General features: G+C 46.5%; 1 protein-coding gene across 1 annotated transcript; it reads left to right on the top strand.

Annotated features, from left to right (window-relative positions):
• Positions 1-31962: 31962 nt before the first annotated feature.
• Positions 31963-122731, top strand: LOC117002997 (vascular endothelial growth factor receptor kdr-like). Its single transcript, XM_033072589.2, has 29 exons — positions 31963-32054; positions 37250-37449; positions 48739-48866; positions 53183-53342; positions 54783-54919; positions 56333-56504; positions 57170-57287; positions 58754-58929; positions 69039-69189; positions 71388-71493; positions 79083-79191; positions 85403-85696; positions 87521-87667; positions 89561-89686; positions 89773-89879; positions 90906-91041; positions 92145-92249; positions 94372-94485; positions 97418-97506; positions 98419-98584; positions 99142-99239; positions 100155-100277; positions 100363-100474; positions 104880-104979; positions 105487-105592; positions 106663-106787; positions 107022-107100; positions 109622-109716; positions 117587-122731. The coding sequence occupies exons 2-29, from the start codon at positions 37362-37364 to the stop codon at positions 117789-117791; spliced, it is 3672 nt and encodes a 1223-aa protein (XP_032928480.2). The 5' UTR covers positions 31963-32054; positions 37250-37361; the 3' UTR covers positions 117792-122731.
• The last annotated feature ends 20465 nt before the right edge of the window (positions 122732-143196 follow it).

The following is a 143196-nucleotide window of genomic DNA, read 5'->3' as shown; positions in this document are numbered from 1 at the left end:
TGGTTGTGTTGGATCACTTGAGGCAGAGCTGAGGCTTTACAAGGAGGAGCTGTCTGGGAGCCTGGGCTATCCCGCTGTCATGTGGAGCTGTGGGCATATCACAGACATTCCCTTGGATATTCCAATCCTGATTCTTTGGTATTTCCGTTTTTGTTCCATTTTGTTTTGTGGTGCTTCTTCTCCGCCCTCCCCTTCTCGGCCCAGGTGCCAGGTTGGATCCCCTGCTCCCCAAAACTCATTTTCCTTTGCAGCAAACTCCCTGTCCCCCCGGATTTATTCCCAATTTTTGCTGCTATCAGAAAAGCTGAGAGACAGGTTAATGAGATTTGGGAGAGCTTTTCCATCAGCTCTGTGACTTTTCATTATCTCATTAAGCATGAGGATTTTGCTGGATTACTGAGCTATTCATTCATGACGCTGCAAATTGTGTAAGGGAGATGGGCTCTTGTTTATTGGGGAATTCCTTCTGACAGAAAGGACTTTTTCCTTTTTTTGGGTAGTGGATGGATTGCACAGCACGAGGCTGTTGTTCTTCAGCACATTATAATCTTTTCATAGTTAAGAGGATAGCTTCTGGAAACACTGTGGAGCATCACTGCCCTTGATTTTCTTGGACTGATTCAGGGATTTAATGTATTCCTTCTGCAGAAAGGGACTGATTGGCAGGCCCAAACCCTGGGGAATTTCCCATCTTCCCCACACTTACCAGCAGAATAAACAGCTTGTGCTCCAAAGGCTTGTCCAGCTTTTCCAGGAAAAGCTGAAGCAGCAAACCTGGCTGTAGGAATCCTCAGGGTCCCTACTGTGCCCAAGGAATCTGTGCTGTGCCAGCAGTGCCACACCTGGGGCTGCACCTGCAGCAGCCCTGGGAGGTTCCTGGTGTGCTCCAGCTGGCTGACACCTGCAGCAGCTGGGAGCTCTAACCTCTGAACAGTCTGCAAAAGTTACCCAAAATCCAGGGTGATTTCACAGAGGCATCAATCACCACAGACTCTCATGGATTAGAGGGATCATTACAGGGAAGATGGGAGAAAACATGCCCAGGTGTTCCTGGGGCTCAGGGTGAAGTGGAGCTCAGGGAGTTCAGGAGGGAAAGCCTGGCTGGAGATGCTGCCCACATGTCAGGGTCCTTACTCACCAGGTTCCTTTCCTAATCATTTCAGCCCTGATAACCTTGGAATTCGGTCCAGATTCCTTTTGCCATCAGTGCCAGGCACAGAGGAGGCCAAGAGAAGGCAAAGTCTGTGACAGAGAGGGATGGAGGGAGGCAGGAATATCCCAGTGCCCGTGGCAAAGGCTGGTGAGGGACTTGGAGCAGCACTGTCAGGAGCTTGGTCCATCTTTAGGAAGAGATCAAACATCAGCACAGCCCCTGGGTGCCCTCCTTGGGCTGGAAGGCAGAGGGAGACAGGGCTGGGAATGCCAGAATTTGGGACAGCAGGGGTGTTACTGGTGTTACTGGTGTTACTGGTGTTACCGGTGTTAATGAGGAATTAACTCCTCACCACCCTGCCCTCCTCTCCAGCACTGAGCTCACAAAGCTCTGCTCCACCTCCCAAAGCCTGGATTTATCCCTCAGCTGTAGTTAAACCTGCCCTGGGATGTCTGTGGCCCCAGTTAGGCAGGGCTGTGCTGGGGAGCTGACTCTGATTCCAAACAATTCCAACTGCAGTGCAGACAGAAGGACAGTCCTACAGCTGTGAAAGCACCAAGGAATCGACCCCTCAGCCACTTCTTCCCTCCAAGTTCATCTCCAGCAGTTAAACTGATGAAATTCTGGCCATTACATTTATCCAGGGCTCCTTTGGAAAATTCCTGACTTATTTTTATTTGCAAACATCATCCCAGTGATTTCCCACCTTACTCTAAATTCCAACTCTTTAAATGTCCTCATTTAGTTCCAGGAGTATCATTAAATTCCCACTTTCCTTCTGCTCATTGCTCAGCTTCTTCTCAGCTCCTCAGAGCAGTGCTTGGGGTCTTGCTGCTCAGAAATTGCCACTGGTGTGGTGATGATGGTGCAGATGCCAACAGCTGGCTCAGGGTTTAGGTACGGAGTGGGATGGTTCAGAATCAACTTTGGAAGAACAATCTGCAAAGAAATTCTTACACCTGAAACTCTGCATGAAAAATTCAGTATCTTTTACCCTCTGACATGGTCACCAGAAGGTTTTTAATATCTGAGCAATCCAAGTCACTTTTTGGGTGCTGGAATAAACTCAGCCATTTCAGTGATTTAACACTGGAGATTATTAAAGATTGAAGAATAAAAATTAGGTCCTGCCCAATGGCTTTGAAATTAAAGCACGTTTGAAATTGATTTTTTTGTTGTTGTTGTTTCATTTTGCAATGTCTTCTACAAATTGAATATTTGGGCAATGAAGCTTGGTAACACAGAGATTTCAATTAAACCATGTACCAGTAGATAAAAGCTTCAGGAGCTCAAATTCCTCTCAGTTTTCCAGCTGGGATGGTCACAGAGTCCAGCAGGATGAGTGTGGCTGTGGGGTTGTTTTCCCAAAAAAACAAAAATTGTATCCTAATTGGTGTTAGTCCCAAAGATTTGCTGTACTGTGGGAAAACGTTATAAAAAGCATTGGAGCCTTTTTTAGGCTGGTGATATATGAGCCTCCTGCTGAAGCTGCCACATTTGAAACCAACTGGAAATCTCTTTATACCAATTCAGCCATTTAAGGCAAGGAAAAAAAAATGTAAAGTATTTCTGAATACTCCCTGAACTTCTAAAAAACAGCATCAAACCCAAAAGAGCACTGAGAAAATGAAGCAGATGGTTTGCTGAAGGTTTCTGGTGTAAGAACTCGCAGTATTTTCTCAAAAACTTGTACAAAATATTTATCTGTGAGCACTGGAGTGCTCTGAGTAAGAGCAACGGGGTCCATTTGGGCCATTTCTGCCCTTTCACACATCCCCTGGATTGTTCATTTCGTGACAAATTCTTTGTACAAAGTGGTAACTCAACCTGCTGCACTTGGGATGAATGTGTCACACTGGGCTGCATACAGAATTTTTGTGTTGTTAATAAGTTTATACACACAGGGAAAAGCTTTCCAAGCCCAACAGGAGATTCCTCAGGTGCAGCCAGCGAAGGTGATCTCAGCTTTTTTTGGAGGAGGGTGAAAACCTCTTCTACCCCACATCTATTGAGGGATGGGACACACCTGGTCTGTGGTGCAGGAATGGTCACTTGATCAGAAAAAAGCACCAAGAAGATGCTCTCAGTTATTGCAGGAGAGTTTTAGGGGCAGCAGCAGCCTCCTGCATTTTTTTGAAGCTACACAGGAGATTTCCAGGAGGCAGGGCTGGACTTTCACAGCCCCACTGAGCTCCACATGCTCACTTTGGTATTTCCTCTGATCCACCTTTCCCTTTTTTCCTCCAAACCAGCCTGATGTCACTGGAATGGCAATTAGGAGTGGAAGTAATTAAAGGATATTGGAGTATCTGAACAGCAGCTAGGATTGAAGTAAATGTGTCCCCAGTGCTTTCCTTCAGAAAGCATCTCTGGAGCATCCACTGTCCTCAGCCACAACCCCCAGGACAAGTGGCTGCCCAAAAAAAACTGGGTAAAATGTGTGTAATACAGAACTGAGCTCCCTGTTAGGCACATCTTTAATTTTTCTTTTTAAAGCCACAGGGAAAAGAGTAGAAGCTGCCAAAGTCCTCGAGTCAAGGTTTTTATCTGGAAATGGCATTTTAATAGAAGGCTTCCCCAGGGAGCAGAGCTTGGAAGCATCAGGAGCAAGGCAGGATCAGCACAAATCACAGGAATCAAGGTTTCTGCACCTGGTGTGAGCTCAGAGGCTCATCCAGGAGTGGGGAAGGATCAGGACCAGGATCAGGACCAGGATCAGGATCAGGATCAGTATCAGAATCAGAACCAGTATCAGAATCAGAACCAGGATCAGGATCAGGACCAGGACCAGCCTGATCCCCTGAGGCTGTGATCAGCAGAACTGCTGGTGCCCATTTTGTGCAGATTCCTCCCTGCTGAGTGCTGGACACTTCCAGAGGTTCTGGGAATGGGAGCAGGGAATTCACACGTGGAGGGAGCTGAGTGCTGCCCTGTGCCACTGCTGACCTCTGCTCCAGCCTCTTTCCAACACTGAAACACAGCTGAGCACGCTGAGGGACAGGGAGCAACCTGGGAACTGTTTTATAATAGACAGGGAGCAATCTGAGAGCTGTTTATGATGGACAGGGAGCAATCTGAGAACTCTTTCATAATAGACAGGGAATAATCTGAGAACTCTTTTAGGGTGAGTAAGCCCATGGACATCTTCATGAGTCACTCCAATACCCTGATGCCCAAGTCCTTGGATTAGTCTGACTTTGCAGCACACACTTTTTTTGTCCCCACAACATCCTACATGCCTGTCCTGCTCTCCCCCCCTTTCCTGGATGTCTCCTAAACTCCCCTCAGGGCTCAGGATTCCTCGAATTTTTACATTAGGGAAAGCCAAGAGGAATTTCCCAGCCCTTCCACACCAGGGGTCTGTGCAGTCTCTCTTCTCTGCCCCAAAATTAATTTTGTCTTTGTAATTCTTTCTGGTGCAGAGATTTCTGAAAAATCTAAAGTGAGACCTGAAGTCCAGTCTCTTGTTTTCTGCCAGTTCTTCATGTTCCTGCTGCACTGAATTTTCACAAGAAATAATTTTTGCAGTATCTATTTTTCCAGTATCTGGAAAAGCAGGAGGGGTTCACATCTCATATATGGGGGGTGTGTGTGACCAGGGCTTTTGTTTTGGCTCTAAGCAGGAAAGTTTTAGCACTGAGAGTTTGAGCAAAGAGGAAAGAGCCTCATCCAACCCTGCAAATGATGAAAACCTGAAAAATCCACTTTTTCCTTTGTGCCCTGCAGGGAATGGCAAAAGCACATGGCCCTCAAAGTTTCAAAATTCAGCCAAAACCCACACTGAGGCCCAGAATGTAAAGGAAATATATGGACCTGCCTTCTATTTTCAGATCACTTGCCTTTGTCTTCTTCATTTCCACATAGGTTTCCTTAGATCTTCCTGTGTTTTTCTGAGCTGTGGGAACGTGATTGCCAAGGAAGTGGAGACGGGAGTTTTCAGCCCTGCTGGGATTGTTCTTGATTTGAGGGTCAAGGAAGCCTGACCCTGTCATTACCTGTTCCATTTTTTACAAAACCACTGTGGATCTCAACCACCTCAGCCAAAATGCTTTGCTTCCTTCGAGCCCACAGCTCAGGAATTGCTCACCTGGAATTGCTCACCTGGAATTGCTCCTCAGGACACACCGGGCTCAGCTTGCAGGGAAAGCCCCATGGGGCTGCTCTGCCCACTCCTCTAGAGCTAAAAAATGGGGAAAATGGAATTGCTCCACACACACACTCAGAAACAGCTGAGCTGTGAGCTGTTCATCCTGTTTGCCCTGCATGCAGGGCTCATTAGCTGGAATCAGGGCTGAACTCATTTAGGAGTTCCAGCAATTTCCTCCCAGTCCCCAGAGCTGCGGTGGGATGTGAGTGTGGGGCTCTCCTCAATCCCCTCACTTCACCCCTGGTAGCAACAGGGATCATCCCAAAAGCTGCTCCTGCATTTCCCTGGTGCTGGAGCTGGGCAGTGCAAGGCTCAGCATTTCCAACCTTTCATGTGCTGACACCTCCTGCACAGCGTCCCCCAAGAGCTGTAAAATGTGAATTTCCCCTCTTGTCCTGCACTCAGGGATGCAGCTGCCAGAGCAGCTCCCCCAGGACATCCCACACATGCACACAGTAGCACTCTTGGTGTGGGCAATCCTGATTTCAGGAGCAGGAAAAGCCTTGGGAGAGCTTGCCCAGAGCCCTTTGGAGCAGGGGGTTCCTGCTGGAAGGAGGGAAGTAAAGCTCTGCTGCAAAAAAATCCTTGCAGGAAAAAAAAATCCTATAAATAAAATAAATAAAGCCGCACCCCAGGTCACTGGGAGATCCCCTCCCCTTGGGAAGGGCATCAATTAATGATGATTTACAGGGATAAGGGCAAGGATTTCAGGAGCTTCCACTGCTTTCCATGAGGAGTATCAGGAGAAATAATAATGCAGAGCACAGGTGTGGGGAGAAATGCTTTTCTCATCTCTGCTTCTGACACAAGATCTCTTCTCCCTGTTCTTTCTGAGACAAAATCTCTCCTTCCAGCTATTTCTGAGACAAGATCTCTTCCCCCAGCTATTTCTGAGACAAAATCTCTTTCCCCAGTTCTTTCTGACACAAAATCTTTTTCCAGCTCTGACACAAGATCTCTTTTCCCAGTTCTTTCTGAGATAAGATCTCTTTTCCAGCCCTTTCTCAGACAAGATCCCTTTTCCCACTTCTTTCTGAGACAAGATTGCTTTTCCCACTTCTTTATGACACAAGATTTCTTTTCCCAGCTCTCTCTGAGACAAGATCTCTTTTCCCACTTCTTTCTGAGACAAAATCTCTCTTTCCAGCTATTTCTGAGACAAGATCTCCTTTCCCAGCTCTGACACAGAATCTCTTTTCCCACCTATTTCTGACACCAGCTCTCTCTGGATGTGCTGGAGGCCAGCAGTGCTGCCAGCCCTCTGTGCATGACACAGCAGCACCCAGCTCAGCTGCTTAGACACGTTTGGTAAATTAAAGGATGATTCAGGTCAATGCAAACAATGATGTCAGCCTGAGGACCTTTAAAACACAATTTGAGCCATTACACGGTGTGAAGCACAGAGAATCAGGTAACCTTTTGGCCTGCCACATTTTTTTTCTCTGCAAATGGATCATGTCTGGGTTATTTTCATGTTTGCACATTCAGGACAAGCTTTGCACCCAGGTTTAAGGCTGTGCTTGGCTGAAGACAATGGCCTGCCTTTGAATTGTCCATTGTGTGGCTGAGAACATTGATTTTCTTCTGGCTGCTCACACATTTTGTGGTGGGATCTGAGGGGGGAAAGGGCTGACTGAAAGCTGCTCCCTCACTGCAGGTTTTATAAAGGTAGAGTTGCTAGAAAGTCCTGATTTCACTGTGAGAAAACAAAATATCCTGCTTTATTCCAGTGGTGAAGGAAAGCCAGAGTGTGGTTGCAGCCCCCAGGACCCTTCCTGCTACTCCTCACATTTATTTTGGCTGCACAGACCCTGCTCTGCTCAGCCCTGGAGACTCCCAAGCTTTAAACAACTTCCCTTTGGTCTGGGCAGATTTTCTGTTGAGTAAGGACAGAGCACAAGGGTTTCAATCAATAGGGATTCCCAATGTGATTAATCCCAAAAATCCTGTGATTGATCTCAAAAATCCTGTGATTAATCCCAAAAATCCTGTGATTAATCCCAAAACTCCTGTGTCAGCATGAAGGGAGCAGAGATGGTGGGGAGGGGTTGCTTGGGGCAGAGCCTCAGGAGCTCCCTGCTCTTGGCCCAGCTCATTTTATGTTTCTCCCATCTCATTTTGTGTTTCCCCCATCTTTTCCCACCCATGGACACTTTTCCAAGGAGAATGGTTCTGTGGGTCTCTGGGAAGGCAAGGCCAGGTGTTGCCACTGCTGATTCTGTGAACAGTTTTATTTCTGCACCTCCTGATCCATCAGCAAGGAGACAATCCAAGATTTACAGCTTTGGAACGGCTGTGGTGGTTTCACCTTTGGGATGTTTTCTCCTGGCTGTCCCAGCCTGTAAACCAGGGATGAGCTCAGGTCTCTGGGTCAGTTTGGGCAATATCAGCCCTGCTCTGATGAGAGGAATGGAAGAGCCCAGATGGGACAATTCCTGGGATGGGGGCACTGCCTGGGAAGGGGAATTCAGGAAAACAGGAGGCTGCTGAGCAGGGCTGTCAAAGGCTCCCTCCTCCAGCTCCAAACAGCTCCCATCAGGAATTCTGTCCTGAGTTCTTATTATTCCTGTGGGATTGTTCTGATCTGGTTTATCTGTTCTCATCTCTTGTATAAATCAGCCCTTTTGCCTTTTTAATTGTGGTCTACTTTGTATTTGAAAAGTAATACTCAGAGCCACTTGGAGAAATGCCATTATTAATTAATTTCATGAATTCATGAAGCCTTCTTCTGGTTGCTGAGGTTGCTCTCTCTCTGTGCACAGCTATGGTGGTTATATTGCTGTTAAAAATAAACTCCCAGCCTTATTTCCTGGTGTTCTGTGTGGATTGAGCTGGTGCACAGTATCAGCCAGGGCAGGCTCCCCAGGCAGGCACCACAGCATCCCTCAGATCTGCAAGCACAGGCTGATGCTCCCTAGAGAAAGGTTTTCCTTCTCCCTTCCCAGGAAAATGTGCCCAGTTTTTTTCAGCCTTCTCCAGGACAGAATCCTTGGCTTTCTGGTGGGTTTCTGGCAGAAGGACAAAAGGAGAGGAGAGGAGTTTTGTCTGGGTATAAATCTCACTTTTAATTTGCCAGATCTGTCCAGCACTCAGGAGAAAATCAGGGCAGTGGAGATGAAAATTCTGTGCTCACAGTGAGATTAGTGGAGAAGCTAAAGCTGAGCTGGTTTTGATTTCCATGGAGGATTGTTGGCACAGCCACTGCTCAAGGCCATTTGCCCTTGCACTGCACAGTATCTTTGTACTTTAAAATTAATGTAGGCTTTGAAATAGTACCTGGATTTGTGCTCTGGCACTGAGCAGTGCAGCTTTGAGCTTCTCCCTCTCTGCCTACCTGTGCCAAGTGCAATCTTTAATCCACACAGGATGAGGGAAAGCCTTTGTCCTGTGACTCTGGGATTGCTGTGCAGGTTCTGGACATTTCTGATAGAGGCAAACTCTTATTTTGCATCCTTGGATTTGCAATGATAGATAATATTGGTATGTCATTGATGTGCCTCAGGATAAACACTTCACCTGAATCAATCCCCAAGCTAAAGCCTTGCAGAGCCTTTTTTGGGCTGTTGATCCTTTAACTGGCTGACCAACACATCTGGTGTCACCAGAAGTCTCCTTCAGCCTAGACCTAAGCTACCCAGACTTAAGGAGAGCCCAGAGCAGCCCAGTTTAGTCACCTTTCCTGTTTTAAATTCTTTGGCTTATCTCAGTTCTGGCCTTGCCATCTGCTGGTAGTGAAAGCGGGGTGGTGACACTGGGGCGTGGTGGGATGTGAGGAGAGTATCTCAAACTCTGATCTGCAGTGGGGATGATAAAGGAATGCTCAGGATGAAGGAACTGAGAGGAATTCTCAGCATCCACGGGGCAGAGGTCTCCCTGGTGCTCTCCAGTTTAATGTTGTGTCCTATAGGGTGCATTGTACTGCCAGCCTTTCAAAGGCTGCCTTCTTGTTTTGGTTCCATATTGTTCTGAGTTAAATGGTAGGAAAAGAGAAATTGCTGCTAGCACAACATTCCCTCATAGGTCTATTCATGATTGATCCCCAGAGGAAGCAGAGGGCTCCCCTGGACAATGGGCAGATATACAAACGAGCATACATTAACTTTCTGTGCTTGCACAGCTCCTTTGGGCTGTGTTTCCTCTGCATTCTCGGGAGCACAAATTCAGGCATCAATTGGTTTGATGTCTTCCTCTGCCTTGAACTGCTGCCTTGTTAGACACTCTGTGACAGGAAACCTTTCTGAACCACAGAACCACAGGGTCAGAGACTCACAGGACCCCTGAATTACAGAACCACAGAGTCACAGAATAGAGAATTAAAGTCACAGTCAGAGAACCTGAGACTCACAGAACCACAGAACCAAAGAACCACAGAATCAGAGAACCCAAAACTGCAGAATCACAGAACGACAGAGTCACAGAGTCAGAGACACAATCACAGAATCACAGTCACAGAATCAGAGAGTAACAGAATCAGAAAATCACAGAATCAGAGACTCACAGAATCACTGAATTACAGAACCACAGAGTCACAGTCACAGAACAGAAAACCACAAAACTGCAGAATCACAGTCACAGAATCAGAGACTCAGAGAACCACAGAATCACTGAATTATAGAACCAGAGTCACAGAGTCACAGAATCAGAGAACTAGAGTCATAAAATCACTGAACCACAGAATCAGTAACAGAATCAGTCCTAGAGTCACAGAACCACAGAATTACAGAGCCACAGTATCATAGAATCAGTCCCAGGATCACAGAGTCACAGAATCACAGAATCAATGCTAGAATCACAGAATCACAGAACCACAGAATCACATAATCAGAGTCACAGAATCAATCCCAGAACTACAGTCACAGAACCCCAGAACCAGCAATACCCTGAGTTGGGACCCACAAGGATCATCCAGTCCAGCTCCTGTCCCTGCACAGAACACCCCAACAGTCCCACCCTGTGCCTGAGAGCTTTGTCCAAACACTTCCTGAACAGAGAGGCAGAGGCCTGATGAGGAAATGCTTTGGGCAGATGTGATGGAGCACTGAGGGATGCTCTGCACTGGGAGCACTGGGAGCACTGGGAGCACTGGGAGCACTGGGAGCACTGGGAGCACTGGGAGCAGAGGGGACCAGGCCAGGTCTGAGGTTTGCAGGTGCCCCCTCAGGCCTGCAGTGCATTTTGGCCTCACATTGCTCCCTGCAGCACAGGTTTTTCCTGCCTTTGTGCCTGTGCTCCTCTGTAAATCAGGGAGGTTGGTCCTTCCCTTCCTGCCTGGAGGCATGGAGAGATCAATGTTTGGGAGAGGAAAAGCAGCTGCAGCAGATTTGCTTCATCTTGCACCCCCAGCACCAGAGAAAAACCCATCTGAAGCTGCAAGGACATGCAGGGATGTGGCTGCAGCTGCAGTGAGTCTGCCCCAGTGCAGGTCTGGGTGTGGATGCCATGGATATTTCACCATTCAGGAGGCTGAGGGAAGAAATTCAGGAAAAAAATGCAGCCCTGCAAGCCCTGAGCATCCCTGGCAGGGATTTCTGAAGTGCAAGGACACGTTCAGGCATTTCAGGTTCTGAGCATCAGGACAGGGGGCTGATCCTGAGCTGGCAGAAATGGGTTCAACCAGGGTGGTTTCAGGAATTCCTCACTCAGGATGGATGGGTTTAACCAGGGTGGTTTCAGGAATTCCTCACTCAGGATGGATGGGTTTAACCAGGATGGTTTAGGAATTCCTTACTCAGGATGGATAGGTTTAACCAGGGTGGTTTCAGGAATTCCTTACTCAGGATGGATGGGTTTATCCAGGATGGTTTCAGGAATTCCTCACTCAGGATGGATGGGTTTAACCAGGATGGTTTCAGGAATTCCTCACTCATCCTGTAGCAGAGTTTGTGAAACCAGCCCAGCAAAGCTCCTGAACCCTCACACTCCTTCAGCCACTGCTTTGGTTATTCATGACCAATATTCTGCCTCTTTTCTCTTTTATTGTGAAAAGTATCCAATTATTGCAGAGTCAGAAAGTTGATCTGTGCATCCATTGATAGATTTTCAACTGCTTCATCTCCTACCAAGCAATTTCTCACTGAAAAGGGAACTCCAAAAACAAGTGTTCATTGGAATATGCCATGAAAATACACAGGAAAAGCAAAATTCCTGGGCATTATCAGCTGTTATTCTCTTTGTGAGGGGGCAGTCCCTGTGCTGGGTGAGCTGCAGGGCTGAGGGACAGGATCTTTGTGCTCAGGAGCAGATATTCCCAAGCATGTTGTCTTTGGCCTGGGCAGTATTTTATTTGCCAGAGCCAACTTTAATGAAAAATTCCTGAAAAATTCCACATTTCAACACAGCAACACTGCTGGGAATAACAATCTCTGGTGACCTCGTTCAGAAGCAGATATCAGGCAGGACACAAAACAGGGAGATGTTTCTGACCCCCCACCTGGAATTTGGGGATTTAGGGCTGAGTTTGTGGTGCTTGCCTGACTTCAGGAGTGATCCCAGCACTGGCAGGTGCTGTGGGACCTACACCCCAAATCAGGATTGTGCTGTCAGAGCCATGGTGACACTGAGAACTCCTTGTGTGGCACAACAGACCCAAACCCACAGAATTTACAGCAATTTGTGGAGAAATGTCTGCACAGGAGGGGTGTCACTGTCCCTGCTGGGGTCCCTTTGACACAGGGCAGGAAAATCTGTGATCCATCCCAGCAAACATCAGCCTGGATGCTTTGTCACACATGGCTTCATCTCCTCCTTGCAGCAGACTGGAAAACCAATAAAGCAAATAAAGCTGGGCAAAAAAAAAAAAAATCCAAGTCCTGAGTGAAGTGGCCTTAAATCACTGCAAAGTAACAGAGCAGGGGAATGGAAGGGACTCATTCACCTTGGTTTGCATGAATTGGTTTTTCACAGGGTTTCCCTTGGGGTTTCTGAGCCATCCTCCCTTGTCCAGGTGGGCAGGACAGGACTGGGGGGATGCCCTGCTCAGGACACCCTGCAGCAGAGCCCAAACCTGCTGGGTTTGTTCATGGACTGTGGGGCACAGGAAGTGCAGAAAGAAATGAGGGAGCTTGTCCAAAAGCAAGGAAAATCCCATGGATCTGCCTCTCCATGCCTGCCCAACTGAGCCTGGAAAGGCTCACCTGGGACAGAGACCAGACAGGGCAAAAGGGAAAAAACAGGAATTTATTGCAAGGGATAAAATAGGTATTTATTGAAAGGGATAAATTAGGTGCTTATTGAAAGGGATAAAATAGGTGTTTATTGAAAGGGATTAAATAGGAATTTATTGAAAGGAATCAAACAGGTATTTATTGAAAGGAATAAAATCAGTGTTTATTGAAAGGAATGAAATCAGTGTTTATTGAAAGGATTCAACTTGGGCAGTGCAAGAGCCTCGCTGAGGCTGTACCCAAATCAAATCCCAGATGGATCCTGGGCACGAGTTTTACACTTTTATCAGTTTTGGTTCATCTTGGGGTCAATTATCCAACCACACCCCCAGGCTGTGAAGTCTCAGCCCCCTCTCCCTCGCTGTTGTTTCTGATTTTTGGGTACAGTTGTCTTTGATTCTCTATTTAGAAAGTGTTTTGTCACTACCCTGCAAAGAGAATTTACTAACACCCAATATGAACTTTCAGAGTTATACACCAAGCAGCAGAGATTCTGAAAAATATAAAAGCTAAACCCCAAGGCATCATTTCCCCTTTTTGAGGCTTGACAAGGCATCACCACCACGGATCCTTTCTGTTCCATGCACTGCAGCACAGAGGGCAAAGAGAATCAAGCCTTACAACTGCAGGACCTCCAAATGCAGCTTATTCCACACACCCCCAGCTGCCAGGAGAGCAGGAGAGCTGTGTGATTGATGCCCCTGCAGGAGGGTGGCTGGCAGGGTTTGCTCTCTGCCTGCCATGCCCTGGGACAGGCACTGACAGCACGGGGTAGGAGCAGCTGGAATTCACTGTTGTGCTCATCCCTGGCTGAGCACTCAGCCCTCAGCCCCTCTTGCCAAAATCCCCTCCTTGGGGGATGTGCTGCAGTGGCAGTGGCTGGGTGAGCACACAGGAATTCCTGCAGTGCAGAAAACATCTGTGCCCTGCTCAGAGCTGCTGCCTTCCCTTCAGCTGGGAAGGATGCAAAGGGAGGGACGGGCTCTTGCCAGTCACACAATTGCCCAAATATTTATCTGCTAAAAGCAGGGGAGTTGCTGGATACAGCCCAAGGTTGGTTCTGATGGGAGACATCAAACACAATGCAATGAATCAGGGACAGCACATCTGGCACTGCCTGAGTGCTGCAGGAACAGAAATAAAGAGCCAGCAAACTCCAGCTGCTGGGTTATTTGTCCTGCAACGAGGCTGCAGCTTCCTGACACCACCAGCAGTGCCAGGAGGGTGCCAGGCATCACCTGGGGCTGCTCTGTGGTCCCTTTTTGCATGCTCCAGACTGAAGGATCACCACTTTTTTAAAGAAAAAAAAATTACAGAAAAAAATTTCAGAACATTTCGCTGGTATTTTATTTCTGGAAGTGTCTGATGCAAATGTTCTTTTCCTGGAAAGATTCCTCCCCCTGCCTGCTTCCCCCACCTCCCTCAGAACTCTGGTGCCAATATTTCTGTTGTAACTTCCTCATTCCCAGGGGTTTCCTGCTGGAGATTTCCCTCCCCTCTGGCCTGGAGCTGGTGGTCCCTGCATTGCTCTGAGGAAGGAGGGGATGGCCCCAGCACAGCCTGGGATGCTGGCAGCTGTCCCTGAGGGATCCCAGCTCATCCTGCTCTGGGAGGATGGCTCAGGTGTTCCTGGTGACTCTGATCCTCTTTTCCAAAGTGAGAGCCTGGCAGGGCAGGGAATGGCTGGGTCTGTGTGCAGGGAATGGCTGGGTGTGTGTGCAGGGAATGGCTGGGTGTGTGTGCAGGGAATGGCTGGATCCAGGTGCAGGGAATGGCTGGGTCTGTGTGCAGGGAATGGCTGGGTGTTTGTGCAGGGAATGGCTGGATCCAGGAGCAGGGAATGGCTGGGTCCATGCACAGGGAATGGCTGGATCCAGGTGCAGGGACACATTTCAGCACAAACTGCTAAAATCCCACTCCTTCCCCTCCCTCAGCCAAGGCATCCCTGCCCTCAGGGTTGTGTCCTCTCCTCCATCCCTCTGCTAATGGATGAGAACAACCTTTAGCTGGGCAAAATTTGGCACCAAGGCGTGCCCAGAACCTTGGAGCTGAGGGTACAAAAACTGCCCAAAGGGTCGTTTTGATCACTTCCAAAAAAATCATCTTGCAGAGCAGCCCTGGAGAGAGGCTTATCACATCAACTTCCCTGATTAGCCCAGGACACCAATTTTAGGCACTGTAAAAACAGTGGAGGTCAAATTTACTATGGAGGGCAAGGACCAGTGACTCAATTTTCCTTATTCTTTATAGTCACTTTTCACCTTGAAGAACAAAAGGTCCCAAAGTCAGAGAACGTTTGTTCTTGTGTCTTGCCAAAACCTTTTCTTTTTTTAATAAACCATCATTAAAATCTGGGCCCTTTGCCTTGCCAAAAGAAAAGAATATATTTGTGTACACTTAAGTGACAGGAAAGAGCCTGTGAGGCAGGACTGCTCACAGATAAAGGAATTCCGGACATTATTCCTTGTGCTCCGAGGGGTTGTGACATGGGATTTCCTCTCCGAGTGGTAAATAGCCCTGCAGTGCTGCAGCAGGGTGGGGCCAGCCCTGCTTGCTTTAAAACCAGGAGAGATGAAAGCGTTTTAAGGGAAGAAAGAGGAGCACAATGAATCCCTGGATTCAATGGATAGGGGGGAATCCACCTGCTCCAAGTTTGGCCCCCAAAAACTTCCCAGAGGTTTGAGGTGCTACCTTTGGGAAAAACAGCTCAAGGCACAGAAAAATAGATTTAACTCCAAGGAGTGGCCCCAAATCTCAGCACCCTGCCTGCTCCCCCTTGTGAAAAACCAGATTTTTTTGAGGGTTTTTTTGGTGGATTTTAAAAAGTTTAGTAAAAGATAATAAGAGACAAATAATAAAATAAAAGGTTATAAAGGGTCATAATGGTTGGGTGTTGGCATTTAGTCAAGGGCACACTTGTTGTTTTGGAGACACCCCTTACATTTATTAATTTGTTGTGTAGTTATAAACTTTTTTAAACTTTTTTATAAACTTTTTTTTATATTTTAGGCTGCTTTTTCAGTCTGTCTTTTTAGAGTACGTGTGGTTTTTTGTTACGGTTTTAATTTATTATTTTTTATTAGTTTTACTTTGGGTTGTGGTAGCTGGTACATCAGTAGCAGGTGTTTTTACTGGGTGTTATTAAACTAAGCAGGCAGCTCTTCCTAAGAAAACAGAAGGGCTGAAGCTGCAGATTTTATCCTCTTCTCATTTTAAATGGAAAAACATTCAATTTTGGATTAATCCTTTGCATGAAGGGCTCACCCAAGTGCCCTGAGCTGGGAGAGGAACAAAACTGGCTTGGTGAGGGAGACAAGAACATCCAGCTGATTTTATATTTGGATTTCCTTTCCTCCCTGGTCAGCAGCTCCCAAAGCTCCCAGACACAGCCAGGCTTCATGAGAAAGGGAGAGATTACAGCTCTCCAAACCCTCAGGATTCTGGTCTTCAACAACAAATGTTCATTTAGGGAATCTACAGTGGAACAGATTAATTAGAATTTTACAGGAGTTTGCAAGGTTCCTACAGGAGCTTTCCATTGCCTTCTGCTTGAGTGTAGATATCTGAATTATTTTCCCTTTCAGCTACAATGGGATCTCGTGTCAGTGCAAATATAAAAAGTGATCAAAGTGGAAAATCCAACTTGGAAAATGGGATTGAACTGCTGCTTCCAGCTCAAGATCCAGTCTGGATGTGCTGTGAAGGATCTGGATCCACTGGTGAATAAAACACCAGGGACGGTTGAAATCCTGGCTGTGCTCAGCCCCCACTGCATCCCCCTGGATTAAAGGAGGTCAAGGGGCTTGAAATCCCTGCAGAGCACAAGGAGGACTTGAATCCAGTTCAGAACTGGAAAATTCCAAGGAAAAATTGACAATTTTTCCTTCTTTCTCTGTACCTCCTTACCAACCACCCACATCTTTCTGGAAACAGAGGAAAAGAGAAAGTTGCCCTGTTGTCTGCAGGGATAAAATACCACAGCTAAAGTTCCTCTGTGGCTGCTCTGAGGAACAACAGAGCAAGGGGAGATGAATCATGCAGAGAATTACTCATTTCCAAACAGTAAACAGGTCATGCTCAGCATTGTTAACTCAGGGCTGCTGTGGGTGTTTGGGGAGAGCAGGGGAAAATCTCTCCTTGCCCAGGAATAAATGATGGGAATCAGGCTGGAACTGCACTTCTGCAGGGGGTGTGGGGCACTCACACATCAGGAATGAGGAATTCCTGCTTTTCTGATAGCCTGGTACAATCCATTAAATCTCATCAGATAAATTGTATTTTCACGGCCAAAAGCCAAACAAACAACACTGAAAAAAATGAACCTTTTTAGGAAGGTTTATGAAAAGCTAAACAGGTCTAATACTTAGGTTAGGGTCTCATAGTTTTAAAATATCTCAGAAGAATTAAGAATGCAAAAAGTGATCCTTCCTTCTGTGGTGATGGGAGAATTTCTGCTTCATCACAGGGGAAATTGTTCTTTAAGTTCAGTGCCATTGTGGGGGAAACATCCCCTAATTTCAGAGCCACCACAGAGCAAACTGTCCCTTCATTTCAGTGCCATTGCAAGGGATCTGTGCCTTAATTTCAGTGCCAACGCAGGGGACCTATCTCTTAATTTCAGTTCCATTGTGGAGGAAAATGTCCCCTAATTTCAGTGCCATTGTGGGGGAACTGTCCCTTCATTTCAGTGCCATTGCAAGGGATCTGTCCCCTAATTTCAGTGCCAATGCAGGGAAACTTCCCTTAATTTCAGTGCCATCACGGGGAACTGTCTCTCCATAATTTCATTGCCATTGCAGAGGATGTGTCCCCTAATGTCAGTGCCACTGTGGGGGAAACTTTCCTTAATTTCAGTGCCATTGCAGGGGAAACTTTTAAACTTCCCATAATTTTAAACTTTTAAACTTCCCTTTACTTCATTGTAGGGGAAACCTTCCTTATTTCAGTGCCACTGCAGGAGAAAGTGTCCCCTCATTTCAGTGCCATTGTGGGGGAAACTTCTCCTAATTTCAGAGCCATCACAGAGCAAACTGTCCCTTCATTTCAGTGCCATTGCAAGGGATCTGTCCCCTTAATTTCAGTGCCAATGCAGGGTACACTTTCCCTAATTTCAGTCCCATTGCAGGAGAAAATGTCCCCTAATTTCAGTGCCATTACAGGGGAACTGTCCTTAAATTTCAATGCCATCATGGGGGACCTGTCCCTTCATTTCAGTGTCATTGCAGAGGATCTGTCCCCTAATTTCAGTGCCACATTGGGGGAAACTTTTAAACTTCCCTTAATTTTAAACTTTTAAACCTCCCTTAATTCAGTGCCATTGCAGAGAATCTGTCCCTTAATTTCAGTGCCATTGCAGGAGAAACTTTTCTTAATTTCAGTGCCATTGTGGGAAAAATTCCCTTAATTTCAGTGCCACTGTGGGGGATCTGTCCCCTAATTTCAGTGCCATTGTGGGCAAAACTGTCCCCTAATTTCAGTGCCACTGTGGGGGAAACTTTTCTTAATTTCAGTGACATTGTGGGGGATCTGTCCCTTAATTTCAGTGCCATTACAGGAGAAACTTCCCTTAATTTCAGTGCCATTGTGGGGGATCTGTTCCCTAATTTCAGAGCCCTTGCCCATGTCAGGATCTGTGCCTCCCCTCAGATCTCTTGCACTCTGGCCCTGCACAGATGTTCACACCAGCACAGCAGCTCCTGTGAACAAGCTTTGCAGGATTTGGGGGTTGATCTACAGCTCTTTTTACTCTCCAGCAGCGGTTTCCTCCTCCCAAAGCTGCTTCCATGCTTTGACCTTGCTCAGAGCCCACAAGAAATGCCTCCCAATTTTCCTAAGGCTCTTTTATTCCGATGGCTCCTGTTTGAGCCACTGCTATGCAGTTAATGCTGCACAGCCCTTTCCACCCTGGCACCTTCCAGCAAAGGGTTTTACAATTTGGCAGCTGAGGTCTCAGCCTGAAAATTCATCCCTGTTTTTTTAACTATCCCCCAAGAGCCAGTTTTCAGTTGATATAAACATTTTGATAGCTTAAGAGTGCAACAAAATGCTGAGCCTTCCTTTCCAGCTGGAAGGCAGGAGAGTTCCTTTGACTCCAAGTGTTTGTTGCTTGTTGTTGGCTGTGCCAAGCAGATCCAGGCAGCTCTGGAACCTCGTGGCACATCCAGGGAAAATTCAAGGCCATTTTTATGTGCTTTTCTAGCGATTCTGTGTGCCTGCAGTGGGTGTTGTTCCCCCTCCTGCCCTGCCACACCTCACAAACACCCCCAGACTCAGCAAGAAACCTGTTGGTTTCCTTCAGCATGTGCAGAAACCCCTCAGAGCCAAAGTTCACCTCTGCCAGGCCAAAATTCATGTGCAGCACCTGAAGTTTCAATGATGAATCAAGAAAAGAGAGGCAGAACTCTGAGAGAGGAACCCCAGCAAACGCTGGCTCGACCTTGATAAGCTGTTTGTTTACTCTGCAGGGTCTCAGATCTGGATTTCATTGCTGGGATTAGTTCTCTGAATTCTGAGTGCAGCAAATCAAGGCTGTATGTGTGGAATCAGGATGGAAGGAACCTTTTTAATTTAATTGCCTGCATGGATTTGCATTATTCTTTCATCTCCCACCTTGGTGCTTTTCTCCTCCCGAATTCAAACGGTGACATTTTTCTTTCTTGGTGACATTTTTCTTTCTTGGTGACATGCAGTTTTCATTTTGCTTTCATTTAATGCTCACTGAACTTTCATCATTTTCTTCTTTCTTAGACATTTTCATATAGTTCTGTAGTCCTAACCAGGGCTTTGGATCCTCTGCGAGAGACAGTCAGGACAGAGCTCCAAACCCTCCTCATTTAATTATTTTAGAGTCACATTTGTTGATTTTGTAAACTACCCAGCACCCAAATAAATTTTACTGTTCAAAGGACAGCTGCACATTTTGTCTGTCTATAGGAAGTGCAAGAAACTCTGGGGATGAAGAGGTGAGATTTTTAGGAAAGGCAAACAGCGGTGTGGCTGTTTCTGCTCTGAAATCAATATTAAGGGGTAAAAAAAAAAAGCATTTAATAATGCTGTGGCAAAATCCTGTGTGGAAATTGTCTGGATTAGAAGCAGTTTGGTCACATCCCAGCATGGCATGACCTGTTGTTGGGCTGGAAGTGCAGGATGCTGGACACACCACATTCCTTGGTGGAATCAAGGCTCTGGATCTGTCTCCCAGAACCAAGGGCTGCCCTAAATATCCAGCTATTTTTAGACCAGTCTTTTTCTGTTGCTGCTTTCCATAATAAGAAAAACCTTTGAAGGATTTGTGGGGGTTTTTTTATCCCTATGCACAAGAGGAATTAAAATAAATAAATAGGCCTTAAATATTTAGACATGAAGAGAGAAGAATTTCCTGCCCAGCTTTGGCCGAGCAGCGTAGGTGGCTTTAATGTGACCCAGGGCTGCTCCCGGTACCTGGCAATGTTTGCTTTCCTTGGAAGCAGCTGCACTAAAGCACCTTCAAAACCAGGATCCCACAAAGCAAATCTGCTGTTTCCAGGTCATTGTGCAACCCCCTTCCCCGAGCCACAGTTTTTCCAGATGAGGAATTGATGTGCTGCAACTGCAGCAACCTGTTAGAGAGGGAATGGCTCCAGGCATGGCAGAGGAGTCCTGCAAGTGGCTGGACACCCCCAAATCCACCCAAAAGGCACTAAAAACACAGCCTGGCTCTGGGCATCACACCTGGGTCATGCTGCCCCTTCTCTGGGCTGCTCCCAGACACCAAAAACTGCTTTAGCTCCGAAGCTTGGCGGGTGAAGTGAGCTCATCTGGGAACCTGCAGGGGACAGAAGGGATTTTTGTCAACAGGCAGCCATGCTAGGCAGACTTGATAAATATGTGCAGTGCTAATTCAAAGCAGATTCCTGCTTTGCCACGAGCAGAATTCCTCCAAAGGCTGCCATCAAAAACATGATGTCACAGCTGTGGAGAAGCCTCACAAACAGGGCAGAAGCTGGGGTCACGTCAGGGTAAGAGTGTGGTGCAGGCTGAGGAAGTGATTGAAGCCCTGCTCCACGGCCTGATGGGGTTTGTCATTAAGGAGGATTTCACCAAATGATTTGCAGCCAATTCCCTGGGCCTGATTGGTACTTTCCAGCTTAATGCAAACCAGTGAGGAAACCAGACCTAGTTAGGCCAAGCTGCCCAGGGAGGCTGCGGGGTAACAAAACCTCACCCTGGGCTGTGGAAATGTAACTGGAACTGGGCTTGGGTTTAAGGGGATGGTTAGGTTCCCTCTCCCCATCTCAGCAAACAGCTTTTATCTTGTCTCCCAAAATAGCAACCTGCTATCCTTCAAAACAAACCAGAAAAAAAGGGAAAACCTCCTGAGACAGGCACACAAAGCAGACAGAAGTGGAGCACGGAGCTGATCGAAAACAGATTCCAGCCTCAAGTCCAAAGTCAGCTTCAGCCCATTGCCTCTTAATGGGGAGAGCTCAGAACTAAGAAAACAAAGTCATTACCCACGAAGCAGATTTTCCTGACACTGAGCATTCACATGCTCCTGACACGTCCAACCCCTGTATTTGCTCAAATCCATCTCTGTTTAGTGTGGCACATCAACTGACTTGACCTCAGGAGGCTCTGGCTCATTTGCTTCTGGATTTATGGCTCGAGGAAAAATGGTCCAACAATGCTAACAGGGGTGGGCTTTTGTTGTGCTTCACCCCTGCCCATCCACTTCCCTGCTCTGCTTTCAGCTCCATCCCTCTCGTGGCCCTCCCTTGGCCTGCTCCTTCTGCAGGTCAGTGATTCATCACACAGGAGGACACAGATGTTCTTTACAAAGAAGCCTTTCCATGCAGGCTCGTTTCTGGTGGTTTTTTTTTCTTAGAAAAGAGGGCTGGGGATGAGGAAAGAGGCATAAAGGCCTGAGAATGGGGGTTGCCCAGTTTCCACCAGTTTGTGTAGTGGTGCCTATGGGACACAGCAGCATTGCAGGGAGCAGGGATCACTGCTGGGCTCACACCAAGCAGGAAACCTCGGGGAATGTGGCCTGAGCAAAGCTGGGGTCTCTCTGAGCAGCTTTCCCATCATTATTGGTGCTCCCTGGCCAGTGTCCTTCCTTGGTGCAAGCTGGATTTAGCCCTGGAGCATGGTCACAGGTTGCTTTGTCATTCAGCAGAACCTCACCCAAATTCCTCTGACATTTCTTGGAGAACATCCCCAGTCCTCTCTGAGGTCTTTGGGGACATTCAGAGCCCAGAGCTGAGATACCCACGCTGCCTTTGAGGGAGCACCAAAGAGGTTTGCAAAGGGAAGGGTCCTGAGCTCAGGGCAGGACATCAGAAAATTCCCAACCGTGGCAGCTCAGAGATTGTTCCATGTGCAGCACCAGCAAATGTTTTCTGAAGGACATCTCCAGCACTTTATCTCCTCCAATCCTAAATATTCCTGAGGATGGGGCTGGCATCCCTGCTTCCTTTGGGAGCTGAATGACACAGGCTGATGGAGCAACCTCGGGAAGGTTTTCTGCCCTGTCCCCAGACTTGTGCCAGCAGAAAGAGCTGATAAATGATTGCCCTTGGCTTCAGACCTGCCTTGATTCCAGCCTCTCCTGGTAACCACTCCATCCCCAGCAGGTTTATTATTGTGGGCCACTTCACTCATGATCCATTCCTGATAATTCCCATCTGTTGGACTTATATTTTCTTTTCCCAGATCTTATACAGCTCATTCTGTACAGGGTTTGAGGGTAAGGAACAGGTATTTACAGGGGTTTCCAGCACTCTCTTGTGCAAGTGGATGATGGAACAAAAAGAAAATTTGGGATTTATCTGTGCAGATGGTGAGGGAGGGATGTGAGTCAGGATCCTCCTGATCTGATACATCCAGGCAAAGGCTGAGTGCTGGCAAAAAAAGACAAAAAATGCTTTCAAAGAAACACACATTCTGTTAAACCACAGTGTCAGGGATTTTATAACTTGCCTCTTCTCCGGCCATTTTAATGTCTCTCCAGGGGATCCATGTTACAGTTTTCCAAAGCCTTGGTCTTAGGATGAATTACCATCATATTTTATTATCAAAGGAGCAGCTGACACACAGGACAATGATTTAGTTGACTGGGCATTTGGAAATACTGTTCCACTTGCTGCTATTGCCTCATGTTACATGGAAAATTGAATGTCCTAAGAACTGAAATAGCCAGGCCAGGTGAAGCTCAAAGTGAGCACCCCTCAAGTGGGATTTCAACTGGAGTTCATGGTGGGCAGAGCTTTAATTTGTGTGCTGTGGCCGCAGTGAAACTGCATTTACCAATCTCCTTAAGCTGAGAAAAGTTCATTTGTACCTGTTAGCTGTGGATTTATAGGAGTGGTACTTCTCAAACCCCAAGTCTGGCTGCCCTAAATTACTGATGAAGTTGTTCCCTGATTAAAGATGTCAGGGACAAGGTCAGATGTCAGATTTTCCACATGTGTGAAACCAACTCTTGCACTGAATTCTGACAAAAATTGCAGTTCCCCACTGACAGCAGCTTGCATGGAAACCTCAGGGAAATCTCTCCTTGCTATTCTCTGGTGCCAGTTTCAATCCTGACCTCTGCTGGCCTCAGTTAGGAGCTGATGCCTGCCTGGGTTATTGCACTGCCCCTGAACACTGAAATAAAGCAGTTTCTTATCAACAGAGAGGTAAAACCTGCCTCAAATCTCTCTGTGTGCTGGTGCACCTTGTCCCTTCTTTGGGAAGTGCCACCACAGCAAAGGAACAACCTCAGACATTTCCAATGCCAATACTGGGCAGTGATGGGATTAACAAGGAAAAAAATTAATATTAACTTATAGCCATGCTGAAAAGGGTTGTTTTCTCTTAAATCTGATTTCTTGAAATTATGAACAAGGTATAAAAATGTATAGAAAACCTGTAGTCTATTAGTGCTCTAACTTTAAAGAAGTCCATTCTCCTCAACAAAATATCCACCCTGGAGTGTAGGCATCTTCCCAAAGTGTAGGCAAGCCCTTTATTCCAGGCTAAAAATGCAGTGTAAAGAGTAAAAGTGGGTAGGGGCAGAAGGAAATCACTGGTGAATCAATAGATTCATGGCTTGTTTCTGCAGGGGAGGAGCTGGCTCATCTCAGGATGGATTTCAGGAGTGACTGATCCTCTCTGTGCACTTGAGGAGGCTGGGGAATAGTTCCTGGAACTGAGTCAGCCCAACAAGTGCTTTCATTGCTCGCAGCTGCACACAACAATTAAACTGCAGAGAAATTTTGAGAGGTGCCAAATGCAATCCCAGTGATGTGTGAGTGAGCAGTGCTCAGTGCTGCACACATGAAACTGGAATTTCTGCTGCTGACTCCTCTGCCTCACCTGTCACCTCTGATAAATGAGCAGGTCTGATGATACTTCTCAAAGTAACAAAGGAATTCAACTAAAAGTGTTTTAAAGCCTTCCATCCTTAGCACCCACAGCTTTGCAGTAACTACTCACCACATACAAATTACCTGAGGAGAGGGATTAAAGGCAGCTAAGTGCAGGGTCTGGGCAAGCTGGAAGCACAGCTTGGCCCAGCTTTGGTGTCTGTAGCTGTGAGGAGCAGCTGGGCTGGTTTGATTTTTTATTTTATTTTAATTTTATTTATTTTATTTTTATGGCTGACAAGCCACAAAAATCTCCTACTTTATCCATCCATACTCAGTGAACCACCAGGAGTTCACCTGGGGGGGACAAGTCTGAGTTGGCACAGGGACACAGGGAAGCTGGGACAAGCCCAAAGGAGGCAGAGATGGATCCCAGAATATCCTGAGCTGATCCAGGATCATGCAGTCCCACCCCTGGCCCTGCACAGGCCCCCCAAAAATCCCACCCTGTCCAAGCTCTCCTGGAGCTCTGGCAGCCTTGGGACCATTCCCTGGGGAGCCTGGGCAGTGCCCAGCACCCCTAAAATCCAACCTAACCCTGCCCTGGCCCAGCTCCAGCCATTCCCTGCGTGCTGTCCTTGTCACAGAAGTTGGTGCTGTCCCTCCCCTCCCCTTCTGAAGCCTTCCACCTTCCCTTTTTCCTACCCAGGGAAGAAATCCTGGCTAGGTTCACTCCTGGAGAAAAGCTGGATTAGCTCTGGAGTGCAGGAGGGAGATGGGCAGTGGGGACACAGGGTGACCCAAAGGCACCTCATGCTGAGTCCTGCTGAGTGCCAGGAATGTTCCCTGTGCTGGGGATGGCCAGGGAGGAGGAAGGGAAGCTGTGTCTGGAGCACTGATGAAGTAATCCTGTCTGGGAATCATTGGAACACTCGGATCTGCAGCCCTCCAGCTTTTCTCAGGAGACCACGCTGGGGGGAGAGGCAAAGACAGCTTCATACCTCACATTTTTGGATTTTTTTTTTCCCCCCCTAGAGTCTTCAGGGCTCCTTTTTTGTGCATCTTGTTCCCACTGGGTCTGCATATTTCCTAATCGTGGAAATGAGCCAGGTCTTCTCTTTCCCAGAGGAATTGCCATAATTTGGATCAAGAAATGACAACATTCCCAGCCTTTTTTTCCATCAGCACGAGATTACCACATTTCCTAAATACTTCAAATTGTGCTTGAGTGCCTGGCAGATGATTGCAGATGTTGCCACCTCCTTTCCCAGATTCCATGTTTATTTTCCATGTAGATCTGAGTTCCTGCCTTATCAGCCAGTCCCAGAGCAAGGCTGTGTCCCCTCTCACCAGCACGGGCTGGTGACATCCCTGGCACTGCTTGGGACTCTCTGTGGTGTCAGAGGCAAAACAATGGCCCTGATTAATGAGCTGCTGCTGCCCAGGACCAAACAATTTTGACCTGGAGCTGCTTTTTGTGACCCCTTGCCATAAATCTGCGGCTGATGCAGCGATGCAGACCACAGGCAGGCAGGAGAGGCTGTGGCACTGCCAGTGCAGGGGCTGCCCTGCAGCAGGTGAGCCCCAGGGTGATGTTTGGAGTGCAGAAAGCCAAGCAGAGGTCACAGGGTTTGTGTGTCAGCACCCAGAGCAATCGTGGCCTTGCTGAGCGCAGGAGGAAACCAGGGTGAGGCTGTGCCACCCCAGCAGGAAATGCTGAGCCATCTGTGCCTGGGGAAAAGCCTTGCAGAACAAATCCCAAAGGCTGGGCCAAAGCCTTATCTTATCTCCAAACACTTTCTCCACTTAGTAGTTGTTTTCTCTGTGCTGTTGTTGACGTCTCCAGCTCCAGACTCATGATTTAATTTTTCGTTGTTGTCACTTTGGATCATTGACACCCCTGAGCCACACACAGCTTCCATCTGCAGCAGCAGTGCTGGGAACTGCTCCCCTCTCCCATGACTCAGCTCAGCAAATCCTGCCTTCCCTGGCTGGGAAAATCAATGGGAACAGGAATCCTGTGCCTTTGCCAGAGCTACTCTTGGGTTAACACTCGCATTTGAACATCCTGGAGGGATCTTTGCCATCTCTCCTGATGAGTTTGTGGTCGCTAATTTAATTTTGGATGAGCTCCTTCAGCTTCTGTAGGAAGGGGAGCTCTGCTCTGGCTGGAGGTTCTCAGCTCTGTGCCCACCCTGGGGCATTCCTGGTTATTTTTGAGGTGGAAAACCACAGGAAGAGAGGCTTCTAATAACCATCCCCCTCAAACAAACAAAGGAAATAGAAAATCTTTAAAAGCTGATGAACCATTTTCCTTTAAAATAGTTCAGCTGGAAGAGCAGGCGAGGGAGAGAGTCCTGGGCAGAGGCTGAGCCCCTTCTCACCTCCTGCTCTGGGAAAAGGGTTTAGCACAGTGGAGATGCACAGGAAAACTTGAAGGGTTTAAATCTTCACAGACAAATTATTATCCTCAACAGACACGTGGATGTTATGAGTGCATGACATATTGTTGGCTTTTTGCAAATATTGAGATAAATGCTATATGTATAATGTTAAAATAGCTTTTCTGTATAAATATAAGCTTTTTTCTCTTCTAATAGCAAAAGTTAGACATAAGTTTTTTAGAGATAATATGCTTAAACTACCCACTTAGTTAAAATAACAGCCCATAAACGTGTAATAAAAACCCTGCAACTAACACAACAATTATCAACACTCACCAACTGCAAAAAGCCAAAACCACAATTCAAATTAAAAAGTAATTAAAAAAAATTAAAACGACAAGCCAAAAAAACACCGATACTCTAAAAAAACAAACCCAAAAAGTAGCCATACTAAACAGTTCCCCAAAAAATTCAACTATACATAAAAATCTATAAATATGCAACAAATTACTGGATTGTAAAACGCATTTAAAGAGACATTCCCGAAGCAGCCGTGTGCTCTTAGCAGCTTGCCAAGCACCCGGCCGTTTTAACCCTTTACTTTATGTTTGTCTCCTGTTTTGTTTTTATTAAACCTTCTAAATGTTACCAAAACAATAAAACGTATTTTTCACGTGGAGAACTGAGAGAGCCAAAATCTGACCCAGAGCAGCTCCCTGAGCACGGGAAAAGGGAGAGGGGCACTCAAAGCACGTTGGGTCTGGAGGGGAAGATTTCCCCAAGCAATTCTGACCCACACATTGCCCACCTGTACTCACTCAGAGCCTGCATCCAGAGCCAGCAGAAAAGACAAAAATTGAGATTTTGCTCTGCCTTACAGCCAAAACCTTCCCCTGCTGGGAAAGTCAACGGCAGCAATAACAGCTCATGTAGAAGGTCTTGCATTGTGCATAGAGAGCATAAAACATTTCATTAATGTCTAGGACAATCAAAAATCCTGTGTCCAAATCCACAACAAAGAGAGGGGTGGAGATGGGTCTCTTTAGTTATTTGCTGCTGTCTTTTTAAACCTTTAAAAAGAATAGAAAACCACCTGAGTGTAACTAGTGAAAGCTGACTCCAGGAGCTGAAGACTTAATAAAAACACCAAATATTGCAAGGCTTGTGACCGATAATGCTGGAAGTGCTGGGGAGCCTTCTCTTTTCATATGGGCAACCTTGAAATAAATCCTGAGATGATGACAGGCCATTGGGTTAAACACACATGGCTTTTCAGTGAATCCCTGAGCTCTCAGTTCCAGCAAAACCAGATTTCCTTGGGGATGGAAGCATGAAAACCCCTTTGGAAGGGGCACCTGCTCATTTGGAGAACATTGTCATTTACTGGGTGTCATTTACTGCTGCAGAAATGTGTTTGGGTTTATTATTTTATTATTTATTCATTATTTTATGATTTATTATTGTTTGGGTTGTTTATTGAATTTTATTGAATGTACAGAAAGTTTAGTAACACTTCTAGTCACTAGCTTGAAGTGAGTAAAATGGAGTGAGATTTAGTTAGGTTTTTTAAAAGTTAGTTTAATAGAGAAATTATATTATATTATTACCATATTATTACCATAATATTATATTATATAGAATAAAAATATAATAATTGTATTTAATAATAAATCTATAATAATTATACATAATTATAATTTTTAACTTAATAATTTTTTCGTGATTTTTAATGTGGTATTGTTTAATTAGAAACTACTATTTAAAACTATGAACAAGAAGGAAGATGAGTACCAAAAGAGATATTACTCAGAATTTTTCAATTTATTATTATAAAACCTTTAACACTTTTTATTATGTGAGAGTGCACATATTTATTTAACTATACACTTGTGATTTGAACTTTATTATTTAAATTTGGAAGGCCTTAGGTTAAAAGCAGTGTTCTTTAGGGGGGTAGTGTCAGAAATCTTAGAAAATTGGGGTTTTGGGATCCAAGAAGGGATCACTTTGCCTGAGCCACACCTCAGAGCCAGGCTCACACCCCCTGTGAGAGCTGCAGTGCCCCAGCATGCCTGCAGGAAGGCAGTTCCAATAAGGAACAGAGATTAACAATATTTTTCTCCCAGTTTGGAGCATCAGGCTGAGTGGGAGGGATGTCCTGTGCCAAGGGAGATGGAGCTGGGAACCATCTGAGAGAGGTGAGGGAGGTACCCCTGCCCTCTGCCTGGGAGCCTCCTGTGTTTAATGTGCTGCAGAATCAGATTAGCCCAGGAAAAGCAGATTTCAATATATTCTCCTCCCCTGGATGAGGTATCAGCCAACATTTCACTTTTCACTCCCCAGGATTTGTGGTTGTGCTGAGTTTGTGGTTTTCAGTGCTGAGAGCAGAATGTTCAAGTCTGAGCTGGGTGGGAATGAACTCCAAAATTCAGAAATGTGCAGAGGGGCTGGGGCAGAGCTCTGTGCTCACCTGGGACAGGAATGAACTCCAAAATTCAGAAATGTGCAGAGGGGCTTTGGGCAGAGCTCTGTGCTCACCTGGGACAGGAATGAACTCCAAAATTCAGCAGTGTGCAGAGAGGCTGGGACAGAGCTCTTTCACCTGGGACAGGAATGAACTCCAAAATTCAGCAGTGTGCAGAGAGGCTGGGACAGAGCTCTTTCACCTGGGACAGGAATGAACTCCAAAATTCAGCAATGTGCAGAGGGGCTGGGGCAGAGCTCTGTGCTCACCTGGGACAAGAATGAACTCCCAGGGGAGGGCAGGGACAGCTGTGGCACCCAGGACTTTCCCTGTGGCTCTCACAAGGAGTTTTGCCGTGGTTGTGACACAGGAATCACTGCCTGCTTTTCATTTCATTTCTCCTCACACCCCAGGGCTATCCCCAGCATTGCCCCCCAAAAGTCAAGTTTAGCTCAAAGGGGACCAGGGGAGCTCAGGAACATTGTGAGGTCTCACTCTGCCAGGTTGGCATGAGGTGCCCTGCCCTAGCACGACTCTCTTCTGTTTTACCCTCAAAATGTTCACTCCCCAGCCCCCTGAGCTGTGGTGTGGCAGAGGGGACACAGGCTGTGTTTTTATAAACCGTGTGTCACCTGCCAGCAGAGCCCAGATGTGTGTGTGGCACAGGAATTCTCCTCCTGTCCTCTGTGGGGTAGGAAAGCACTGAAATTCCACTTTGCTTATTCTGTTCTTCGCCTCCCGAAGCCAAAATAAGCTTTGGGCAAGAAGTAACTCAGAAGCAAAACCAGAATAATTGAAAAATACTTTTCTTTCTTTTAGCAAGAACGGTGTCAAATGTTGTAAAAGCCCAAGGACTCTGCAGAGCTCAGGCTCTGACCCCAGAGCCTGTGACAGTGCCACACTTGTTCACCAGAGCTACAATCCAGAGTCAAAAGCCCAGCTCAAGGCACCAGCTTGAGAACAACTGAAAGCACAAGAGGAGAGAAATAATCATGTTTGAACCCCCAGGATTTTCTAAGTCCTGGCTGAAGCCACAGCATCAATAGCCCAGAGCAGATCCTGGGAGGAGCAGAGTCCTGGGAGAGCTCCAGGGACCAAACCCCCCTCAGCTGGCAAACCAGTGGCATCTGACAGACAAATTTGGAGCTGTTGGCCATATCCTGGAGCATTTCTGCAAAGCTCAGCACAGTCAGTGTGAGGGGCTGTGAAACAGCTCAGCACCAGGGCAGAGCCTGTGCCAATCCCAGCCCATTCCCAGAGGGAATTGGCTCTGCCTGGAAGCCAGAGGGGATTTAGAGCCTGGAGCAAGGATGGGCTTGCCTGGCAGTGCCTCCTCCTGCAGAGCTTGGGGCTTTTTCTGCTTCTCAGCTCAGTGTGATGCTGCTCCCTGTGTGTGCCATCCTGAGGGTGTTGAGGAGGAGCAGCCCTTCCCAAATAAATGGGAAATAAATGGGAAAATAAATAGGAACTGCAGGGCTGGAGCCCCCACTGCTCTGCTCCCCCAGCATTCCATGGGATGGCAGCTTGGAGGTGCTAAATAATGTCACACAGAGCCACTGGAGGGAGTTTGGCTTGGCCAGACTTCAGCTTCTTATTCTGCAAAGGACCTTGTGTAAGAGCTGGATGGAGAGATGGAGACTTTAGGGATTTTTAAAGATGTTTTTATTGCATAGACAAGGTTACAGCAGTTGTGGGTTGTGGGCGAGCCTAGAGCTGATGTGTCCTTTATGTTACAAAGCATTTTAATTTTTTTTGTTGTGCATTTTATTACATAACAATTAATTCATATTTTTACTATTACTTATAGCTTATTTTTACTATTAACATTACCATATTTATGTTATTTATTTTAATTACAAAAGGTTAATATATTACAGTTTAAGCTGGAAGTGGTTTTTTTAGTTTTCTTGCAGATTTTTCTTTTACTTGTAACATTGGTTTTCTTGTTTGCCTGTGAACATTTTTTTGCTTGGTAAAAACATCTTTTGTTTGAGGTGGATTTATCCTTTGCTTAGAGTCATAAAAGCCCCTTCCAACTCACTTGCTCTTTGCTTTCTTAGTTACTCAGTACAACTGGCTCAGCAATTTTTTTCTTTTATATTAAAACTTGTTATTATTTCTATTCTTTTTTTTATTTTTAGATTTTACATGTAAAGATTTTTCTGTTATACATCCATATCTCTGAGACTTTTCTGTCAAATTCTTATCCTTCCCAACACCAGGGCAGGGGGACAGGGCTGGGTCTGTCTCAGCACTTGTTCAAAATCTCAACCAGAGCTTTCAGGTGGGAGTGAGGCAAAGAGCAATTCACTGAAATCAAGCACAGAGATGAGAGCAGAGAGGTGGGGGCAGGAAAATCACTGCTGAGTGCAGTTCAGTAGTTAAATCCCTGTGTTTCTCCTTGTGCCAGAGACTTTTCTCCCTGCCTGCTGCAGAAAATGCCCTGCTGGGAGCCCAGAGAGGATTTTTGGAGCCCAGAGAGGATTTCTGGCTCACCAAGCTCGAGGCACAGGAGGAAGAAATTTGAAGAGCAGGAGGGGAAAGAAAACAGGGCTTTAATGTCAGAGCCATGCAAGTGCAGATCCTTATCCTGGCTTCTCCTCTCCTTCATTGTGTTACTTTGAATTTGGACAAAGCAACCAGCCTGGCCAACCTCCACTTCTGGTTCTCCTCAGTTTCACTTTCTGAGCCTTGTCTGGTTGTAGAGGAGCACTCAGGTTGTCCCTGGGGACATTTCCTGGGCCAGGAGATGATGAGAGGCACCTTTGTCACTGCTGTCACTGACAGAGACCTGACAAAATCACAGATTCCCCTGGGAGCATTCCCCCAACCGAGCCTGGGGGTCAGCTCACATGGGAATGTTCATTTGGGAAAGCCAAGTTTTCAATTTGCCTTTAATATCACACAGCTGCTCCCCAGAATTATTGTTTTCTCTTCTCCCATTAATTAAAATGTGATGTATGAGCTCACCCATCAAATTGTTTCCCAAGGACCTGGCTCCTTCCACTTTTCTATGTGTGCAAAATCCTTTTGACACAGATCTGTTCTCCTAAATCTGCAGTAATTCAGTAATAAAGCTGGCTCAAAACACTACTGGCACAAACGCAGGTGTCAGAAAAGAGAGGAATAAAGGAAACAAAAACAAACTGAGGGCATCTCCCGACCAAGGATAAATACATCATTGTGTGGGCCCCCAAATTAGGAACTATTTACAAAACAAAGAGTTTGCTTTGAGTGCATTGTGCTGCACTGAATAGCCCTTCCAAACTAATGATTGTTTCTCCTTTTTTTTTTTTTTTTTTTTTTTATTTGGTGTCAGGTCTCGCTGAAGAAGTGCATCTTCAAAAACCAAGGCTGAGCATTTCCAGGGACCAAATCATCATCTCACCAGGAGACACCCTGAAAATTAAATGCTGGTAAGGATTGCTCCAAAAAGATGCTGGATTTTTGTTCTTGTGGGAGCTGGGGCTGTGTGGAAGGGGTTGGCTGGGCTGTGACAGAGCAGGGAGCAGGGGTCAGCTTGGCCAAATTCTTTGTGTTGTGTTGCTCAGGGCCCCAAGCAAAGCCCTGAGTCAGCACAGGGGAGAGGGGATGTGCTGTGCTTGAGGACATGGCTGGAAATCCTCCCTGCAACAGGGACAGATTCATCTCTGCAGCTAAAATCACTCCTCTGCTCCCTGTCCATGAGGAAATGACAAACAAGATCCCCAGGAGCTGCCACCTAGCCCATCACAGGCACTAAAATTAGCAGCAGTCACTGTGTGGACATTGAAAGACCCAACCTGTTTAAACAGAACACGTTCTTTAAATCAAATTTAACCCTGCCTTGTGAAAAACCAAAGTGCTGGCTCCTCAGGCACAATGTGTGCCACCAGCCATGCAAGGACCTGCAGGATTTTGGTTGCCAGAACACACAGCAGCTGCTGGGTCCCACAGAACTCAGAGGGGTGGAGGTGTTACTTGCTCTGGGTGGGATTTTTACACTTCACTACTGCCAGAGGGTGTAGCTCAGGTTTTTCTCTGAGTGTTGTAGGAAAAAAGGCTCAAGGTAACACAAACTCTCACAATTTCTCTCTCTCATACACACATTGATTTTACACCTTCTTGCAAGGTTCCCTTGGCTGGAGCCACTACCTGGATGGTTTCCTGCAGCAGAAGTTACTGAAAGCAGTAACAAAAAGCAGGGGGAAGGTGACTCTAAGCTTTAGGTTATGCTGACACGTCCCCTCTGATTTTTGTCCCAGACTGTTTAATCCTTTGTTATAGTGTGAGGTGAATGGGCTCACACTGTGTAAATTTGGGATGTCTTCTGGAGTGCAAGGCAGCTTTTCTCCAAATCCCTCCAGCTTGCCATGTGGCTTACGAGGTCAGAACAACCTTCCAGGGGTATTTTTAGCTTGGCAAACAGCAAACATGATGGCAATAAAGTCTGAGCAGTCCTTAACATCTCAGAGCTGCTCTCCATAAAACCTGGGTGGACTCAGAGTCCCTGGGGTGCCCCAGGCCAATTAAATCAACATTTCCCAGCAGTTCTCCATCCCACACCTTTTTAATCTGGAGGAGCACCCTACTTTTTTTCTTGAATAATAAATAAATAATTGAAGGAGTTACGAGCACTTCAGTCCCACTTTGCTTTGTGGATGCAAAGCAAGAAACCCCCATAGCAGCTCTGAGAAACACAAAAGGATGTGAGCATGGGATGTAACATGGGACCAGGGCCTGGAGCACTTCAGCTGCTTGGCTCAGGTGATTCAAAAACTGGGAAGAGAAGGAAAATGTGATTTCTGAATGCAGGTGTGTGCCCTCCTGCTTCCTCTGCCACACTCAGGGTTAGCTCCTGGTATTCCCATTCAGGGTTTGGTTAGCTCCTGGAATTCACAGTCAGGGTTTGGTTAGCTCCTGGTGTTCACACTCAGAGTTTGGTTAGCTCCTGGTATTCACACTCAGGGTTTGGTTAGCTCCTGGCATTCACACTCAGGGTTATCATCTGGAATTCCCACTCAGGGTTTGGTTAGCTCCTGAAATTCCCACTCAGGGTCTGGTTAGCTCCTGGTATTCACAGTCAGGGTTTGGTTAGCTCCTGGTATTCCCATTCAGGGTTTGGTTAGCTCCTGGAATTCCCACTCAGGGTTTGGTTAGCTCCTGGAATTCCCACTCAGGGTTTGGTTAGCTCCTGGTATTCACAGTTAGGGTTTGGTTAGCTCCTGGAATCCCCACTCAGGGTTTGGTTAGCTCCTGGTATTCACACTCAGGGTTTGGTTAGCTCTTGGAATCCTTGGTGCATCCAGGATCATTTGGGCTGTGTGGGGCACAGCACAGGGCAGCAGTCCCAGCAGCCTGTGGGAATTTCCATCCTCCCTTCAGCTCCAGGCTTGGGAGGTTCTTGGCCAGGATTTCCTGGTTTGTGGCAGTGGGGCCAAAGCTGCTGCTGCCACTCTCCTCTGGCAGAGTGGGAAAATCCCACAGCAGCAGCCAAAGGCTTCCCTTCCACCAGGACAACGTATGGAGAGGGGAAAGCTTTAGGAAGCAGAGGTGTGAAATGCCAGTGCTGCCCAGGATGGGCACCACAGGGGCTGTGGGTGACCAGGGAGGGACACAGTGCTGTGCTGGGAGCTGCCCCCATGAGAACTGGCTCTGGTTCCAGTAATCCCAGTCCTGCAGTCACCAGTGACGTGGGCAGGGTGGGGACAGAGCTCCGGGTGCTCGGAAGGACAAGGGGAAGCTGCTCTGACGTGGGCTGAGCTGTCCAAGGCACCAGAGCATCCAAGAAGGAGGGCGAGGCTGCTCAGCAGAGAGGATATTCCCACTTTTCCCAGTGCTCTCCTCCAGCCCTGTGCTGGGAATAACCTCAGCAGCCCAGCTCACGTCTGTCTCCCCTGCAGGAAGGCGACAGAGGGGCGAGCAGGAACCAGGGCCAAGAGGATGTTTGTGGAAATGTCACTGCATGTCCTGGCAAACGTGCTCTGACTGCACCTCCTGCAGCCCTGCAGGCCACTGCAGCTCCAGAGCTCTTGGCTCCCTGGGAATTTCAGCCAGAGACACACTTTGGGCATTGGTACCTCAGTCCTGGGTCTGTGTCAGGGCTGGATTTCTCACCGGAATCTCATTTGGGCATTGCCCCATCAGTCCTGGGTCTGTGTTTCTAGGCTGGATTTCTCACTGGAATTTCATTTAGGCATTGCCCCCTCAGCCCTGGGTCTGTGTTTCTAGGCTGGATTTCTCACTGGAATTTCATTTAGGCATTGCCCCCTCAGTCCTGGGTCTGTGTTTCTAGGCTGGATTTCTCCCTGGGTATTTCCCAGATTCACACTTTGGGCATTGTCCCCTCAGCCCTGGGTCTGTGTTTCTAGGCTGGATTTCTCCCTGGGGGAGGCCAGGGGCTCTCACTCCTTCCTCAGCCCAGCAAACACCAGTGGGAATTGTCTGGGTGGGAAGGGAGAGCCAAACCCCCTGTTCTTGGGAAGAGTGGCTCCTCTGCAAACACACACACAGCTCCTGCAGCAGGTGACACCCAGGCCCTGCTTTTTGTCCTGAACTCCATGGAATTGCATCTGTCATGAGCTGTGCTCAGGGATCTGGCAGCAGAGGGGTCAGGAGGTGGAATGAACATCCTCTGCCCTCCTGGCTTCACATTCTGGCTGCTGTCACAAGGGGAATTGGAAAAAATGTGTCCTGAGCAGATATTCCCAGATTTGTAAATGTATATATTCCAGATATTCCCAGATTTGTAACCTGATTAGCTTCAGGCCCTACACAAAAATCAAGACTGAGTCACTGCTGATTAAGCAAGAAAGGTGATGCAAAATTACATAAATATCCTCCTCTCTCCATGCAGCCTCAGTGCAGGAAAATATACATTAATTTAGCTGTTAAAATATGCAAAACCCTCTGCTTGGGACAAACATATAATTTTATCTGATGCTTTCTAATGTCTGAAGTGGATAAAACACAATGTTATAAAAACAAACTTGTGTTCAGGCAGAAGTGAGTTAGAAGAGAAATGGAACTTTTCTCCAGGAGCTCACTGCAGTTCCCAGGGAGTATTTCAGGAATGTCTGGGGAACAGTGTGGGGTGACCCAGCTCAGTTTCTGATGGGTGGAAATGCAAACAGCCAGCAACTTTTACAATTTATTTGGGAATGACGAGGGTAGGAGCACTGGGAATGAGTGGCTGGAAAGAAAATTCAGTTTTGCCTGAACTGTAAGAGCTGAAAGGAGGGATGTGGGACCTCAGACTGGCTCTGTGCAATGCTGTTTATTGTATCCAGAGGACAGAGGAATTTATTTATTATTTAAAATGCTGTTTATTGCATCCAGAGGATACAGTAAATTCACTTCAACCTCAGCTGTAGGTTTGTCTGAAGCCACTCTAATTCTGGTTACAATGCATTATTTACTTTTCTTTTAATACATAACAACCAATCAATACCTTTACTATTACCTATAGCCTATCATAACTACTAACATTACCATATTCATGTTACTGTTTTCTAATCACAAAAGTTCAGTGCATTACAGTTTAAACTAAAAGTTGATTTTCAGTTTTCTTGCAGTAGAAAATTCTGAGACCTTTTTTCCTACTTGCAACATTGGCATTCTTGTTTGTGAAAATCTTTTTGCTTGGTAAAAACATCTTTTGTTTGAAGTGGATTTATCCTTTGCTCTGAGCTATAAAACCCCTTCCAACCCACATGCTAACATAGCCTTTGCTTTCTAGTTACCCAGCAAAACTGGCTCAGCAATTCTTTTATATCAAAACTTGCTTTCATTCCTATTCCTTTTGCAGATCCTACATTCAAAGATCTATCTGTTGTACATACATATCTGTGAGACTTTCTTGTTAAATCTATCCATACCCATCCCAGCACTGAGCCCTGTGTGATTTGGGTGTTTTGTGCTGTGAAACTTTTTTGTCAAATCCCTATCCATCCCAACACTGATCCCTGTATGACTTGGGTGTTTTGTGCTTGCAGGGGATCCCTGTCTGTTGTACACACATATCTGTGACATTTTCTGGTTAAATCCATTCCTATCCATCCCAGCACTGAGCCCTGCCTGTTGTACACACATATCTGTGACTTTCTGGATAAATCCATCCCTGCCCATCCCACCACTGATCTGGGTGTGTTTGCTGCAGGGGATCCCTGTCTGTTGTACACACATATCTGTGAAAGTTTATTGTCAAATCCCTATCCATGCCAGCTCTCACCCTGTATGATATAGGTGTGTTGTGCTGTGAAACTTTATTGTTAAATCCATCCCAACTCTGAGACCTGAGTGATTTGGGTGTTTTGTGCTTGCAGGGGAGCCCTGCCTGTTGTACACACACACACATCTGTGAGATTTTCTGGTTAAATTCATCTCTATCCATCCCAGCACTGAGCCCTATCAGTTGTACACACATATCTGTGAGACTTTCTGGTCAAATCCATCCCTGCCCATCCCAGCACTGAGCTCCATCTATTGCACACACATATCTGTGACATTTTCTGGATAAATCCATCCCTGCCCATCCCAACACTGAGCCCCATCTATTGCACACACATCTGTGACATTTTCTGGATAAATCCATCCCTGTCCATCCCCCTCTGACCTGGCTGTGTTTCTGCAGGGGAGCCCCGGCTGTGAGCTGGCAGCTGAGGGGGGACAGCCCCCGGGTCCATGTGAGCCCCTGCCGTGATGTCCCCGGGCTGGGCTGCAGCCAGCTCACCCTCAGGAGAGCCATGGCCAACGACACTGGCTACCTCAGCTGTGCCCTCAGCAGCCCTGAGCACCAGGGACCCCTGGCCAGCATCTATGTCTTTGTCCAAGGTAAGAATTCCACTTTTTTAATTGGGTTGCATGAAGCTTCACCTCTCTGCTGGCCCAGGAGGAAGCAGCAGTTCTTTTAGTTATATAGAATATAAATATAAAATAATAATATAAATAGATATAAAGTATAAATTTATATATATAGTAGGACCCACAGCAGGTCTGGGTTAATAAATGAGGTTTGTTTTGAGAAGTGTTCTCTGAGCAAGGCTTCACTAAGAAGAGAAGAAGGTGAAAAAGAAGATAACTAGGAAAAAAACCCCACAGCTGAGGAAAGTATTTACAGAAAGGTCCTGGGAAGAACAGGGAGGGGAGAATTCTCCACCAGTGATTGTTATGGTGACTGATTGTGACCAATGCACAAAGTGTGAACTGTGTAGAGGGTACAAAAGACAGTGTGATGTTGTAATAAACAGATATCTGAAGTGCAGTGTGCCTTCTGTGTGTCAGTGACAAATATAAAATAGAAATGGATCTGGGTTTTCATGGCAGGTGGATTCTCAGGGACATGGATGTGAGAACCTGGAATGGTGGTGGTGTTTTGTACTATTTAATTAGTGCTTTGTTTGGAGTCTCTTCTGTTTTCACTCAGAGCTGGGATTTAAAAACACACGAAGGAAATGGATTTTTTTCATGTTTGGGCTTGGTTGCTGTTTAGATTTATTAAAATTACAGAAAGTTCAGCAACACTTCCAGCTAGAAGTGAGCAAAATGGAGCTGAATTTAGCCAGTTACAAGGTCTCTTAAAGCTAAACAGTCCAATAGAGAATTAACACCTGTATTATTTATACCTTTAACCCAATAACCAAACTCCTGTGATCCTCAGCGTGGCAGTGACTGTCCAATCAGAAATGACCTGAAACCATGAAGAAGATGAGCACCAAAAGAGACAGCAGCTAAAATTCTTCATCTTCTCCCATTCCTATTACTGTATTATAAAAACCTCAAATTTAGAACTCTTTACCATGTGAAATCACACACTTTTATTTAACTACACACCAGTGATTTCAAATTCATTACTCAAATTTGGGAGCTTTCTCCAAAGCAGTGTTCTGCTGGGGGTCAGTGCCAGAAAGCACAGAAAGCTCAGTAATTCCAGGTTTCTGGGATCCACCAAGAAGCAGGGATTATCCATCCTGTTCAGTTCCAGGATTTGAAAGCTGGATTGTCCCATCAGTTTAGTGTCCCAACTTACAGACACTTCCTTCAACATCCTTTCCTTTTAAGACTAAATTCTTCAATCCTAAAGGGTTTTGCTGTCTCAGTGTTTTTCCAAAGATTCATCCTGAATGCCCAAACCCTTTCTTTTTCCCTTCCTCCCCAGGCAGGGACCTTCCCAACAGGATTCTTTGTAATTCCTCCCCTCCTACACGTTTGTCCTTACATCTGTGAGACATTCCTAGCAGAGCTGGGTGACTTCATTGGATATATTTTACTGTAAAAAGTGTCCCATTGCTCATTTTTGTTCCCTTTGAGCTGCCTCTTCCCCATGTGTCAGAATCATTGAGTTCAGATCCAGAAACAAATGGAAGCAGGAATTCAGAGGAGTGTGATCCTCTGTGTTAAAATTAATTCAATTATTGAACAACCATTCCAATAATGGGAATTTTTGTTAGAATTTTCCCCCAAAATTCTGGGTTTTTTTCAAATCTACTTGACAAATGCATTACTAAATACTGAATCATCTTGGATCTTCCAGGTTGAGATTGTGACTCCTGAGATGAAGGAGCTGACTTTTAGTGCCTTGAACAGGGGATGACACAAACTCCTCTGGTGCTGGACAGGCTCAGCCTCCACTTTCCCACAAATACTCATGGATGGATTCATTGCATTTCCCAGGAAATGCTAAAATGTGGTTCTTTGAATCCCCCTGCACAAATGCTGCAGAGGCAGTGAGTCTGTGTGCTGGTATTTGATGAGTGCTGCAAACCCACGCCTCCAGAAAACACAAATTTTGCTGCCAGCTCTGACTCAGGGTCTCAGGGTGCTGCCAGTGATGTGAACCAACAAAGGAGTGATTTCCATCTCCCAGGGGACTCTGCTGGGCCCACACAGCTGAATTCAGCTTGGCACCTCCAGGTGAACACACCTGCCCCATCCATGTGGGTGACACTTTCCTGCTGTTGAGCTCAGTCCCTTTTTACCCTTATCCTGCCTTCCCAGCAAGTTTTCCTCTAATTGGAAAGTGGCTTTTTGGCATTACTTCTTAGTTCCTGAAGTCTTTTTTTTTTTTCTATTTCCTCTCTCTGTTTTTTTCTTGGTGCTCTGGTTGCTTTATCCACCCTGGTTCTTGTGCTGAGCTGTTTCCTTTTCCCATTACACCCAGGTCCAACATTGTTAACCCAGCCTGTCCCACACTCCAGGAAACTCAATTTTCTCTCCAGATTCAGTGCCCTGGCTGCCTACCCAGCCCTTCATTACTCTGTGGCAGGAGCACGTGCAGGAAATGTTGGGGATCTTTTGGGACTGCCTGAGCACTTTCCTGAAGAAAATATCCCAAGTTATGAAATGCCTCGCTGGGGATGCTCTTGGAACAGAGCTGATTTTAAAAAAAAATGGCAGGATGTCCTCCTGCTTGCTTTTCTCCTGAAAAACAGCACAAAATCACTCTCTCAGGTGCACTTGAATTGTGTCCCATGTCCTCCCTGCTCTAAAAGCTCTTACTCAGACTGCTGTGCTTGAAAAGCTGTGGAAGGAAAAGTGGGTGGGAAATCCTCTGGCTTGTCCTGTGCACCCCAAAGCACAGCTCAGTCCAGAGGCTGCAGGTCCCTGCCAGGCTGAGGAAGCTGCCTGGCCCCTGAAATGCAGATATTTCTACCTCAGCCTGGATCTGTCCTCAGGGCACGCTCTTCCTGCCATACAGTTTCTGTCCTGGGGACCAGGAAACTGCTCTGCACTTCTTCAGCAAGGAGTTCAGGGCACACCTATGGCTTTCCTCAACACTTAAACCTGCCTTTGGAAGGAAATTGCTGTGACAGTGTCTGGGCAGCACTGAGACACCCATCAGCTGTCTCCAGGTGAGGGAACTCCCAGGTCCTGGCAGGGGTGAAGCCCAAAGCTCATCTCTGTGGGTGTTTTGTGGGGAGAACAAGTGCTCAGCAGGGCAGGTGAGGCAGAAAATGAGGAGCCAGCCCCTGGGGGCTGGAGATTCCTCTGGGGTTACAAGCCATTATTTCCAAAAAAAGGAAGGGCAATGGTATTTTTCCTTTCATTCCTGGCCAGCTGCTTGACACCAAAATGAGAACAGGATTATATGGGAAGCCCTGGTATTGGCCATTATTTCCTGTGCTGGCTCCTGCTTTTCCAGCCTCCCTGGAGGGGTTTGAGAGCTCTGGCAGGACCTGGCACTGCAGCTGTCCCTGTGGAGCTGAGAGCAGTGAGTCTCTGCAGTGTCCCTCCTGTGAGGGAAATCCTCATTTATTGCAGCCTTTGGGATCCCTGTGCCAAGGGACAGGGCAGGCTGTGTGAAAATACAGAAAGTCCTCTTGTGTTATCCACTTTATTCTTACATTAAATCCCAAACACAGCACTGTTCCACCTAGGAAAAACTATCTATTATGTATATCTCTATCTATTATATTATCTATAAAACTACTTATTCCAGACAAAACCAGCTCAGCATCCAGGTTCATCCACGATTTTCCAGGTCCCACATCCCACATTTTCCAACAGCCCACTGCCTTTCCTGTCTCACATATGCACACAGACATCATCCCCAGCACATATAAAATTTAACATGGCTTAGAGAAGGAGGAAAAAAAAGAACAAATCAAGCAAAGATTCATTCCACCTTCCCAAAGGGCTCCCCCAGGCTCCAGTCTAGACAGCAGTCAGGACTTGCAGCTCTCAGCTATTTGAAATAGTGTCAGTGTCAGCAAAGTCACAGTGCTGGGGGTGTCAGCTGCACGAGCTCCTGCCTCAGCTCCCCGTTCCCCCACAGCCCCTGTGTCCCAGCCAGGGATCTGCTGCACATTTTGTACCCCTGGGCAGTGATCAGAGCCCACCCACCATCTTGGGTGACTTTAGGGCTGAGGTCACTGCAGCTGGGCACAGCTGGAAAAGTCCCTGCAGGTTTCCAGGCTGGGATTCCTGCCCATCCCCAGTGGCATTTGCTTTGCCACAGCTGTAGGGCTAAAAGAGGCACCTCCTCAATGCTGGGCCAGCAACACCCTTCAGCATCTTTTATGCAAAGCAGAGCTGTGATTCTATTTCCTGAAATAATTATGGCCATGATAGAGCTGCTCCTCAAATATCTGCTTCAGAAACAGCAGTCCCACCTCCTCTGAGGGAACAGCACAAAATGCTGAGTGTGAGCCCAGGGCTGGCTGCCCACATGGATTCCCCAATTCCTGCTTGTTCCAGTGGGGCTCACTTTGAGCACACAAATATTTTAACAGTCAACAATTAAAGAGTGAACATTTTAACAGTGTGTCCCCACCCAGAGCCAGCAGCTGCTGGTGTTTCACCACCTCAGTGCCAGGGTGAGTGAGGAGCACCGGACTGAAGGAGGAATTTTTTCCCACTTGTTTGATTTTTAGCACTGGTGTTCACAGGAAATCTAGAAGATGCCCCCAGAGAAAATTTGAGTTCTGGCTCCTTTTAAAGCTCATGAAGGCACCAGCCACAGTGCAGTCCTGCCAGGAGTCCAGAGCACAAGGACTGGAACTCAAACTTGAAGCAACACAGACATTTTCATGGGAGCACAGGTCCTGCTGAGGCCATTCCAGAAGGCAAAGGGGGATGCATCCAACACAGCTCATCCTGCTGGAGCATCTCCCTGCTGCTCAGCTCCAGGGAAGGGCAGGAGCTCTGCCTTGCTGCTACAAAGAGAGCAGAGCTGGTCCAAGAGCTCACCAGGGTGGAGTTCACGTCAGGCACAGCCCAGGGATGAGCAGCCCCATCAGCCTCAGCCCTTTCCCACCATGAGAAATCTAAAGAGTGCCCCTCAGATGAGATCACATTTTGGTTCTGATGTCCTTTGAAGCTGATTTCTGCCTCCTTAATCCTCTTGACAGTTTGCAGAGATAATCTAAAAGTGAGAAGCAAAACTGCAGGGCTGGGTGACAGCTTTGGGCTTTGGCTGGCTTTTCCCAAGATATTACCAGTGGGAATGGAGCTGGAGCTGCCTTTCTTCCTTCTTGGGGGCTGCAGATTTGCTGCCAGACCCGGGCCAGCTGAGCTAGGCAGCTGCAGAGCCGTGTGCCCTGCAGGTAAAGCTGTGTCCGTGTCCCACAGCAGGGCTGGCAGCACATCCCAGCTCGGTGTCAGAGCACACGGAACACAGGCTGTGCCCTGGGCAGGAGCCTGCAGGATTCAGAGCTGCATCCAAGGGAAAAGCAAGATGCTTTCAGCTCTCAACCGAGGCGTTCTGCGTCTTCAAATCATGTCCTGAAGGGTCTCACTTGGAAGCAGAGGAGACTTGTGGGATGTGATGGGTGAGCAGCACAAGGTCCTGGCTCTGGCAGTGACAGCTCCTGACAGCCCAGCTGCAGAGAGGATCCCTCCTCAGGGCTCCAGAATTTCGATACAAAAGCCCAAAGCACAGAATCACACTCACTCCCCCCACTGCTCCCTGCCGGGTTTTTATCCACTCAGTAGCTGCTAATTGCTGAGCCTTCCCCAATCAACTCCCGTTAATAACCTGTTCTTAATGGGACTTAGGTGAAGCTGGGGAATATTTTCTACAAAGCCAAACTTGCCCAAAATCTGGTGGGGGAGTCGGAATTTTAAATTTTTTTCTGCTGCTAAAAGCGTGGAGGCTTCTTTTTCCGTGGTATTTTGTTGGGATTTTTAAGAAATAAATCTTTCCATTTGCCTTCATTTGCTTGGCAGCAAGAAACATTTTGCTGCTGCAATTTTTGAAGTTAACACTTTCTAGAGTAATATTTTTTTTCTCTACAAATATTCCTGTGTTTCTAACAGTAATCTCCAGGGGAAGAATGCATTTCATTTGACCAAAACAGAATGCTTCATGTTGACTCAGAATGGCTTCTGGGGGTTTTGCAGTCACTTTTGTTTTGCCTAAAGAGAAAATATTCTGCTTTCTGTTTAATCTAAACATTCCACCACCAATTCTTTTCATTGGCCTGCCAAATTGAAAGGTCTTTTATTTTCAAAGATTCAGTTTCAAAACAAGTGCCTTTATCGGAGTTACTCCTGTACCTAGAGGCAGCTTTGATGGTCACCGGGGGGAATTCAGCAGGCCAGGCTGTTTCCTTGTGATGCTTTCCAAACTCTCTGCCCCAGTGTCACCGCACTGCTAATGCTGCTATTACTGCAAAGAACAGCTTCTAAACCCCCTCTCGCTGGTTTTGACCTTGATGAAGACAAACTTCCCGGGGATTATGTCAAAATATGAACTTAAAGGACCTGTGAAGCTCTGCCCAGGCTCCCCAGCTTAGGTATGGCTGAGTGAAGAAAATAAATGGAGAGGGCGAGGGAATTATCTTTATCTGGAACAAAGCGAGAGGGAAATGAGAATGTTGAGGAATTTCACGGGCATGAAAGCCGTGAATGGCTGTCCCCAAAGGCCATTTAGTGCTCATCATCCTCCTGGGCTGGCAGCACCTGAAGGGACAGGAGTTGTCAGCTCCAGGGCTTGGAGTGTGAGATAAATACCATGAGACAAATCGCTGTCATGGTGCAGGAATGAACAACCCCAAAATCCTGCATTAAATCTGCTGCCTGTGTGTCAGGAGGAGCTTTAGAGGCACAAGAAGGAAATAAAGAGCTGTGGGGGAGATTGACCCTACAACATGCTGAGTGCAGTGCTGAGGGGTGTCTGTCCCTCAGCTCAGCAGGATGGGGGACACAGGTGGGGAGCCCTGGAGAGAGGCCCCTGTTCTGCAGGGGACACTGAACTAAGAGCAGGTGTCACAGGGAGTCCTGGGTCTGTGTCCTGTTCTGTGTTCTGGATCTGTGTCCTGGGTATATAACGTGGGTCTGTGTCCTGATCCATGTCCTGGGTCTGTGATTTGATCTGTGTCCTGGGTCTGTGTCCTGGGTCTGAGTCCTGATCTGTGATCTTGGTCTGTGTCCTGGATCTGTGTCCTGATTTGTGTCCTGATCTGTGCCCTGGGTCTGTATCCTGATCTATGTCCTGGGTCTGTGTCCTGATTTGTGACCTGATCCATGTCCTGGATCTGTCCTGGGTCTCTGACCTGGATCTGTGTCCTGGATCTGAGTCCTGATCTATGACCTGGATCTGTGTCCTGGATTTGTGTCCTGATCCATGTCCTGGATCTGTGTCCTGGATCTGAGTCCTGATCTATGACCTGGATTTGTGTCCTGACCTGTGTCCTGATCCATGTCCTGGATCAGTGTCCTGGATCTGTGACCTGGACCTGTGTTCCACACCTGAGTCCTGGATCTGTCCTGGATCTGTGTCCTGGACAGCCAGACCTGCAGTGAGAGCCAGGCCAGCCAGACCTGCAGCCTGAGCCAGGGGAAGGGCCTTTCCCCCTTGCTGATGAGCCCCCAGCGTGCTCCAGCTCTTGTCTTTCTTCACATGCAGCCCCCAGCAAATCATGTTTTTAATTATCCTCTGGGAATTGCTGGGTGTTTCTCTCTGGGTGACATTCACAGGGCATTTCACCTTCCCAGCTCAGCAGGAACAGATGTGCCAAGCCACAGGGAAATACTCACTTCTCATCCAGGGTTTCTTGGCTGAGGAATTTCCCCTCAGAGTTCAGTGCTGGTGACACTGGAGAGGACAACACCTGCACTTCCCATGCCACAGCTCTCCAGATTGCAACACTTGAGTGCAGTTGATTTACACCACCTGGAGCTGGAGATCTTCCTCCAGGCTGAGGTTATCATTTTTAAAGAAGAGTGACCCTGTCCCTTTTGTTTCAAGAAGTTCTGTCTCTGAGAGGCTTTTTAACAAGGAGTTAACTGATTGCTGGGGGCCTGGAGGTGGTGAGCGTGGCTGTAAAGCTGGCAGTGACACTCCTGATGTTCCAGCAGATCATTTTTCCACGGCACTGTCAGTCTGAACTGCTGAGGGGTTTCAAGGATCCGTTTTTCTGTCTGCACAAACCATAACAAAGGTATCAGCTGGCACTTGATTAGCTCACAATTTATCCTTTGCCATTCTGTCCAAAGCTGGGCCACTTTGAATTTGCTTATCTGCTAACTGAGCAGCCCAGCTGCCTGGAAAGTGCTGGAAATCCTCTCCTTCCCAATGGCACTGCCTTGCTCCTGCTTAGGAGGGGGTTTGGAGCAAGGTTTGAGCTCTTCCTCACCTCTTGGGGCTCTTTAGTGCTTGATGACTGAGACACCTGAGGCTGTCCCATCCCTGGAGTGTCCAAGGCCAGGTTGGATGGAACTTGAAGCAAGCTGGGATGGGGTGGAACATGATGGGATTTAAGGTTCCAACCCAAACCATTCTGATATTCTATTACATTGGTTTTTTTCTTTTGCACAGAGTTGCACAGTTAGAGAGGGAAACAAAGCCTGGGACAGACCCAGGTGCTTGACCTGCCCCTGCAGCTGCCTGGCCCTGTCACTGCAGGGTCACTACAGGCTCACCCAGGAGCTGAAATCACACAATATTCCAGGCTGGAAGGGACCCCCAGGATTATGGAGTCCAGCTCTTAAGTGAATGGCCCAAACAGGGATCAAACCCACAGCCTTGGCTTTATCAGCACCCCAATCCCAGTGGCTCCCACAGGTATCCACCCACAGGTATCCCTCTACAAACATCTCATCCATAGGTATCCATCACAGATATCCCACCCACAGGTATCCATCCACAGGTGTCCATCACAGATGTCCCACCCACAGATATCCCCTCCTGTTTAAGAGCTCAGGTATTGCAGATGGACACAGGGAGGGAAAAGCCCTTTCACAGGCAGAGAAGTCTCCAGGCTTGGGTATAAACTGGACAAAGCAGTGAGATAACACAAGTCAGTGAGATAAAAAAATAATCACTGAGATAACACACATTACAGCCATCTTCTCTAGGACACCCCACTGGTTTAGCAAAGAGAAGAACCCATAAAACAGAAAAGCTTTTTTCTCTATTTTTGGTGAATCCATAAAGCAGAAAACCTTTTTTCTCTATTTTTGGTGAATCCATAAAGCAGAAAACCTTTTTCTCTTTTTTTTTTTTTTTCTTTAAAACACAGTGAAAATGTTGCCCAGGAGACCAACACCCAGGAGTGATAAACAACCATGGCAGCTGAATCCATCCTTCCCACTTCCCAATCTTTATCACCCACAAACTGCCTCTTGCTGCTGTTCAATGACTGATTTTAAGATACCATCAAGATTTCACAGAGTGAATGTAAAGTGCCAGATTTATCTGGTTTGGCTTCCAGTTCAGATTGTAGCTTATCTGGGATAGTTTATCTGCAGCCCCTGGTTGCACATGTGGTAATTCAGGAGCAGGCTGCTATTAAAAATCAATTAGGGCTGAAATGCAGCTTCTGTCACAGCCCTGGAAATCCCTGCCTCCCTTCCATTAGCTGGATCACCATACCTGTCCTATTTGCAGCTGGGAAAAGGGACATTAATTTTAGGTCTCTTGGGAATCTGAAAATTTGGTACAGTTGAGTCTTGGAGGTTGGGAAAGTTGGTGGAGAATGGGGTTAATTTTTTTTTTCCTCAACAGGAAATATTTTTGAGGCATTTTATTCTCTTTTGACTGAGATGCATCAATCACTGCACAGTTCAGTATTTTCCTGCATTTTAGGATTATTTTGTATTTGCTTAGCTGCCTTCTTTTGATTGATGATACTTCTTAAACAAACAGTGCTATTCTGAAATTCTTTCTAAAAATACTGGCAGAACTAGTTTTAAATTTAGTGCTTCCATTTTTTCACTCAAAGCTGGACCCTGAACTGTGAATGGTTTGGTATCAGGAAGCTCCTTTTTTTTCCCCAGCCAATTTCCTCTTAGCCTGTATCTTTATCCATTTATTCCATACCCTTTTCCATCCATCCTATTCCCTTTTCCATCCATCCTACACCCTTGTCCCTCCCCTGTCACGTGGCACATTCCTTGTTCTTTCCTCTTCTCCACAGGACAAAGAGGAATTGTTGTTCCATTTCCCCTGACACCTTTTTGCACTTTGTTGCAAATACACAAAATTCTACTTTCTCTGCTTTTTCTTATCACAAGTAACCCAAGGATCTTCTTTTAATTATCCAATGTCTACTTTTAAGTAGAATAAAAATAAAAATATTGTCACATTTGATACCTCCCAGTGTGGCTCAGCTGGAGAACAAGACTGCAGAGGGATTAAACAGCTCAGGGATAAAAACTAAACACTAAATTTTCATAATGTGACTCAACAGGAGAATTTAGCATTTTTGGGAAAGTGCATGAGACACTGGACTGAGTATAAATATTTTCTCTTTGTTTTGGGGCTTGGACCAAGCTACAAAGTTGTGGTTCAAAGATCAGATTGCTCAGCTCAAGGCTTGATTAGAAGCAGGGCCTGCCTGACCAGAAAGTTCAAATGTGCATCTGAAACTTCCTAAATGTGGGCAGATTAGAGAGCTGATGTTGTAATTCCAATTAATCTCTCTCACACAAGGTTTCCTGCAATGCCCTTGCACCAAAGCACAGCCAGAATAACCCAGTGGCACTGAAATTAGGGAAATCACCCAGATCTGGGGTTTTTATGTGCCTTGGGTGCAGTGTTTGTGCTCAGCCCCTTGTCCACACACAAATCTCTGGTCCTTGCACAGTGCCCTGAGTGCCTCTTGTCAAACACCATCTTCCCCTGAGCCATGGCATTTCTGTCACACACAGCTCCAAACAACACCTGCTCTCCTCCTGATGAAGTCCCTGGTTTGTTTTCTGTGCTGCAGACAAAATTCCCAGTTCTCAGAGCTAAACTGGAGCTCCAGAGCCCTCAAAAGGCAGCAGGGCCCCTCTGCTGTGTGCAGCCCTGGTGTGAAGGAGTGGAACTGGGCTGGGCTGTGGAGCCAAGGAGCTCCAGCTCTGCTGATTCTCTGAGGGTTCATTCCAGGTGACAGCACCTGGGGATTTCCATGGCATTCCTTGAGCAAAGGCTGCCATCAGTCAGGAAAGCCTGATACCCCCAGATGAAGGACAGGAGGGCTCCCAAGGCCCAGGAGGATCCTGAGCTGGTAATACATAAAGTTTTTCACAGCAATGTGCCATTCTGGGTAATTTCTGGAGGAACATGGGGCTAAATCCAAGGAATTGCTCATGGCTCTAACCCTGTGTGGCAGTGGCAGGATGTCACTGCATGTCCTGACTCCATGGAGCAGTTCATGCTCACACTGAACTTTCCAAATCCATTTTTTCCCCCTGCAGACTACAGGAATCCTTTTGTGGAGATGCACTCAGAGCACCCTGACATCATCTACATCATGGATGATAAGAAAATTGTGGTGGTTCCCTGCAGGGTCACCTCACCAGACATCAGACCCAAGCTCACCCAGGTAAGAGGTGGCTTCAGAGAAGGTTCAGTTTGAGGTCTGGGTTGCCAACAAAGTGGGGGAAAACACAAACTTAAGCATGTGATAAGATACTTACTACTAAGATGTGATTTAAGATGTGTAAAGCTGTGTAAATGCCATTAAAAATAGCAAAGACACTGAAAATCCATAACCTGTTCTTTCAGTGTGTTACTGTTGAATTAGGTAAAAAGATTTTTTGAGGATTAGGCTGAGTTATCACTTTTTTTTTTTTTTTTTTTATGTTGTGGCTTGGTGTTCCTCCATAAATTGGCAGAGGTAGATGACAAAGCACTATTTTCCTTCGAAATTCTCTGTGTAACACCTGGCTCTCTCTGAAAGGCTCTCTCTGCCTTGAACCTCCTTAGAACAATTGCCCATTTTTGCTTCATTTCATCAATTCAAACCCAGTTTCAGCCTTGGGAATAGATGGCTCCAGCATGCATCCCTCTGGCAGCAGTTACACCTGAAAGTCAAGGTGACAGCACTGTCTGTGCAGGCCAAGGCTGTTTGGGATAATAAAAATGGAAATTTAAGGTCTGGGCCCTGATCAGTCAATGGAGTCACCATTTAAAGGACTTCAGAAGATGAAGAAGTTCATGGAGTGAGGAGCAGTGAGGTCTGCTGGCTCCAATCCTGCATTTTACATCAGGAATTCTGAGCCTCTCCATCCCCCTGCCAGTCTGACAGCTCAGGAAACCCTCAAGGAAGCAGGAGCTCACCCTGTGCCCCTTTCCCAGCCTGCTCTGGAGGGGCTGGGCTGGGCTGGCACAGAGGGGTCTGAGCACCTCTGCTCAGAGGTTCAATGCCTTGGGTGTCCCTTTCTCCTGGGAGGCAGCTCATGGCATCACAGGGGGCTGGGACAGGGCTGCAGCCCCTGCTGAGACCATGGCACATTCCCAGCAGAGTGCAGAGGGACAGCAGGAGCCTTACTGCTCTGGAGATCTCTGATTTTAAATTCCACCAGCAGGGATTCAAGTGGGGACAGAGGCTCCTTGTTATCGTTTTAGGCTGGATAAGTGTTACCATCTTCTCTCCTTCTTATAAAAATGAAACATCCCTGTCTGATTTGAGCCTGCTTCACCAAATTCATGCTTGGAGCAGTGCTGCAGACCTGGCACCATCAGGGTGGAATTCCTGGCAGATTTATTTTATTCCCTGGGCAGCCCTGCTCTTCCTGCTTCCCAGCTAAATTCCCAAACACAAACTGGGATGAAATCTCCACCAAAATCTCTCCCACAAAAAGCTGTCCCCAGAAGATCTCCCCCTGGCAGGCTGAGCAGCTGGGGCTCAGGGCAGGGAGGCAGAGGCTGGCACAGCTCCCAGAGGAAGCTCTGGGATCCAGCTGTGGATGGCACAGCTGGCTGGGCCCTGGCTGGCAAGCCCAGCCTAGAACAGAGGCTGGGCAAGATTCAGAGAATAAACTGGGGATTTATTAAAGGTTCACCTTGGGCAGCCAAAAGCTTAGGATGCACCCAAGCTGGATGAGAGTTTTTCAGACAATTAAAAGTTTGGTCCAATTACATATCAGGGGTTAATCCTCCAATTACAGCATTAGGCAATGAATTAATTTATCCCCAGTTTGCTCCCCACCATTCACTTTTGTTGGTATTTTTGGGTCCTGAGGCTGTAGGGTGGTTTTGGATTTCAGGCCTAGAGGGATTGTTTTGTCTGACCAAAATATGAAGACAGTTAACTAACACTCTGTATGGAGTTTAGAGTTATACACTAATGCAGGATTTAAAAAAATAGAAAATCTAAAATCCAAAGGCAGCAGCACAGTGCTGGGAGGAAGCAGGGCAGGAGGTGAGCGTGGGGGAGGAGAGGTGAGTGAGGCCATCAGACTAATTTAGAACATCCTCTCCTTCCAAATTTAATCTCCAGGAGACAACTGGAGAGGGAGGACAACACTTCAAAGGGAGGAAAGCCACTGTGATTTCCTTCGAGCAGCATTGACGCTGCTTTGTTTGGTTGTTTAAATGGGTATTTGTGAATATTTGATGAAGATGTTTCATCTGTGTGTGGTGTTGGACAGGGCCTCCTGAGCAGGGTTATTTTTCCTTCCCCCTTCCCCCAGGCATGGGGGAGCAGAACTGCCAAACCCTGAAGTTCAGCTTTTATTATTCTTGTGGAAAATGGACTCTTTGCCACCGTAAATTCAGTTCCTTGTGTTACCATTATACTTTAAAATCACTGCAGTCTCTTTAAACATGCTCAGGGAAAGGTAACTCATTGTGCTGAGCAGATCCCATCTCAATAGATCATCTTTGTTATTAACAAACTCGTGCTAAGACACACAAGTCAGGCTTTTAATTTGCTTAATATGATTTTAATTCAGGGCAAGAAGAGCTTTTTCAGTCCTGTCAGATCTGTTTAGTCACTGATCTGGTTCAGTGTGTGTTTGCCACTTCCAGCTTTGACCTTCATGATTAAGCCTGAGGTTTCAGACCTCTTTCTGTAATTTTTTTCCTCTTTTTCCTGCTCTAAACAGAGATGCCACAGCTTGATTATTTCAAAAGCATTTACAAGAAATCCTGTTTCCCTGCTGTCTCAGAGAGATGCTGCTCCAAAGGGCAGTGATTGTCTGGCTGTGCCCCCTTCCCCATGCAGCATCACCACTACTCCTCTGGGTTTGCTCCAGGCTGGAACTGGAACTATTGACCCAAACCAAACCTGGTCACCTGTGTGCCCAGAGCCCCAGGCTGTGTGGAACAGGAGGATTCTTTAAACTGAGCCCAATTTAAGCTGCCCTGCCAAACCAGAGCCCTGACTGCTGGGAGACAAACAGGAGCTGCACACAACAGGAACAGGAGCAAAACTCTTCCATCAGGGGTGAAATTCCTGCTCTCAGTCCCTTGCTTGGCTCCCAAACATAAAGCAGGGTCTCTCTGACAATTAAAACTTCCCCTGCCTCACCTTTGAGCAGCCAGGATATGAGGAGGAGGAGGGAGAAGCAAATAAAGTTAATTATCATGAGGTTACTGCAGGCACACTGAGGTTTGCCCAAACCTTTCATTTTTTGGGGCAGAAGGGATCTCAGCACTCCCCATGAGCATCCTCAGTCCTGAAGAGCCTCCCTGTGTCCTGCTGGGAAATCCAGAGCTACCTGTGCTCTCCTTCCCCACCTGCAAACACCTGAAATGGGGCATTGCAGGCAGCTCTTTTAATTTCACTTCGTTCTTTTGTACATTATAACCCAGGATTTTCAAAATTTTTGGAAAGTAAATCACAGTCCCTCTAGCAAATGGAGGATTTCCCTGAGTGTTAATAATAACAATAAACTGATTATTCCTCCCAATAAAAGCCAAGCTGCTCAACACTGGTGTTTTCCAAGGGTAGACAGAGGAGGGTTCATTCTCATTAAATGAATTTTTGCTCTTGTTTATTTTCCACATTTTCTATTCTCAATTCTTCCTCATAAGCAGAATTGAGGCTGTTTTTTCAAGAATCTCAGAACATTACAAGTATTAATGAATTTAGGACACAAAAGTACCTTTATTTCTGTGATATACATTCTAAGTCACCCCAGGAAATCCATGGGGTGCTCTGAGAGTGTCTCCCCCATTCTGTGGGACAGAGAGAACCTGGGCAGTGCCCACAGACCAGAGCTCGTAGATAACTCAGTGAGTTCGTGAATAATTCTGATTTTGGGAGAGTCTGACTCCACACATGTTTTTAGAGGACAAAGAGGAAACTCTGTGGTAGCTCCATGTGATACTGGGAGGAAACACCTCCAGAAAGATCACCCAAAAAATTCATAGGAGATGGGCATAACGATTTCCAGAGAAGGGATGAGGGAAATGGGTCCCACACAGGAGACCTGAGAGGACTGGGACTCCTGAGCTGGATGCTCAAGGGTTGAGTTTCTGTCACTTCTGCCTTGGGGGGGATTTTCTGTTTGCTCAGCTGCTGCTGAGATCTGTGAGATTCAGATCTGTGAGATTCAGATCTGTGAGATTCAGATCTGTTAGAATCAGATCTGTGAAATTCAGATCTGTGAGATTCAGGTCTGTGAATTCAGATCTGTCAGATTCAGATCTGTGAGATTCAGGTCTGTGAATTCAGATCTGTCAGATTGTTCAGTCTGTGAGATTCAGATCTGTAAGGTTCAGACCTGTGAGATTTAGGTCTCTGAGATTCAGACCTGTGAGATTCAGACCTGTGAGATTCAGACCTGTGAGGTCCAGGTCCGTGCTCCAGAGCCCCCCAATCCCTGGGGCAGGTCCCAGCCCTGCCCTGCCCCTAAAGTCCAGCAGCCCTGGCTCTGAGGGGATCCTCACTCCCTGTCTGCTCCCTTGCAGTACCCTTCTTCTGCAGAGATCAGCTTCAGGAAGATGCAGTGGGACCCCAGGAGAGGCTTTGTCATCCCCTCCCACTCCTTCGTGCCCTCTGGCATCCTCATGTGCTCAGCCCACGTCAATGGCAGCGTCTTCAACTCCTACTACGTGGCCCAGAGACTGGGTGAGTGCCAGGGACTGGGTGAGTGCCAGGGACTGGGTGAGTGCCAGGGGGCAGCTCAGAGCCTCTGCAGCTCCTGTGCCATCCCTTCTTTATCCTCACTTGTGCCTGAGACACCTCCCTGGGCTGCATCTGCACCAAGCCCAAGCTGGAATGTTAAAAGTAAACTCGTCCTTCCTTTTTTTTTTCTTTTTTTTTCCCCTCCTTATTCAATAGAATTTGGACTGGGGCCACTCCTGGTTTTGAATAATGACCAAGTGCTGAGGTGGCACAGACCAGGAGTGTTTGATTCAAACCCCACCAAGGCTTTGTTTGCTTGGATTGAGCTGTATTTACATTGAGCTTTAAAACAGCAGCTTTCCTTTTTGCTTCTGGTCATTAAGCACGTGTGATCATCGTATAAAAATCTCACTACTCTGCTAATTCACATCTTTGCTTTTTATAGATTTTCTCGTGGTGATTTATTACACCAGTTCCCTTGGATTTACAGCTGAGCTTCAGCTTGTAATTAAAATCTGAATTTGAAGCAACTAAACATTAAATTTTTGAGTGCTGGGCATTTATATGAACCCAATTAGAATTTATTTTTCTTTTGTTTTCCATGTATGTTCTTTATCTCCTCATATATCTTCTATTTCCTTGCACTTCATTCCCTTTAGCTCATGGCATCCTTCTATACAATCAGCACTCAGCTTTGAGCAACAGCCTTGTAAATTTGTGTGGCAGCCAAATAAAAGTCCTGCAAATCTCTCTCTTCCTCCTTTTTTTTCCTTATTGGAGTAATTTTTTATTAAAATCATGAATGCAAACCTACAAAACCTCTTAGGCCATTGCTCTGCAGCTCTAAAGGACCCAGAAAATCCCTTTTTTTGTGTTACTGTCGGTGCTCAGGTGTGGTTTGGCACAAAAAGTGATGGAAGTTCAGAGCTGATGTATTTAAGGCATTGAAAAATGAATAAGAACAAGGCCTGGGGATCCCATCTGGGAATTTGGGGATTGGGGGGATCCCATTTGGGGATTTGGGGGTCCCATTTGGGGATTTGGGAATCGTATTTGGGGATTTAGGGGTCCATTTGGGGATTTGGGGATCCCACTCCAGGACTGGGGGATCCCATTTAGGGATTGGGTATCCCATTCAAGGATTTGGGTATCCTATTTGGGGATTGGGGGAGTCCCATTTAGGGATTGGAGGATCCCATTCCAGGATTTGGGGATCCCATTCAGGAAGGAAAGGGAGCTGGGCAGGACAAACACATCTCATGTCCAACAAAAGTGGATCCTCTCGTTCTGAGGCCCCAGAAGGAGGAGTCCCCTTTGGAAACTCTGTGCCTGCTGAGGGCTGGAGCTGGGGAAGAGCAGCCAGTCCTGGCTGTGCCCATGGGCTCAGGGTCCCAGCCCAGGCAGGGAGTGCTGCTGCTCACAGCTCTGCCCGTGCCATTGCAGAGAGCAGAATACAGAACCTGACCCTGAGGGTGAGTGCCAAGAAGCTGCTGGTTGGAGAAACCCTGAGGCTGGAGTGCAGAGCAGAGACCTTCACCAACGGGCGCATCGAGTTCACCTGGAGCTGTCCCCGTGGCTCTGTGAGTGCTGCAGCTCCTGCTCCCCCTTCCCCAAACTCACAGGGCTGCCAAAACCTAATTCCTGCTCATTCTGAAATTATCCACCCTTGATAAGCCTGTCATTGATTGAGCTTTGTGTTTGGATGAATCTGAAACTTCTCTGCCCTTCTTGAACGTGCACATTAAACTGCAAACCTCACTAAAGAATCCCTGGCAAGAAAAACCAGGAGTGTTTCCTTCTTTTTTTTTATTTCTTTCTTTTCCTTCATCCCTTCTGTCCTGGCTGGCTCACAGTGACAAGTCTCAAATGCAAGCTGTCAACCTCCCCATCTATTTTGGTATTTATGAAGGAGGATAAAGCAAAGGAAAACACAACTGAACCTGTGGAAATCGTCCTCAAAGAATAAAATGTAAATTCTGAGTCTTGAGATTTCTGTGGATTCAATACAAAAGTGCCAAATGTAGAAGTAGAAATAAGAGACTGAAATTTGAGGTACCAAACCCTCTCATTTCTCCTAAAAAAAACAAATCAGAGGGGGATCATTTCCCAAGTCAGTTCATTTGTCTGAGATCCCACTCTTGGGTCTGTTCGGGGCTGAGAATTAAAATGTTGGGTTGGTTTTTTTCTTTTTTAGTTCATCAGAACACACATTGTAAAGAAGTATTTATGTTTTTTGGGAAGGTGTAAAATGTGATTCCTAAAAAAGGATTAATTTTTATTCATTTCCTTAAAAAACCAATGAAGAATATCTGAGTTTGTTTCAGTGAGGAAACTACAGAAAATATTACAAAGAATTTAGAGAGGTCCAAGCACTACAGTGTTACTGAATTTGGTTCCTTGACCTCCATATGGTGGAAAAGATTTGTTTTCCTATGAACTCTCCTTATATTTCTAACATTATAAATGTAAAACTCCTTGGCCAAATCTCTAGGATCAAAAATCCTATCGAAAACGATAATGCTTTCTAAAATTCCCCAGGAATTTGCATTGGCACTTGGCTGTCATAATATATTATATTTCTGTCATAATATATTTCTTTGAGAAAGCAGAAGGTTTTTAATACAGAAAAAATACTGACTGTGACCAAAATAAATTCAAAAACCCTCAAAGCCAAACCCTCGGAGCACAGCTCTGACCCTGCAGCAGATTTTCCCTGAAATCCTTGGGATGTGGTGCTGGGATGCATCCCCTTGTTAACTGCCCAGAATTAATTCCAAAGTGCCACATTTCCACTCTGCTCCTCTCTCTTATTAGACTTGATAATGACACTTCACACAAGAGCTCTTGCTGCTGATCTGCTTTTTATATTTTGTATTTCAGTGATGCTTTTGATACGAATCACTGCTTTCCTTTCCTGGCAGCCCTTGAAAGGGTGAACACCAAAATCCAGTTTTTGCTGCTTTTTGACCCTTTTGTTTTTGTGACTCTCCCAGCACCCTCACCCCAAGAGAACCATGGACAGGAGTGATGTTGTGTACAAAGCTGGCAGCAGCCTGATAATTGAAAATGTCACCATGGAGGATGGGGGCCTGTACATCTGCAGGACATTCAATGAGACAGAGCCAGTGACCAGGCTGGAGGCCAATGTCACTGTCACCGTGTATGGTGAGTGCTCAGCTCACAGCACCATGCCAGCCTGCAAAATGTGTTTTCTGAAATGGCACTGGGGAGAAAGTCAACCATTAATCACCTCTAATGAGTCAATAAGAGTCAGCTCCCATGTGCTCAAACAAATTCAAGGGGTACAAATATTTAGATGGATATTGGGAGGGAATTCCTGGCCCTGGCACAGGGTGCTCAGAGCAGCTGGGGCTGCCCCTGGATCCCTGGAAGTGTCCAAGGCCAGCTTGGAACACCCTGGGACATGGAAGGTGTCCCTGCCATGGCTTTAAGGTCACCCCCAACCCAAACCATTCTGGGATTCTGGGATGAACTGTTTGAAAAAGCTGGTACCACGTGTGGCTGCTGAGGATCTGGAAAATCCATCCTGCCTCCTCCACATGGACAAGAGATGTCCCAGGAAGGGACACTGATCCAGGGGCAGTGCAGGTGCAATCCTCTGCTTTCCATGGCAGCTCCTTCGTGTGGGAGCAGCCCTTGGTGGCTGAGGCTGGGCTGAACAGGGGAGCTGAGGGAACAGCCTGATCCATTTGGTTCTCTGCAGGGTCTATATTGGAAAACCCCCATGTGGGAACAGAGCAGTGCCAGCTGTGAGCTCTGTCCTGTGGCATGTCCCATTCCAAGCTCTCCCTGCTCATTTCTCTCCCCAGAAAAACCCTACATCACAGTGTCCCACAAGAAAGGACCTTACTACGAGATCATCTCAGGACACAAGTCCCTCAAACTGGCTGCCAAGGTGGACGCCTTCCCTCGGCCCATTGTCACCTGGTGAGTGTCCCCAGCAATGCCTGAGCTCCTTTAGGATCCCTGGCTGAGCAGATCCCCACCACTCCTCATTGCCAGGCTGATTTCAGGTCCTTGCAGGAAAAATGTGTGTTTGACTTTTCCTGGGCACAGAAAAATTTGGGAAATCCGAGGAGAAATCTCTCAGGAAGGGTTTCCTGCTCACCCCCAGCAGTGGTGTCAGCCTGCAAGGGGGCAGGGGATAACAGGAAAAGGACATCTTTTATATTTCTAATATAAGAAATTGTTTCTCTCCAGAACTTTTAAAATCCTGTGCCAGCAGATCCTTGCAGTGAATCCTCCTGAGCAAACTAAAGGCTCCACCAGGAGTGCAATGGGCAACACAACAGCAGCTCCAGGAGACATTTCAGTCTCTCTTTACCCTTTCCTCCCCTGTCCTCTCTCCTGCTCTTTGACAACCCCATCTTTGACATCTTCAGCTGCATGAAATCCCATGGCACAGCTGGCAGAGAAGGTGGCATTTCCCTGGAGCACCTGTCCTCAGCCAGCTGAGAGCCTGGCAGGCAGCACAAGGCTGTTAATCAAATGCTTGCTGGATTTTATTAGCAGTAAAATCACATGAAATCCTCTAATTTTAGTGGAACCAGTGCCAGGAGGTGATTTTAATTGCTGCTGTTATTTGGGGATGGGGATGTTTAGGAAGCTGAAGTGGGGACTGACCCCTTCTCCCTGCCAAGCCTTTGTTCCTGGGCTCAGCCTGGGGCTCTTTGGTGGCTGCCTGGGACCACCAGAGCTGCCTTCCCTTGGAGCCCCAGCTGTTGATGTTGGAGGTCTCTCTGAATGGTTGTTTTTACGGCTGCAAAGGAAGTTTCCAGCATCCTCAGGCAGTGGGAGATGCCCCAGCATCCTTGCAGCCAGCCCAGAGCTCTGTGTGTGTGGCAAAGCCTGGCCTGGTTCCTAACCACAAACCTGCCTGGGGTGAGCTCTCCTGCAGGTGCTGCTCTCCTGCTCTCAGGGAATATTCCAGGCTGGCAACTCCTCACTGATCTCCCTGTGGACCAAGCTTCTCCAGGTCACAGGGTTTAACTTTCTCAGAAGCGTTAAAGGCTCACAGAGACATCCTGAGAGACAATCCTGCTGAATTAATCTCTTCCTTTAAAACTGGCGACACACATTTTGATATTCCATGGTTTCCCACACTTGGTGCTGCCCACCCAGCTTCATGTGGGAGCATTTAGGTCAGAGTTGAGCATGTGAGAGGCACTGTTCATTCAGATCAAATAAAACACCTTTTTGCTGTGTGGAATGGATCCATCCCACAGCACTGGAGATGTGAATCAGTTCTGGTGTGGAAGGATAACAGGAATAAATACTCAGTGACTCTAGACCTGCATTTCCCCTTGCTGGGATGACTTTACCCCCTAATGTGGGTGACAGAGTTTCTGAGGGATGACAGGGACACAATGAGCCTGGATGCAACTCCCAAACAGGTACAAGGATGGCAAACTCATCAAGGACAACCACACGTGCTATGAGCCAGACCCACTGAAATACAGGCTGGGCATCCGAGATGTGAGACCAAAACATGCTGGCAACTACACCATGGTCCTGAGCAACCCCAAATACGGCCTCTACAAGAACCTCACCATGCAGCTGGTGGTGACAGGTAAGGACTTGTGTACAGTTCCTTTGGTTGGGGTATTGATGCTGTTTTCTGTGGGTCAGCAGGAATGGGTTTAGCAGTGCCCAGAGATCAGCAGCTCCCTGAGGAGCCCCTGAGCCCCTCATTGCAGCTGCTCTGAGGAGCTGCTGTGAGCCTGGCTCATTCCAGAGCCCTCCCCTGGGACACTGCACCTCCCACAGCCCTGGGACAGTGGCTGCACACAGGGAGGGGGAAATGCCTGCAAAGGGCACAAACCTCACATTTTTATAGGAGCTTGGGAGGATATTGAGTAGAGTAGAACTGGGGGCACAGTTTCCCAAGAGAAGAGCTGGAAGTTTTATCCCTTGAGATTTCAGAGCAGCTTGGGCAAACATCTGCTGGGACAGGAAGGGTCCCAGTGGGGCTGAGGGAAGGAACTGGAGGAGCTGCCCTGGCTTTTATGTCTGTCCATCATCCTGCTCCAGATCCACTTCCTAAATCTGTTTTCTGTTCTGTCGCTTCTCTGCTGGCAGCACTTGAGGGACAGGTTCTTTTTCAGGGCAATTTTGAGAAAACCTCAGTGGCTTCACTTGCCATAGAGGGAAAATAGGTATTGGAATGCCATTTATTAACCTCCCTGGCTGGATAATGCAGGACAGAGCCCATTGTCTCTTTGTACATCCACTGCCTCTTTTAATCCATTGAATTTCGCAACAGAGATTGAATTATGAGGCCAAGTAGGAGTTCAGCAAAATTTATCTCTGTTTTCCCTTTGTATTTTCCACTTGGGCAATGAGTAGTTATTGAGACAGGTTTGCTCTCTTTTCTGTGGTGAATTCTTCTCTCCTTACCCTCTTTACTCCTAAAATATTCTCAATTGTCCAATTTTTATGTACTTATGTATTGTTGCTTCCAGCACTTGTGTTTTTCTCATTTCACCTTTCAGAAAGAAATAATGCCTAAAAAAAAACAAAACAACTTGTCACTTAGGTACTCCTGACCTATTAAAAATGTTCAATAGGATATGATAGGTTAAAAACCAGAATTAGGATATAAATTAATGATTTAGGAGAGGAGGGAGCCAAAAACATGCTCATGGTCAGGTCCTGCAGCTCAGCTGAGCATGAGGAACGTGTTAAGCTGCAGAATTTGTCCACTTGAGATTGTTTTTCCACACAATGGTTTTGCCTCTTGGAGAACGGAAACGTTCAGAGGAAGAGAAAATTAAGAATGATAATAAACTGTCTTGTCAAGGTAAATATTGGTGTTTGCGTGCACAAGGGAGCGTTTCCTTGAGGAGCTGCTGTTCCCCAAGCAGAACCAAAAACAAACAGAGCTTTTTCTATCAGCAAGAGGCCATCTCAGGATTCAACCATCCCAGCACAAGCTTTTCATGTCCATGCTGTGTCCCATCCCTCACACTGTGCTGCTCATCCTCAGCCTTTCCAGGGCTCAGCCCAGCAAAGGTTTAATCAGCAATAATTATTTAATTGCAACCCCCTCCATTTCTCAGCAGCTGCAGGGGTGTCCTGTGGTGATGCACGGGGAAAACACAGAGCAAATGTCCCTTTTCTGGTGACAGAGAGTCAGGGAATGAGAGCAGAGCAGGGAAAGGCCTCGGTGGAAGCTGAGGCTGCAGGCAGGGAGGGTTTGCTTGGGTTTGGACTCGCCCCAGCACCAGGGATCACTCCATCCCTGCAGCCCCCAGGGATCATTCCATCCCTGCAGCCCCCAGGGATCATTCCATCCCTGCAGCACCCAGGGATCACTCCATCCCTGCAGCACCCAGATCCATTCCATCCCTGCAGCACCCAGGGATCATTCCATCCCTGCAGCACCCAGGGATCATTCCATCCCTGCAGCACCCAGGGAATTCTGCCATCCCTGCAGCACCCAGGGATCATTCCATCCCTGCAGCCTCCAGGAATTCTGCCATCCTTGCAGCCCCCAGGGATCATTCCATCCCTGCAGCACCCAGGGATCATTCCATCCCTGCAGCACCCAGATCCATTCCATCCCTGCAGCACCCAGGGATCATTCCATCCCTGCAGCTCCCAGGGATCATTCCATCCCTGCAGCTCCCAGGGATCATTCCATCCCTGCAGCACCCAGGGATCATTCCATCCCTGCAGCCCCCAGGGATCATTCCATCCCTGCAGCCCCCAGGGATCATTCCATCCCTGCAGCCCCCAGGGATCATTCCATCCCTGCAGCACCCAGGGATCACTCCATCCCTGCCAGGCTCTTCCCTGTGTGAAGCTCTCAGGCCAGGAGAAACTTGTTTCACTGACATTCATGTGGGTGGAGCCCAAAAAGGACAAACTGGGCTCTTGAAGCTTCCCCAAACTGCCCTTTCTCTTGTGCTTCCCATCAGAGGGCAGGACAGCTTTTCCAGGAGCTGCTTTTTCAGGTCTGTGCTTTCCTTTCAGGTACACTCTGAAGCTCCAAACTGAAAGCAGATTGGAATTCTCCCCTTAACAAATAACCTGGCACTTTATCTCCAGCCATCACGACTGATATCTGGGTATCACACCTGAATAGTTAAATTGCTCAGAGCTTCTGCAGGCTCTGAGGCAAGAAAAGGAGACCCAGACACACTTTTGTAGCCCCTGAAAGAAACCCCCTCTGAGCTGGAGCTGTGATTAATGTCTCTGCTCAGAACCAGAGGCAGCCTGCAATTACTGGAGCTGGGATTTGAACACAGGGATTAGTGGAGCTGATGGGAAAATCCTCTTGGGCTTCAAGTGGATGCAGGGGTTGGAGGATCAGTTTTGCATCGTGTCTGAAAGGTGGAGCCTGCACCTGATAAATCTCCTGCTGAGTAATAACCACGTACCCTGAGAGTGAGCAGCAGTTTCTGTTTGAATAACAGCCCTGCTCCCCAAACCCAGAGCCAGCCTTTCATTTCAGAAGTGAAGCTAAGAAAGGGAGTGCTAAAAAGAGGGAAAATTACATAACCATGCTTTGGAATGAGGAATGCCATTTGAATGTTTTCTGTTGCTGCATGGGGACACTGCAGTGCAGAAATGCTCAGTAATCACAGGGCCCTCTCTTCTGAGAGTCTCTTCACAACAATCCATCGTTAATGTGCTACAGGTACTCAGTTGGCACTCAGCTTGCTGTGACAAAGCCATCAGCTGCATATTTGGGCTGGGTGCAGAGGAATTTTGGAGTTAAAATGGTTGTGAGTTGTTTTTCACAAACAAAGTATAAACAGCAGCAGGGCTTGACCTCGGATTAATTTTATATTCATTTTGGCAGTGTGTTTTATTCACTAATAACGGCAGCAGAGGAGAATCCTGCCTGAGCCCTGTGGGCAGTGCCTCTCCTGCCCTGCCCTGCTTTCCTTGGAGTCACCTCCTGGGTATTTAATGGGAGAAATGCCAGAGTTCTGCCCCACTGCAGCACAGGGTGTTTCACTCCATGGGGATGAGTCAAACATCAAGAACTATTCCCCCAAAGTTTGATTTGGCCCCAAACCTGCAGAAGGATCAAGTGAAGAGGGAGCAAAATGGCCAAATAACTCCAGAGCTGCAGGGTGGGAACTGGGAGAATAAAGTGCAGCAAGGAGCTGCCTGGCCTGGAGCAGAATCGTGCTGCTATTCCAAAAATGCCTCTGTAAGAAGAGGCTTAGCTGTGCCTCTGGTCACCCCTGCTCCCACTGCAGCTGGAATTTATTCCTGCAGGAGCACATATCTCAGTGTGGAGTCACCTTGGCTCATGGCAGGACTCAGGTCCCCAGGAGGTAGCTGATTGCATTTTCCAAACACTCCTTCTTTACATATTTACACATCAAACACTGTCCAAGGAGCGCCGGGTTGCTGTGGTTTTGTTTTGTTTGATTAAATTCTTACGGAGAAAAGCTTCAAGAAAATAATGTCCTGAAGAATTTGGAAGGGAGGGAGCAAGGAGAAGGAACAATCCTAGCAAACAGCTGGTGGCTGAAAATCTGAGGCAGCCAAGAAGGAGAAATGTGGGAGCAAAGAGTTATTCCGGGCTGGAGTGCAAAGCAGTCTCAGAACAAAACATAAACAACGCCCTCAAATCTATTTCTGGGCAAGCAGACTGTGTTTCATCCTCACCCTTGTCCAACTCATCTGCTCCTGCTGAGCCCTTCTGGAGCAGCCAGAGTTCTCTGGCCACCACCTAGGGAGTGAGGAGAGTACTGGAGCACGAGTTCATTCAAAAGTGGGATGAATAAACTCCTTCTCCACTTTGCCTTTCTTCTTTGTCCCAAAGTTTCTCTCCTGTGCTCCCTCAAGGCTCTTCCAGCGAATATGGCTTTGGGTTCCAGCTGCTCCAGCCAGCTGAGGCTGCTTTCCCTCATAGAATCCTTGATCCCTCAAGCTTGTGTTGTATCTGTGAGAGCAGCAGGATTAAGGGTTGTTAAAAACCTCCACAGCAGCTCAGGCTCCTGTGAATTCCCCTTCTCCTGGGGAGGACTGGGATGAAGGGGCTGCATGGCACTGGTCACACTGGATTTGTCACCAGGCAGGAGCAGCTCTCAGCACTGAATGATGCACATTGCCCTGCTCTGTAGCCAGCTTTTCATAGCTTGGTTTAAAAATCAAAGGTGATTCTGGGCCTGACCTTCCTTGGCTTGCAAGGGATGGGTGGACATCAAAGGAGTCCCCAGTGATCTCCACAAAAGCCAAGAAATAGGTGGTGATCCATGAGAAACCCCCAGAGGCAGAGCAGGGAGAGGGGAAGGAGCCTTGGGGACCAGGTTAAGGCATCAGGGCAGTGCCAGGGCAGAGCAAAATTGCATTTAAGGTGGGGGATCTCAGTTCAGCCAGTGCAGGACACAGGGGACATCCCACAGCCCTCTGTGTGTGGAAGGGTCACTGAAATCCCCAAGCTGAACACTGAGAAAGAATTTTTAGTGGATTCTTGGTGAAATCCAGCTGATGTTCAGGCTGACAAATGCTGTCCCTTCCCCAGGGTCCTGCCAGGGCTGGGTTTCCTTTGTGGAGAGCATCCAGCTCCTGCCCAGCTCCTTGGAGGATGAGCACTCAGGAGAAGTCCAAACAGAAAATCCAATTTTCCACCTCCTGGGCCAGCTGAGCTAAACTAGAAATCCCAAAATAAAACCCAGCCAGCCACTGTTCCAATGTGCTTCCAAGTCCAAGGCTTTGCTTTCCTCCTGGGTTCTGGGAGCAGTGTCTGTAGCCCAGGGATGCAGGACAATGCTCCAGCCCCACTTACCAGGCACAGGCAGGAGAGAAACAACTTTTTCTGGGGGATTTATGAAAGAAAAATGCACAGGGAGGCTGCAGCAGCCCTTTCTGAAGAAATCCTGGAGAGTTTTCTCCCTGACATCATCCAAACCCTTGCTGCCCACTTGCAGATCCCAGGAGAGCCCCTGATGAAAAAGTCAGATGAGCTATTTTCATTTTGCTGCAAGTGGCCAAAGCAATTTTAGGAGGAGGAAGGTGGAGGCCTGCTGGAGTTTGCCAGAAGGATCTGAAGCATTCAAGTCATGTCTTTGCAGCAGCAGTCAGGGTCTGACAGCCCCTAACACCCAGAGTGAGGGGGGCAGTGGCAGCTTGTGCTTCCCAGGCTGTCCCTGCAGGTGCATTCACTGATTTTTGGAAAGCAGGAAGAGGGGACAGAGAAAAAATCCTAGAAAACTGCCTGCTCTGCTTAACATGAGCAGTTCTTCATTACCCATTTAATTCTGAGCTCTGTAAAAAATAAAGTGGGGAGAGACAGATGAGAGAAACCCCCTTAATTTTTTGCCCCAAAGCTGCATTGGGGGTGAATGACAGCTCTGGGACAACACTGGAAAAGAGATTTCTTCCTGCTTTGGGAAGAGAGAGACATCCAGAAATGACACAGGTCAGAAAAACCCAAACCAAGCTGCACTGCCATTTTAACCCCTGTGGGGCAGGTTGGGTTCTGTGGGATTTTTCTTAATGTCAGTTCCTCCAGGATCCAATCCCTGCTGCTCTCCCAGCCCTGGCATTCCCAGCCCATGCCAGAGGGTCCCAGTGGAGCAGCTGGGGGTCAGGCAGGGCCACAATCCTGTCCCTAATTCTATTCCTGGCTCTGGTATTGACTCTCAGAGAGATTCTGGGTTCTGTTTTCAGCTTTTCCTCACAGGTACCATGGGGACAGGGCTGTGCACCCACCTGGGAGCAGCTCTGGGTGCAGGGCATGGGAAAAAGAACAAAACAGCAACAATCAGCCCCAGAAAAACTCCCAGCCAAAATCAGCCAGGCTCAAACACAGTGCAGCGGTCAGTGTGAAACCAGAGCTGTGTTTTCAGGTAGTTTCATTCAGTATTTGTCTTCTCCTTTTAATAAAAAGGAAAGAAATGTGAAGCAAACCCAGACAACTTTGTCATTTTGGGTTTTACTTTGGGGGAAAAAACCCTTTCCCAGTCCAAGCCTGCAGGAGGAAGTTCCCTCTTTACCTTACAGAATATTCACTTGTATTTCCATTAAGTACTGGACAAACATCAGATAGAAGGCTCCCAAGTGCAAATATTTTTCAGGGTTTGGGAAACAGGAAAGATAAATAGAAAACAAGTTGCAACTCCATCAAGGGCTTTAATGAAGCCCCATGTCCAGCAAAGTGCCCAAGGTTGAGATGAATGCTTCACTGGCCTCTCTATGTTATTTTAATGATGTGCTTAATGTGCAAAGATTTTCTGAAGCAGTTTAAATGGTAGTGGGGAAGGTGCATAAACAGCAGTTCAGTCAGAGGGCACTGAAAGGAAAGCAAAGTTTCTCTACAAAACACAGAGGAGCTTTCTCTGTGCTGTCCTCTGTATTTGGGTGCTCCTTTGGGTGCCAGGTGTACAACCCCTCCTGGCACCTGCAGGGAATTTAGGGAGAGAAGAGTCTTGCAGAGGGGTTCATGTCCTCATCCTGGTACATATTATCTGCTCCTAAAGCCACAAACTGGAGATAAGAGCAGGCAGGAAGGTGAGATTTGCATAATGCTGATCAATTGGAAAGCCACAGCAAGCAGAAGTGCTTTTGGATTGCATTTCCCAGTGCAGCAGCAGCCAAGTCTTTAGTTATTCAGGTCAGCTCTCACAGCAGCAATTGCACCTCTGCAGGGAGAGCTGGGGATACAATCACACTTGGAGCCAGGGAGGACCAAAAGCCATTTCTTTGGATGCATTTAAAGCCTTCCCCACACAGCCAGGGAGCAGAAAGCTTTTAAGGTTTGTTTGGCTTCTGCTTGAGAGAGCTCAGCCTGGGGAGGGCCATGGCCAAGGGCTGGGAGAGGCTTTGGGAGCAGGGCTGGGAAGCCACAGTGGGATGGAGGGGGAGGAAGGGGATGGGAAGAGCTGCCCTGGCAGTGCTGGCAGAGGGATTTGTACCCCCAGCCCTGCCCAAGCAGGATGAGGGTTTGTGCAGAATCCCTGTGCTGCTCAGTGAGAGACAGAGTAAAGCTCTCAAAGGAGAGAGAGAGACAAGAACTCTGCCAGGTGCACCCTCAGGAATGCCAGGCTTTGGGATTTGGGCTCAAAACCCCTCCTCAGGCTGAAGTGGGGACACTGAGCAGGTGCCAGCCCTGAGGAACCAGGCAGTGTGAGCCAATCCAAAAGTCCAGCCCCACCACAGAAACCAGCTCTGCTCACAGCTGTTATCACAGATAAGGTCATGACTGCAGAATTCTGAAATATGGTTTGAGACTGGCAAGAATGCAGCTACACCACAACAGGGATTTTAACATCCCTTTTTTACACTCTCCTACAAACCACCAGACACAGAATGAAAATTTCCATTAAAGAACTTTCCAGCTATTAAAATAAGGTTTGTATCACCCATGGAGGCAACAAATAGGATTGGGCCCAGCATGGGGAAGGGCAAAGCTTCAACTGCCTGCAGGGGCATGGTCAGAGGTGAAAAGGAAAAGGTTTTTGGAATTTGGAAAGGAATTTGGAAAGGTTTCATCCCAGGAAATATTCCCTGTAGGAGGACCCCACTTTCCCCCACCAGACCTTCAGTGGCAGGGGAGCACTGGGGGGTGTGGAAGGGCCCTGTCCCTGTCCCTGTCCCTGTCCCTGTCCCTGTCCCTGTCCCTGTCCCTGTCCCTGTCCTGGACTGGTGAGCAGGGTCACCTGCAGGGTGACACCACATCCACCACCTGAAAAAAAAAGTCACAGGCACCTGGAGAAGTTCTTCAATCTCAGAATTTGTGCCCACAATCAGCCACCACCTCACCCTGTGTTATGTGACAGAACAGATGGGGAGGCGTTTCTCCTCACACTTAAAAAAAATAGTAGCTTGATCATAAATAATGATTGTTTCAATTGATGAATCATTGGAACTCATTGTAGGTGTCAAGTCATATTTAATAGTGCCATAATTGTGGCATGAAGAATTCACTCCTCACTCCTCTTGTTAGAATTGGAGCAAGTTAAATTATTATTCCTTTTTTAGAAGGACAATTTAAATGACAGTCAACCAAGAATGCAGAAAAATGTCCTGATATTAAATGATTGTGATCATTTCACACACACAAACACCAGTCCCCCTGCCCAAGTGGGTAAAGCTTTGTTTTTACAGCCCAAAACACAACACTTGAGTAACCTTTCACATTCCACTTGTGTAACCTTTCACACTGAACTTGGAGTCTTCCTCCAAGTGAAATCACACTTGTGAGGTGACTCCAGACACGTCAAACACAGGATTTGAGACTGAAAAGAGAAACGTCTGAGATAATAAAAAATGAGCTTCTCCCTCTGGGAAGAATTCACAGAATTATTTTTATGATCAGGAATAATTTATTGATGGGAAATGAGGTGCCAGCTAAGGAAATTCACTGTTAGTCCCAATAGTTTGTCCTGTGGGTTGCTCAGGAATCTCCAAGCTCATGGAACCCCACAGCTCACGAGAGCCACACCAAACAGGGGCCAGGCTTTGGGTTTCTCAGGGGAAATGTTCATCAGGGCCCACTGAAGGTCCTTTAAACAGCCAGTGTTTTATGGCAGGATGGGATGGGGCTGAACCTACTCCAGTCAATGCTTCCATGGGGTGGAGAAGGAAATTCTGATGTGAGGTCAGAGGATCTTTCAGAGCCTGACCATGAGAAATGCCAAGTGAGAGTCCCAACAAGACAGGGGATCAGCCTGGTCAGCCCTCTCCTAAGAGGCAAAAAAAGTCTATTTTAAAAAAAGAGAGAAAGGGCTCAAGATTGATGAGGTGGGCAATAGCTCATATTTACATATCTGGGGCCTCCCTGACAGCAGAAAAAATAAGTTAGCCCAAAAAATAGAAATCTAATCTGCATTCACTTCCCAGCTTGTCAGAGGGCCTCGGTGCAGAGCAGCCTCCCTTGGCTGCACAGGGGTGTCCCACACAGGGACCCCACCAATAAATCTGTTTGATTTCCTGTTATGAGAAGCAGACAAAGAGATATGGCCAGGGATGGGCAGAGCTGTCTGCACAAGGGAAGAGCCTGTGCTCTCACCCCAAACTCCAACCCACCCTGGCTGAGGTTACCAAAAGTTCACTTCACTTTGGGGCTTTTTTCCCGTTATTTCTCCTTTTCCTGCCTTCCCCTGGGAGCTGCAAGGAGACAGGACAAAGCATTTCTTTCCTGCCCTGAAAGTGTCACCAAAAGTTTGCTCTTGAGAGATTTGCAGTCTGAAGGTGTGATCCTGCAGCCCCCACAGATGTGAGCAGTGCTGTGACATTTTTAATGGCATTCACTGTGCTTGGTGAGAATTCCTTGGCATTTCTCTCCAAGTGTTTTCCCCACACCACTCCTTCCTCACTTTCTTCTCCCCTCCATCATTACACACACACAGAAAAGGAAAGATTTCAGGTGGAAAAGGTGTTTTTTCCCAAAGCCCTGAGGAACTGGTCCTCAGCCTGATCCTGCAGCCCTGACCAAGGGATGTTCCATGGCATGAATTTTCCAGAAGTGCAGCAGGTCCCCAACAACACTTGAAAGGGATTAGGATGAATGTGGAAGCATTGCAATGTGTTTTGTGAAACACCACAACCAACACCTTTCTTTCTGTGAAGGAGTATTTTCAGAACTGCTGGGAATTCCCCACAACATCAGGAGCCTCACTGGATCAACACTTCTCCCAGCAAAATGTTTCAAAACTGTTTATAGATGTAAATTTGCTCATTTGCATTGTTGTTGTTTTTTGTTTTTTTCTTTAGAGAGACCCAAGATCTATGAAAAGGAAACAGATTTTGATAAGGTTGTGAAGGTGGAGCTGAGAAGCAAACACAAAATCCAGTGCACAGCAAGTGGGAATCCTGAGCCCAGGATCGAGTGGAAGTGGCAGCCCTGCAACCTCACAGACACCCTGTAAGTGATGTCCCCATGGATGGACATGTCCTGAATTGTTGGCTATTCCCAGGCAGGTTTTCCTTCCACTCCATCCTATTTATCTGAGCTACAAACAGTGAAGATCTCCAGGGTTCAGAGCCCAGCTGGTGTCTGGTTGTGTTTGTGCATTACCTGAATTGTGTTAAATAAGTTTAAAGTGACTAAGGATCATTGAATTTTCCTTGACCTTGACCAGCAATGCCCCTCTGACTTTCCTTAGCCCTGCTGAATGCTGTGAATATTTGACACAGGAAAACCAGCAGGGTTTGTGGGCAGATCTAACAAACCTTTTGTCCTGCAAGAGCTTTTTCCAGACAAACCTGCTGAAGGCTCAGCTCCCTTCAACCCATAAGGGATTTCATGGCTCCTCCCTGCAGTGAGAGGGATGAAATCAAGTTTTGCACCCATTAAAAAAATGAAGACAGATCTAGAAAGCAAGGGATAAAATTGCTGGATAGTGCCTTATTTTCTCACTTATTGCTGAATGGCAAGCCATGAGAGAAATCAGGGAGAAATCATTTCCCAGGGCTCTGTACAGCTCAGGGGTGTTGAGTGATCCAGCCTCAGCTTGGGACTGAGTTGTGTGCCTGGCCCAGGGAGGTGTCCCACAGTTACAGGGCTGGGAACAAACTCAGGATCTGATGGCTTTGTTGGGATAAACTCAGGATCTGGTGGCTTTGTTGGAACAAACTCAGGATCTGGCGGCTTTGTTGGGATAAATTCAGGATCTGGTGGCTTTGTTGGGATAAATTCAGGATCTGGTGGCTTTGTTGAGATAAATTCAGGATCTGGTGGCTTTGTTGGCACTGCAGGGCAGCAGGAGGCTCTGCTTGGGAGGGGTTCAACCAGAGCAAACACCACATGCAAACAGGTCCTGCATCCTCCAGGAAAGCCACGGGGTGACCCAAAATCTTTTCCAGCCCTTTCTGTCTAGGGAGAGAGGCTTGGCCATGAGTGCTGCACTCAAGCAGATCTAAAGCAGTGACCTGGTGGCAAAGGACCTCACATAACCCTTGCTGCAGCTCTCTGCTCTCTGATCTTATCAATTTAAATACAATTGCAGAGTGGCTCTACCTCTGCTGGCCCCAGGGGCAGCCTTATCTTGCTCCAGCAGAAGCTGGAGGAGGATTCCTGTGGGAAATGACACAGCCCCCATTTCCTTCTGTTGTCTGACTTCCTCTCCCTCTCTCTTTCTCTCCCCCCACTCTGCCTCAGCAGTGCCCTTTGAGTCCCTGAGCACCAGCATTGTTCCTTAGAGCTGGGATGTGATTTTCCTTCCTCTGAGCTTTCCCCCTTCATCCTCAGGACAGGACTGTGCCTTGCAGGAAGTCCCTCAAGATCTTCTAATTAGGCCCTTCTGAGAGCTGCAAACCCTGCCCTGAGCCAGGGTGTTGCCCCTGTGCTTTGTGTGGCTTTGGCAAAGGCCAAATTGATGATTTATGGAGGAATTTTCTGCAGCATCAGCCCTTGGTCAGTGCCTATAAAAATCCATATTCATTTTACCTCCTGAAACCCCGTGGTGGGCTCAAAGCCTTTGCATTTCTAGGAGTGAGAAAAGCTGTGTCTGTGCTTGCTTTTACAAATTGAGGAAGACAGGGAAGTTTTGGATGGTGCAGCTGGACCTTCCCACATGATGTGTTACACACTCTGCTCCTTGCCTATATTCCAAAATGAAGATTGAGAAGTGTCTTGTGTGGAATGTGCAGCATTAAAGGGGCCTTCTGCTCTTCTATCCATTATTTATCCATTATATCCAGTATTTATCCCTTTACTCCCTCAGCCCACACTTCCTGTTGGAAGCTGAGCACAAACACTCAGCAACATCCCTGCAGTTTGGAGTGACTGGCATTTTGAATTTGGAAAGATAACTTATATTAGCCAGATAAAACTCACAGGATTTAGTTAACTGTTCAGTATTTTCCATTTCTAATCTTTACAAAGATTGGGGTTCATTGCTGGTCATGCACTGGTTTTGTTTGCCTCTGTCAAGGTGCTTTGTCAATAATTCTGAAATGTTGTAAAGAAGGAATGGAGGAATTTCACAAAGAAGTAACAAACTCCAGCAGCAACAGTTATTAGGAGTATTTAAAACCCAAGATTATTGTCTAAGATTGACATTTTCTCACTCCATTGCTCCCTGCTTACCTTGAACACCATCTCTGCTTTTCCACCTGCAGGTGCAATCCTGAGGGACCAAAAGTTGTGGTTTGGGAGAACACAGTCATAGGAAACAAGATCAGGAGCATCGAGAACACCCCCGTGAGGCAGGGGGACAAACAGAAGGTACTGTGGGATGGCCTGGGGGTGATGTCAGGGGATGCTCACCCTTCCCAAGCTGCTCTGGGTTCTTTGCATGCCTGGAATTCCCCAGCGCTGGGATCATCCCAGACACTGCTGTGTACCAGCGCTGGGCTTGGGGAATGATGTCACACACCCTTTTCAACTTTCCCAAGACTTCTGGGTCAAACCCTTCTGTGTCTCTCTCAGTCTTGAGAAAGTGTGAGAGTGGTTCAGTTCGAGGGGTGCTGTGATGTGAATGCTGATAAGGACTCTGAGTTCATGAAACACTTGGAGAGCTCTTGGTCCTGCCCCACTTTGTCCTGTCCCCTTTGTCCTGCTCCCCTTTGTCCTGTCTCCTTTTTGTCCTGCCCCCACTTTGTCCCATCCCCCTCTGTCCTGTCCCCTTTTTCCTGCCCTGTTTTCTCTGCTCCCAGCCTGACCAGGTGTGTGCTCTCAGTGCCACAGGTACCTGCTCTGATTTCCAGTGTGCAGATCTCAGGCTGAAACCACTTCCCTGGGACAATGAAGGAGGGAAACCCTTCCCTGGGCACTCCCCTGGCTGCTCCCCCTTCCAACAGCCCTGGGATCCCCCTGCCAGTGGGGAGTGCAGAGATCCCAGCAGGAATTCCCTGTTCAGGGCCCCAGGTGCCTGTGCTGATGTTCCACAGGTCCAGCCTGGGATCTGCAGTGGCTTCAGAGCCTCCTGCCTGGGATTACCTGCTGCACTTGCTGGCTCCAGGAGTGGCTTTGCAGCTCCAGGTTTGGATGCTCCAGATGTTCCAGATGTTCAGTGTCTGATCCTGCAGGGTGCTGGATGCTGCCCTCCCAATCCTGGTTCACCTCTGAGCATGGGAGAGTTCTTGAGTTACTCCCATGCTTAAAGTTAAGCACAAAGCTAAAGTGCTCTTCTGGACTGGCTCCAGACTAAATCAGCATCTGGCAGGATCAGTGCCTGGGCCATCTGCTCTTTCTCAGGGAGAATTTCCAGTTCTGAACATCATCCAAGGCAGAGCTCTGCAAGCATGGAGCTTGGGCTGGCAGGGGGAAATCAGTGCTCACCCCTCATTGCTGAGTTTTTCCATTGCTGGGAGATATTTATAGATTGGATTTATTTAGATGGCATTGTGCCCCTTAAGCTTTAATCTACTCTTTAGGAATTTTATATCTTAGATAAAAGCCATCCACTAAAAGTGCTAATTATTTATAAAAATCGTGGTTGATGACATTTACCTTCAGAGTTTCTTCTTTTTCTAAGACTTTTTGGTTGCTGCATGGGCTGACAAGAGCTTGGAGACTCTCAGAGCTACTGTTTGTTCCATATATATATATATATATATGTATATATACAACCAGCTTTTACATATTTCATGATTAAAGTTACAAGCTACGTAATAGTTTTACAATTTATAATACACTCATTCTTTTTCTCCCTGGCTGAAAACAGAGTCTGAGGTGTTTCCTTTTAATTCTTATGTCCTGATTAAGATTTATTCAAATTAATATTCCTAAATTAAAGGAATCTTAGGTTTCACTCCCTGCTTAAATTGCAGACAGTTCCTGTGTCTCTCCCCCTTTCTGAAGTTCAAGGCTCTGTGTTAATTGGAGTCTATATAGTATCTAGTATCTATATTTAAATATGTTGTACATATATATATATTTATAAATATATTTATATTATATATATCATTTTTAAAAGTCATTGAGGAAAAAGTCTTCAGACTTTTCCTTGAGTTTTATCAGTTGTTATTCCCAGCAGGAATGGAACAGACAGGAACCAGCCCAATCCATTCCCACCATATCCCAGCAAATAATTCACCTGCATTGAGCAAGGAGATGAACAAATAAAGCTGCTGGAGTTTGAGCTTCCAGGAGCTGTGTGAGGGACCTGAGCTTGGGGATTTTCCTGTGGGATTGGAGCCTGTGCCATGAGCACTGGAGTCTTGGGCAGGAGGTGGAATTCATCATGGGATTTGTCAGCACCCAAGAGTTCACCCTTGGGAGCTGCAGCAATAAAAGCTGCTCCAGCCACATGTGAAAATAGAGCTGCTAAAAATATGGGAATAACTCTCTTGGAATCACCAGAGCCAGAAATTTGCCCACAGCAAGCTGGCAGGGCAGCAAGCACGGGTTTTTCCAGCAAAGCCCTGGTGCTCTTTGATCACATGAAGCTCCTCAGACATCTCCTGACAGAAGTGCCATGTAAAATTGAGCTCTCTTGTCATCATCCTCATCATGATTATTCCATGAGTATTCCACAGATGGAGAAGTGGATTTCACCTCCTCCTGCCTCCCTCAGCCTGAGTCTCACTCCTGAGGAAAAGCACGAGCTTGTGGTTCAGGTTATGCTGAAGTTTTGGTCAGCCAGGGTTGAGGCAGCTGCACTGTGATGGTTTCATTTTCCATGGGGTTTTGAGTCCACCTTGAACTTCTCACTGGGATTTAAAGCACTGTGTGGCTCCTCTGAATCTTTTCATTCTCCCTGGGGTTTTGAGTCCACCTTGAACTTCTCACTCTGGGACTGAAAGCACTCTGGGATTTAAAGCTCCTCTGAATCTGCTTTTTCACACCAGGTGTAACAGCCGTGAGTGACTGCAGGAACTGCCTGACTTTTCAAGTCACAGGGAGCTAGGCTGCTATTTTATTTTCTTTCCTGCTAGCAAAATAACAAACTGGCCTGAACTTGGGACCAGCAGAAGGGAATAGCAAGACTCATGCATAATTCAGTCCTCACTGGGGGCTCTTTTCATCTATTTTCTCCCTTTCATGTCGATATGAGAGTGGCCAGGCCACGTGGGTGTTTCTGCTGGTAAAATTCTCAACCACTCAAGAAAAGTGACCCAAAAATGCCAAGTTTAGACCTCCTGAAGGAACAAAAAGTCTCCATTAGAGCAGTGGGATGTGTGTGGTGAGAGGTGTGTGAGCAGCTCAGCCAGGCTGCTCAAATCTGTCACTCCAGGGGAGGGGACACAGCAGCCACTGCTGGGATCAGCCCAGGTGTGCCAGCACCTGGAACTGCCCTTGCTGGGTCTGCTGAGAGCCTGGCCAGCAGCAGGGCAGAGAGCTGGCCCTGTGCCTTCACTGACCTCCTAAATTCACAACCACTCAAGAAAACTGACCCAAAAATGCCAAGTTTGGACCTCCTGAAGGAACAGAAAGAACAAAACCTCTGCAGTCACTGGAGGAAGGAGCAGGGGATGGTGACTGCTCAGGACCAGCCAGAATTTACCCACCTGCTCCAGGAGCTGGAGGGTGATCAGTCCCTCCATCCTACAGCTCCTCCAGGCACCTCAAGCTCCAGTTAGCCCAGTTAGCCCAGTTAGCCCAGTTATCCCAGTTAGCCCAGTTGTCCCAGTTCCCAGCCCAGTCCAGCAACTTTCCTGCCCACCCAGTGCTGCCACTGGCTGCTGCCCTTTCCCAGGGAGAGAACACCCCCTGCCAGAGATGGGAGCAAAGCTGGAAGTTGTCAGCTGGCTCCCAGAGCTCTCCTCTCGCTCATCCTCAGCCCATCCTTTAGCATGTTTTGAGTGAATGAACTCCAATCCTGGATCAGCACTGTCAGGCTATGCAAACAAGTGTTATTGTGTGCCACTCAAGTGGATGGATTAGGAGAGAGCTGAATGCTTTCTGTGCAGGTCCCTGCTAAGTTCCTGTAATTCCATCTCCCTGTAGCCACCTCCAGCCCTGCTCTGCCAGAGTCAGACAGCTGAGAAGTTTTCCACCCACATTTTCCACCCCTCATCCTCGCCCACAGAGAGCTAACGAAGTGAAGGAGGAAGGATTGTTCACCAAAGCTCTCAGGGGGGAGGGATTAGACAAAGGAAAGAGAAAGCAAGGAATAACAAGATATTAATTCATGCTGGCTCCAGCTTAAAAAAAGGTCTCTTACTTGCTCTGTCCTTACTACAAGATGTCTTAAAACACTCACAGTGCATGGCTGGGGAATGTTATTTGGCTGCCTCTAAAATAATTTTATCAGTTCTGGAACATTACATATGGACTTTATTGAACTATTCCATCAGGAGCTTTCCCAGCAGCAGGCTCTATTTACTTGTCAGAGCTGTTCTTCAGAAATCAGTCATTTTATTCCTTTAAACTTAGTTTATTCTTTCCTAGTAATTATTTATTAGCTAAAAATCCCTTCCTGGGGCTCGCAGTATTGGGTGGCCTTTAGGTGAAGCAATAGGAAATGGAATCCTTAATTCCAATCCAGCCTGGGATGTGTTTGGTATGCACTGAGCTGCCAGGATCCCATCCAGCTCCCACTAGGAGGATGTCTAGACACGACATGCCAATCATTTGTAATTAATTAGCTCCATGCCAGCACTGCCTGCACAGGAGCTGAGGGGGGGCAGTCCCTGTGGCTGCAGCACCCTGGCAGCTGGGAATGTGTCACTGCTGCTCACAGGGACAGGGAAACTGGAATTGCACATTTCCAGGCTGTAAATGGTTCGTGGATGGCATTTGCAGTGCAGGTTCCACATCAATCATGATTCAGCTCAGCACAGAGTGCTGTGCTCTGGGTTTCCTGAGCAGCAGCTGTGGGGTGAGCCCTGCCTTGGTCATGGAATCCCAGAGGGGTTTGAGGGACTTAGAGACCCTCCAGTGCCACCCCTGCCATGGCAGGGACACCTCCCACTGTCCCAGGCTGCTCCAACCCCAATGTCCAGCCTGGCCTGGGACACTGCCAGGGATCCAGGGGCAGCCACAGCTGCTCTGGGAGTTCCATCCCAGCCAGGAATTCCTTCCAATATCCCACCCATCCTTGCCCTGTGGCAGTGGGAGCCACTCCCTGTGTCCTGTCCCTCCATCCCTTGTCTCTCCTGGAGCCCCTTCAGTCCCTGAGCTCTCCCTGGATCCTTCTCCTGTCCTGGTGAGCACCCCCAGCTCTCCAGCCTGGCTCCAGCAGCTCCATGGCTCCTCTGGACTCTCTCCCACATGTCTCAAGCTTTTCTACCCTGGCTCTGGTTCCAGGAGTGGAAAATACTTCTCCAGGTGCATGGACTAAGCACACACAGGGATTATCCCCTCAGAATTTTTCCACTGTCCCCAGATTTGGGGATTGTGCCCCTGCAGAGTACAACAGCTTGCACTGGTAATAATGGGAAAAGATCCCTGAATTTGGGTGCTCAAGTTTAAGTCATTTTTACAAAATCCTTATCCTGACCTGCCACTGTGACCAAACACACACAGATTTCAAATTTCAGCTACCAAACCAACCAGGATTAGGTTAGTTTGACCACTGATAACTTTGTTTCAGATGTTAGAAAGATAACTGGGCTCCCAGGCTCAGGGATTTACCCAGGAGCACACAGCTGGAGTGAAAGGTTGATGCAGAACTCATCTGAAAGAAAATCACTCAAAATCCTGAATTACCAGCTCTGGAATCACATGCAGATCTCTGCTGGATGCTGCTGGTTTGAAAGTCCCAGTTTGGAGGGCCCTGGGAGGTGCCAGGTGTGTAATGAGCTGAGATCCAAGTGCACAACAATGACTGCAGCATCCAAACAAGAAAATTACTTTCTCCCTATTCCTCAGTAGCTTTTTTTCCCCCAAGAATTTGTCCTGAGATTGTTTCCCACTGTCATTTACCATCTTTTTCGCCGTCATATCTAGACAAGACTGAGATTAACTCCAATGAGGTCTCAGGATAGTTATTTTTTTTTTTTTGTGGGTTTTTTTGTGTTTTCTTTTTTTTTTTTTTTTTTTGTTTTCCCACTGCCCTGCCAGACTTTTCCTGAGTTATGGAGTTGGAGATGTCAGCATCTGTCTGTGTGTGTGCTCATGAGCATTTACCTCTGGGCCACCAAGCAGCTTGAGGCATTGCATCAGTGTTTACAAGAGCCACAGTGTCACCCCTAACACTTTGGACATGTCCCAAAATGGATATTTTATGATTTTGCCTGGCTCTACAGCGTTATCCTCCACTTCCCAGCGAGAGCTGTCACTTAGGAAGACTAATTGCTGTTAAAAGCTGTCCAAATGGATCCCCTTCTGTCCTCAGCACATTCATTTGTATTGGCTTTTGCTCTTCCCAAATGTGAAATGCTCAGCCCCAGCAGCCATGGGGAGCAGGATGTTGGTCCTGATTCAGCAGGAATTCCACAGTGCTGCTCAGGGCTCTGAGCTCATTCCCAGCCTGTGGCACTGGGCCACTGCTCCAGGACCAGCACCAGGAGGAGGAGCAGGCTGCTTTTACAGCCAGGCTGAATTTATAGCAGAGCTATTTTCACACCATAAATCCCTCAGGACTGCATAGCCCTTTCTGTGGTGGACACCAGAGGGTGCTGGGTTTGCTGCTCTCCTTTTTCACCCCTAAATTTGGAGGTTCCCATTCTTGTGTTTGGTGCCCATGAGAAGTAAAGATTTTTCCACTCAGCCCTTTTTCTGCTGCAAATGCTCACTATTAGAATGCCAAATGCACATGGGATCAAAACCTTTGGAACTCATTTCCCTGTGGGATTTAAAGTGCCAGATCTCAGCAAATCTGAAATAACTCAGAAAATGCATCCCACACAGCTCTAGACACACTCATGGGGCAGCTTTAGGAGGGGTAAAGGAATGTCTTGTGCGAGTTTAGTTTAGGATATTAAAAAGAGAGTCCAGAGATGCTTCTGTGCACTTCAAAGAGCTCTCTGGAGATAAGGACAAAGGGCCAGAGGGTGTTATAAGTTTTGATTCTCAAAGGCCTTGGACAGGATGGCAAAGAAAGAGATATTTGTTCCAAATGTGGGGGCTCAGAGCTCCTCAGGTGAATGGCTGCAGGGCAAGCAGAGGAATCCTGCAGGAACAGCTCTGGCCCTGTTTTCCTGCTCACACTCCAAGGGAACACAGGGAATAATTAAAGATTATTTCTGTGGGTATTCCTGTGTGAGCCTGAAGGGGCAGGGCAGTTCCACATGGCTGAGCCTCACCAACAGGAGCCTTGGGAGCTTTAGGGAACACAAATCCTTCAGGACACGTTTGGGGCAGCCCCAGGAGTACCAGAACCACCTCCTTCACCAGGGAGCTCCTTCCTTACCCATGACCTTCCCTTCCTGCATTCCAGCTCCCCCAGAGCTCCCTCCCCACTGAACAAGTCCTTCACAGCTCCAAGGAAGGGTTTGGGGATCAAGGGGCTCCCAGCCCAAAGGGGCCACGTCATTCCCTCCCTTCTCTGAGGGGAAAAGCAAAATCCTCCAATGCTCTTTGTACCACATCCATAGGAATTTCCTGCCTCCCATGCAAATGTGGATATTCCCCACATAACCCAGAGCTGGAAAGCAGGAAAGGGAATGGATGGATGAGGGGCTGTGTTTGGATGGATCCTCCAGGCCCTTCCCTGCAGCTTTTTGCTTGATGCTGTCACATAAAGAGCTTGGCAGTTTCTCAAAAGAGGAGCCTGTTTTTCATGGGTAAGATAGGTTAAAAAAAGGAAAGGTGATGTTTGGGAATGAGCAGGGAAGAGAATTAACTGGGCTGAGATGAGAGAGACAAAAACCAAGCAGCAGCACTTGCCTGGGACTTTCCCCCATTATTAACTAGAAACAACTTTGTTAACAGCTTTTCTACCCCAGCACACCCTCAGAGGCATTGCTTGTTTTCTTTGTGGGCAGATCGTGAGCACCCTGACCTTGGAGAACAGCAGTGCCTCGGGCATCTTTTACTGCGTGGCTTTCAACAAGGTGGGCGAGGAGGAGCGCAGCATCGAGTTCTACGTGTCAGGTAAACAAAAAAACCCAAAAAAACTCTTTACCACAGGCAGGTGCTGCTGCTCTGATTGCCCTGAGTTTCACAGGAGTGCTGGTTCCACTCCCGGGGTGGTGTTGTCCTGCTTTCAGGTCGAAACTGGGCAGAAACACCAATTTAGGGTAGTGGTTTTGACCAATTTCAAGATACTCAGTATAGGATTAGGAGCAAAAGCAAGGCAGGTTTAAAACTTAAAAGGTGTAAAGAAAAAGCTTGATTAACAACCTAGAAGAATAACAACCTAAAAGAATAACAACCTAAAAGAATAATAACTTAAAAGAATAGTAGCTTAAAAGAATAATAACCTAAAAGAATAATAGCCTAAAATAATAATAACCTGAAAGAATAATAACCTAAAAGAGTAATAGGATTCAGAATGAAACCTTCAGACCACCTCTCATCCTCTGTCCCACACCTTCTGAAGACAACAAACAGAAACACTTCAGTCAGTCACCAATTTCAGAATTGTTCTTTCCAGTTCACACTGGGGAGAGGAGTCTCCCCTTGTCAGGCTTTAGGGATTTCTGTGGATGCCCTGTTCTAAGTGCCAATAAATGCAAAAGCAGCTCAGCTGTGTTTTTGGAGCACCCCACACAGGGCAGGGTCCAGCTCTGTGGGACATGTCCAGCCCAGCTGCAGCCCCAAGTGCCTCTGCCTGTGTTAAAGCAGCACTGGTGACACGTGAGTGCTGTCCTTGGGAAACCTCTGGCACAGCTGAGGCCTTGGTGGTGTTGCAGAGCTCTGGGGTGTTCCCTGAGCCAGGACAAAGGCTGGTGTCCAAGGAAATCAGCAGCCACACAAAGGTGGCCAGCCCAGGGCTGATGGCACTGGGACCTTGGAGCCCTGCCTGCCTTTGCAGTGCCCTTTGTGCAGGGAGGAGCTTCTCCAAAAAACACAAATCCAAACAAATATCTGCTTAACCTTTCAGCACAGGAATTCTTTAGGAGTGAGCTCAAGGAGAGATGGCAGTTCAAAAAGAGAGGAGAGTGCAGGGACAGCCTGGTTCAAGTGCTCACCCAGCACAAACTGAAACGTTCCTGTGCTCACTTTCTGGATGAGTGGATGTTGGCTGGCAGGATTTGCTTCAAAACATCGATTTTTAGAACAAAGAGTGCAGAAGTGTCCTGGAAAGTAAATGTCTGATTCTCACTGCTTGGATCCTTGCCCATGAGCAAGTTGGGAGGGCATAGGTCTCTCGTGGCACTCCTGTGCCTCTCTTCCCTCCTGGGCTGATTGACTCTTGCAGCAAAGGAACCCAGCACCTTTCAAACCCTTCTAGCCAAAAAAGAGCTCACCAAACACTGTTCCCATTGGTGTTACATACAGTGCCAGCAGAAAAATGCCATCTAACAATAATGAAGCAGGAACCATGGAGGGGAAAGATTTCACCTCCCTCAGAGGTGACAGGAGACAGGACAGACTTTCAGCCTCCAAAAGAGATTTCCCAAAGTTCTACCTCTCATTTTCTCAGGGAAATGCCCTTCAAGGTGCATTTTTGGGAGATGCAGCTCGGATATAAGAGGTCCCCAAGATGTCCAAGGCAGGCTGAAGACCAGCTGTTCATTTTACACCTCATTCCTCCCAAGTTCTCAGTGTCCTGCTGGGAATTCTGCCACTGCTATGTCTGGGTGGGTTATCCAAGCTCTTCACAGATCTGCCACAAAACCCAAAGAAATAAGCCAAGAGCATAAGATCAGGTCCAAAGGGTTAGATCATCCCATGCACCTTGCACAACTCTGGTTTATTTTAATAATTAAGTTATGTAGGGGCTTTTTTCCACCCACAGTGAGCTAATATTTCAGATTTTTTATTTTGAGATCCAGCTAGTGAAGTTTTGAGACACAAGTGTTTTAATCATGCAGTTTGAATGATGAAGGAAATGAATCACTGAAGTTACTGACAGTGGTTATGGTGGGAATGGTTCCACCCAAGCAGACAAGGAGGTTAACAGGGCTTGGCAAGACAGATTTATTCCAGGCTGTGAAGGGAAAATGGGAGTCTGGGCATTCTGGGGAAGAGGCAAATGCTGAGAGCATGACTGCCTTTTGGAAGTGCTGTATTTAAAAATAGTGATGTTTATGGATTAGAAAGGAATGAAATCTTTCTAAATGTGGCCATCCTGGTGCTAAACCAGGTGAAACAGCATCAGTGACCTGCTGTGGGCTTCCTCCACAGGAGGGTCCTGTCTGAGCTGCTCCAGCTGTGGGGAAGGCTCTGCAGGTCATCCTCACATCTGGAACAGCTGGAGCAGGCTCCAGGTTACTGTCCCCAGGAGTTTTCTCCTGTCCCAGTGTTGAGGGACATCCAGGCAGAGGAAGCTCAGCAGCACAGGGCTCTAAGATGGTCACTTCATGATTTTGAGGTTCTTTCTGTGCAGGTTGAACCTAAGGGCTGAGCTGAAGGCTGGGGAAGAGCTTGAGAGCACATGAGCAACAAGTGGGACTTTGGGAAATGTTTGTGGCATTTCCCAGCTCTCTGCAAAGCAGCTGCAAGGGTGGCAGCCCACAATTAATCCAGAAATTTGCTGATTTTAAAGACCTCTCCCATTCTCTCTTACCACCAATCAAGCTGCTGCTCCCTGAGCTGCTTTCAGACCTCCTGGCTAAACTGGGCTTAACTCACTTGTCCCTGGTAAGAAACCTGAAGGTGACACAGAGGCTGAATTCCCTCAAATCCCTGTCCTGGGGCAGGGTTGAGATGTTTTCCCAGGACATGGCAGAGTGTTCCAGGGACACTTCCTCAGGTGTTGTCCAGGCTGCTCTCTGGGGACCTGCTCACTTCAGTCTGATGTTTTCACCACCACTACCTTCATCTCAGAAAAATTAATTTATCCCTGTGGAATAATTGTCAGCAACCATTTTGTTCTTCCACTGCAGAACCCCCACAAAAACTCCCACAGGCACCAGAAATAGCACTGGGCTCTATTTTTAAATCATTTCTCTGCCAGCAGAGTTCATCTCATGAAGGGTCAGCAGGCTTTGGAGATCACTCAGAATCCAAACCTTATAAGGGGTCCAGAGTGATGAGAAATCTCACCATGCAGTGACAGCCCCTCCTGCAGATGTCCTGGCTGTCCCTGTCCCTCTGCAGTCTCTCCTGAAGGGATTTATCCCCCTGTCCTGGCCTAACTCTCACTCCAGGATTTTTGTTTTGTGTCAACCCAATCAAGATCTGAGCCCTGCCTGCCTTTCCCACCACTGCTCTGACTCCAGAGTTCCCACTGAAGCCTTGGGTGAGCCATGAGATGCTCAGAAATGTCATTGTCTGCCTCCAGCTCCAAAGGACATTCCAAGCAGGCTGCAAACTCTCCAGTGCACTGAAAAGCTGCCCTGGTGTCCCCTGCAGGGATTCTCTGCCATGGACAAGTGTCATTTACCTTCTAATCTCTGCTCTGCACCTTGGAAAGGGCAGCTCTACAGAGCTGCAGGTCCAGAGTAAATCAAATTCCAGCCTTTGTGTGACTGCACTGCATTCAGCAAAGTGGGATCCCACCCATCTGAAAACTTGGAGTGTTCTGGGAATATAAATGAATTATGATAAGAATAACAAATAATAACCAAGGGTTTATCTGATTGCCAAAACAACTGAGAAAAATCGAGTTAAAGATTTCTACCCGAAAGAAAATATTGCATTTCCAGCAGGAGATAAAAATCTGCTCTCAGATAGCAGAACAATGGATGAGCTGGGCTGCTCTAGGATGCTGTGCCACTCCAAACTGCTCATTCCCAAGGTGTTGACAGCATTCCTGACAAGCTCCACACAGAGGGGCTCCCCCTTCCCTCCATCCCTTTTCCTGATGGCAAAGCCCCCTGCCAGGCCCAGGGCTGGAATCTGGGCAAGAGCAGAAGTTTTGAATTACACAGATTATTGTGCAAAGCACAGGAAATTAAAAACAATTAATTCCTTGTAAATACAAATGGAGCCAGCCTTGCCTTTGATTTATGGTGCCTTTTTACCTCCCCCCAATGGCTCCTTTCCCTCTTTTGCCACGGAATCCCTGACGGTGGAGAGGGAAATTCGCAGCTACTACTCTGTAACACAACACCAAAGACAAATGTTTGGTGGCTGCTGATAAAAGGGAAAAGGCTCCGTGGTGCATTCTTTTAGCCAACTTATTAGGAGCCTTCTAAAACACGGTGTCTGTTCAGAGGGAGGAAGTTAATCACTGCTCAGGTTCAGGATTATGTAAGCAAAGCTGTCTGAGAGATGAACTGACTTGAAATGTGCTCTCCAAACTGCACTCACTCCCCTGATAATCCCGGTAGGAGGAGAAAAGAGAGAGGAGAGCATGAAAAGATAGAGCAGAGCAACTTCTTTTTTTTCCTCTCTCCTTCCACTGCAATGAAAATCAATGAATATTCTATTGGAGCTGAAAGAGCTGCTTGAAAGGCAAACAAGATGGGAGAGAACAGCACAGGTTCCAGCTAAAAATATTCAAAATGCTAAATAAAAAATGTCAGGAGAAGGAATGATAAGAAAAACAAGCCAGGCCTCTGCTCCCAGAATGTTAAGTTGGTAGAAAAAAAAAACAAAAACCAAAACCCTGCCAACTTTCAAGTCCAGCAACAAAGCAAAACTATGGAGCATCCTTCAAAACTCAGGGTTTGGGAATGGGGCAATCCATTCCCAGAGTTCTTAAGCAGAATTTGGGCAGGCTGGAAGCACAGCAGTGAGCAGTGGATGTGGTTTGGGTGGCCTCAGCAGGATTTGGACAGGCTGGAAGCACAGCAGTGAGCAGTGGATGTGGTTTGGGTGGCCTCAGCAGGATTTGGGCTGGCTGGAAGCACAGCAGTGAGCAGTGGACGTGTCACACGAGGCAGCCTGGGCACACAGCTGGCACCCAGAGAGAGCAACTGAGCCTAAGAACACCCTGCAGAGAGCAAACTGCAATTCCAGCACAAGGAGAGAAGAGAAAAATAACAATTTCCACAGCTGTGGCCTGAGGGGGTCTCTTCTCTTTTTGGATCTTTTGTGAAGTAGTTCTGGTGCCAGTCTTTAAAAACCATGAAGCAAAAGCTCGTGGTTTCTCCTCCAGATGACTTGGGAAGAGGAGAGACTTTTAATCATATCTGCAAGCTCCTCCAGGGCTCTGTGTTTTATGGAATATGTGCTTTATTATGAAGCAGATTGATTATTTCAGCTCTTTCTGCTCAGCTGTAGCTTCTGCAGAACTTTTTGCAGTGGGAGCCCCTGGCCAAAGTGCAGGTGGAATTTGCAGATGGCAAATGCAGTGCCCCCTTGTTCTGCTTGAACTCCTGGCCCTCTCAAAATCCCACCCAGCTCATCCTGACTTGAGGAAGCATCTCAGCAACAGCTTGGCACTGAATCATCTCTCAGATTTAGAGATATTTTACCTGTCCTGTAACACTGATAAGAGGTTCCTCATAATTCAGAAAAATTCCAGATCACTGTGGTTATCCATGAGCTTTCATTCAGGTGGATAGGTCTCTAAAATTAACAAAATCCAAAGGCATTATTTTCCAGCCTCAACTTATTTGCAGGTTTCTGGCAGCTACTGCAGGGCAGGCTCTGGCTTTTCACTCAAGTTTTTCTTGTTTTCAAACAGATTCAGTTCACCACTTCAGGAAAATTGATTTTTTTTTTTTCTGGAGTGAAAAGTTACTAAAAATATAGCAAGAAACATCTCACTCTTTCATGGCTAGGTTGGAGTCATGACTCAGAGTATTTCTCTGCTAAATATAAGGGCCTCAAGGACTTAGACATCATTAGAGCGGTTAATCCACCAGTGATCAAGTAAATATCCAGCACTCACATGTGATGAAAATAAATATTGGCACAGTTGGAATAAGAGAGAGTTGAGGAGACTGTTCAGTGGGGACAAGGTGCTGCTCCTGAGGGATGGCAATGGGTTTTTTTATTCCTCTGCAATTAATACTTTCCAGCCTTGATTGTGGAAAGAGCTCACAAACACATTTATTGACTTGGATGGAAACAGCTCCTGATTAAACTCTCTCAGTCCATTAACTCCTTCTATTTATAAGCTTTCAATTCATTATTTGGGGATGGGATGATTTTCGAACTTTTCCCTTCCCTAATTCCCAGCTCCAGTGCCTGTTTCCCCATTTCCATGTGCCTCATTAAACCTGGCTTGTTCTATCACCAAGTTTGACCTCCCAAGTAGACACCAGGCAGATTGAATTCCAACCACCTTTTCCCTTCCTCCTAGATGTGCCCTCTGGGTTGCAAACCCCCTCCCAGGTCACGGCCATCGTGGGGAACGACGTGCAGCTCACCTGCCGGGCCTCCAGGTACATCTACACCCACCTGGCCTGGTACTACCCCTCCTCAGAGGCAGCCCCCAGCCACTCTGTGCTCAGGAGGATGGACAGATATTCCATCTCTTTGACCCTGCTCATCCCCAACGTGACGAGGGAGCAGAGTGGGCTCTACAAGTGCCGAGCCCAGAACCAGCACAACAGCACGGACACGCTGGAGCAGCAGAGCCAGCTCCTGGTCAGAGGTATGTCCCATGGCTGTGTCCTCACACACACCCTGCCTCCTGCTCTGCTTTGCTTTTGTCATTTACTCTGTGGGCATTGACAGCCTGATGTGGACAACACTCACCCAGCTGCTGCTGGGTTTGGAGAAAATGTTTGAAATCTCATAAAGGTGATTTCAGCAGCATTTTGTCCTCCCAGCTCTGTGCTGGGTGCAGGTTTAGAGTGGACTGAGGGTGAAAAGCATCACCCATAATTTACTGACAGCACAGCTGAAACTTGGGATGCTCACCCCAGGTCTGTGTGACTTTAGTACCCACTCTCAGCTGCCAGGATGAGAGACCTGAATAGATTTGGACCCAGCAGATCCCAAATGTCCCTGGGCAAGTGTAAAATCAAGTGACATGTGCCATTTATTCTGGGTAAGAGGGATGCACTTTGTTATAATAATTATTTTCTTACTTACACCCAAGCCCCCAACTCTTTTATTTCACTGAGATCCTCCAGCCTGGTTCTGCTGGCTGTGGGAATACAAAGGCCAGGACACTTCTGGCAGCAGGAAGTCACTGAAAATTAGTGAAATTTCTTGTGCTTCAGAGTGAGGAAGGTGGGTGAACATCTCAAAGCCTCCTCAGAAGGAAAAGGGCTGGCATGGGGAATGGATAGATTTATTATTATTAACCACCTTCCAATGTGAAGAAATCCCAAAGCACAGAACTGGAGTAGAAGTGAGACAGGGAGCAGGAGTCTGAGAGCTTCAGAAGCAGAATTAGGGGTTTTCAAAGTGGCTGCTCTGGCTTGGAGGCTCTGCAGGGTCAGTGCTGCCCTGGGCACTTGGCACCAGGCACAGCTCAGCTTCAGCCTTGCAGTGAGGCAGCACAGTCCCTGTGCACCTCCACACACAGAGCTCAGATTGCAGCCTGGCAGGTGATTGATTCCCAGACACACAAACATTCCCCTTTTCCTGAAGCACAGAGGGAGGGAAGGGCTCCCACTCAGGTACTGGGCAGTGAGAATGCTGTGGCTGCTCCCCACAGCACCTGTGAGCATCACCTGCTGCGAGGCACCAGCCTTGCTGTGCTCTCTGCTTTCAGGCACTTCCCTTTCCTCTCCCCTGAGATAGTTCAGTTCAGTCAGTCAGATTTCCACCTACACACACACCTACACAGCGTGGCTATGGGAAAAACACAGCTAGACTGGGAGTGCATCCTTGGAGAACTCGAATCAGGATCACATTCTTGTGAGGATGATTGGGCTCTGGTGTTTGTCTGGCACATGTCAGGCAATTCTTGTGGAGAACACACATAGAAATGCCCCTCCAAACCAGTTTTCCTTTCCTTGTTCAAACATTTTATATGGTCTAATGCCCCTCATATTCTCCTCACTGCAAGTTTGGGGTGTATTTTTGTGTTTGTGATTTTATTCATTGCTGTCTTGCACCTTTTATAAATGAACATGAAGTGGGCATTAGCATGGTTGTAGTAAGGAGAAAACTGCCCTTCTGATGGAGGATAAAAAACCTTTAGAACTGTTTCCTCTTTTCACCTTCCTTCCTCCTTTTTGTCTTCAACTCTGCATGTGCACCACCCACTCCCTGTCCTTTGTTTTCTCCAAACTTAAGCTTAGGCAGTGTGAAAATAGACCAAATAAACTTCTGATCAACTGATCAACCACAGCTTTGCCACATCCAGCCCAGAGAGGCCATGCAAGGAGGGGAGGGGAGGGAAGAGCCTCTCCAAACCTGACTGGGGTATTTCCCTGGAAGGGCCTCCCCAAACCTGACTGGGGTATTTCCCTGGAAGGGCCTCCCCAAACCTGACCTGGGCTCTTTCCCTTTGTGGCTGCAGCGAAGGCGGCGCCGTTGGTGATCCAGAACTTCACGGACCTGGAGGTCAACATCAGCGGCAAGATCCTGCTGGAGTGCAAGGTCAGTGGGACACCAGAGCCACAGGTCACCTGGAGGAAGAATGGCTACCCCATCTCAGCAGCCTCAGGTGAGCTCCTGCTCCCCAGAATTGTTGGGGATGTTGATAATGGGCTGGCAGGGTCCCCATGACACAGGAACCAGGGCTGTGCCCATCACTTGGGGCACACACACACAAACCCAAATGCCAGAGCACTGCAGGGAGCTCCAGCTTGGGCTCTGAGGTCAGAGGAAGCTCCTGTGTGCAGAGCCAGCCCAGCACACATCAGCACAGCACTGGGAAATCAGGGAGGGTGCTGGTGTGAGACCAGAGTTTGGCACAAAACTGAGCCCCAGGGTGCACCTGTGTCAGGTGGGTCTGGCAGCACAAGCCTGAGCTCTCAGCTGTCCTGGTCATGATAAACTGCAGCAAAGTCACCTGGCAGAGGGGTTGAGGGCACCCCATGGTGTGTGAAATGTCCTTTATTTCCCAGATGGGAATGTGCTCTCAGCTCTGGGACAGAGCCCTCACCTGAGCCTCCAGCTCCCTCACCTGAGCCCAGGTGCCTTCCCAGCTCTGTGCCACAGATCCAGGGGATGTGCTGAGCTGGAAGGGGTCACAGGATCATCAATCCAGCCTCTGGCCCTGCACAGACCCCCAGCAATTCCACCCTGGGCATCCCTTGTGTCCAAACCCTCCTGGAGCTCTGTGGGGCTGTGCCCATTCCCTGGGAAGCCTGGGCAGTGCCCAGCACCCTCTGGGGAAGAACCTTCCCCTAAAATCCAACCTAACCCTGCCCTGGCCCAGCTCCAGCCATTCCCTGGGTGCTGTCCCTGTCACAGGGAGCAGAGATTGGAGCTGTCCCTCGGGAGGATGTCAAAGACCTCACTGAGATCTCCCTGCTCTGAACAAACCAAGTGCCCTCAGCTGCTCCTCCAGGCCCCTCCAGACCCCTCCCTTTGGCTGCTCTCCAATGGTTTAAAGTCCTTTTTATATTCTGATATCCAAAACTGCACTGGAGGTGAGGCTGTCCTGAGTCCTCCCATAAATCATGGAGAGTCCCATGTCAGTAGCTGGTCCTGTGACTTTAATTTTGCAACTTGGACTAGGTAGGAAATCTAGGATCATCCATAATTCAGATCAGAATGTTCTGAGAGAAACTCTTTATAGCTCCTGAAATTTTATAAATAATTCTAGAGGGACAAGCATGTAACTCATCCAACCAATGGAAACATAAATAAAATATTTGGAAGAAACACCTTAGGGTAAATATTTCAGCACAGTGCATGGCAAGTTGTGTGCAGTACTCTTGTTAACAACAACGGGATTACAGGCAGAACACCCAGAAATTCAAAATGTCTTTTCCTTTTGGATTCCAAGCCTGACCTGTTTCCCTATTTCTACCCCAATCATCCCCTCAGTGAAACAGAAGAATTCTCAGTGCAGTACCACAAATCAGGAAAAATGAAACTGGGACAATGAAATGTTGAAAAGTCTCTTGTAGGTCATATCTAGGCAAGCTCTCTATTCTCACTCCACCTGGCTGCCTGTGAATCCAGGATTGCTTCACACCATTATATTTCCAAGAAGTGCCCAACTTGAGTTCCATGTTCCCCAAGTCCCAAACCTTCCCACAGCCTTCAGTAATTCCACTGAGCTCCCATTTCTCCTAGTGTATCTTCCTGCTATCAGACACCAACCCTGCATCCCTTTGCTAACTTCTGGATTTGCTTCCAGGCTCTACCCACTCTAAATCAACAACCACATTTGCTGTTGTTTAAAAGATGCCAAATAATTTATCCAGGTGTTGAAGAGGAAGAAAAAACTCAGGGAAAGGTTCCCAGACCAGGAGGAGCACAGGATTAAAATGTGTCCTAACACCAGAGCCTGCCTGGATGGGAGCTGACCTTCACTCCTGTCTCCTGAAAGGATTTTTGGCAGGCAGGCTATTGTGCCAACATTAACCAAAATGTCTTAAAACAGGAATTTCCATGGAAAACAACACCCTGGTGATTGAGAGAGTGAAGAAGGATGATGAGGGGCTCTATGAGTGCAGAGCCTCCAATGACTTGGGCCAGGACAGCACATCAGCCTTCATCAAAATCCAAGGTGAGCCCAGGCTGGGGGAATGCACAATTCCAGGGACTTCAGGGATTTTGGACACATTTCCAACGTGGCTGTACGTTCACCTGCAGGTTCTGAGGAGAAATCCAACATTGAGGTGATCATTCTGGTGTGCACAGGGCTGGCTGCCACTCTCTTCTGGCTCCTCCTGACCCTCTTCATTCGCAAACTGAGAAAGGTGAGAGAGCTCCTGTGCTGCACAAAGGCTGGGACTGCCCCAGCTCGGTGTTTAGAGACAAAGGTTTGGGGCAGATGGTAGAAAAACTGATAAAAATGTCCCTGCAAAATTCAGTCCATGGTTTGTGTTGACTTCTCCAGAAGTCACTTGTGAGGTTTCCAGCCACTTCTGTGGAACCATAAAATCGGGCTCCTCCCTCTTCATGAGTCAAACTGGCTTGTGAGAATAACAAAAAAATTCCCTAAATCCTCTAAAATGAGGGCTAGATTTCAGCACTTGACTCTAAAAGATATTAAAAGATTCCAGGCTGTCTGCTCTAGAAATGAGCTCAAACCACACAGCTGATTTGAGCTCCTTGCTCCTTTTTCACCTCCCTTTTGTGACTCAAAAAGTAAACTTGCAGTAAAGTTTGAAGGAATTTAGGTTTGTTTTCCTGAAACAAACAGCAAACATAAAGGCAAGCACACTCTCTGCTCTGCTCTCACCAAACTGCAGTCCCAGTGCTGATCTCCAATATTTGGGTAAAATTTCCCCTCTTGCAAACAGAGGGATTAAATTCACGTTTTTATCCTTGACCTCAGTTTAACAGAGCTGTGGACAACACTGAATTTCCTCTTACACCTCACACCTATGCAAATCTGCTCACAGAACCCATCCAACCACAACTTCTCACTTTAGCAGCATCACAAATAGCAATTTCCAGCAGCTTCCCATCCATTTTAAATTGCAATAAGTTGCAGCCATGAAGTGGAGAACTTGGAGAAGAAACACTGCAGAACAAAACACGGTGACAACACCAAAACATGCAGCTCCCATGGAAAAGCAGTGATTTCCTTTGGCTCCAGGTGGATTTTGTGTTTCCCAACACCAACCAGAGCCACACACAAACATTTGTGTCTCAGCTGTCCAACAGAAGCAGGAAGCTGCAGCGATGCATTCCTGGCTCAGGGAACTCCCCAGACAGCTCCCTCCCTTTGGAATTCCACCTTAAATCCCCTGAATCATTTCTCCCCGCCCTGTTTTTAGCCCGATGCCACAGATATTAAAACAGGATACCTGTCCATCATCATGGACCCCGAGGAGATGCCCCTGGATGAGCAGTGTGACCGCCTGCCCTACGACAGCAGCAAGTGGGAGTTCCCCAGGGACAGGCTGCGCCTGGGTGAGTGCTGTGCTTTGGGGTCACAGCTGGGGGAAGGATGATCCCAAATGCTGCCCAATGGATGTGGGATAACCCAGCAAGAGCCTGTCACAGTGTCACCCTCGGATCTGGGGTCACAGAGATCAGGATCAGCATGGATGGAGGGTGGAATGGGGCATTTGGAAGGACTCTGTTAAAAGCTGCCACCTTTTTCCTTGGAAAAGGGAAGCCAAACCCTTGATAGGAAAAGAGGTACCTGCAGGGCCAGATACTGTCCCTGCCAAAAGTGTGATTTCATTCCCATAGAAGGAAAAGGAAAGTGAATTTTCTTTTGAAGAAAGGTATCAATTCATCAAATAATCACTTCCTTATCAGCCATCAGAACTCAGCTTTGAGCTGTTAAAAGCTCTCATGGAAAAACGAGCCACATTTCACTGAACAGCTCAGTTCACTGGCTGCTGGAGTGAGAAAATGCAAAAAGCTGGCGGTGTTTGCACAGCGAAACTGTAACATCTGTGTGCATTGAGGAGTGCAGGGAAAATATCTGTATTTGTGTGTGCTCTCGGTGCTGCAGCTGGAAAACGTGGAAGGAGGAGGGCACAGACAAAAATCCCAAAATCTGAGGTGGTGGTGGTGGCACAGAACCAAAAAGCCAGACCCTGGGTCAGAGCCCTCAGAGCACACCAGGTGATACAAGCAGGGAAATCCAAATGAAAGGGAAAATAAAAGTTATCCTACATTCCATTTAGTGCAATTTTCCATCAATGTCAATAACTGAAGGGTGAAAGGGCTGTGAGTCCCTGAGGGCCTTGCTGGCTCTCTCCATGATTCAGGAGAGACATCAGGGTGCACAATGATCCCCGGCTGTGCCCAGGTTTGTCCCCTCAGTCCGTGCAGGTGCCAGCCCTGCCCTCAGTGAGTGTGAGTGCAGTGACCTCCCCTGCTCTGTTCTCTCCCGTGCTCTATTGCATCCAGGCCATATGGATAGCACCCCCTGCCTATCCATATGCTGCAGGATGTCATTCAGGCTGCTGTGACTGTGTCTGTGCACTGTGCCTGGTTCTCCTGCACAGCTGAGGTTGCATGTCCCCTCCTGGGCTCACTCTCGACTCTTGCTTCTCTAGGTAAAACTCTGGGTCATGGTGCTTTTGGGAAGGTGGTGGAGGCGTCTGCTTTTGGCATTGATAAATCTTCAACCTGCAAAACAGTTGCCGTAAAAATGCTGAAAGGTACAAAAATCCCTCTGAGATCCTCCCACACTGCTCAGGGGAGCTGGGGGCAGCGAGGGCACTGTGCTCAGCCCCCAGGCTGGCTGTGACCTGCAGGGAGTGGGGTTCCAGGTGGGAATGAGCCATCCTGGAAGGAGGCAAGGGGAGGAAATGACAGCAGCTCTGTGCTGGGCTGCTGATTAAGGCTTGTATTCCTCCAGGAAGCAAACAGCAGCTCCAGCTCTGTGGGGTGAGGAGGGGAACAGATTAGGGAGTGTAATTCCACAAGATAGCCCAAAATTGGAGCTCAGCCTTCCATCACAGCCCAGCCAGATGTAAAGCAGTTCAAGGGGCTGGAAAAAACCCCAGTGCCAGGGGAGTAAATTAGAGACATCTTGCTTGCAATTATTGAAATGAAGGGAAGCTTTCCCTGTTGGGTGGAGGGAAGGAGAACACTCAGAGCCGGTTCTTGCACGCTGGGTTTGCACACAGAGTGAGGGATGAACACATCCTGCCTGCTTGGGCAGGGCTTGGGACTGCTCCTGAGGCTGATCCCAAAGGCTTCTCCATGCTGCCATGGCCCTCACAGCTCCATCCTGCTGCATGACACCATTAACCCCTGCAATGCCACCAGCCAGTGACTGCTGCCACAGGACTTGGCTTCTGCCACCAGCTGCCTCTCGTGGTGCTCTGCTGCTCCCATCTCTCTGAAATCACAAAACCACTCATTTATCACCTCTCTGCACCTCCTTCAGGTCTGGTGTCCCCTCTCTAATTTTCATCCTTCCCATCACCTCCTCTCCTGCTGTTGTATCTCCATTCCATGCCCATTTCCAGATCCCTGAAATGCCCTAAATAGAAATCCCTGATCCAGACATGTTCCCATCTCCATCAGAACAGCTCTGGGGTTTCATTCCCTTCCATGCTGCTCCTCATGTCAGCTCTGCCCTGCCAGCACATTTTCAGCAATATTTGGCAGATTCTCCATCGTTTTACACCTCCCTCCCCCAGTGCAGGCAGCTGCCTCCTGCTCTGGTCTGCCCTCCCCAACTAACGTGCCCATAACTCATCACTTTCATGAATAAAGCAGATTCTCTAGTATCAGTCAATCCACCCAGGGAATTCCAAAGGCTCTGGAAATGCCTGAATTTCTGCCATCTCCATGCAGTGTGCTCAGGTCTGTTCTGGGTTGAAGGCTAAAATTCAATGTGCAGAATTATCTACAACACTTCTGAGCTGGCTGTGTGTTCCAGCACATGCCAGGGGAAATCAGAGTGATGCCACCCATGGACACACCAGCCACTACTGACTGAAGGAATCTTGGGATAGCTCCTTTTTTATGACACAGTTTGGAGAAAGATTCTGGGGAATTCTACAAACAGATTAAAGGTTACACCTGTCACACCAAATGATTTGTTACATAACTGTTTCTTCATATTTAAATCTTACATGATGCAAAGGCAAAGGAAATGGGCCAAAGCCTCTCCTGTTAAAATACATCATGAAAGTTTTGGAGAGAAGGCTGGGAAGACAAAGCAGCACCTGAAAACCTTCTGGTCTGAGGGTGCCAGCCTAAACATAATGTCACTGGCCAGCCAGGGCCTCACACACAGGTTTATACAGATATTAGAAAATGTGTTTCTTGGGTCAGTAAGATCTTACAGGCCTGAGCTTTAGTAATGCTGTGCATTCCCTGGGACATTTTGGGACACAGGTTCCAGATGTGTGGATTTCTCATCACCTGCAGTGGAGAGTCTTGAGGTACTGTAAGCAAGTCCTGCTGAAATCACAGCCCAGCAGGGAGGAAGGGACACGTTCTGTGTGCTGGGGGGGCTTTGCTAAGCTTGCAAATCTGAGTCCTGGCAAAGGCTCTGTGGGATCAGGTTTGGGGGAAGGGACTGTAACCCTCCATAACCCACGCTGCAGAAAGGAAGAGTCACCCAAAGATAAAGGGTTCCCCTCTCCATAAAGGTCAGCAGACAATGAAACGGATGAATTATTATCTGTGTGAGAGTCTGAAAAGCCAAGATACTGCAAGGAGCCTGGGTGGGTTTTGTTTCAAAGGATAAACAGGATCTTGCTGTGTCCTGTTGAAAATATCCTGTTGTGTAAAGATGATTTTTTTCCTGTTTATCTTAAGCAGAATGTGCAACTACTAACGAATGCAAGGCTCTAATGTCTGAGCTGAAGATCCTCATCCATATAGGACACCACCTGAATGTGGTCAACCTGCTGGGAGCCTGCACCAAAGCTGGAGGTGAGGAGTCCTCAGTTAATCAGGAGCAAAAAAGAAAACACTTTTCAGACACTCTTTGGGTGTTTGGAAGTGCCTGTGGGGCATCCATGCAAGCACAGCCATTTCCAGTTCTCTACTCACAGGAGAGCTGCTGCTGCTCCTGCAGGATGTGTCCTCATCCCACCCAGAGCTCCTGAACCTCTCTCAGCCCTGGTGTCACCTCTCTGTCTTCCCTCTGTTCCCAAAGGAGCTCTCACTGAAGGGAGGTGAACTGGATTGCAGAGAGGTGAACTGGATTGCAGAGAGGTGCCCAATTCCTCCCCGTGGGCATTTCCAGGCTTCTCCCTCTCCTTCCCTGCCCTGTCAGGAGGATGCACCAGGCTGAGCCCTTGGTGCTTTCCCAGCACTTTGCCCTCTCCAGGCAAACCCAGCAATTCCTGCTCTGAGTACAGGAAACCTGGGGCAGCCCTGGGTGCAGCAGGAGCAGGGACCCCACGGGGCTGAGCTGCACCATGCAAAGTCCCATAAATCTCAGACCTTTTCACTAAAACATCCCTTGCCACACTGCCAGACAAAGCCTCCCTGCCTCTCACTGTGCTCCAGCTTTAGGGGAGCAGCTCTCGAGGATGGCTCCTCACTGCTGATTTCCACATGTTCACAGCCACCCCCAGTGCCAGGTTTAGGGGACCTGAGGGCAAGGGAAACCCCAGAGTGAAATAAATGAAGGGGAAAATCAAGAGAGGATGCACAGATCTCTCATCATCTGAGAGCCCAAAACCATCAGTTCCCAACAGTTGTTGTCCAGCCACAAGGGAAAAGGAAAACTTCAGTGGGGTAGTTCTGGGGGGATGCCAGGGAAGAAATGCCAGGTGGTTCCAGTTCCTCAGGAACCAGCAGCCATGGATACTGCTGGGATCTGGGAGCCTTGGGTGGGGAGCTCCCAAGAACTGCAGCTCTCCAGACCCCAAAAGCTGATGTGGGAGCAAGGGCAGCCCCAGCTGGAGGGATTGGGGTTCAGGTGCAGCACCAGGAGCCTTTGCTTGGGGCTGTGAGCAGAGGGCTGGAACACTGGCAGTGCTGGTGACTCTGTGCTGGCAAGTCCCTAATTGGGCTCAAAGCTGGCAGCAGGAGCAGGGGTCAGTGATTCTTTAACCACAGCAGCCCCAGAGCTCTGCTTGCACAGTAAGACACACCTCAGCACTGATCAAAGGCTGATTGCCAGCTTCTGAGAAACTTTCTCCCAGGAATTCCTCCATTTCCCATTCTCCAGCCTGCCCCATCCCAGGTGGGAGGTGACCCTCCCTCCTCCCTGCCAGGTGCCTGGGGACACTTTTGGGGGGCAGAGTGTGGAGCAGAGGGGTGCAGCAGGACCTCACAGGGCACGGAGGAGCCTCGAGGCAGGCACTGCTTTGTTCTCCTCTGAGCACTGCAAGTGCAGACTAAAGAAAAACAGCCTTGAGCTCCAGAGGCAGACACGGATCCGAGTTCTGTGAAATTCCAGAGCTCTCCCCTCCCCTGTTAGGCTTTATGTAACCGTGTATTCCTGCTGGAGACTGCTATTAAGTATGCACATACATTATTTTAACAAGGTACCAGATAACAGAATTTAACACTTTGGCGAGTGTCTGATGTTCAGCAGTCAGAACTAATGCAGTGTGTGCTTTACAATGAGGGAACAAAATATGGGGAGGCCACGTCTAGGAAGCCTTTCAAAACCATGAATAAATCACTGAGCAGAGCTTTAAAGCTCTTCTGGAATCTGCATTTCCTCAGGGCATCCACGAGGGACATTGGATTTTGGGTTCTTCAGAGCCAAATCTCTTGAGCACAGCCAGATGCCAGCACTGAGCAGAGCTCTGGGGTCAGCACTGGAACCACTGGGATTTGGGGGATTTGGGGTTGGGTTTTTTTGCAAGGTTTTCAGGGTTGTTGCAGCTGCAGGCAGAGGGGTTGGGGGTCCCGCAGAGCCCCAGGGTGTGCACTGGGGGCAGCAGTGCTGTAGGGCTGGGGTGGGTGCAGATCCTGCAGGAATCCACAGGGAACACCACGGGCTTGGCTCTGCCTGCAGGAATTCAGCATCTCCCTTCTGTGGGACCCAAAATGTGCTCCCAAAGGCTGCTCCTGTCCCTGTCCCACACTGTCCCAGGCTCACTGTTCCCTCCTGCCCGGGAGGATGCAGGAATTCCAGCAGGAATCCTGCTGAGCTCCTTCCCCAAGGCCAAGTGCAGCTCTCAGCACTTCCCCTTTGAAGTGCAAACTCCTCAGTCTGAACCACAAACCTTCTCCAGAGAAAAAGGCTCTGGACATTAAAGTCTCCTGTTTGGGGTTGAAAATAGTCCATGTTTACCTACATCCCAGTCCCATTAATTCACATTCTCTTACATTTGACGATTTCCCTCCCCTAACATCTCACACTGCAATACAAAAGCATTTCAAGCAGCTCTTAAAAACCTGCATAATTGTATAAAAGCAGCACAGAATCTACAGTGGTTTGTAGAGGAATAATGAAGAAAGTGAGAGCACTTTCCAGGCTTTCAGAAACTCCTACTGAGTATTTTTGCAGCTTTTCATTTAGATCTGTCTATGGCCCTGCATACTTTGATTTCCTCTAGTGGCATCAGCTCCACCCAAAACAAACAATTGTGAAGCCAGCAGAGAAAATGAAAACTGCTCCATGTACAGAGCAAATCAACCTTAACAGCATCTGGGATCGTGTTGATCATCCTGAATTTTCCTTGTTTATAATTTAGGAATAAATTCTGACTGTTACCATCCAAGAATGTGTTCCCTTCTCTCCACATTCCTACTGGTTGTGTCACTCCTGTGCTTCCTCATTTCCTCATCAGTATAACAGAAATGCCACTTTTTTTTTGAAGAGGATTTGGTAGGATAAATTGGAATTACGTGCTTTGCAGTGCTTCAAAACTCATTTGACTTTCACTGTCTTTTTTAGGTCCTTTAATGGTCATAGTGGAATATTGCAAGTATGGAAATCTGTCCAACTATCTCAGAGGGAAACGAGGAGATTTCATTGCATACAAGGTAAGAAAATGAGATTTCTCCCAGTCACGAGGCAGGGAATCAACAAGCACTGACAGAGGCTGGATTTGCTCTGCATTGGCACCAAGGCAGTTGGGGATTTCTATGGGCACTTCATTTTCTCTCCACATTTCAATTTGTACAAGCAAGAAGAGATTTTTCCCCCCACTTCAGGATCTCACTGCTTCTCTTTTCTAGCATCTCCTAAAGAATTATTTGCAAGCACCCAAACACTCCAGAGCACTTGAAAGAGAGGGGATTACTTGTGAGATACTTCCCAGCACAGGGGACAACAAAATAGTGAAAAACTGGCATGAACTGAACTAGGAGAAGGTGAACCCTCTCAAAATACAAATCTGGTTTGGGCATTTTTGTTTCTAGGTCCCAAGTGACAGCAGCTCATCCTTCCCCCATCTGCTCATTCCCATCCTCTGTCCCTTCCCCTGAGGGACTTTGTGTGAGTGAAGGAGATTTTCCTGGTGCAGTCACTCAGAATTTCTCTCACCATTGCTGCCATGAGTTGGGGGTGGTTGTGCCTCACTGCCCAGCACAGACACAGCAGTGCCCATCGTGCACTCACCTTGAGGGGATTTTTATCATCCTAAAACAGTAAGAGGATTACAGCCTCTCTCTGCTCACCTCTCAGCCTCACCCAGCCAGCTTTCAGCTAACTCTGATGGGGAATATTGCTGTCAGTGAAAGGGGAACAATAATTAGGAATAAATAGGAGTTAAATTAGTTTATAGCTAGAACTAATGAAGACTGGTTTCCTATTTATTCCCACTTCAAGAAACATCATATTCAAACATACTCATCTCCAGAGGACCTTTTCTCCTTATGCCATTCTGTCACATATTTTGAATCCTCAAGCATTGCATCCTACAAAGCTAAAAATCAGATTTATTCATTTTCTAGTCCCAGGAAAACTCTGACCAAGGAGAGAAAAGTCTGGATGAGTCCAACAGTGATTTGACTGAACTGATCAAGAGGCGCCTGGAGAGTGTGGCCAGCACAGGCAGCTCTGCCAGCTCAGGATTTATTGAAGATAAGAGTTACAGTGACTCAGAAGATGATGAAGAAGGTAAAAGAACCCTACCTGATCCTAAATCTTTTATTGGAAAGATTTCTGTCACTTGGCTATGCCACACACACTGTCACACACTTTACAAGCCCTTACATGCCTTGGCTTGTTCCTGAAATCCCGAATTCTTCCTCTTGCCTGTTCCCCACTCCAACTGTCTGACAAAAAGAGAGCTCTGTATTGTGAACAAAAGCTGCTCCTGTTGTGTGAGAGCAGAAACAGGAATGTTTTACCAGACTTGTGAGGTCACTCTGTCCCTGGGCTCTTGTCTATAAAGTTTCCCTCACTCCCAACCTGAGGTGGTGTTTCCCCATAATTAAATGAGTGAGTAATGAATGAGGGAACTTTGTTAATCATCTGATCTTCTGCCTCTGGCTCAGTGGTTGCTCAGCCAGAGCTGTGACCCTGCAGAGATGTCAGAGGCAGCACTCAGGTGTGGGGCTGGGGCCACCAGCACACAAATGACACCAGTGGCACACACTGGAGCTGACACACACACAGTGACACACTCTGGAGCTGCTGCTGCAGAGTTTTGCCACGTCTCTGGTCTCTCCTAGATGCTGAGGATCTGTACAAGAGGCCCTTGACTCTGGAGGATCTGATCTGCTACAGCTTCCAGGTGGCAAAAGGCATGGAGTTCCTCGCCTCCCGAAAAGTGAGCTCATCCACACTTCTGGCAGAGTATCTGATATGGAGAAACCCAAATACACTCTGGAGTCTGAGAAATCTGCTTTTTGCTCTTCATTAGAGTGCTGGAGATCATGTTAGCTCTGGTGGTTAAGCAGTAATTAGCACTGAAGGGGTTGTGGAGGAACATTCATCTTGTTCTTGGCTGCAGGGACTGGCATCTGCAACAGGAGGGTTTAGATAGAAGGAGTGAACACAGATTGTGAGACAGTTTGTGCAACTGCCTCATAAATAAATGTAGAAAGAGCTTGTAGAGAAAGCTCCTCTTAGTGTGGTGAACACAACACTGCTGGAAAATGAGGAGGGAGTATCCAGTTATTCCTTTAGTTTGTCAGAGGTGTTGGGGACTGTCAGCAAAGTCAGCACCTCTTGCATAAACAGGAATTAGTTTGTAGGCTGTGGAACACCTTTTCAGGTAAATGCAGTGTAACCCACACAGCTGAGCCTGCACTCACACACACCACCAGGGCAGCCCCCAGAAATCCTGAGCAGGGTTATCCCATCTCACACCCTCCTGGGCCTGCTCTGGCAAAGGGAACTGCAGCTGCTTTTTGGCCTCTCCTAAATTTCCCAGGGATCAGCTAAATGGAAAATAGGAACTCCTTTCCTTGTTGGGACTGCAAAGTTATTTCAGACAGAAAAATCAGAAAGCTGGCTCTGATATTGGCTTGTTCCCTGGGTTATTCTCTCTTTTGGCTCTGACACTGTCTTTTCCCTGAGTTTTTCTCTCTTTTGCCTATCACCGTGCATTGGAGCAGATTCCTGCTCACTCCTGAGCCGCTCCCAGCACACTTCACTCCTTTCCCCATTCCTAAAGAAGCTCTGCTGCTCCCAGCTCTGCTCCTTGCCCAGCCCCCTGTGACCCTGTGTCATTCCCTGGCAGTGCATCCATCGGGATCTGGCAGCCAGGAACATCCTCCTGTCCGAGAACAACGTGGTCAAGATCTGCGACTTCGGCCTCGCCAGGGACATTTATAAAGACCCCGACTACGTCCGGAAGGGAGATGTGAGTGCAAGAAGCTTCACTTGTTACCCTCAACTTGGGTTTGGGAACAGCAGATCTGGCAACCTGTTCTGTCTCTGGCTTTTAGGCACGGCTTCCACTCAAGTGGATGGCTCCAGAAGCTATTTTTGACAAAATTTACACCACGCAGAGTGACGTGTGGTCTTTCGGAGTGCTGCTGTGGGAAATATTTTCTCTAGGTAAGAATGGTTTCAAACCCTTTCCCCCCCCCCCTAATTTATGGCTGCTTAGCTAAGAAAAGCTTTAACAAAAGGTGATCATGGTAGTGCTTCTGTTTCACTGAGGATGAGTGCACAGTGCAGATCAGATGTAAAATAAAGCAAATTTCAGTGAGAACTCCATCTGACAAAGGACATGAAAACGCTGGGAAGGGGGATTAAAAATCCCAAATCCTGGACCTAACATTTGTACCCACTGAAAGTAATTGAAACCACTGCTGCTGGGAGGAGTGGGGGATTTCTTGGGGAGTAATGAAGAAGTTTCCTGTCAAACCATTCCTGCTTCAGGGATGCCCACAGCTCCAGGGCTGCAGAGTCACCCTGCTGTGGGCACCCATGGAACACCAGCATGTTTTGATCATCCACCCCACAAAATCTAAGATTTTCTAGGTAAGAAAAATCTCCTGGCAGCAGCTGCTGTTGGGTTGGTGTAAGCCCAGTGCTGGGCTCAGCCTAAACCCTTCTGGCAGCAGGGTAGAACATGGACTCTTGTGGCTGCATCATTTGCAAGCCACAACATTTCTAAAAGAATAATAATAATGTTCTTTTTGTACTCGAGATTTCATCCCAGGGTGCTGTTAGAATCTCAGCTTTACTGAGCTCTGGTTACTGTCCAGCAGATAAAGCTGTGAAACTCAGACAAGCAGCCCTACAGACACTTGGACTGTGCTGCTCTCAGATTCTCCTTGCAGAGTGGCAAGATTTGTTTTCCTGAGGGAATTTAGGAATGTCAGCTCTGGCTTTTTAATCAGCATTTGCAGACAAAAGAAAACAAGAAGCATTGTCAACTTAAGCTGCTGGATTTTAAAGCAAACTCTAATCTCCTTCTATCTTTAGTTTATGGATCAGTTGAAATTAATGATTGGGCTCAAGATGCCAAGTGCAAATGCAAAGTCTGGAGCTGTTTCTATCCTAATCTTTACTTAGGGCTGGCTGCAAAATCATAACCTGCTCCCAGTCCAAGTTTTTGATTTGCACTTTTCCCTGCTCCACATCTGCACACCAAGCAGAAAGTTCACACTTGAGTGGCTGAAACAAGTGGCAGCTCCTGCTTTCCCTGGGGCTCAGCCCTGTTTATTTAGGGTGGTTCTGTTTTGGGGTGAGCCCTGCATGGCTCTGTAACAGCATCACCTGCACAGAAAGGCAAAGCTTCAGCAGCACCAGGAATGCCCTGGTTTTATCCGATTGTTCAGGAAGATGCTTCAGCATCAGCATCCAGAGACACACTCAGGGAAAGGCTCTCTCATGGAACCCAAGGAGTGGAATGCTGATGGATCCAAGGGCCACTGCAGGAACAAACTTTGGATCACTCCCAGAGGTCCTGACAGAATTTAACAGATGGCCTTTCATACTGAACACTAATACAAATTAAAATCCAATCGGTGAAATTCACCGCTATTTTAATCTATTTTTAAAAACCCATTTCATCTGGTTCTTTTAGCCCCTTTCTTGGCACTGTCCCCTTCTGAATTTGGAATGTCCCACATGGCTGCAGGGGCTGCCACCCGTGCAGCAGCCTGTGCCCTGGCTGTGACGTAGATCACAAACTGCTTTTTCAATTGGTGGCACAGGCTCAAAACCAGTCATTTTCTCTGAGAGGGTTTTTCATGCAGCTCATCCAGGCATGCCTGTGGTTTGGCACTGCTCACATCTGCAGCTCAAATGATAAATATTTAATTAAGGATTTGTGTCACTGATTGAATTCTGTCATATAAAAGTTTTACACACCATTGAGAGCCATGGGATGGAAGTTATTTGTCGTTGCCACAGGGTGTGTTTTGGCTTCCATTTCCAGCTGCTGCTCTCACTGGGTCCCACAGACTGAGAACCCTCTGAAAAGGGGAAAAATACTGATTAGGAAAATGCAGAGAAGAGTTTGTGTCCTTGCAGGGTCAGAAGCTGAGTGAAGGACAATAGGCTGCCTGCAGAAAGGATCTGCCTGGATCTGCTGTGGTGATACAGGGAAATCAGGACTTGAGGGAATATTAATTTCCATCTGAGGCTGAGTTTGCAATGAGCTTTAAATTATTCAAATGGGGTCAGCACACCTCGTGTCAGGTAGTGCCAGCAGTGTTTAACACATCCTGAAATCACTAATGGTACAGAATGTCGGTGTCTCCTGGAATTTCAATGTGCACTGTTCCAAAAGCAATCAGAGATAATTATGTAAACAAGCAGTGCCTGGTAGTAACATCAGCATCTCATTATCCCACTAAAATAAAACCAAGATCAAAAGAGGGCTCCCATATCCAATGCATGCCACATCTTTGAGCATTTTGAAGGAGATTTCCCCCGAGGAAAACATCCTGTGGAGGCCTTACACCATATGTTCCAGCCTACATTTCTCCCAAGCTGTCTCAGCATTCCAAATCCAAGTTATCAGACTTATCCCACAGTCCAGATAAATACAGTGCTGAGTGGAAGTGGGAAAGGGAGAGCTCCTTGCTTTTATGATCTGAGCTGCCTCCAGCTGCTAGGAGGCCAGCACTGGCCAAAATATAAACTCCCAAAAGATCCTGGAGTCAAAAATGAATCATAGACTCACAGAATGTTCAGGGGTTGGGATGGATCTTCAAGATGATCTGGTCCCAACCCCTTTTGCCAAGGGCAGGACATCTTCTACTAAACCAGATTGCTCAAGGCTTTATCCAACCTGGTTTTTAACACTGCTGGAGTTGGGGCAACCACAGCTTCTCTGGGCAACATGTGCTAGGCCCTCACCACCCTCCAGTAAAATATTTCATCCTGATATTTAAGCTAAATGTCCCTTGTTTCTGTTTGTCCCATTACTCCTTGTCCTGTCACTGTTATCCTTCGCCTTTCCTGTGTTTGCTCTCACCAACATCTTGTAGTTGATCTGATCTGTGATGTAAACAGAGAGAGAGAGCTCACATTGGGAGAACAAGTGGGATTCTCCATCCTTGAGCTGAGCAGTTAATTCCCAGGTTATTCTGAGCATAATGACAGGCCAAAGGCAGGATTGGGAAGGAAAATCTGGGTATAGAGCAGAAATGATGGTGCTGCCTATCTCCAGCTTACATAACTCCAGGAAACACTGTCAGTCCTGTGCTCTGGTATTGCACATCCAGGCAATTCAGAAGTGGGCTCTGGATGTCCTGGGAGCCCATTTGAGCTGGGATTCCTTCTCAGGCAGAGCTGAGATCTCAGCTCCCCAGTGCAGCTTCTGCCCACTGAGCAGTCAGGTTCACAGAGTAGAATAATTCTGGCAACAGCCACATTTTGGCCCCTTCTTCAGTGCTTTATCCAAAAGATTTCTGCTGTTCTTGTTGTGCCCCCAAGTGCACAGCACATGATGGTGTTATCAAATGGGGGAAAAATTGCAGGAAATATGCAGGAATGTTATAGGCAGTAAATAATACACGGATTCCTCGAGGGCTGGATACAGATTCCATTCAATCTCTTATTAAGACTTGATTAAATTGTTTCCAAATTCATCATCCAGCCTCTGGGATGCCAAAATGTCCAAGACAAGGGTTGTGCTGCACAGGAAGCCTTTGCTTAGTGCAGAGGGAGGGAGGTTACAAATCTTTTTGTTTTATCCACAGTAGGTTCAGTAACATTTCAAACTTCAGACTCTTTCTGAATTTCACCTGTGAGCTTTGGATTACTCAGATGCCAGAGCACTCTCCCAAATTTTGTGGGAGTTAACACAAAGCTCCCAGCCCTTCCCAGCATCCAATCTCTGCAAAGCAATTCCAGCTTCCACCAGCTGTGCTGCCAGGGTTCAGCCAACACTTGAGTGGCACTCAGGAAAACAGCATTGAACATAGTCAGGAAAGAAAACAAGGCTGAAAAGCTGGAAGGAGCAGCTCCCACTGTCAAGGGGGTTTTCCCTGTAGGATAATCATATTTAGTAGTGGGTGAACCAGGAGAGGAGCAATTCCACACATGGGACTGAACCAGGTTCTTGTGGTCCTTGCCAGGAGCCAGGTGCCCACAGCCCCTCTGCACTTATTCACAGGGTTCTAAGGCAATGAAGGATGAGCAGGAATTACTCTGTGTGTATCCACTCTGTGCAGGACACTGGCAGGGTCACAGCTTGGAAACCATGGAATGAGCTGGAACTTTTCTTCCACTGACCAAGAGATATTTAAAATCTTAAACTTACTAAAGTTTATTTTTCCTCTGCCCAATTTTACCTTGGAGTGGCTCTGACTGTATCACAAATGCAGAGCACGATTGAAATCTCTGAAGAACAGAATGAGTCTGAAAGAGCAAATGTAGATTGTGAGTGATTGCAGCTCCTTCACTCGAGCTCCTGGTACTGCCAGACTGGAGATCACCAACCCCCTGGGCTGGACACAGGAACTGTGCCATCCTCAAGCCCTCTGCTTTCCCCCACCAGGTGCCTCTCCCTACCCTGGAGTGCAGATTGATGAGGATTTCTGCCGGCGGCTCAAGGAAGGGACGCGCATGAGATCTCCAGAATATTCCACTCCTGAAGTGTAAGAGCTGCTGGTGCTGCTGGGAGCTGATTGCTCTCACAGAGAGATTGTGTTTAAGTGGGGAAGGGGAGGAGATGACAGCTGGGTATTTTATTTGCAGTAAAGCTGTGACTGGGCATATTTTGGGTGTGACAGCACAGACTAAGGACAGCCCAAGTCAGCCAACAAGAAGATGATCAGATGCCCCACATCAGCTGCAGTTCATGGAACTCAGACTTCAGATCCTGTGACAGAAACCCAGTACCCATAACCAGGACTTATTTCAGCAGAATCAGCAGGGCCCTGCAGCCAGGCACTAAGTGAGGTGAAAGCCAAAATCCTGCAGGCTCAGCTGAGGCAAGAATATGGAAACAAAAAGCATCCCACATGGAAACTAAACAGAATTTCAGCATGTAGAGATCTGATTTGGATCTCTTTATCCAAAGACTGACCAAGCCAAGCAGCAGAATGAAACAGAAGAAAAGCTGCCATCCTTCCCCATTCCTAATGCCTGTTTTTTCCCTCCAGCTACCAGACCATGCTGGACTGCTGGCACGGGGTGCCCACGGAGAGGCCAACGTTCACTGAGCTCGTGGAGCGCCTGGGGGATCTCCTGCAGGCCAACGTGCAGCAGGTACAGCAGGAAATGCAGTCTGCAGTGGGCACACGTGTGTGCCTGTGCAGAGGTGAAGGTTATTTAACATTAATATTAGATTGCACTTCCTAGCACAGCTGAAAATTGCCTGCTGGGGTGAGTAAAGACAATGTTAACTACTCAAATGTTTACTTCTGATTTTCTCCACCTCTTGAACTTTGTCTCTCATTTCCAAGTTTATGTTCACCAGTGCTCCTGGGAGCTTTACAATTGTGCAGCTTAAAACACAGAAAGTCAGGTATATCAGGATTAATTTCATAATAGTTAAACCAGTTGTTTTCTTCATCAGTAAAAACAACCAGATCTGTTATGCAATTGTCAATTTAATTGAAGAAAAAATCAAACACTCTTCTGCAGCTCCTTCCTGTTTGTAAACAAATTTAGTGGAGCTGAGTTGAAGAGGGCCCAGTCTGCCACATGAAGAGCTTGTGAATTTGATTCTATAACCAAAGTAAATTGAGGAAACATAAAAATCATGATAAGGGAATAGGGCACTTAACTGCTTCTCAAAATTAAAAACAAAAAGAAGCACCAGGAAATTTGGACAAATAGTTTCAGGAGCTAGAGGCAGAGTCATTCCTGAGGATTGCTGCAGGGGGTAATGACAATGCAGACCTCATTTGTGCAGCAGCAATTCCTGGGAAGAACAAGAAATTAAATCCTCTCAGGCTCCCATTTTAAGGCCTGGTTCTTCCCAAGCTGCTGAGGTTGAACCAAACCAAGCAGTCTGTCCATGGCTCCTCACCAGCACTGGGATATCCAAGCCCATGTGCAGCCATCCCACATCACAGGTTCCCAAAGCGCCCCAGTTTCCTCACAAAGCCTCCTGCACAGTAATTCCTGGATAAAGTGTGCATTCTAACTTCCATGACTTCCCCAGGGTGTGAGGAACATGATAATCACCTTGAACAAACATCACAGTTAGGTTAAAACACAATTTAATCCTTTCTCATCAAAGCTCTGTGGGATAGAAAAACCTCTCAAATCTGAGATGCAGCACAAAATTAACTTTCCCAGCTTTGTGCTCTTTTCTGTTATTAATTTCATAGGATGGTAAAGACTACATTCCACTGAACATCACCTTGTGTCCAGATGGAGAATCCAACCCCAAAACCTGCCCTGTGGAGGAAAACCTGAACAGTGGAGTGAATCGCTGGAGTGCAGTGGAAACTGGGTGAGAAAAGCAGATACAGGGTGGGGGGGAAAAAACATTTCACTGTCTGCTGTCCTCCTTTAATATGGCTGGTGAAAGAGCCAGACACATTTGTCAGGGGGTTGGTTATTAGATACAAGAGGTGACAAAAAAGAAGGGTCCAGGAAACTGGGCTGTGTGAGGAGGTAACTGAGCTACAACTGGTGCACCATCTGCCTGGGATTTCTGCTGACCCATCCACTTTCCTGCTTTCAGTAACAACAGCAAGAAGAGACCCCTGAGTGTGAAGACATTTGATGAGGTGCCAGTGGAAAAGGAGAAAGTGATGCATGAGGTAAGAGAGGTGCCTGCATCCTTCCCCAGCAGGTTCACAGATCACTCGTCACCAGCACCAGAAATGCTCATCAGAGCTTTTGGAATCTGTTTGGTAGGAGAGAACTTTAAATCAGAGCTGGCTCTGGCATCTCACACCCAGGGCTGTGTGACAACAAAGAGGGAGCTGCATTTCTCTTAACAAATAATTTAAAGAGAAACTCACATGTGATTACCCTGGCTTTGATCAGGCTAAGGGGCTTTATATTACATATTTCAAGATGTTTTTCTGCCATAAGGAAGTGGCAGCTTGTTGAAATGCAGCTCTTGGAGGGAAATGTGTCCAGAACACATTCTGGCTGGCCAAGACAGCCAATCACTTGGTGGGGTGAAGGTGTTCAGTTCTGGGTAGACAAGAACAAGATTCAAGATGCTGGTCTTGATTCACACAAAGGGCTTTAACCCTGGATTTTCCTCACTGCAAGTGAATGTATTTATTGCCAGTTTAATGCCATTGCAGGGTGGGAGAGTGTTAAAGGGTTTAATTTTCCCTCCAGAGAAAAACAAATGCTTGTTCTGTTACAGAGTGAGAGTTCTGCTTGTTGGCTTCCTCTGAAGTTATGGGTTGGATTTTCTTCTTTAAAAAAATCCTCAAGAACAATTCCTGAATTCCCTCAGTGGCCCAGGCAGCCCCTGGCTGCAGCTCCCTGTGCTGTCCCCACCTGCTGCCTCGATGGCACCTTCTGTGTCCCTAAGGAGGGCCCTGTGCAGGTGGAACAGAGTTTAGGGAGCAAGGCTGAGCCCCTCAGGAATCCTCCTGCCACAGAGGAGCAGTCTCAGTGCTGAGGAGCAGCCAAGGAAAGGCTCCAGCTGAGACTCCTCTTGGACAGAGCCATTCCTCAGAGCAGCTCCCTTAGGAAGGCTCAAGTCTCCAGCTCCAGCTTGTCCTGGAAATGTTTCATGTCCTTGACAAACACAGCCCATTTCTCATTTGTTCTCTGCTGGGCACAGACTGAGGCCTGTTATTGCCTCGGATTTTCCCAGGTGGAATTTCTGCCTCTCTATCGGTGCATCTCAGGGATTAGAAGGCTTAGAAACTTCCCTGGGTCCTGCATCTTCCCTCTTGCAGGATAAAATCTGTCCCTGTGAATCACACAAAGACATTTGCTAGATCAATGCAGTCTCCAGAGATTATTGCTGCCAGCAGGAGCATTACCTTCCTAAGAGCTCTGTTCATGGCATTTTCAAATAAGCCTTTGCATGAGGGAGGGAAAAGTTTCCAAAAAGGGTGATTGTACATCAAGAGATCAGAAATAAATTGATGTTTCAACAAGGATCTTTTAAATCAGTGAGTGATTTGCTTTTGGACAAAGTAAGTGTACTTTGGTTATTGAAGTTTTCTTAATTATCAACCCTGAATAGTCATTAGGTCATTATTTCAAAGTGTGCTCCACCACACCTTCCTGCCATTGTGCAATTATCTGCAATCTCTGGAGATTCTTTTAGCAGAGAGGTGGAAGCAAAATGCAGAGCAGCCCCCAGATAAACTGTTCCTAGAGCAGTGTGAGAAGGGGAAACAGCCAAGATAAAATCCAGAGACAAGCTGGGTTTTACAGAGGGTTTGACAGACCTCATCAATTCAGGATTTCACTTTATGCTTCATAAAATTGCTTACAAACTGATCTTATTAACAACTGATAGATGACCAGAGTGTGTATAAAAAGCTTTTTCTTGTTATTTATTGTTTGATGAGATTATTTTTTATATCTTGATCAGTTTGACTGGTAAAATAAGACTCAGTAGAGTCTATGTTGAGGGCTTTTGCTGTTTTGGTTCTGACAAATGCACAGATGTGCAACTTTCCAGCATCACAAAATATTTCAAATGCAAAGAAACACCCAGAGCATTTAATATTATGAAATTGCTTAAAATGAGGGCTGTGATATCTGTGTTCTTGTACAAACTTAGCACAAAGTTTAACTGCAGCCTCAAGACTCAGCTTTAAGTGCAGCAGAATCACAACCCCAACTTTAATCAAGACAGTTTTGTTGGACAGCTCATAAAAAATCCATAAAGGCCAGGGCCATCTATCTTTACACAGCACTTGCATTTAGAAAATGTTGCTGAACTTCCTTCAAACCCCAAATGTTTCTAATTGTGTGTTTCCAGTGGGTATTTAAGGAGTTTTTTCCTTGGAGAAGCCCAGCCAGAATTATTGGATATATTCTTTATGAATCTCAGTCTATTCATATCTCAGCTATCCTACTACATGGTGCCCATATGTCATGCTTAATATCAGTTTCAAATGTGAAAATGTCAAATTATTTTTTTATATGTTCATCTTAAGGGTTCTCTTTGGAAATGCAGATCAAAAACTTTAATGTCATAAAAACAAGGCAAACATTCCCAGGCTCCAGAGCAGCATTATTGGATAAAAATTGATAACACAGGCCTTGATAAAAGAATGTCCTGAAGGGTTGGTGGCTCCTACAGCAGTCCCAGGTTCCAGATGTCCCTGATGTTCCTTTCCTTTTGCTCCTCAGGAGTCTGACAGTGGGATGGTGCTGACCTCAGATGAGATAAAAAGCCCCAAGAGGTTGGAAATCCGTTCCTGGCCCTATGGGATCATGGCTCTGGCGTGAGTACTCTGGAGCATTTCTTTTTTCAGACAGTTCTTGCTTTCAGAGAAATGCTTTTGAAATTTGCACTTTTGTTTCTGCTGCCAAAAGAAAACCTTTGGATATCCAGGCAAGCTTAGAGGAGATGAACTCTGAATTTCAGCCCCATAACCAGAAAACCTTGGTGATGTGTTTTAAGATCAAGGGGCAGGGAAGTTATGGAGAAAAAATGAGAATGTAGAGGTCTAATTTAGCTGTTTGTTCAGTGCCTCCCCAGTGTTCTCTCACAGGGATGGAGCAAAGTTTGAAGAACTTGATTCATTAATCCAAAAGCTGACATTTGTAATTATACCAGTGTGTATATTTAACTCAGACAGAAGGAGTGGCATCTTTGCAGCTCATGGGATGTGAGTAAACTTAAAATGCTTGTGCACAGTAAAGAGCAGTGTCTTCAGCAGAGCCCTGATTGCTGCATTTGCTTTAGCATCACTCTGAGACAGAGAATTCCCTAAATCACCTCTGTGATCCCTGGCTTGTGTTGTTCACACCTGGGTACAAACAGAGGCTGGCACAGGGTTTGCTGTATGTTTATCCACTCATAGTACAACACAGAAGATTAAAAGCAGATTTTTAGCTTTTTGCTCACAGTTCTTTGCATTTCAGTAACAACCACACAGGCAGAGGTGACCCAGTAGTGAAAAACTTCACCTTCCTAATAAAAACAACCCATTTTACTGATTTAAATGTCAACATGTGGAATTTCAAAGAATAGCTGCCCAATATATTTAAAAATAAATTATTATGTAGCAATGAATTTCTTGTCCATTCAGTTAATTAAACTAATTACTACTTGCCTGGAGTTTGCTCTGAAATCTACTGAGATTTGTGTGAGTTTTCTCTGTACTGAGGAACTCCAAGACCTTTCCTAGCAGAGCAGCTGCTTGTTCTACACCAGATCACCCCTTTTCTGCATTGAAGAGAACTGAGGGATGAGAAGGATCCTGGTGCATTTCTGGATATTCTGGGAGAGTTCCCAGGAGAGGGCATGGTCAGAGTGTGGCAGTTTTGGAGGGGCTGACTCTCACTCAGAGAGAAAAGCAGATGGAAAGGGCTTGCCTTGTCTCTTGATGCCTTAGAAACATCCATTCCCTGATGTTTGAAGGCAGGAAAGAGGGAAAGGGAGAAGGAGAGGAGGAAAAGGGAGGAGAAGGAAAAGGGAGGAGAAGGAAAAGGGAGAAGGAGGGAAGGAAAAGGGAGAAGGAGAGGAAAAAGAGAAGGAGAGAAGGAAAAGGGAGAAGCAGTGGAAAAAGGAGAAGGAGAGAAGGAAGAAGGAGAGAAGGAAAAGGAGAGGAGGAAAAGGGAGAAGGAAGGGAAAAAGGAGAAGGAGAGAAGGAAGAAAGAGAGAAGGAAAAGGAGAGAAGAAAAAGGGAGGAGAAGGAAAAAGGAGAAGGAGAGAAGGAAAAGGGAGAAGGAGAGAAGGAAAGGGGAGAAGATTTCCCAAGGAAAGGTGGACAACACTAACAGGAGCAGTAGAATGCTGTGAGCTGTACTGAGAATGCTGTGGGCAGTACTGGATGGGAGTGTGGCCTCAGCAATGTTGTTGCCCAGCAGTATTTTGGTTCAGCAGTGTCCCAGGGCTGGACTGGTGGGATTAGCAGAGATCCTGATCCACTTCCCTGTTTTTATCCCCTGCACACACCCAGAGCCTTCCTGCCAGCACCATCCATTGCTATGGAGACCAAATGCTCTAAAAAACAAGAGCTCAAATGTCAGGAGCTGCATTACTGTGATGCTTCACCTGGGCTGATTCACCTCCTTCCTGCATGATGTCACATTGACACAAATCCACACACACAGAGCAGCCTCCCTGCTGGGATTTATCCCTCTGAGGGTTTCTGTCACTCACCCCTGACAGCTTTTCCCTGTTGCTTTCTCCTGTTTGGATAAAGAGTTGGCAGAGGAAGGTTTCCTCTCTGCCCCTTCTAGGCTTTCTCCTGAAAATCTGAAAAGTCAACATCCAGCCAGATGTAGAAGCACAAAAATTCCATAACAGCCTTTAGGGATTTCCAGGAAAACCTTCTGAACTGCTACCAGGGCCACTGGGAGTGGGTGGGAGGCTGTGTGGGGGCAGTGAATCCCTGCCTGACCCCATTTCCATGGGGATTCCATCCAGCACCAGGCAGACCCTGCAGCAGAGCCTGCAACAAGCTGTGCTGCCTCTCCTGCTTTTTGGTTTTAATCTTGCAGACCCTCACTGGCACAAAGAGCAGCTTCAACAGTGCAGAGCACCCCAAAGCCCTCTGGTTTGAGGACAGGACACCCCTGGGTGCTCCTGCATGGAAAAGTGGACAAACAAGGCTCCAAAGCCTGTGGAATAATCTAGAGAGGTCAGAAGGGAGTGTGGGTTTAACAGGGGAGATAAAGTCACCCTTGTTAATTGTGTATCTCTCTCTATCAAAAACATTTACTCTGGATCCTTTTCAAAGTCTTTCTTTTCTAAAACAAAACTGTTCAAAGGCTTAGCATGTTTTCTAAACCAGGGTGACTGCATTTATTATTTTTGCCAAAATCTCACTGTTTATTTATCCTGCATTCATTCCTCTGTTGAGTCTAAAATTTGCCAACAGCACACACCATGGAGTGTCAGTGTCAAGAGTTTAGTGAGGATGAATCTGATACTCTGGGCCAGGGCTCACTGTTAGGCTGGACTAACCAGGTCTGAGCTTTTCCTGCTGCTAAAATAGAGCAGCAAGTTCTGAGTATTTTATGCTGCTGAAGTAGAAAGTCAAAGCAGTAGCTGCAGTGAGAGATGGGAAGATTGACTAGGATAACAACACTGGAATCAGCATTCAGGGAAGCACAGGGAGCACAGAGGGATTTAATGATGGGATGACTCTGGTGTCAGGTTCCGTCTCAGAATATTATCAGGCTACTGCCAAGCACTGCTTTAAAATCCTCCCAGAGACTCTGTAATCAAGTTATTGTTTAAGATGACAAAGGTTTGGTATCTGCTCAGTTGTCCTCCTCCAGCTCTTCCCCTTCTCCCCCCAAACCCAATGATCCTCTGGTGCTCAGAAATCCCTGGTCTGGTTCTGGCCCAGACCCACGAGATCAGCTGAGGCTCAGCTGATCCACTCTGGGCTCTGCATGCTGCATCCACATCCCATCACTGAGAGCTCTGCCTTTGCCAAAACAAGCTGGGCCTAAGGCAAGGCAGGAATACTGAAATGAGGGATTTTGTTCAGTAGCAGCAGGCATTAATGTCCAAACACAAAGAACACAACAAAAACACAGCCAGGATTGGGCTGGATTCCTTTCTCACCTTCTCAGACAAACGAGGCATGGCAACATGTTTGCTCCAGGGCAGAATGGAGCTCAGAAATAATAAATACATTTATTGTTGTGTCATGCAGCACCTTGCACTGTTACCTGACCTGAGCTCTCCAAACTAGAACTTGGAATGAGTAGCTGCTCAGGAGTTATGTAAACCTCTTTTTGTTCAAGGATTATGCACTGTGCTCACAGCAGCAAGGACTGGAAGGGGAATTGTGAGAGGCTGTGGATTTGACTGCAGTGTTTTCCATCCCACTGCTTTTGGACAGGGACAGCTGAGCAGCCTGGCCACACATGTGAGGGGACAAGGGTGGCTTTGGACTGGGAGAATGTTATCACCTGCACTTTGTATTTAAAAGTGTTTCCAAACAATGAATTCCTGTGCCCAGCCCTCAAGTTCTCCTTGCCAGCAGAATGCTGAGGCACTGGTGCTGCCAGAGGAGAACCCAGGATGAAATTCCTCCTGCACAGCACTCAGCTGGAAATGTATTAAAGAAAACTGTGAATCAGTCATAGCTAGCAGAAGAAAAAAATAACTCTTTTATTTCTTTAATTGCAGAAAAATTAAAATAAAAAAAAAAAAAACACTTTTACTCTGAGCCTCATTAAACACCTTTGAAAGCTCCTACAAAGCCCTGAAGCTCCTACATGTTATCAAGAGATGTAGTCATGAGACAAACTGCTCTACTTGGCAGCAATCAGCCCAATTTCTCATCTTTCCCTAAACACAGCTTCTGAACATGGCCAGGTTTCCTACATGGACAGAAAAGTCCATTAGTTTTTCCTGCTGAGAGCAAAATACTTGGATTTCTTATTGCAGAGCAGTAGGAGCTGCTGCCCTTGGGGCTGGAATCCCTCCCTGCTCAGGGTGGTTTTCCTGCAGCCATCCTTTTTCTCCACAGTCCTCTTCAAGTCATTGACCCCAAAATTTAGATTAACACAAACTGGCTCCCTCTCACATAAAATAAACAGCTCCACTAATGGTTTCCCAGCTCTCTGATGGTTTCAGTATTTTTCTACCTCCAAAATCTCTGGTTTGTACAGTAGGAAGAAAAAGCCTCAGTAGGTCACTCAGGACTTCAAGCTACTGCAAGATTATCCTCTGTGGTATCTTCCAAACAAGTTTGGCACTTTCAGAAAACTAAAAAGTTTGTGGAAGATTATTTAATATTCAGGCTGTGTCTCCAAAACAGGACACCTTGTGCAAGGACAAATGAGTGCTCAGGGTGGTCACTGCAATTTGTGACAAGTTTGGGTCAGTGGGCAGCGAGCTGAATTCCAGCTGAGTGTTGTGATATTCCCACCCTGATCCTCAGTGGGAGCACTGACAGGGGAGCCTGGGCTGGGATGTTCCAGCCTGGAGCAGATTTATCCCAACTGAGCATCTCTGATGGGCTCCCACAGCACTGAGGGTCAGCAGAGGCAGAGCAGTGAGGAAACACCTCATGGGCAGGGCAGTGCCAGCCCAGGAGAACCAAGGAATGGCCAGCTTTTAATGAAATTAGTTCATTACATAACCACTGGTGACTTCTGGACTGCACAGCTGTGTGATCAATCAAATCCAAGCCCTCCAGTCAGAGAGTGTTTGTGGGGGCTCAGGGAGAAGGTCTCTGCTCCACACAGGGCAGCCCAAGTGGCCCAGGCCATCAAGGGGGTGTTGGTGTCCCCTGGAGCCCCAAGAACCAACCACATCCAGGCAAGGCTGAGCTCTGGGGGCTGGGGCAGTTTCTGAGATGCCAAGGACAGATGGAAAAGGGAGCAGCAGCTGTACATGACAGCAGGCAGCAGTGCCAGTGACAGCAGCATGAAAGGGAAAAATGCAAAGCCCCACAGAGAGCTTTAATTAGGAAATGCATTTAGATGAAAGGAATAGTATTGGGAGTTAATTGCATTTTGGTCTGCCAGTAGATAGCAAGTGACACAACTTCCTTCTGGCATAACTCAGCAGCTTTCTGTCTTTGGAGCAGAGAGGAGATTGCAGCATTTAGGAGCCCTCCCAGTCTGATTTCAGCACCAGGCAGAGTTATCCCCAGATATCCAATCCAATTCCAATCCATATCCCTGTTCCCAACAGGAACATTTGCTGGGAGTCAGGGCCCTGAAAATTTCCCATTGTGTGGCCAAACCAAACTCAGACATCTGCAGGCTGGGGGTTAAATTAAACAAATACTTATACAATAAAATACTTATACAATAAAATACAAATACTTACACGATAAACAAATTAAACAAATACTCTCAAGCTTCTCCCTGTCTCCAGTGACAACTTTATACCCGGCAAATTGGAAGCCAGAGCATCCATAAATTGTCTGACATGAGTCAATGGAACTGAGCAACAAGAAGAGAATTCCATAAACAAACAGTGAGGCACAGTTCTGGTTGCATTACTTATGTCAGAGAAGAGTTTATCTGCAAACTGTGTGTGTAGAGAATGGACACCTGCCAAATCTGTAGAATACATAAGGAGTTTCCACTCATGTTTCTCTCTGGACAATGAGGAAAAATTTAGTTGTGAAAGCAGAGGGTGCTACAGTTTTTGCTGAAGCTCTCAGGGTTACTGTTTATTTGGGAATTTCTGCTCTGCCACTCCACAGGTTTGGTTTCAATGCCTTGTGCAGGTCTGAAGGCACATAAACAGCAGCTTTGTTCTATAAACTCTGCAGCAATCACAGAACCCAAGCTCATCCTAGACATGCAAGACATGGTGGGCTGGCTCTTACAGCTCAGGCTCACTTCCCAAAGCTGGAGATGCAAACCTGCTGTGGACAGCCAGCCCAGCACACTGAAATCAGACCCTAAATGAATCAGCCCATGTCCCACTGCAGCTGATCAGAGCTGCAGCTGTGTGTTGTGTCTGAATGTGGCTGCACAAGAGCTTCATGAGTGATGTACAGAACATCAGCACACATTCCCCTGCAGCTCTGGGTAATTCACAGATGGATCCTACAGGCTGTTCCTGTGCTGAGCACTGAGCAGAAACCAGTGTTCCACTCCAGCCTGGACACCTGGGATCCTTCCAGAACCAGCAAGAATGTTAATTTATTTATTTTACTTCATATACTGACACTAGTTCTGTCAGCTAGTGGCAATATCTGCAGCTTATGGGAAACCTGGAGCTTTTGGCAGGTTCCAGATTCAGAGGCAAGAGAACACAACTTGTAAAGCCCCAGCAGGGCAGATTTACCCTTTTCAGCTGAAAGGAGCTGTGTGTGGCCATCCAACCTGCTCTCTCTGCTGTACCATCCCAAAAACATCACACACACACACACAGTTCCTGTCCAGGATCTGCTATTTTCCTATTAATGGCTTTTGCTGCCCTCCCTCCAGATGCTCCTGGCTGTTGGTTTGATCCCAAAACTGGAGCAGGAACTGGCTCTGCTTTCTTCCTAAAGCACCCCAGTGAGCAAATGAGCAGCTGTGGGGACTGGAAGCACTGCAGAAGTGTCAATAAAATGAATGTAATGAATTCTACAATTATTTGATGAACTGTTGACTATTCAGACTTGGTTTAGGGTCATTAAAATGTAACCTGATACTACTTTAAACACATATGAAGTACACACACAGTGCTTGGGCAGTGCCTGATTTTTAATTCTCCCAGGCACATTTGAGTCATTCTGAGCTGAGACTTGAGCAGTGCTGTGGTGAGACTGTGACTGAGGCTCCTTCCCAAGAGCTGCTGTTGAAGGGTCCTGAGCAAAGTGCAGCAGCTCAAAAGCCACTCTCACACTGGAGTCCTTTTGAGAACCCCTCAGTTATCCAGGCCTCTTGCAATGAATTGCTCAGAAACCAAGGGTTGACAGAACATTATTTTAAGGCAGCCTATGACAGAAAAAACCTTTAGAGTTCTCCATAACCCTTGCTGTTCCTCGAGGTCACCTTGTGACACAAATCTTGTCAGGGTTCTCCTACTTTTAACCCTGAGGCTGCTCCAAGTGATGGAAGTTGCTCTGTCCCACCCTCCATCACCTGGAAGAGGGAGGACAGGAGACAAAAGCAGCTGGAATTCTGCAAAGCACTGCCCTTCACCAGCCCCTGGGTCAGGAATGTTAAAGGGCTGGGAATATAAAAGGGATTTTGCCTTGCACTGCCTGAGCGTGTTCAACACACACTCTCGCTTTCAGTATCAGTTTAAATTAGAGTCTGTCAGAGATTATTCAGTATTTCATCCCTTATCATGCTTCAAGAAAAGTCATAGCCTTCAGTTCTGCTTTCAGAAAAGTCAAATTTTTACTGACCTGTGTCAGAACAATGAGGAAGGATATTACTGTGTGTACAGGACAGGTGTCTTTACAAGTAAGAGATCTGTAGTGCACTGAAATGTGGTGAGCTGAAAGGACAAGGCAGCAGAGCAGGAATTACTCCTAAATCTACTTTTAAAACACAGAATTATCTAAAATACCTATCTCAGTTCCCTCATCCAGCCAGCAAAATATCACTGTCTTACAGGGTGCCATAGAGGTGAATTGATATTTTTATATATTTACTTCTTAGAGAAATAATTTTGGCCATCAATTAAGAGCCAGGGTGGATAATCCCGATGTTTGCTCCCCACAGGCGGAGAGCTGTCAGCAGGAGCAAGGAATCCATCCTGTGTGACCACGAGACTGTCAAGTACCAGCCAGCAGTGCAGGTGGAAGAGGACACCATGGACTTCCCCCTGGAGGACTCTGTCCTGCTCCCCATGGATCCCAACCTGGAATGCCACAGCCCTCCTCCGGATTACAACTCTGTCATCCACTACTCAGCGCCCCCAGTTTAACCAGTGCCCCCAGCACTGGCTGCACCTCAGCCTTGCCAGCTTCTCCTGTGCCCCCAGGGAGCCTGGGTCCAACAGAAGGGAATTCTGCTGGGATAAAGCTTCACCTGTTTCTTCTGGCACATCTCAGACGTGATTAGAAACAATTTAAGAGCATCTTCTCTCTTCTCTTTAAAGGCCTATTGCAAGATCTGCAGTGAATTGATAACATTCTGTCTGTCAGAGTCCTGGCAGGAGCTGTAACCCTGAGCTGCTGCCACTCCTTCCAACCCCACAGTTCCCATTTCACTCCACGAGGGTCATGCCAAGCAGGTTGGGAACACCAGATTCAATCTGCTGGCCCTGACACATCCTGCAGGGATTGGAAGGGATCTGTTGAAAACAGCAGATGAATGTTTTGGGCTTGGAGAAAAGCTGAAATTGAAACACCCTTCCTAATTTGGGATTTCACCTCCTGTAAATATTTCTGAAATATTTTGCAATGCAAGCTATTTTGGTTAATTTGGATTTAGTAATTTCCACTGCCCAGAGGATACACTCCTAAAGATGGCATGGCCCAGAGCAAGCTGGTAGTGCTCGTGTGCCTGCTCTTTTGGGCCAGCAGGGCACACACTGTGCTTAAATCTCCTGCCCTGGGCTTTCCCCTTGTTCAAACAGTTTGTTCTGCAGACATGCAATAGGGAACCTTGCTGGAGATGCATCTGTAATGGCTGCAAGGCAAAATCAGTGCCTTAAGTAAGAGCCTTCTCAACTCAAACAGAATTTCCCAGCTCACACACACACACATTTGTGTGAATGTGCAGAAAACTCTCATTACCAGCACGAGAGTTACACAAAAACTCACCCATACCCTTGAGGCAGCAATTTTTATGTTTCCTTTCTGCTCACAGGCTATTCACTAAAACACCACACAAAACAAAAAAAAAGCATTTCCTCTGGATTCTGTGGCCCAAGGGTTTGACCCTGGGGATACTCTCCCTGCTAAGCTGCAAGCCCATGTGACACACATTTATCTCTGACTGTCTTGCCAAGGTAAATATTGGTATCATATGCAAAGCCCTTCCTGGGTTCAGGGTAATTCAAAGCTTTTGTTGCAGCAGGACTGAAAGGATTGAAATTCTCAAATGTGAGACATTCACAGTGGGTTTGGCCCTGCCCCAGAGCTCTGTGGGGCAGGGACTGTTACAGGGGTGCCCAGTGTGCCCTGTGCATCATCACAGCAGCCTCACAAATCAGTAAATTATCCTTGGCCTTTCATGTGCTCTCTAACAATCAGAGTTGGCTTTGAAATTTAGGAAGGGAAAGGTCTCCAGGTTGCAAGGAGAAAAAGGCAGGATGAGATGCTGACTAACAGGGAGGGCTGTAACCTCCTGAGTTAAACTGATCATAAATGGCTCCCTGTGCAGTTCCTCCAAGCTCTGCACAACCCTTTCCTTTTCTTCCTTGATTTGACTTCTTCAGCAGAAAAAGAATTTTCCTTCATGATTCAGACTAGAGGAGGATGAAATCAAGCCCTGCAAAACGATGATGTTACCTTGGCAAAGACAGCTGCACACCCTCACAGCAGCAGAGGAGGTTTTCTGCATGAGTGCTTGCAGTGGGCTATGCTGAAGGAATCACAAACAAGCCTCAGGTATTATCAAAGGGGAAAACAAATCTCCAAACCCCACACCACGTTTAACTGTGAACTCTCAAGCATCTGAAGGATGGGCTCTGGGGAACTGCACTGCTTCTTCTCCTGGACTTCAGAGTCACTTGTGAATCAGCTGCAGTCCCTCCAGAGCCCCCTGCTCGTAGTGCACCTGCTAGATAGGTGTGGGCTGTAGTTGCTTTATGGTCATTTTGCACTGCTTTGTATTTTAGTATCTATGTATTAAGTAGAGCTGGTCATAGAAGAGAAGAAACTACTGGGAAAGAATTCTGATGAGCCCCAGGAAGCTCATTGGGTTGGTTTTTCATCAAACACTATTAGCTATCTATAGCTCTGATTAAGTAATCAATCAGTTCTTGTGGAAATAAATTACTGATGAGGCAAAGGAAAAGAAGGTGCAGACAGTGTGTGTGGCTCTGCTCTTGATGGCCTCAGCTGGAGATGTTTGTTACTGCACCTTGAGCTGGAGGGTGAGAAAACAGCCTTGAAAAACCTTCACTTAGGAACTTGGAAATGTAGGAAGGAAGCCTGCACGTGTGCTCTGTGTTTTGAGGAGGAATGGGTGAACTGAGCACGTGGCCTGTCCTTCTCTGAAGGATGAGCAGAGGCACAGAGAACGTTTGGGGAGCAGGACCCAGCAGGGCCCTCCTGGCTCTCAGTAACCACCATCAGCCTTTCTGTGCCACCTGAGGTGGTGGAACAGGCACAGGCTGCTGTGCTGCAGATGTTTAAACCCCTGGTTGCACTGACAGCCCCAGAACTGAGGGCTCCTCTGCAGTGGCAAATCGAGAACGTCGTGAGCAAATCCAGCGATGGAAGGGACTGATGGATGTTTGGGCAGCTGTTTCAATGTTAATGAGTGAAAGATTTTATCCTCCTTATAGTAAATGTAACAAGCAAAAGTATTGCCTGAAAAGTATTATTGAACATATTCTATTTTATTTACTAATATTTTGTTTGTCCTTCTCTCACCTCCCTTAATTTAATTATTGTTCTCTTCTTCCAACGATGTATATAGTGTACCCTGTAGCAACAAATATAGTCATTCATTTATATGGTAAAATTTGTAACATTTTAGTCCAGAGGGAAAGAAATACCCAGATGTAACAGAGTTAAGTATTGTACTAAACATTTCACTAATGCTTGCAGGCCAGGCTCCAGTTTACAGTGCCCCACTAGTGCCATGGCACAGCAGCTCTCTTGGCTGGGAGTGTCTCTGCCTCTCACTTCTTCTCCACATTATTTAGTTTCAGTCAGGAAACAGGAATCTGGAGGAATTTGGCAGGTTTATCTCATTCCTGGAAGCATCACCACGTGCAGCTCGTGTTAAAGGTGAGGGATTTCCACTGCCTGGGTTTTAATTGGAGGCTGGTGGATTGGCTAGAGGATCAGAAGGGGTGAATTGTTTAAATGATGTGATGTTTATTGTTTTTTCAGACTTCTCAGGGATTCTTACTCAACTCCTGTCTGCCATCTGCTTTCTCTAACCTGAGCTCAGTGGGATCTGTATTAACATGTACTTTTGTTTCCTTTGATAGTGCTCACTCCTGGTTCTGTGCTTCTGGGAGCCCAGAGAATCAGGGCAAAGGAGCTCAGAGCTCTCCATGGAATTGTGTTGTCTCTTCTCCAACAATCACCTCCCACTTGGGAGTCCAAGTGCCTTCACCTGCATGTTCTTGTTTAGGCTGGTGGTTGTACCAATCTCCTGTCTCCTCTTTTCTCTACTTTTCTTATTATTTGCTCTCCCAGTCTCTTTGGACTGCTTTGCTCTGCCTTTTCCATAAGATCAGGTATAGGATCATTTCACTGCTGTTTATCCTGTGCTTGCAGAGGCTGAACTAGATAATCTAAAGTGAGATTTTCACATTAAACCCTCAATATATAGCCAAGGAAAACTAGTTTGTATTAGTTTGTCAGGAAGTCTCTTTGTGTCCTTCCCTGAATGGGAGAAGCTTTTTAATCTACTGATTTTTCAATATTGGTGTCTGGAGCAAAATGGAGGCTGGTGACTGTGTGAGTCTGATCCTTCCCAGAGTCCTTTCCTCAAGCAAGGAGGTTTCTGTAAGGTTCTCCCAGGTTATCCCCACAAAAAGGGCATCCCTAGCAAGATGCATCCCAGTTATCTGCTTGGGATGTCAAGGAAGTCAGCTAAAACTCCAAGTCTGAGTAAAGGTGTCAAACAAACCCCTGAGTGCTGCAGTGAACACTCAGGGATCCTGCAGCCCTCAGCTGCTGTGTTTGACATCCCAGTGACACATCCCTCCCTGCACTCACCTGCTTGGCAAATCCCAGGATCCCCCAGAGTCCCCAGGGGTTTTTCTCACTGGGTTTTCTCTCCTGTACACTGCAGGAATATCAGCTGCCATGTCAGCCTGGAACTGGCCAGGCTGGCTCTGATTTATCCCCTCACTGATCCTTCAGGTCCTGCCTCACTTTGCAGATTCCATCTGGCCTGTCCCAGCTCTGGGCTGCAGGATCCTAAATCCCAGCAGCACCAAGGGAACACACCAGGAACTGTTTGCAAGCAAGTAACTACAGAGCAAGATAAGCATTATCAGGTTTCCCTGAACACAGGAACTGCTCAGGATCAGTATCACACTCACAGATCAGCCTAGAGGTTTTTTCTTATCACACAGTGAATGAAAACACAAAAGGCAGCAATAATTCCTTTTTTTCTCCCTGAAAATATAATGGCCAAATGCTGGGATCCATTTTCCTGGGTTTGTACTACACCACAAAAGAACAGAATTTTGCCAAAGTTATGGCACCAGCACCATCTTACTCAAGTGAAATTGAGGGAGGAATTTGGGATTTGGCCCAAGCAGTGTAGGGGACTATGCAGGTGTTGAACCCAAGCACTAGATGGTTTGTTTGACATTGTTATTTCCATTTTTGTGAACAAAGAATGGAAAAGTTGCTGGCCTGGGTCAGCTGGGACCACAAGGGTTACAGGGAGAGCAATGTGGGATGCACTGAGCAGTGTCCTGTTCTCCTGGCAGCACTCAATTCATTTTTCCTTAGACCTTGAGTTGTCAAAGCAGCCACTGAAAACTGGGAAAAAAGAGAGTAACTTGGGACCTACAGAAATAAACTAAGGAAAACTGGGAAAAGCTAGGAACTTGGGACTTCCAGAAATAAACCAAGTGCCATGTTCAAACCACCAAGGAATGTTTGTCTGCCGTGTTCCTGTCTGTCTGAGGAATGTATGCACTGAAAACAACGCTTTCTTATGTAGTCAAAAATTGTACTGTATCTATTAACCAAAAAAATAAAAAGATTCTATATTTATACAGCCCAGGGCTCTTTGTGTCATCTCTTGGTTTGAAAAGTGTTGTCCTTGAAGCAGAATAAAAATAAATAATGCAACAGTTTTGAGAGATTTTTGCAAGGCATAGATCTCATCCAAATTTCTACAGGGGATTCCAAAGTTAGGACAGAGGCTGCCACACTGCTCAGAGGGAACTGCCCACTGTGTTTGATTAAAAAGATTCACAGACCTCTGAAAAAAAAGGGTAATTTGCTGGAGAAATGCACCAAACCACCTGCTGCTAGAACAGCCCATGGAACACAGACACTGTGTCTGGTTATTTCTACAATATCTCAATAAATGGGGCTGAGAGAGATGAGAGAATCACAATTCTGCCTTCTAAGGACAGCCCATGGTCACCAAAGTGTGACAGGACAGAAATTGCAAAGATAATCTGCAGAGCATGAGGGCATCTGGGGCTTGCTCAGCCTCAGAATTCCAGAGGTTCTCTTGCATTGGGCTTGCCATCATATTCTGAAAAGATCACCATTAAATAAATACTTTCTAATATGTTACTGAATTCTCTTTTGAATAAACTCTGTTGAAATCCAGAATATTCCATGCTGTCCATTTGTAGTGAAGGTTTAATATTCAGCATGCCAAGGGAAAAAAATCTCCCAGCTCCATCCAAATGCAGCAGACCTTCTGCCATTTCCCTCATAGCTGGCTGGTTTTTCTGGAATACCGTTCCCATTCTTCCTTCCATTTTGGTGGCACAGTGGGTAACTACCAGCAGAAAAAAAATGAGATTTTTTTTTTCTTTTTAACATAGTGACAAATACCAGTTTCTACTCATGGCTTAAAATAAATACTGGTATTAAGAAACAAAAAAAAAAGAAGTGTCTTAGAGTTTCAGAGCCATTCTTCCATTAGCAGCCTGAAAAGTTATCGGGCTGTGTATTTTGCCAGTCACATTAAAAACTATGAAGCACTCAAGTCACTTCAAACATTTTAGTTTCTCTTCATTCCCTGTTCCAAACAGTCCTAGAAATAAGTGTCTAAATTATACATGTCATTTGAAATGCAGCAATCTCCTTTCATCCCCATAATGAGCAGGAACATTCTTCTCTGTAAACTAAAGAATGTTTTAGTTCCTTATGTAAGGCGTGAGTCACCGCGGAGCCGCTTCCCGCGGAAACCGAGCATTCAACAGGGGAAGCAAAATATACAAAATTAACTCTGATTTGCTTTTAGCACCAAATGTGAATTATTAATCACACCCAGCTTGAGTTGGGTCTTGCTACAGCAAGAATTTGGGGGGAAAGGACAACGTTGGGAATGCAGAAATGGAAGTTTTGTTCATAGGTCTCAGCCTGGGGATGGAACTTTTCCATCCCTTGCTTTTGCTGGATGGGATGGAAAAGATTTTTGTTTTTACAGCAGCAGTATGTGGAGAGGCCAGGTCAGAAAATCTCAGCCTAAAGTATCGAAGCTTGGTGGCTTTGGGTGATAAGAATCCCAAGAGAAAATAGAGACTAGCAAGAGAAAGATTTAGGATTAAGATACACAGATTTGGTGGTGCTGACTTTAGAAAGCTGAGAAGAGAATCCAGCTGATTTCCATCAGGTCCTTTTTCCTTCCTCCTGTAATCAGACTTAACTTGAGAGGGTTTATAAAGTCCAGAGGTTTAGAAAGAGTAGAAAATGCTGTTCATTTTCAGTGCTTTGGACACAGCCCTAGGGCTGATTCCAGCCACTTCTTCACTGAGCAGAAATAACACCCAGTAAAGAAGAAATATTTCCTCTGAGCTTTAAGCTGTTCACCTTCTGGGCCCAGAGATTTTTCATCAGAGTGGGAGCTGACCACAGAGGAGATTCTGAGGTGGAGTTATCCTGGCAGACACTCCCAGGCCTGTGAGCACAGGGAGGGAGCTTTGGTTGAAATGAGAACCTGGGAACAATAAGTAATCCTTTTAACTCAGGGTAGGAAAGGGTAGGAATAGGTGTCCACAGGGTGCTCTTGGCTAAATCCATGGTAAGGATGCTAAGGATTAAGCCCATCTCTTGCATACTTTTAGGGCAAACTGCAGCTCCATAGGTGGTTTGGTGTTCAGTGATTTCACTCAGATTTATCCAACCCATCCAAACAAAGGAAAAAAATACTATTTCAAATATTAAGAGTGACATCAGGAACCTTATGATATTCACTGAGGACAAATCCTGCACTTGAGAAGGACTAAACCCTTCCTGTGACACATTTGCTGGAGTTTGGACCTCATGAGGTCCCTTCCAGGCTGAATATTCCAACAGCGAAGTCTGAGTCATTGTTTCATCCTAGCAGGCAGTAAATCAGCAGGATAACCCCCAAACCTCGCAGGCCTGGCCTTTCCAAACAGTGGAGATGGGGCTGGTGACTCACCTGGAGCCTCAGCAGAGCTCTGGGAATCCTGGAAAGTGGAGTCTGCTAATAATTAATGACTTTTTTGTCTGCATCCAGACAAAAGATGTGGCAACACTGTTCTCACATAGCAAAGTGAAACACAACAAATGACATTCTTCTTGTGTAAAGACAAGCTTGATTTGGTTTTTCTACAAAAACTCCCAGGAAATTTTATCTCACAGCTTCACAGATACTCTTGTGCCTTTTGCTTTTTCCTCCTGCTCCTCTGCTTCACTTGTCATTTAACAAACAGCACTCAGTGTTCTCACATGGCAGAACAGATGCATTTATCACACCCAAACAGTGGTATTAGACATTAGATACTCATGTCCACTCTATTAATTGTGAGCTGTCCACTTCCCTGAATCTCTTTCAGGGAAAAGATTCATAATGCCATGAACCTCTGGAAAGTCAAGTCTCCAAAATCAAATCAAATTCCTGAAGTATTTACAGGAAGTTTTAAAAATCTGAGTCTTCTCCTTTGCAGACTTTGCAGCAGGAATTTTTCTCTCTGATGTCATGAGGGAGAAAGAGGCTCAAGCACCTGTCAATAAAACACTGATCCTTGTCTGAGTCAGACATGATGAGTGTTTCTCCTTTTACCACGATTTTTTTCTGCTCATAGTTATTACAGTGAAAACTTTGTGATTTCTGGCTTTTCCCTCTTGTCTTTCTTTCTTCCCCTGTAACGTTGTTAAAGAGAAATTCGAGCAGGCAGGATCAAAGAGACCAGGAGCATAATGAGGCCCTTGTTTTCGTACTAAAGAAAACTCATTCCTGGAACTCCCACAAGTAGGGCTGTGCCTTCTGCCCTTCCAGGAGGAGCAATATTAGCAGGACTTTTTAAAGCTAGGACTACACACTCAGTGATCCTCAGGGCCAGCAGAACAAACCTGGCATCTCTGGACACTCATCTTGGAGCAGCAGCTGTTATTTTTAAACTGGACCATTGTCATAGTGAATTCCTCAAAATCCCAAAGGTTAAGTTGTTTTTCATAACTATGCATTAAAAACACCAAACCAAAACAACAGGGAAAAAAAAATCCCAACAACCAACCAAGAACTTTATTATTTTCTGGGAGAGTTTTGACCTTTTATTCATGTATATTTTTCGAAGCCAGCCCTGCACTGTTTATGCCCCAAGCTAGAATGTCACAAGCCATCTTAGCAGGGAGCAGAGCCACAGAGACAAGTGGGGTAAGGCAAGGAGAGCAGGTGGAAGGGGGTGAGAAGCAGCAATGTAGGGGATCAGGGTAATGGGTTCCTTCATGTTGTCTGCTGGAACATCTGGGATGGACAGGATTGCATCCCCTCTTTCCCCAAAGCCTCTGAAACAAGCACCAAACCCCCTCCTGAATGTCAAGATCAAAGTGCAACACGACTTTAGAGCTCCATGAGGAAGGACAGGAGGGTGGAGTGCAGCCAAGCCCTCGTCTCCCCAAGCTCTGAAAGAGCTGCATCCAAATCTGGCTGTCACAAATGACTCCTTGCCTGGCTGATGGATTGTTTCTGAATCCAAACTGCTCTGGAGGTTACAGCAGCAATTCCTCCTGCTGTCAGGATGACTCAGGGCCAGCTCAGACACTGAGACCTATTGACTCAGCATCCCTCCTCTGCTGAATGAGATTTTCCTCTGTGCTGATCAAACACTCTTTGGCCTTGATCTTAATCTTTGAATGTGAGATCCCAGATGCCTTCAGGATGTTGTAATAAATGGGAAGTGCGAACAGCTTGCAAAGGAAAGTGAGGTTGTCTTCTTCTTCTTCTTCTTCTTCTTCTTCTTCTTCTTCTTCTTCTTCTTCTTCTTCTTCTTCTGCTGCTGCTGCTGCTGCTGCTGCTGCTGCTGTTGCTGCTGCTGCTTCTTTTGCTTCTTCTGCTTCTTCTGCTGCTGTTGCTGCTTCTTCTGCTTCTTCTTCTTCTGCTGCTGCTGCTTCTGTTTCTTCTGCTTCTGCTTCTTTTGCTTCTTCTGCTTCTTCTTCTTTGCATTTGGACCATTATTTTCTTCCAGGAAGGAAAAGGCAGGAACTGAGGAGAAAAAAGTTGCTGTTCTTCAAGTGATGTTGTGGAGCTGGCCATGGTGCATTGCTTCTCTCTGCTCTGGGAGTAAAGACCTGCATCTTACTGGGCCAGGTCCTGCATCAAACCTTGCAGACCCACTGAGAAGTACTGACCTTACAGCTCTGTCTCTGGGAGCCAACATTCATCCCAGTCAAGGGAAGAAAGAAAATTCCCAGCTGGCAAAGAGAAAAGCAGACTCCAGATGTACTCAAGAACAAATTTTGCCTGTTCAAAATATGGCCAGAAATTTTCTCCAGATTCCAGCAGATTGCAGCTCTCTAAAGAACATAATTAATGTAATGTTGCCCTAAATCATGCTCAGTAACTTCCTCCTCCTAACATTATCCCAAGGGTGGTACAATTAACAATAATCTGTTTATTAAGAGTTCATTTAGTACACAGGTGCCAGGGACAGCAAGACTAACCCCTGTGTTTTTCTGGTTTAGCCCAATTCAGTAAAGAGCAATATTTTAATGGGCTTAAATACCAACTACTCACTGAGTAGTTTGTGAGTAAAGACCTGCTCCTGCTGCCCTACTCCAGCCTGACACAATGGGAAAAGACCTGGAAAGGGAAAGTAAGAACTCTTGAGAGCTGGAAGATCCATGCAGGGACAGCAGGATCTCAGTGCTGTGACATGAATAAAATTTGCCACACCCAGGATTTATTTAAGTTCCCCTGACCCTCACAGACAGAGCTGCACTGATACCTGGATTAGTGCACAGTCACATCACTTATTCCTTCAGATTCAGGGCACAATTTGTCCTTCAGAAATTCCCTCCTTTCCTTTCCATACAAAGTGTCCCTAAGGTGCCCCTAAGCACCCTAAGGGTGCTGCAGAAGAGGAGTCATCACCTGGAGGGAAATCCAGAAACAGCTCCCACAAAAGCAGCAAACCAAAGCAGACCATCAGACCCCAGCCTGGGTTTCTAGTTTTCCATTATTTTAATTCCTCACTGTATTTAGGAGCTAGGAAATTTAGGAAATTCAAACCAAACAACAATGTAGAAAAGCACATTCCATTTTCTTTAAAGGCAGACAAAGGCTGCAAAACATTCTGGGAGCACAGCATGAGTTACCTCAAAAAATATGAAAAATGCCAATAAAGAGCAGCATAAATTCCAAAATGGATTAATGGCCCTCCTTTTGTTTTTAAAGACTCTTCAATGGCAGCCTGAAATCTGGGCAGAAACTGCACAGGCTGCATTTGCTGGGGTTTCTATCAGTTCAGAATCCACCCAGTTACTCTGGGTTGGGATCAGCCTTTGCTGCTGCTCTGGAGGGATCAGGCACATTTCTGGTTATTATTGATAGCAAAATATTCTGTCCTAAAAAAACAGGCACAGAAAAGTTTAGGAGATAAGGCAGACCTAGACCAAGGACACAGCTGCTCTTTGGTACAGAATTTTTGCAGCTGGTTAATTCCTGTCCCCATCACCAAAAGTGATTGTGAAGTCATACCAGGATGAAATTAGGAATATGATCCTGCAAGAAGACAATTGCAATCAGGTTGGCAAAACCAGTTCTTATTGATAGAAAGTAAAAGTTCTATACTTGATTTTTTTCCATAAAGGAAAATTTCTTTTTTCCAGAATGATTCTATACTTCAGAGGAAAGGAGCATAAGGTATATTCCAGATAAACTCCCAGAACAGGGAGAGCTACTTTTATTTTAAAATCCACACCCTCAAGATGACAGGAAGCATCATATGAAACATTTCTAGTGTAAAGTCAAAAGAAAACCACTTCCCAGAAGTTTGTCACATATGCCTAAAAGAATGCTTGTTAGGATTCCATTTTAATGAGGGATGAAAGGGATTGCAAAGGGAGTCGATGAAATTTTAACACAGCTTCAATATTTACATTTCCTGGTGAAAATAATTTGCTCACAGAATGATTGGAAATGTTATAATGACACTTCATATTTCAATATTTTTGTGTGCCACACAGATATGAATGTGTATACATTTGCAAAATCATTTCAATGCATCATCACTGCTTCACGTGTCTTACAGGGCTGAGAAAATGGGTAGAAACTTTAAAAATCAGTAAAATATCAACTTTGATCAATTGAGAGTAGACACTACATGTAAAGTGAGGCACTCATCTTCACAGGACAGAAAAATTACAATAGATCTTTCCTGGAAAAATTATAGATTTGGGGTATAGATTTATTAAATTGCTCAGACTTTTATAGTTTCTTAGATGAAAGAGCCTGTGGAGGGGAAGGTTTGGACTGTGTCAGATGGTGTCTGCAGAGGAAAACTCCTTCAGGAAGATTTGCAGAAGGTAAATAAGAATGTGCTGGATTTTTCCAGATGAAGACATAAAAAATCTTCAAGTTTTTAGGCTTGAAAATCCATCTAGAGAATTGGACAACTGACTATTTTAGGGAAAAGTGAAAGGTTTCACTTCAATGCACATCTAAAGGAAGAGAATCCCTTTGTCACCCTGCAGTTGAACTGTGCCTCTGACAGCACAGACTCAAACCCTGCCACACAATAGCTGGGCCCATTTCTCTAAAACATCTGAGAAATTACAGTGAAAGAGCTGGGAGCCCTGACAACTGAGGGATGTGGAGAAGAAAGTACAACTGTATGAAAGAGTGAACAAAACCCTAATTATATAACTCTAGAAGTGCCAGTATATTGAAAATATTAATTTTGGTAATGAGAGGAACTGGAATTTTGCATTATTTCATTAAGTTAATTTTGTTAATTATGTGATTGTCTCTGCTGAAATGTGCATTCCTCTGCCAGGTGTGCAGGATGCCACCCACAGCACCTAAATATCAAACCAAAAACACTTTTCTGAACTGTGCGGCTGAGTATTCTGTGATAAACTTTGACAAAAGCACCTGTCAGAGCCAGGCTGAGTTCAACTGGGGAAAGGAAAGGCAGGACTATCTGTAACCACAGATATTCAGGTAACTGTCACAAAGCCCTGATTTCTGCTTTGCTTCTTGGGCTATTGCACCTTCCCTCTGAAGACACCAACCAGCAACAGAAAATCACCAAGAATGGCTGGCAGGGAGCAGGCAGCAATCCTGGCCCTCCTCAGGATCCCCAAAATGCCAGCAGTGTTCAGATGGGTCAGGGGATTCCTGGTTTTTAAACAGTTTTTGTGCACAGATAAAATACTTTTAGTTCAGAAGCTCAGAACTGGTGTCCACGAGCAGGAATGGGATGGGTGCAAGGGAATTCCAATGTTTTGCTTCACTCCCAAGTACTTCCAAGGCACAATGTCCTTGCTTGCAATCTTCTTGCTGGCAATGCTTTTGTGAGGGTGCCTGGAGGCTTTTGTGCAGGCAACAGCAGTTTGTCATTTCAGTATCCACTCCTGCCCTTGGAAATTATTAAAATCCAGGACATCTTTGGAATGGGAAATGAAATGTGTTCTCCAACAAACCCCTAAAACTGCTCATGTTGCTGGCAGCTATGTTAAAACAAGGGTGTTCAAATAAAAGTCCTATTAAAAAAATTGAATTGAACTTTTCAATGGAATTAGATTTTCCTGAAATTTTATTAGCTGGCAGGTTCATAAACTACAACAGAAACAAAGCAGGAAAACCAAATCATTCTTTATGAGCTATAAAAAGGTAGCAAAGGGGACCAAAAAAAAGGGAATCTTTTGAAATATTAAGTCTACAAATGGGAGTTTTGTCTTTCTGACAGTAAATGGCTCCTACAGATTTGCTAAGGTTATAAGCTCATAAAACATGGAGTAAAATGAGGTCTCAGCTAAATCCCAACAGCTCCATTCCCACCCCAGTGCAGGAGGGGATTAACAAACCCCCCAAACCATCCATCCCCTGGTGCTACTGGCTTTTCTCAGGAATGCCACGGGAATGGCAGAGTGATCCCAGCAAACTGCTCTGGGAACAGCAGGAAAGCTGGGATCCAGCTTTGCACAGCAAATATTCCTCTGGGGAATGGCAGAGTGATCCCAGCAAACTGCTCTGGAACAGCAGGAAAGCTGGGATCCAGCTTTGCACAGCAAATATTCCTCTGGGGAATGGCAGCCAGCAGCTCTGCCCCAGGCATGGCTTGGCACATTCCCCACCCACACATCCCAACTCATCTGGGCCTGGCTGGAGCCAGGCTTGGCCAAGGAGTTCAGCCCAAGCTGTGTCACACACCAAGACACTCCCCATGATCTGAAGGTCCCTCCTGGCCTTGCAGGTCACAAACAAGCAAATAAATCTTGGCTGACTCCACAGAATTTCCTTTTGCCCCCTGCAGGATTAAATTCTAAGGGATTATTTTGTCTTCCCTCCTTGTGCATCTCAAGTTAAAACCATTTTGTTCATGTGCTCTCCTCGAAGTGCCACTCAGTAATTCAATCCACTGCTCTCCAGAATAGGCTGCATTCCAGAGCAGGAGAAAATACCCAGTTTTTTGTAGAGAAGAATACTCCAGCCTGAAAAGCACTGGAAAAAATTGATTGTTTTCAAAGACTTAATTGCAACTACTCTTGAAGGGCAATACCCAGTTCACTGCCACCCTCAGTGCACACACTGCTCATCCATCCAGGATCACAGGAAATTCTCAGTTGCTGCTCAGCAGGTAAATCCATTGCACTGAGAGCTTATAGGAATATACTAAATATATACAGCTGCTTCTATTTATCACCTTGGTTCTGTAGCTCTGGACTTACTCAGCAAAATAACCCAAACAATGGCTTTGCCTTTGGGAATTGGTTGCCATAAACAGACAAAAAAGAAGTGAAACAGTCTGAGGTCAGCCAATCCTTTGACCAGGGCACAGGATTCAAACATGTCTAGAATAACTCCATGTCCCTAAACAGCCAAGAGCATCTCTGAAGCAGTGTTTTAAGTGTTTGGAAATGAAGTGAGAGGGTTCTAGAGGGATCTGTGGATTATGGAAGATGATAAGTGGTCATTCAGCAAGGTTTACATCCTCTTATCTACAGCACTCCATGACAGAGATAAGTCATGAGCTTCTTGCTGTCCCCTCATTAATAATATCATTAATGCTAATACAGATTAATACTTTCACCAGAACAATCTTCCAGAATAGTTTGATCATGTTTGAAGAGTAATTTTAAGCCTCCTTCTCCCAGATCCTGTGAGAGGTTCTGACTCTGCATCAGCTCCACCTGCAGCTTTCCAGGAGCAAATCTGGGAAGAGGAGAACTGGCAGGACATAAGAGATCCAGACACATTGCTGGTGGCTGTTCCTGCCCAGTAAATGCATTTATAATTCCAGCTAATGACCCAAGTGCATGGGGGCTGTGATGGGAAGGGTTGCTGTGAAATAACCTCTGCAAAGAGCGCACGGAACGTTGTCGTGCTGGAGCTGAGGGTCAGGCTGCCCTAACTCCCAACATTTGTGCATATTCAGCAGTGACTCATGAAATTATGAGCCAGGGATGGTGACCTGCAGGAATTCAGTAAGAGCCAGAGAGAGCTGAGCATTTGTGTGGGTAATTAGAATGTCCACATTTAGAAGGGGTCAAAGAAATACAATATTAGAGGAGAAATAAAAACCCATTGGGATTCAAAGTCAGAAAACATGAGGAAAAAAAAATTACCAGAAGTTGTTTATTATATTTTTTCCTACTGGCAATTTTTTGCACCTTTCCCTGAAACATGTGGTCCTGGAAAATTCTGAGTATTAGATGTGGCAGCAGCTGGGACAAGGAGTTATTTTGGACAGGTTTGAATCCTGTGTTCTTGTGTAACAAGCAACTTCAAAACACTCATTGTGAACTGAGAAATGAGAGTTCCCATCTACATGTCCTGACAGTGAGGAAAGAACTCTCAGAAGCATCTGGGAGTGCTTCACTCTGCACAGTGGGAAGTGTCAGCACAACCTGGAATAATCCAGACCCATCCCAGTGCCCAGGTCTGGAACACTCAGGGAGCATTTGCAGAACTCCAGCACCATGCACTCCCTGTTCCCTGTGTTCCCTCAGGGATACACACCAGGATTGCAGAAACTGGAGGCCACCACTGGCTCATGGGAGAGCACCTGGAAGAGCAGAGGCAGGAGCAGGGAATGCATCCTTGATGACATTAATCCCACCCCTAAGGCTTTTTCTCTGATTCAGTTCTTTCCTCCCTTGTGTTGAAGTCAAGCAGACAAATGGAAGAGCTGCACTGAGGAGAAAATCTCATCTGCACAGGGAAATCACTCACAAATCCATTTAAATATAATCTGCTCTGGCATTCCTAGAGCTTGGTGCCAGCTCAGGACTGTTTCTCTGGGGCACAGCTCAGATTTGCTCTCAAAACACAGGTGAGGAATCAGGGTCAGAGGGGCCCCTAGAGATCACCTGGTTCCACGGGCAGGGATGACACCCAAATCCAGACACAGTCCTGCTCTTCCAAGATTTCCCTGCCTCTCCTAGGACCCAGAGCTTCTTCCTGAGGGATTTGCAGGTTTCCACACCCAAAGGCTGGTAGAGAAGGCAGTTCTGGAGACATTTGCAGCTCTTTTGTTAATTCTCCCAAGAAGCTGAGTATTAATTTGGCATCTGAACACTGATGCAGGAACTACCACAACTGCAAGGTGCTGTGCTCAGGAACTGCTCTACAAATCAGCTTCTTGATGGGTTTGGAGTTTTCATCTTTTCTAAGGGACAAGAAGCCATCAAGGAAATCGCTGTGATTCATGTTTTATACACAGCATTTTGAGGAAGGGGTCAACACATGTCATCAACAAATCCCTATCCCATGGAATCACAGAACACTCTGGGTTGGAAGGGACTCACAAGGATCATCCAGTACAAGCCCTGGCCCTGCAGAGACCCCCAACAATCCCACCCTGATTGACCAAACTCTCCTGGAGCTCTGGCAGCCTCAGGGCTGTGCCCATTCCCTGGGAGCCTGGGTAGTGCCCAGCACCCTCTGGGGGAAGAACCTTCCCCTAAAATCCAACCTAACCCTGCCCTGGGGAAGGGAATGGTGTGAACAGCACCCATGGGGGCTTCAGTGTTAAGGCAGCACACAGTGTGGTAATTCAGTCTCCAAAACTGCTCATATTGCCTTCATTAGAGTGGCTCCTGAGGGTTTTTTCTGTCTTAAAATACCTTTGAAAAGAATAAATTCACTGAGCTAAAACAGACTTAATGGACTCCGTTAAAGTTTGTGAGATGTGGAGACCTGATTTGCTCTTACCTCACTGTAAAGCCACCAGAGAGTTGTGTCACACGAGAAAAGGGAACCAAACCCTCATTTTAGGTTCTCCTGACCATTTGTGACCCCTGTTTGCAAGGGCAACAATACATAGCCTGGTTTCAGGCATTCTAATCAACCAAGGCTTTTATTTTTTATGTTAATTTATTCAGCACCCATAAAGTCTTCCTGTGGTTAATTAGAGAACTCACTGGAGCCTGTCTAAAGATTTTATAAATATGAACACATTATCTCTTATTGTATCTCCTTTCTCTGCCTATTAATCTCACAACAATTAAAGTAAATGCTTTTTCAAGAAAAAAGCTTCTAGGAAACTCCATGCTAAAAGGCAACAATTATTCCCAAGTTCATTCTTAAGGGAAAGAATAACCCAAAATGCTACAAAACCAATGAAAAAGTGGTAGAGAGCGAACATGTTGGAGAACAAGCTGCTCATTTTACACCAGGATGTGGTGTTACACCAGTATGAACTTTAACTGCAACTGGAAAGATATTAAATCCCACCTTGGATAAATGCCTTGACCATCCCATGCCACTGAGGAGCTCCTTTAACTCTGTTCTTTGAATACCCAAGGTCTAAGTAAACAGAACAGACCCTGGAAAAACTGGAACCAAAATAATTCATGGCTTTTCCTGGAGATAAATTTGATTCTCCAGTAACTCAGCTCTAGGGAGCAAAAGTTCAAGTTCAAAGAGCTTCCACACCTCAAAACAGAATTTAAAAATCAAGGGAATTTTTGTAGGTAAAAATCTCTGCATATCCTGCACTGGCTCTGAGACCTTCAAAGGCACATGGCTGAGGAAATGCTCTGCAAAACAAATCAGTCCCTGCTGGACCAAATCAGTCCTGGCTGAAGCTGCAGGGAGGATCCCATCCTATGGCCCAGCATAGGAACTGAAACATTTATGAGACACTCCAAAAACTATTGGAGACCACACTCCCAAAATTGGCACGGCCATTCTGAGGGCTGGTTCTTCACCAGCACATTCTGTTGCATGCTTGAGGGAGGTGTTTGAGGCAGGAACAGGGGAGGGAATATGCAAAAGAGCCATTATCAACATTTCCTTGCTCTTCCACAATTCAATGGAGCAGCACAAAATAAATTTAGCTCTGAGAAAAAGCTTCATGCAGAATCCTGCAGAACTCAGTTCCTCTCAACAATATTGAAGGTCAAACTCAGGACTCAAGAACTCTTGCCTTAGTGAGGATAAAGATCGAATATACCTAATATTCATTCTCTGGAACATAATCACAGACAGTGGTTGACTTCATTAAACAACTTCTCTGGTCAATTCTGATTTTCTTCATTTAAATAATTCCACAGACGAGTCAAACGGATTCAAGAGAAATGGCCCTGAAAATTGGAATTGCTCCTTGTGTAACTGAACGTTGTTTTTGCAAATTCCCCCGTGGTTTCACATGCAGACAGAATCTTTCAGCACTTCCTCATCTCAACTGCTCAATAGTGGGATTTGCTCAAACACTGCTGTGCTCCACTTTATCAACACCACTAAAAGGCAGAATTCTTGCATAGCCCTGTCTATCCATAGAAGACTTCACCTCACTAGGGAAGTTAATTCATCTAAAATCACATTTACAATGAGGCTGGATGAAAACACATCCAAAAAGAGAACCCCCACTTTTCTTCTCCATTTTTATGGGGTATTTCATTTACCTGATCAGTACAAAGCGTGCAGTTAGCTGGCAACGTGCTCAAGCTCATTTTCCCCCAGTGCAGAATGAAGATTTCTACAACACAAACAGTCCTGTTAATTCTGGGAGCTGGGCTACATTGGATTAGATTTAAAGTCTTAGAAAAGAAAATGAGCTTCAGCCACAATCTTGACAGCAAAATAACAATGTCTCAGTTTATGTCGGCTGTTCAGAGCCCACAAAATAAACATTGGCCTAATAATCTCATTAGGAACTAATTCCATGAGCTGGCCAGTGCAGGGATGACCTCACTGATAAACAATCCCAAGTATTTATTGCCTGCTTGGACTGTACACTGGAAATATCAGATGAGAAAGGAAAAGGATAGGTTTGAATTACAGTGCATAAGTAAGTTCTACTGCTGTAATCCTACTTCTCTCCTATTTTTATAATCAGAGGAGTGTTCTGTTTCATTTTCCCCAAGGTGAATGGCACAAAGGCATATGGAATAAAATGAATTTGCCTTCTTTAGGACTATTTTATCATCTTACTTTACCAGGCGAATAATGCAAATTTCTTATCTCCAGCCTGGCAAATCTTTGTAGTCTTTATTCCACATTATTGTGGATGTAGCCACATACACAGTCTCATACATACAAATTTAAACAGTGAGAACAGTATTTGAAGAACCAAAGAGTAAAAAAATGAGGCGGGTTATGTAAAAATAGTCCTGATTACAAAGGCAAACAGCAACATTACCATAAGGGCAACATTCACTCGGAATGTGCATTTATATTAACTCTTTTTAATAGATATTTCCTCCCATTTTCTTTCATTTCAGAAGCTGAATTTAAATTTGTTCCCTGTATTTGCTCACAGAATAAAAGTTTGTCAGAATTGTCACTCACTCTGTTACCCCTCTAGAGAAAAACTGGAGTCATTACTGAACCAAGTGCTGATGTGAAACTGAAAATTCTTTTTTTTTTTAATTTCTTTATCCCTACCTAACTAATAAATCATTACAGGAACAAACCCAGATTCAGAATATCCATCTAAACAATTAAAGGGTTTGTTCCAGTGAGAAGACAGTGAATGCAGTTCTGGGATGGAAAGCTGTATCCCCAAATCTGTCACTGCAGCAGGAGCATTGACAGGACTGAGGGACTGAGTACTTTTGACAAGGCACAGTCCCAGCAGTGAGAGGTGAATGTTCCTGCAGTTCCATGGCCAAGGGGAATCTCTCTGGTCCCAAAACCCTGGCATGTGCAGTCCTGCAGTCAGTGGCAAACAGCAGCAATGAGCAGGGCCAGGAATGACCAGGGGCAGGAATTACAGGGACAGGAATTACCAGGGCAGGAATGACCAGGGGCAGGAATTACCAGAGGTAGGAATGACCAGGGCCAGGAATGACCAGGGACAGGAATTACCACGCAGGAATGACCAGGCAGGAATGACGAGGGGCAGGAATGATCAGGGGCAGGAATGACCACAGCCTTTGACCCCTGACCCCAGTGATGTCCCCAGCACCACAAAGCTCAAGAGCAGCCCTGCAATAGCTCAGCTCCAGAGAACAAAGCAGATCTCTGCCACATGTAATCCCCAGTCCTGGCCAGAACCCTTCTTTTCACCCCATGAGCAAATTCTGCTGCTCCCCATGCTCGGGGCAATCCCTGTATGCAGCAAACTTCATCCAGACAAACTCCAGCTCCTGTTCCAAAGGTGTCTGGGTACTAGTTCCAAAATAATTACACTTAGCACTTGTTATTTTTAGGGCATTGAGGAGAAAAATGTGTATTAACTTCAAGCAAAGCATCATTTATGAAATGCTCTGCACCTGGGATAAAATGTTGGGAACGCTTGGGACAGGTTCGCTGCCTCCCAGGCGCAGAGCAGGGAAGGAACCAGGAATCCTCTTTGCCCTGGTCCCCTCCCGGAGCCCCAGCGGAGCTCCCCGGGGCTGTGCCGAGCTTCCCCGGGGCTGTGCCGAGCTTCCCCGGGTGCGGGAATGCCGCAGTGCTGCCCGAGGAGCGGCTGCAGCATCGCCGGTCTCCCAGGGACATCCAGCGGTGGCACTGGGAAAGTCAGAGCCATGCTGATCCCTGATGCTGCAGGAGAGCTCCCCGCGGGATACAGGACTCACTTCGCTATTTCCATGTGACACGCACAGGTCTGCAAACTGTAGCGTGGCTTGGATCAAAAATTTAAAATAAAATCAAAATAAAAAGCCCAGGAGCAGCTTTGAGAAGAGGTTTCAGGGGCTCTGAGCACCCAGGAATGTCCCGTACCCAGCGCAGTGAGAGCTGCCCAAATTCCAGGCGAGATTTGTATGTTTGATTTAATCTGTGCTGTTTGCATCACTCCGTGAGGCTTCTTGACAAGTGTTAGAGCACCCTTTGAAGATGTGTTCCTCCACCGGGTCACTGCTCAGGCGGAGATTCAGAGGTGACAATTTGGTCTCTCCCCTGAGCCAGTGTGATCCACACCCGAGATTGGTGTCTGGCAGTTCAAAGGCAGGAGCTGACAGACGCCAGCCCCTCCTGAGACACACAGAGGTTTGAAATCAGCAGAAAGAAGAGGATGGGAAATCAAGGAAAAGCTACAGGTTATCCACTCTCCTTCCCTGGCAGGATGGATCTGTTCAAGATACTGTTTCTAAATGGAAAAGGTCACAAGTCAATTATTAATAAGAATTTTTTTAAAGGTAGAATAAAGAATTTTAGCCTGATATGAAGAAGCCCAAGCTTGATGTTCCTCAACCATCATTCCCACAAATTCTGCCCCTGGCACTGCAGCAGTGCAGCCTCAGCTCCCACAGCAAAACTGGGGCTGGACATTGCATTCCCAAAGCAGCTCTGGGTCTCTTTTCTTTGAGAACTCCTGTGTAAGTAAGTGGGAATGAATTCAAAGGTTTATCAATACCTTACTTGCCATTTTTTGGCTGAATCATTTAGGAAGTCCAGCTCCCTTCCGTCAGGCTTTGCTTTGCCTTTCTCCTACAGAGCCAGGGTGGGTGGAATGTTCTCAATGTTCTATTACCCAGGTCAGCAGCTTTAATAATCCCTTTATATCTATGATTAAATTATTAAATAAATTATATCTATGATTAAATGTCCTTCTTCAAGATTGCAGGTGCTTAAGTTACTGTGGACAGGCTATTTTAAAGTTTTCTTCCTCACCCCTCAACTTTTGTTAACCTCTAGGAGTAGTTATAAAGGGGGACAGAGGCAGGAAAAGTTTGAGCTTGTAGGAAATAATTTTTTCATTCAGATCTTTATGCTTAGAAGACTGGGAGTTTTTTTTCATGAAGAGTTCTAAAATGCCACACTCTCAAAATTATGATGATATTTAATGAAAAGCAGGTCATCCCAGCTGATCTGGGACCTACCTCAATATCAAATAATTGAGTTAATTTTAAAACACTGGCTCAAAATAAACTGGTAGCTTCAAAGAGAAATGAGAAGTCGATGAGAAAGCTCTTGGAGCAGCATCACCATTGTAAACAGTGAGGTCCAAAATGGGCTGAATGTAAAAATTCACTTGGAATGACACAAAATCATTTCTGAGGCCCTGAATTCACTTTAATTTGTTGGGTTTGGCTTGGTGATTTTTTTTAAAATTGTCTTCTAAATTGCAGAAAACTGATGAGTAATATTTAATCTTCATGTTTGGGGATGGGATTTAAAAGTGGCCTCTGGACTGTAACTAATTCAGTGTAACACAAGCACAGTCAAAGCAACGAAAATTCTGTCCTGACACTGCCAGACTGGCTGGGGGAGAGTTCAGGTGGAAACTGCACCTTCTGTGCTTTACAATGGCTTTCTTTATTTCAGTTTCTGAACTCCAGGACTCTGAAGACAAAGGCTGTTAATTGAGTTCTAGGGGTTTTGAAAAAAATCCAGAACACATAAAGAAGACTCTAAATTTCCTTGGTCAAAATGTTATGGAGTAAAATGAAATGTAATTAAAGTAAAATGGCCTGAAGAATGTTGCTAAAAAGTTAATGCCTTTCTTTATAGAACAGCTGGGGCTTTCTTTTAACAATTATTCTAATATTCTAATACTAATAATCATCTAGCTCAGATAAGTCCTCCATTGGTGGGATGTGATATCTCTTTGTATTTTGGGTCCTTGTAAAAAGTTAAAAGGTAAAAAAAGGGAATTTTGGGGTAGGTAAAAATCTTTTAAAATCCAAAGGACTTCACTCATGCCACAGGTGGGGTTGTTCAAATGGGAGTTCTTTGTGTTTAATCTCTGTGAAACTCCAAATTTCTCCTCAAAGATGGACTGGCTTGGGCAAAGCAGACAAACTGAAGTTCCCTCAGATAAATGTGGCCCATCTGGAATTTTGAGCTGTACTGGGCCTCAGAGGCTGGAAATGAAGTTCCTGCCTGTGGAGAGGACAGGGTGTGCTGGAGCCTCATGTTAAAGTGATCTGCTGGGGGACCTGGCTGCTCTCAGGGACAACCCAAACCCAGCTGAGCTGTGAAATTCCCTCTGCAAACAGCAGCTCTCCCCCTTCCTTCCTGGAGCAGCCAATTCCATGCAGATCCCCTGGATCCATGCAAGCTGGTGTTATCTGGTTTCCCCTGGGTTGGGTTTGATCCTGATAGGTTTTATCCTGTTCCTTTGCTGTGCACTGAGCCAGGCTTTATTTTGGTGGAAGACTGAGCAAACCTTGTTCTGCCATGCAGGTGCTGCTCCAGTGTTGATAGGTCCCAGATTTGAGACTCCTCAAATACAAGATTTCCATAAAGCATCACAAGCCATTAGAAAAAGAGTCTTTAAAGCTTTTGGAGAATGTGGAATTGATAAATGCTCCTGTGTGAACTCATGGGGAGTGCACAGGGGCCAGCTCAGCTTTTGCCTCCACCCCTCTACAGTCAAAGAACTTTAATCTGGCCAGGTGGAAATATTCCTGACTTGGCCATTTAGCTTTGCTGGGGACAAACTAGAGAGTGCTTGTCAAGCTTAGGCCTAATCTACAGAGAAAAGCTGCCATGATCACCTCAGAGGAACTTTGTGTCACTGTGATGTGGAGCTACATCTGAGCTGAGGTAACAAAAGCCAGTTGGGTTCATTGTGCTACCCAGGCTGTTCAATAATCCCTGTTCAATAAATCCCTGTTCAATAAATCCCTGCTCAATAAATCAGCCTTCCACCTCCAAATATGCAATTCTATCGCACATCATCTGTCCCTGAGGAGCAGCCAAAGGGTTTGGGGTATGGCAAAGGCTCTGCTGTCCCAGAGCTCCTGACCTGTGGGGGTGACACTCCTGTGCCAGCTTTGGGTCAAGTGATCCCCCCATGGTGAAGGCACATGAACTCCTGACAGGTCAGATGCTAAACTCACAAATATTCTGTTCTGCACAGTTTAAGTGGGCACTGATTACTTTGTCATCTCCCAGTACTTGTCTCTTTATTTGTTTTAAAATAATCTGGATCATTGTTTTTAATTTGCCTTACAGGGGGAATTTTGCTTTCCAGCTTAATTGCAAGCCATTGCCTGATTGGGATGTCAGGACTGTCACTGCTCCATGCTGCATCCTCACAGGCCTTGATACAATCTCATTCCAGACAGTTCAGGTAATCAGTTCCAATTCTATAAGTTCACAAAAACTTCTTGTTTCTGAATTCTTCTGATGAAGAGCAGAAGTGCATTTACAAATGCACAAAAACCAGTCCACAAAACATTTTTTGCTACCTGGTAGTACATGAAAAATTTTAACTTGGCTGTGACAATTTAAATTGTATCATTAGCTAGAAAAAAAAATGAAAAATAAGATTATCCACTGCACCTTTCAGTATTGAGTAGCTTTAAAAGTGTTTGGAAGGTGTTTTGTCTATAGTTTGTTCTGATATTATAGTAATTACATTCTTCCAACAAAGAAGGCATGAAAGTAAGAAATCCCTCTTTTCATCACAGTCCCTCAGACTCCATCAATGCCTTTTGGTGACAGCAGAGGATAATTGCCTGTGCTTAAACCCTCAGTGGCTCTGAACGAATTTCATGAAAACTTGGAGCTGTTGAAGATTTTCTGTGTGAAACTGGCCTCATGTCATTTAAAAAGTAACAAATCTAAGGGTAGATTAAAACCATGTTGAGGAGAAAGACCAGGTTTCCTGCAGAGGAATTGGATTGTGTTTGGAGGATCTGTGGATCAGAGGTGAAGATGCCTTGTCTCTTCCAGGTGAATATTCCAGATGTGGCAGCACAGCTGGGTAGGCAGCGCAGCTCTCAGTGATTCATGCTTTGTCCTTTGGCACCACCGCTGCACTTCAGCGTCTCTGACTTCCCCATTTAAATGCAAATGGCCTCAGTGCAAAGGCAGTTCCATGGCAGTGCCCTAAGTTTAGCAGGAGTTCCCATTGTGATGCCTCTTAATCAGGGCACAGAGGTGACTGACAAGGCAGCTCCTCCATCCCCTCGTGAAATCAAAATAGGTCACTCCATAATTCCACAATGTTTCCGGGCACCAAGTTCAACAAGGTCTTTGTGAATGAGATAATTCAGCCAGTTCTGCCGCTTCTCTACTTCAAGATAAATGTGTTCCTTTATCTGCAGGTTTTTTACTATTACTCTTCTTAATGATCTGAATTACTTCTCCAGTTTTAAAGTTGTACATTTTAAGTGACCTGGCAGATTTCACATCCTCCCACTTCATCCTTTGGATCATTTTTGCCTCAGATTCAGCCAGGTGCAGAGCAGTGATTCTGTACTGGGTACAGGCTCAGCTCTTGGTTCTGTCCTCAGAGAAAGAATGGGGAGAGAGAAGGGAGTTGTTTCTGGATAACACATTTAAATTCCTTTTATATTAGCTATTTGTGTGTTCATCAAATATTTATTCAAAGTGATCAGGAGAAACTATTTCCTCATCCCTGGAAGCACCACAAGCAGAGTTAAATCTTTGAGGAACAAGCTGTTGCTGCCACTGAATCACTCCCTAGCTGCTGGTACTCAAGCCCTCACAGAGGCAAACTAAAGCAATTCCCAGATGCTCCCAGATTCCAGCTTCTGAACGAACTTCATTCCAAGACATAGTTTATTTTCCATGGTTAGAATGAGGCTCTGATGTGGTAGAGATTTTAGCAATGCACTGAGTCATGCTGGGTTCCAAAACCTCTCTGAGGTGCTCTGCTGGTCACTAAACTGATAAACCAGGGTGATTTTATCATCTCTGAATCCCACTGCAGGAGTTTGGGA

This window comes from Catharus ustulatus, chromosome 14 (genome assembly GCF_009819885.2).
Source record: "Catharus ustulatus isolate bCatUst1 chromosome 14, bCatUst1.pri.v2, whole genome shotgun sequence".
In the NCBI taxonomy this organism is placed as follows: Eukaryota; Metazoa; Chordata; class Aves; order Passeriformes; family Turdidae; genus Catharus; species Catharus ustulatus.
The sequence above is the reverse complement of the archived record's forward strand: the minus strand, read 5'-3'. Positions and strand labels throughout refer to the sequence as shown.

Excerpts from the sequence above, each read along its gene's own strand:
- LOC117002997 (XM_033072589.2), top strand. The coding sequence starts at position 37,362 with ATGGCCAACGACACTGGCTACCTCAGCTGTGCCCTCAGCAGCCCTGAG. Across the intron at positions 85,697-87,520 it reads GAGCCAGCTCCTGGTCAGAG|CGAAGGCGGCGCCGTTGGTG; the intron begins GTATGTCCCATG and ends TTGTGGCTGCAG. Across the intron at positions 87,668-89,560 it reads CCCCATCTCAGCAGCCTCAG|GAATTTCCATGGAAAACAAC; the intron begins GTGAGCTCCTGC and ends GTCTTAAAACAG.